General features: G+C 41.7%; 1 protein-coding gene across 5 annotated transcripts; it reads right to left on the bottom strand.

The window, feature by feature from the left end:
• Positions 1-27,494: 27,494 nt before the first annotated feature.
• Positions 27,495-135,265, bottom strand: LOC140476524 (MAX gene-associated protein-like). 5 transcript variants are annotated; one of them, XM_072569279.1, is made up of 25 exons: positions 135,213-135,265; positions 125,348-126,548; positions 115,710-116,862; positions 107,183-107,249; positions 105,602-105,709; positions 105,211-105,366; positions 103,717-103,836; positions 102,247-102,791; positions 99,957-100,275; positions 98,526-98,761; positions 95,260-95,391; positions 93,346-93,433; positions 82,027-82,661; positions 81,510-81,765; positions 80,120-80,692; positions 76,326-76,628; positions 72,395-73,644; positions 67,893-68,008; positions 65,011-65,074; positions 64,511-64,696; positions 59,322-59,433; positions 58,712-59,008; positions 47,470-47,652; positions 36,341-36,547; positions 27,495-31,349 (listed from the first exon to the last, which is right to left on the bottom strand). In XM_072569279.1, exons 2-25 carry the CDS (start codon positions 126,472-126,474, stop codon positions 30,043-30,045), a joined length of 9,540 nt encoding a protein of 3,179 aa, XP_072425380.1. In that variant the 5' UTR covers positions 126,475-126,548; positions 135,213-135,265; the 3' UTR covers positions 27,495-30,042. The 5 variants fall into 5 exon arrangements, with proteins under 5 accessions (XP_072425380.1, XP_072425378.1, XP_072425383.1 ...); XM_072569277.1 differs by lacking the exon at positions 135,213-135,265 and adding an exon at positions 134,700-134,856; XM_072569282.1 differs by lacking the exon at positions 135,213-135,265 and adding an exon at positions 134,700-134,856 and having other exon boundaries at positions 80,528-80,692.
• Between the last annotated feature and the right edge of the window lie 8,914 nt (positions 135,266-144,179).

Genomic DNA, 144,179 nt, shown 5'->3' with positions numbered 1-144,179 from the left:
GTCACTCCAACTGAGCTTGGGGAACACCAGTTGAGTGAAGGCGACTGCACAGCCTCACTCAGGACCTATCCTGAACAGAGGGACTCGAGGTCAGCCCGCAGACAAACCCGAAAACAAAACCAAGCCGAAGCCAAACAGTTATCATTTTCTTCAGGATCTGGGTCAGCAAGCCACAATAGCTGCTGCTGGTATGCAGACTCGAGACAGCAAGAAAGTCCCACTTGACCTAAATCGAGTAAGAGGACTCTGAGGCTGATATGTGGGAGAGTACATACCCTGGGAAGTCCTCCTACATCTGGTTTGGAACAGTTAAACTGCTTAGCTACATCCAAATCAGAACCAATCAAAATAAACATCTGGTCAAATGATCACCCAGTTCTAATGGAGGTCAATACCCGCGTGACTGTTTCAGTGTTTGCAGAACTGGTCTTTAACAAAATTCACTCTGGACTCCAACCCTTAAGTTTGTGCAAGACCTCAGCAAGACTGAGAACCTACATCAGGGAACCTTCAGCTCCAGTCTCGTATGAGAAGCAGCTGGTTCAGCTCTCACTGATTGTAGTAAAAGGCTCGGGCCCAAACTTGATGGGGTGAAATTGGTCAAGAGAGACTCACCTCGATTGACTTCACATTTTTCGATTAGAAAATGGCTGCCTGCGTGAAGTCCTAATTCAATACCCAGAGGATTTTCAGGAGATTCCAGGGATTATCGAAGGAGCCCCAAGGCCACCTTGCATGTTGGCCAGGAAGCAATTCCATGATTCTCCAGGGCCCAGCCAGTTCCGTTTGCTTTCTGGGCAAAGTAGATGCAGAGGGGCCAGAAAGGCAAAGGAATCATCAAACCAGGCCAGACTGCAGAATGGGCAGCCCTGGTCATACCAATTGTGAAGCCCAATGGTTGGTTCACCCATTGTGGGGATTTTAAACAAATGGCAAATCAGTTTTTGTAGCTGGATAAACACCCAATCCCTCACATAGGAGATTTATACACAAAGCTGGCAGGGGGAAGTTGTCCGCACAAAGCTGGATGTGAGCCATGTGTACTTGCAATTACGGTTAGATGATATAATCAAAACCCACAAGGGTTTGTACCAACATACCAGACTGCCACAGGGGGTATCACCAACCTGTGCATCATCAGCAGGAGATGGAGAATATTCTATAAGGTCTACCCCAGGTCACTATTTATCTAGAGTCTGTGCTAATAACAGGGAACACCAATAAGGAGCACTTAGAGAAGCATATGCCTTAGAAGGGAAAAATGTGCATTCCAGGCACCCCAAGTGACCTTCTTGGGCTACAGAGTTGACAAGACCAGGTTACACCCATTGGAAGATAAAATGAGGATGATCAATGGTACCCCTGCTCCCATATCTGTACCAGACCTTCGGACTTTCATTGGGTTGGTGAATTATTGTAGAACATTCATACATAACCTGGCCTCCATCCTGGTGCCTTTGCATCAACTCTTACAACATGATCAGCCTTGGAAATGGTTGTGTCTGATCCCACTTGAGATCTGGTATTGACATGTGGTGCCTCCCCACGAGGCTTGGGGGCAATATTAGCTCATATGTGGTCCAGGGGAAAGGAATGCCCGATAGCGAATGCTTCCAGGACTTTGGCTAATGCAGAGTGTAAATACGCCCAGAGATAGAAGAAGGGTCTGGCGGTCATAGTTGGACTCAGGAAATTCCACTGATACCTTTACGGGCATAAATTTGGAATAATAATGGACCACAAACCCATGCTAGGTCTCCTCAAAAAGGACAAGGTCGTGCTGCCTATAGCTTTAGGTTGAACCAGTGGTGGGGTCTAATACTAAGTACATATAGCTACATGTTGGAACACTGTCTGAGAGACCTAGTCGCAAATGTGGTTGTATTGAGCTGCCTCCTGCTGGCAGATGCACCATTGGTGGTACTGACATTGGAAGAATCCATAATGGTTTGACTTTTTCTGGACACAGGTCCAGTCACAGCTGACAAAGTCAGACTCTGGACACAGAAAGATCCAGTCTTGACAAAACTGAAACAGCGGGTGGTGATGGGGGAAAACCAAGCGGCCATCACAACCAGGATTGAAACCTTATTGGACCTGGAGAGACCAGATCACAGCAGAGGATGGCTTCTTATTGTGGGGAGCGAGAGTGATTGTCCCAAGCAAAGGTCACTGCCAGATACTGGCTGAACTTCACTAGAGTCATCCAGGGGTTTCCAAATTCAAAATGTTGACGCGGGGCTATGATGGTGGCCAGGGTTGGATGCAGATATAACTGTGTTGGTGGGGCAGTGCCCAGAGAGCCAACAAGGACAAAACTTACTGCTGGAATGGCCAGATAAACCCTACATTCAGTTACATGTCAATTATGGCAGCCCTTTCATGGGCTCAATGCTCTAAGTCATTGTGGATGCCCACTCAAGGTGGCTGGACGTGCAGAGTTCATTCGTCAAACACGAGGATGATAGTAGAAAGACTGCACACATCTTTTGCAATCCACAGACTCCCAGAAGTGTTTCAGTTTTGTCAAGACTGGATCTTTCTGTGTCCCGAGTCTGACTTTGTCAGTTGTGACTGGACCTGTGTCCAGAAAAAGTCAAACCATTATGGATTCTTCCAATGTCAGTACCAGCAATGGTGCATCTGCCAGCAGGAGGCAGCTCAATACAACCACATTTGTGACTTGGTCTCTCAGACAGTGTTCCAACATGTAGCTTTATGCACTTAGTATTAGAGCCCACCACTGAGTTCAACCTAAAGCTATAGGCAGCACGACCTTGTCCTTTTTGAGGAGACCTAGCACGGGTTTGTGGTCCATTATTATTCCAAATTTATGCCCATAAAGGTATCGGTGGAATTTCCTGAGTCCAACTATGACCGCCAGAACCTTCTTCTTCTGTCTCTGGGCGTATTTACACTCTGCATTAGCCAAAGTCCTGGAAGCATTCGCTATCGGGCATTCCTTTCCCCTGGACCACATATGAGCTAATATTGCCCCCAAGCCTCGTGGGGAGGCACCACATGTCAATACCAGATCTCACGTGGGATCAGACACAACCATTTCCAAGTCACAGATAATGGGCCATCATTTACCAGCAGGGAATTTCAGTATTTCTTAAAGTCGACTGGTATTCGACTTATAAGGACATCTCCCTACCATCATCCAATGATCTAGCGGAAAGAGCAGTCCAAAATTTGAAGTCAGGCTGAAAGAAACAGCCTGCAACTTCATTAGATACCAAACTGTCCCGGTTCCTGTTTGATTATAGGACCATCCTTTACGCAACTACGAGTTGCTAATGGGGAGAAGACTCCACACCAGGTTAAATCTGATCTTCCTGGACCAGAGGCAGGAGGGTGAAATGGCATCAGGAACAGACACATGACTCCGCTAAGCGAGAGAAACAGTTTACTTCAGAGAATGACTCAAAGGCAGGTCCAGTGATGTATAAAGTTTGGGTAGCTGTGATATTCCTGACCAAGTGCGTGGACCATAGGAAAGCTGCAAACTTGCAATCAGCGCAGGATCGAAACGTGCCCGGCTCCTCGACAGCCTTTCCAACTGTTCCGGAACCTGTGGGCTCTCCCTTTCCTTCAAGTGTTGAAGATATCTAGGAATCTGGGAAGGACACAGCTTTGCATCCTGAAGAGGAGAATTAATTTCTTCCAAAGCGCTCCTGGCGCAAGAGGTAAGCTACTGGACGTTACACCCCACCTGTACCTGATGCAGAGTTGGAGCAACCTGACCCAGTGCTAAAACGTCCAGCGGTAGTCTATGTCCTTGGACTGAGAGGGGGGGACAGTGTAGTGATTGTATTGAGGTCAGCTGGGTGAACTTCATAGAATATGAGTTCCCTGATTGGGGCTGTTAACCTGGTCCAATCAGGGAGCCCCGGCTAACAGACATAAACAGGAGTGTCAGAGGTTCGGCTCACTCTGAGAGCTGGCTCTGAGGGAGCTGGATCAAGTGTCAAGGACTCTCCATGTATAAATAAAGGGTGACCTGGTGACGAGATACTGACCTCTGTGGAGTTACTTCAGAATCAATATGCAGATGACACCAAAAATGGAGGTATAGTGGACAGTGAAGAGTACAACAGGACCTTGACTTGATGGGCCAAGGAGTGGCAGATGGAGTTTAATTTAGATCACTGTGAGGTATTGAGTTTCGGTAAATTAGGGCATGAATTTTACAGTTAATTGTAGGGCACTGGGGAGTGTTGCTGAACAAAGAGACCTCGGGGTGCATGTGCATAGTTCCTCGAAAGTGGAGTCACAGGAAGACAGGCTGGTGGAGCAGATATTTAGCACGCTTGCCTTCGTTGGTCAGTGTATTGAGGACACAGGAATTGGGACTTCATGTTGTGGCATGGTTGCAGGCCATTAGTTCGGCCACTTTTCGAATCTGGCATTCAATTCGGGTCTCCCTGCCATCGGTAAGATTTTGTTAAACATGAGAGTGTACAGAAAAGATTTACAAGGATGCTGTTGGGACTGAAGGGTTTGAGTTATAGGGAGAGGCTGGATAGACTGGGGCTATTTCCCTTGGAGTGTCGGAGGCCAAGGGATGACCTTACAGAGGTTTATAAAATCATGAGGGGCTCAGGTTTTATTTGTCGAGATGGAGACGGGGCTGAGGGAATATTTGCTTAAAAATTCACACAGTGAGTTGTTGTGATCTGGAACAGCAGCTCGAGGAGGTTTAGTGGAAAACTGGACAAAACGTTGATGGGGAAAACATTGCAAAGATACGGAGAAAGAGGAGTGGAGTGAGACTGACTAGGTTTCAAAAAGACAACACAGATGCAGTGGGTGGAATCATGTCATTGTGTGGTGTAAAATTCTATGATAATCATAACTGATACACAGTACATTCCACATTGATATTACACTCCATTGCTTCAAACTGCAACAAATCAGTGTGCCAGTCATAAATGTGCTTTTTGTTTGATGAATACGTTCCAGAGCTGCCCACACAGCACTCTAACTCTTTCCCTTCAGCGCCAAACTCTGGGTTCTCCCGAAGTTGAATAAAACACAGATCATAGCCGCAAGTTTAAACATTCCCCTGCCACCCCACCGGCCCTAATGCAGCAACTCAAGATGGATAGGAGAGGGACCAGAGGGTGGAAAATATCAGATTCATTCAACCTAAACTTGACTTACTGTATTCCTACTCCCCAAACCTTGGACAATTCAGGGCTCGGTCTAAGGTTCTATGTAAAAGGAGATGGGGGTTAAGCAGGGGTCTGTGCTGAAGGCTGAGGATTCCCATTCCAGTGATAATTTCACAGCGGAGGATTCCCCCAACAGGAGCTGCCTGCAGCAATGATTAGACGGGAGGACAGGTAAGTGGATCATATCAAGCCCAGCTACATTTCAAATTGCTATCTTCTGGTCAGGGACGTGCCCCCAGACACTTCACAGGGTCTCATGGAGATTCCCCACTTCCAGCCAACAGAATGTCGGGTGCTAATCTCCTCTCCTGACCACACGACCTTACCCTGGAATCAATCTGATATTAACCCGCACCAACCCAGTTCCCTCATGTCTGTTCAGCTTTCTCTTCCCTTTTAGGATTCCCAGTTAGAGATTTCTGTGACTGAACCATCATTCCCGCCCAGGTCTGATCCACAAGAAGGGTTCCTGGGGGTCAGAAAGTTCAGCTGCGAAACGAGATTTGGAGAAAGTAGTTTGGTCTCCTGAGTGAAAAGGAGACTGCGAGGAGATTTGACCGAGGAAAATAGTGCACAGGGAGAAACTGTACCCATTTATGACACAATTGACAGCAAGCAGGCACAGACTTCAAGTAAAAGAAACAAAACCAACATGAAGAAGAACATTTTCATGGTAGAAGTGATTAAGGTCTAGAATACATTGCCTCAGAGTATTGAGGAGGCAGGTTCAACTGAAACATGCAAAGGGAACTTGACATTTTTTTTAAAAAGCAGTATGTGCCGAGATTCAAAAAGAAGGCGGGAGAAGGGCAGCAGATGATTTACATGCTCATGTAAGTAGTCAGTGCAGACATGATGGGCCGAATGGCCCCCTTCGGTGTTGTAACAGTTCTGTGACTGGGCCCCCGGCTGGTGTCTGTTGATTTAAACAAGGTCCAAAGGTGCCTCCTCTGGTTGGTCTTTTTTGCCTGTTGCAGAGCTGATCCACACCTTTTCCCCCTCACTGTCAATACTGAGGCGCGTGTGTGTTTGGGTAGGACTACTTATGACGTGTCATCATAATACTGAAATAAATGTGGTCAACGGGTCAGTTTAAGGAAGCAGGAGGTTGTCAACCAGGAGACAATTGCACTGTTCTAGTTTCAGAAAAGCCAGCTCTGTGTTTGGAAACCTGAAAAAATGTATTTGTAACCCATACGGAACCAAGTTCAGAACAAAGTTCCAATTGTTACAGAGCTATCGCCAGCAGGGAACTTGCACACACAGGAATCAATAAAGCCAAATGGAAGAAGAGTGTCATCATTCCTGTGACATCTATGCGAAAGGATAATAAATTAATCTCACCCTCCAGCTTTTTCTTCACAATCCTGCAATTCTTTTCTCCTCTTTAGGCATCAATCCAGCCATTCAAACTGCTCCGATCATCTTTCCCTACAGTGTTTTCCAAATCATAACAACTTGCTGCACAACCTCTCCTCACCCCTCCACCCTCCCTCTTGTTTTTTATTATTGTTGCTAGTTCTATTAAATCTGTGTTCTTACTGATCCTTTCTCCATGAGAACAGTTTCTCCCTCTTCACTCGATCAACCCTCAGTTAAGCCTTCACTTAATGTTCTAGTCTAATGAGAAAACTCCAGCTTCTATCACTCCTGCTGTCTCTATCTTCTCCCATCCTCATTTCTGAGGGTTCAACTATGAGTTTCGAATGGATTGGTCCATGCCGATGGGCAGAGTACTGTGGCGGTTGCCACTGCCACCTAGAGGATGGCTGACCAGAAGGCTCTCTCACTCCTACTGTCTGTCAACCTTCAAATGTACCTTCCTTCCCAGGCCAACAAGACCTGACATAGAACTCAAACTTGGAGCTTTTGGCCCAGAGTTTGAGACATTATCACTGCATCACAGAATGGTCTCTGTAGATAACTTAAACTTCTCACACACAAACACCATTCTAACCAGATTCTTGCCAAAGTGTTTACATTTATTAAAGTGTGTGATTCGGAATCAGACGGAACTATCTGCCAGGGATCTATGCTTGCTATGTCCTGGATGGGCCAACATGGTCACAGTGAGAATCCTGAAATGATCGACTTGCATATGTGCTTTCTTGTTTAGAATCTCTACAGTGCGGAAACAGGCCATATAGCCCAACAAGTCCACACCAACCCTCTGAACAGTAATTCACCCAGACCCGTTCCCCTACCCTATTACTCTACATTTACCCCTGACTAATGCACCTAACCTACACATCCCTGAAAACTATGGGCAATTTAACATAACCAATTCACCCCAACCTGCACATATTTGAATTGTGGGAGAAAGCCCACACAGACACAGGGAGACTGTGCAAATTCCTCACAGAGGGTCACCCAAAACTGGAATCGAACCTGGGTCCCTAGCGCTGCGAGGCAGCAGTGCTAACCACTGAGCCACCATGCCGCCCAACAAGGTTGGGGGGGGAGGGGGAACGGTGGAGAAACTGATCCGATTGCAAGGTTTATGACGAGATCATCCCCAGCATTGAGGCCTTCGCATTGAGGGTGTATCAACATTGGGTGATCCCAGAATGCCAAAAGCAACAATTGTGAGCGTGGAAACACTGGTCTCTCACCCAATTCGCTAGTCTGTGAATTGGTCTCGTGAGGTCTACATCGCAAGTTGGATCTCACAAAAATATATTGTAAGCAATGTGAAATGGAGTTTATTTTACCAAGTCATTTAGCGAGGTTCCTCAGGGAAGTGTATGCTATCTGTCTCACCTCCACCTGGTACAGTTGTCAGACATGATGGTTACTTTCATCATTTCACTTTCTGCACTCTGAATAACAAAGCACGGCAAACCGAGAAAATCAAAGTGGGAAGAGCCCGGACAAACATTCATTACTTATAACGCTAACAAATTCATATCAGTAACAAGGTGCTTGATGTAAAGCTTCTCAGGTTCATTACCAAATAAAGTTTGATGCTGAACTACATGAGGAGATTTTAGCACGGGGAAGAGGACCTCGGTCAAGGAGGTAGGTCTTAAAGAGTGACTTCAGAATGGCTAGGCAGAGTCATAGGATCCCTACAGTGTAGAAGCAGGCCATTCGGCCCATTGAGTTCATATCGACACGCTGAAGAGCAACCCACTCAGACCCACCCCATCCCTGTAACCCTGCATTCCCCATGACTAACCCCAACTGGCCTGCACATTCCTGAACACTACGGGCAATTTAGCATGGCCAATCCACCTAACCTGCACATCTTTGGACTGTGGGAGAAAACCAGAGCACTCAGAGGAAACTCATCCAGACACGCAGAGAACGAGGGTAGAATCGAACCCAGGTCACCAGTGCCGTGAGCCACCATTCCACCCAATATCTCTCACTTTCACCAATTATCTTAGATTTGCTCTGGTCACTGATCTTCCTGTATTGGAAATACTTCTCCACACTCTCTATCGAAACCCACGTTCTGGGTGAATGCGTTGTCTTGTGTGGTTTGACTCAATTTACACTTATCCGTTACTCCAAGGAGAACAGTCACAGCATCTCCAATACTTCACCGTTATCCTCACCCTGGTATCATTGTAGTCCCTCTCCTCTACTCAAAGCTCTGTCATTATATAAAGCGGTGCCCAGAGTTGAGCACAGTACTCCTTTTGGGTGTCTCACCAGTGACATAGACAGTTATCAGTGTAACATAGTAGCAAGTACATTTTGTAATTCTGTTCAGCATAAATGAGCTGTAAATCTCAGTCTATTCTGTCACCGTAACCACTATCAGTCACCACACAGGACAACACATTCACCCATAATCGTTTCTCGCACCATAAATGCTCTCGTGGGTCTATCAAAACTCACTTGGTCTTGGTTTGTGGCCAAAGTCTTGATTTCCTAATTCTGTAGAAGCAAGGCAGTTCCCCGTGTGACCTCAAGCAACCACATGTTTTGTGGTCAACTACAGCATTGACCATGGGAGGCAGGGACAGGGCACGGGGACAGACCAATGCACCCCAGTCATGGTTTGTTCATTTTGACTCTTTTCACAGAAACACTGTCTCAAACTCGCCAAGGGACAGGGGGAGAGGGTTTGGGGAGAATGTGCAGCAAGCTACTCAATAGTTGAGTCATACGGGGTGTAGGTTTGCCTGCTGAGCTGGATGTTTGATATCCAGACATTTCGTTACCTGGCTAGGTAACATCGTCAGTGGCGACCTCCAAGTGAAGCGAAGCTGTTGTCTCCTCCTTTCTATTTATATCTTTCTCCTGGATGGGGTTCCTGGGGTTTGTGGTGATGTCATTTCCTGTTTGTTTTCTGAGGGGTTGATAGATGGCATCTAGATCTATGTGTTTGTTTATGGCGTTGTGGTTGGAGTGCCAGGCCTCTAGGAATTCTCTGGCATATCTTTGCTTAGCCTGTCCCAGGATAGATGTGTTGTCCCAGTCGAAATGGTGGTTTTTTCTTTCCACCGTGGGTAGTTGAGTCATATGGTAGAGCAGTTTAGGGAGACAATGTCAAAGGAGTGGTCACTAAGGTGGAGCAAACAGAATCAGGGATGCTCAGTTAGGAGGAACTAGAGGAGCACAGATATCTCAGAGCGATGGAGGGGCCAGGATGCATTTACAAACACGTGGATTCTCTGGAACAACGGAATAAAATGTTGTCCATTTCATTGCAGTCTGTAAGGCGACAGAACTACCCCCGTTGCCAGGTGTTCAGCTCCTCAACTTGCCTGACTTATACTGGCACTGCAGAGTGAGTACAGGAGAATGTCACAAGGGAATAGTGGAGCTGAAATTCCATAAGCCTACCCTGAAACAGGAGGGCTAGATGAGCAGAACCTCCAACACTCAGATGGTTGACTGATGTAGCAAAGAACTCTGACTGCGGTGCTCTCTCTTCGCTTAACCATCCAGGATGGACTCTCTCAGGCCAGGAGTGGGATCTTTCAAAATGTTTCATCTTGGCCTGACATAATTTGTTTTGCAACTGCAAGTTCCACTGAAAGCTTTGAATCCAGCAGAATGTGGGAGCCCTCCTGAACACAGGGCCATAAGAGGATCAGCCTACACTGGAAAGTGGCTGTAACTAAAAACAAAACCTGAATAACATCCAGACGTAGCCTGGTTCTCCCCATTTCCCAGTTTATTGAATTTAATGGTGCCTTCAATAAATCTTTGCCCACACAGTATTGCACCAACAACCACTGTGTAATAAGACAACAGAACTCTTTCTGACAATAGTGTCAGCACTAATATAGATCATGCATGTAGCATAAGTGAATCCAAGAACAAGGCAGCAAATATGGTCCATGGCAAATCCATTACAATTTTAACAAGGTCCATGTTTACAAAGGGTCTATCTGATCCTCATGAAATCTAATCCAATATAACATTTCTATTCATTTGCTGCTTCAAGTGCCCATTAGCAGACAACTCTTCAACTCAAGACATTCCCACATGTTCCAAACAGAAGCAACTGCCAACTGTGGGAGAATGCTGTCCCCTAGAGGTTATTCGAAACAAAACATTGTATTTTCTGTCAAACAGCCTTTGTGCAAACCCTTTTATTAGAATGGGGATCTGTCCACCCATTTTCCATTTCAATGAACAGTGAGCTATATAACTAAGGAAAAGAATACATACTGTCGAGTATGAGAACAAGGAGACCATGCTAAAATTATAAAGCACTGTTAGACCACAGCTGTAGTATTGTGTCCAGCTCCACACTATGGGAAGAATATGACCGTATTGAAAAGAATGCAGAAGAGGTTTACCAGAATAGCTTCATGGATGAGAATTCTCAGTTGTGAGGAAAGATTGGACAGGTTCTCCTTGAAAAGAAGTCTAAGAGGAGTTTTCAAATCATGAAGGGTCTGAATGGAGTAGATAAGGAGATTAAAACTATTCTCCCTTGTAAAAGGCTTGAGAACAGCACGGTAGCTCAGTGGTTAGCACTGTTGCCTTGCAGCAGCAGGGTCCAAGGTTCGATTCTAGCCTCGGGTGACTGTCTGTATGGAGTGTGCACATTCTCCCTGTGTCTTTGTGGGCTTCCTGCCACAGTCCAAAGATGTGCAGCCAGGTGAATTGGCCATGCTAAATTGCCTGTAGTGCTAGGTGCATTAGTCAGATGGAAATGGGTCTGGGTGTGTTACTCTTTGGAGGGTCAGTGTGGATTTGGTTGGGTTAAAGGGCCTGTTACCACACTGTAGGGAATCTAATCTAACCACAGGCTACAAATTTAAAGTTATTCACAATCATTACAAACATAATGCAAGAAGATACTTATTTGCACAAACGGCCTCCATCTGCACTGCCATACTTTGGGACTCCGGGAAGTGGCTTGCTATTGCCTCCAGCCTGTGTGCTTAAGAAAACAAATGATTTCTTCCTGAACCTGCAAGAAGCCATTGACCTCCAGGATCTGCTGTTCTGCTGTTACAACCAGACCCCTGGGTGAAGTTCCCCAATTTGGGTGAGGAGGAACGAATCAGTTTCCCAACTTTATTCACCCATCTCCTTGATAGGTCGCAGCAAGGTTAACTTTAAAATGGAAGGAACTCGTGTTTTAAGAGCATCCAATTTAATCGAAAAATTAAATGTAAAAATGTTCACTAATTACTGAACATTAGTGTGTGGCACGGTGGCACTGTGGTTAGCACTGCTGCCTCACAGCGCCAGAGACCCAGGTTCAATTCCCGCCTTGGGCGACTGACTGTGTGGAGTTTGCACGTTCTCCCCGTGTCTGCGTGGGTTTCCTCCGGGTGCTCCGGTTTCCTCTCACAATCCAAAAATGTGCAGGTCAGGCCATGCTAAATTGCCTGTAGTGTTAGGTAAGGGGTAAATGTAAATGTAGGGGTATGGGTGGGTTGTGCTCCGGCGGGGCGGTGTGGACTTGTTGGACCGAAGGGCCTGTTTCCACACTGTAAGTAATCTAATCTAATAAGAAGAAATGGTAACACAACAGATACATACACACAGATTAAAAATAAGAGGTGACTCCAAAAAGATTAAAGTTTAAAATAATTACAGGCCAGTCTCTGAATTGTTGATGAACAGCAGATACAAAGATGTTACAGCCCTTATTAGTTGGCACCAGTGGCATTGACATTGGCAGTTCAGCAGCAGATTTTGAGATTCTGGGATAACAGAGGACGCTATTGTCCTGGTCAACAGTGATGGAATTCCAGCATTCAGATTGCGAGAGTGTTTCCTTTTGTTTTACCTGCAGTGCTGAGGTGATTAAATTGCTGTTCTCAACGTTGTGACCGCCCACAGCACTCTAGTCCACATAGTAGAACGTCCGGCTAGTAACATACATAGAACCTGGTGTTAGGGTCAGTTTTGAACTTTGTTTGCCAATTTCTGGAGGATATAACAGACATGTCCACAAGAGGTAGCTTTTGGTGGAGAAGGAGCTGGTCAGACCCCTCATTATGTCTTCTTGTTCTGTGTCTCCCCGTTCGAAGTTCCCCTCCTACTTTACGGATGTAACATTCCCTGGGCTTCACACAGGACTTTGCCAGGCAGTCACTGAATTTACAGAGCAGTCTTCTTCATAAAAAGTGAACGATTGCTAGTTATGCGGAAAAAAGTTAGAAATACTTTGGAGTTTTGATCAACTGTTCGAGCAGTACCACAGAGAATTCAACTAGTTTCACGAGTTGCTGTAGCTCAGGACTGTGATCATAGCAACCTTAATTAGGCTTGAATTGACTCTCAAAGAGACTACAGCATCCGAGGTCTCAAACACCAACTCACGAACTCCATATAATTTATCCACTCGATATAGTTTCATTAGGTCCATTCATCAAAATGGAACGTTAACTCCTTCAAAGTTCAGAAACCAATTTGTTCCTCCTCACCCAAATTGGGGAACTTCACCCAGGGGTCTAGAGCAACAGCAGAACAGCTGGATTTTGAAGTCATGTTTTCAATTTTAAGGGCAAACATTTAATATTATGCTCCAATGGAGCATCGTCAAAGGTGCTGCCCCTTTTAGGAGTCATTTTAACCGAGTCCACTTGTACCTGCTCCTCTTTGTTCAGCTGGACAGTAAGATTCCCTGACAGTATTGAGGGAAGAAAGTGAGGACAGCAGATGCTGGAGGTCAGAGTCAAGAGTGTGGTGCTGGAAAAGCACAGCAGGTCAGGCAGCATCCGAGGAGCAGGAGAACCGATGTTTCGAGCATAACCATGGAAGACCTGCATCTTGAAGAACATGTCCCTCTTGGCCAGCATCACTGGAAACTCAGTGTTATTGAGGGAATGCTTTCCTGTCAGTGCTGCTGTTTTTCTGACGAGACACGAAACTATGGTGGATATAATTGTTCTCACAACATTAGTTGGTCGAAGTGCAGGGGACGTCACCCCTGTGACCTGGGCAATGCTTACCTTTCAACCAACATAGAATCATAGAATCATAGAGATGTACAGCATGGAAACAGACCCTTCGGTCCAACCCGTCCATGCCGACCAGATATCCCAACCCAAATTAGTCCCACCTGCCAGCACCCGGCCCATATCCCCCCAAACCCTTCCTATTCATATATCCATCCAAATTCCTCTTAAATGTTGCAATTGTACCAGTCTCCACCATATCCTCTGGCAGCTCACTCCATACACGTACCACCCTCTGCGTGAAAAAGTTGCCCCTTAGGTCTCTTTTATATCTTTCCCCTCTCACCTTAAACCTATGCCCTCTAGTTCTGGACTCCCTGACCTCAGGGAAAAGACTTTGTCTATTTATCCTATTCATGCCCCTCATAATTTTGTAAACCTCTATAAGGTCACCCCTCAGCCTCCGACACTCCAGGGAAAACAGCCCCAGCCTGTTCAGTCTCTCCCTATAGCTCAGATCCTCCAACCCTGGCAACATCCCTGTAAATCTTTTCTGAACCCTTTCAAGTTTCACATCATCTTTCCAATAGGAAGGAGGCCAGAATTGCACGCAATATTCCAACAGTGGCTTAACCAATGTCCTGTACAGCCGCAACATGCCCTCTCAACTCCTGTACTCAATACTCTGACCAATAAAGGAAAGCATACCAAATGCCTTCTTTACTATCCTATCTACCTGTGACTCCACTTTCAAGGAGCTATGAACCTGCACTCCAACTGAAAAAGGATTATCTGATCACAATCAAATTCCTATTTGTGGGGTCTTGACATTCCTGATGAAAGGCTTATGCATGAAATGTCAACTCTCCTGCTCCTCGGATGCTGCCTGACCTACTGTGCTTTTCCAGCGCCACACTTTTCGACTCTGATTCTCCAGCATTTGCAGTCCTCACTTTCTCTCTTGTTGTGTGCATGTCGGCTCCCAATAGTGACAACAGTTCAGCAATATTTTCTTAGTTGCAAAGTGTTTTGGAATAACCTTATTTAAATGCAAGCTCTACATTTTCTTAACTTTATTCAGTTGAATGTAATAAGGTTGCAAATGTCTACTGCTCCATTAACCCGCTGTTCTAAACAAAGCATATTCTCGATAGGACAAACTTTCTAATCGATCATTTCTTTTTGATTGAACATTGGGTGATTGCTGCATTTGTATGGTGTTCAATGGGTTTTGGGAATTGGGATCAAATTTATATTGGGGCCAATGGAATGCAAGGGCAAGATTTTTAACTTCCCTGAAAAGCCATCCACATGAGCAAAGTTTAAGTCAGATCCAAACTCTTGTCATTCAGAAAACGGACAAGAAATTGATGGACTTCGTCTCAAACCATTTCAAGTTGGCCAGGGTAACAGGGCTGGCTACAGACCCATTTTCCACATTGGTGCCGATAATTTGATAATCTCACCGAGAGACGCCACTAGACTGAGCAATGGGAAGTGATCAGAGAATGAACTGCCAGAGAAAGTGGTAGAGGCAAGTACAATTGTCACATTTAAAAGACATTTGGACAAGGGTTAGAGGGATACGTGCCAAATGCAGGCAAAAACCCCATCACCATGGACGAGTTGGACCAAAGGGTCTGTCTCCATTCTGTATGACCCTATGATTCTATTTGTGATACCTTGCAGTGCACACATTTGGCTGAAGGACAACAATCACTCAGCGAGACACAGAAATCAAATTCCCCTCTCAAAGGTTTGAGAACATTCAGCCTTCAAAGGTAGAAATGCTCTAAAGGAAAGGGCTGATGTACCTACTGGCCAGTATTCCTCACCAAGGCATGAGTCATGTTGCGTGTGTGTTTCCCTGTCACCTTCCTTCAAACCCCGGGGCCCTTGGAAACAATTGTGTGGCGGGAAGGCGAAGGGATTCCGAGGTCAGCTGCTCTCCAGCTATATCCTCTGCCTGGCCCCCTTAAGATCGAGACACTTGGGTTTCTCTTTTAAACTGTCATTTGATTAAATCATTGAGGGCATGGCTGCAGTGTCAGGCAAGCCTCCACAGTACCTGCTTCCTCAAGGCACTGAACCAAGTGTCTTCAATCAAAATCTCTCCCCCCATTTCCTTGCAGCAGGTCCTGAACCCTCTTGACCTGAATATCTAATGACTAAATTACCTTTTGATGTTTCACCAATTCACCCTCTGCTTTAAACTGGGGCTGTTAAGCGTACCTTCATAGGCACGCACTAGCTTTCTCTATGTATTCAGCACAGTCTTAAACGAGTGAGTGGAAATGCAGAAAGTATAAAGCTGTTGTGGGAACCATAGCAATGTATTTTCAAGATCTCCACCTGGTTTGATCACAATACTCCATTGACAGAGGGAGCAGTGCACATGACTGGGGAAGTGCTCCTATTCAATACATTAGACAGATGTGAAAAACTGGGCGCACTCAGGGCAGAGTCCAAGTGAAACTTGTGGCTTATTCTCTTTATTCACCCATGAGCGCAGGTGGTCAAACAGTACACATATAGCAAAACACTGGTTTTATTTTAAAATTGGAACAGTGCCAATAAGTTAATCATGTTTTGTTCAGGTTTTGCCTATTCTTTGGGCGACGGAAAAGGAGAGGTAATGGCTTAAAGGTACTGGACCAGCAATCCAGGAAATTCTCTGGGTTCAAATCCTGCTATAGCAGATGATGGAATTTGAATTCAATTCTAGACCAGTGATCCACTTGGGTTTGCAGATATGTAGGGGAGGGAGTTCAGGCCAGATGTCTGGTGTGTAAGTGGCTGAGGAGACAGTTTCACAGTTGGCTGTGTGGAGAGAATGATTCCTTTTGTGTGAGAATCTAGAACAAAGGGCCCCTATTAAAAAAAAGTCACTCAATTTTTTTTATTCACTTGTGGGACATGGGTGTCACTGGGTGGGTCAGCATTTATTGCCTGTCCCTAGTTGCCCTTGAGAACATGGTGGTGAGTTACTTGCTTGAACTACTGAAGTCCATGTGCTGTAGGTAGGCCTACTGGGCATTCCAGGATTTTGATCCAATGACAGTGAAGGATGGTGATTGGCTTAGAGAGGAAACTGCAGCTGGTGGTGTTCCCATTTATCTGCTGCCCTTGTCCTCCTAGATGAAAGTGGTCATGGGTTTGGAAGGGTGTCTGAGGATCTTTGGTGAGTTTCTGCAGTCCATCTTGTAGATGGTACACACTGCTGCTACTGAGCATCGGTGGTGGAATGACTCGGTGTTTGTTGATGTGGTGACAGTCAAGTTGGGTCGCTTTGTCCTGTGTAGTGTCAAATCTCTTTAGTGTAGTTGGAGCTAAACCCATCCAGACAAATAGGGAACTTTCTATCACACTCCTGGCTTGTGCTTTGTGGGTGTTTGACATTGACGGATTCCTGATGAAGGGCTTATGCCTGAAATGTCAAATTTCCTGCTCCTCAGATGCTGCCTGATCTGCAGTGCTTTTCCAGCAACACAGTCTCAGTACTGATTCAGCAGCCAAGGGAGGATGGTACATCGTAATCAGGTGATTTCCTCACCTATGTTTAGCCTAAAGCCATAAGATTTCATGGGGTCCAGACTCAATGCTGAGGACTCCCAGGGCAACATCCTCCCACTGTACATCATTGTACAGCCATCTCTGCTGAGCGTGTCCTGCTATTGAGACAGGACATGTCCAGGTATGGTGATGCTGGAATCTACGCATAGTCATTCTCATGGAGTCATACAGTAAAGACAATGTCAGCTTGTTGCTTGACTAGTCTATGAGTCAGCTCGCCCAACTTTGCTACGTGTCCCCAGATATTGTAAGGAGGACTTTGCAGGACCAACAGGGCTGTTTCTGCCATTGTCTTTTCCGATGTTTAAGTTGATGTCATGTGGTCCATCCGGTTTCATTTATTTGAGATTTTGTAGCAATTGATACAACAGAGTGGCTATTTCAGAGAGCTGCATTGCTGTGGGTCTAGAGTCAGGTGTAGGTCAGGTCAGGTGAGGATGGTACATTTCCTTCCCTGGGGCACATTACTGACATTTAAGAGAGAGATGAGGAGAAATATTTTCTCAGACTGTGGTGAGTCTTTGGGATTCTTTCTTACAAAGCAATGGGCTCAGAGACTTTGAATATTTTGAAAGTAGAAGTGGATAGATTCTTAATAAGCAAAGGGATGAAAGGTTATTGAGGGGAAGGCAAGAAAATGAAGTAATCAGTCATGATGTTATCGAACACAGGGGTGAAACCAAGATGTCTTCATCTGCTGCTGATTGGTAAATCCCCTAAAACCTGTTGCATACCTTGTAGTATATCTCCAATCTCTTCTATCTGACTGACTTGTTGATTGATATACACAGGTTGACATGGAGGGGTTGACTTAAAGAGTTGTGGAGGCAGACTCAACAGTAAAAGTCAAAAGGGAACTGAAGGAAAAACATCACAGAGCTATGAGGAAAGAGTTTGGGGACTAATTCGATAGGTCTACAAGGTAAAAACAAGGACTGCAGATGCTGGAAACCAGGGCTTTTGCCCGAAACGTCAATTCTCCTGCTCCTCGGATGATGCCTGACCTGCTGTGCTTTTCCAGCCCCACTCTAATCTAGATGGGTCATGTAGTCTCATTTTCTGTTGCATTTCCTCACTACAACACTGTGTAAGATTTTGTTGGAGATTGAACGTCAATCAAAGTTAATTCCATAGGAAAAGTAATAGGATTCTAGGTTGAAGGAGATACAGTATACTGGTTACCCACACTTTGCAACAATTCTGTGTGGGCTCTGACAAGGATGTAGGCACTGGGCGAATGGTGAATGGCCTGGTGCACTCTAAAAATGATTCTTAAACCAATCAGAATTCAATCACAGCAATATCTCCAGAAAACCATCAAGATATGCAAAAGACCAGAAACTCATTTATTTGCATGGATAAAGTAAGGTCAACAGCCAGGCTTCTGTGACAGTATATAATTGATGCTCCTGAGGTATATACCTTTGGGCGCTCTGCTCTGTATGTATAGATGGAGAAGAATTTCAGATCTTCTCGTTGATATACACCTTTTAGACTTCTCTGCAAAAAGATCTTGCCATAGGCCCATCACCTCCTGTAATTATCTACATTATAACAATGCCTATACTTCAGAAGTATTTTATTCTTTAAAGTGCACTGAGACATCTCATAGCCTTTCTTTCTAACTGAAAAGACTAATAGAAAGTTGGCTTTTTGAATTCCAATCCTCTTGTGATAAAGGGAAGGTTATGTTCAGAATCGAAATAGAGAAATAGAAAGGAAACCAGTTTATATCCCATTTTACACTTTAAAAAAAATTGAAAGAGTGGTTGGAAACATGTCTGGAAACCAAGGATGTGCACAGCCTATTTCTGGGCCAGATCACACACTATTTACCTTTAGATTTGCTTTATCACACTAACTGGAGACTCCATTCTTTTTTTTTACCTTACTAATCCAAACAGCAATGCTTTCTACAACAAACATTTAGCGAGCTGTAAAACATTTTGATACGACTGATATTCTAACTTATCATAGACTGAAGGAGGCAATGAAATAGCACAACTTGAAACAGTATAAATAGGGTGAAATAATTGCCATAAGTCAAAGGATGAAGAAAGGAGACATCTAGAGGATTGAGTTCAACTGGGTGTAAACATGTGTATTTTTAACAACTGCCTTTAATGCAATCTTGATGTTGACATTACGATATGTCATTTGGGTCATTCTGTCATAACACTTCTTTCATTAATTTGAGTTCGCTGTAACACAATTGACAAATTGGGGACACTGCTTCTAAAGCACAAACTTTTAAAATGTGTGTTGGCTGTGATGCAATTACATCAATAGTATTTTAAGCGCTATTTCTAAAGCGCAATTTTTCTCTAATGCAGGGTTACACAAGAACGTAGCCATCACGTTGTCAAACTACTTGTATTTAACTTTAATAAAACATCAAGCATTTACATGTTAAATTAAACCCTTGGTGCACAGGCAGAGGACTGCAGCCTTTTGTTTTTAGCATTTACTTTGCAACACAAGTTATGTTTCAGATGTGCATTGTCTATATCAGACTTGGAGAGAATACAGTGTAAACTAATCAAAATGACATATAGGCTTGTAGTATGAGGATGGGGGGCATATGTTGTGTGCTTTGTGTTAGAAAATGGAGATAATCTAATCATCCTGAAAAATAAACAAATTTGATAAGTGTAGATACAGAAGAGATTTCATCTAGTGGGGAAACCCAGAATCATATGGGTGTGGGCCCAATTTTATAGTGAGAGCTGGGCTATTTAGGAGGGGTCTCAGAGGAACTTTACCCACACAAAGAGTAATTGAAATTTGAAACTCTCTCCTCCAAATGGCTGTGAATGCAATTCAATATTTCAAGACCAAGATCAGCAGGTTTTCTTTAAGTAAGACTATCAAGGGCATGGTTCAGAATATAGCAAGTGAATTTGGGGTATGGATCTGTCATGATTTAATCAACTGGTAGATCAGATTTGAGGGGCTGAATGGTCTAATGGCCTGGTCTTAGACAAAATGACATGCATTTACATTTGAACATTCGTTCATGGAATGAAGGCATCATCGGCAAGGCCAGCACTTGTTGTCCATCTGTTATTGCTCTCAGATAGGTAATGATCAGTGATCATCTTGAACTCATGGCAGGCAGAAGATGGGTGGGGTGTCAACCATGAAGGCTGGTTAGTCCCATACGGTGTCAAGCTTCTAAGTGTTAGAATTGCACTTACCCAGATTAGTGGAAGTTATTTCTGATGAGTTGTGAATGGAACTGAATACTGTGCAATCATCAGTAAACATCCCTGCTTTTGACCCTATGATGAAGGGGAGGTTATTGATGAATTAGCCGAAGATAGTCACGCCCAAAATGCAACCCTGAGGAACTCCTGCAGAGATGTCCTCAAACTAAGGTGATCGATCTCCAACAACCTAAACCATCTTTCCACCTTTGTAGCCTCAACCAGCGGATAAAATCTCACTAAAATCTCCAATTCCATACTCAAGTAAATGATGCCTGATGTCAAGGACAAACAATCATTCTCTTCTCGCCTCCGGATTTCTGATGAAAACTGAGATCAGGAGCAAGATGGATCTGGTGGAACCCAAACCAGGCATCACTTGGTAAGCTGGTGATGAGTAAGAGCTGCTTGATAACAAAATTGTTATCAGAACAGATGACCATATTATTAACAGAACAGATATGATGTTCTTCAGTACTTTTCTGACGAGTACGAGTATGCTGATGGGGCAGTAATTTACTGGATTGGATATGTCTTGCTTTTTCCAGGATATAGCCAGACAATTTTGTCAGTTAGACGCCAGAGTTGCTGGAACCGTTTGGCTAGAGATGCGGCTAGTGTTTTCAAGAGGGTTGTTATGGTCAATTTCAGTGTGGCACCAGCTGCCTTTGTGAAACCAGTGTGTTCAGCCATCTGAAATAGCATCTGCCATAGTGGGCCTTTCAAAGGAAGGCAGAGATGAATTGCTCCATCTGCACTTGCTTGAAATTGATTGCTTCTGTTGTAGCCTTTTCTGCCGTGCCCTCATACTGGACTTTACCCTCATTCGGGATGGGCCTCCTCCTCTGGTTGATTGTTGAATTGTCCACTATCATTCATCTCTCTAGGCCTCAGCTCTCAAGTGAGCCGATCCTTTGGCTGTGGGCTATTTAGCATTGTGTACAGCATCTTCCTGCCACTTTTAGCATGGATGCAGTGCTGTGTTGTAGCTTCACCAAGTTGGCATAGGTCTTCAAATTGCTTGTTGAACGATTACCCGATTTGATGACTGTTTTAGTGTGAGACGAACTCCAACCTATGAGGTTACAGAGACTGATGGAACATAATTATGAAGCCATTTGGTCCATATGGATGCACAGTGTTGAGTGACTAGATTTGCCCTGAATCTATCCAATTTAGGCATACCCTGTAAAGGTGTGATGCTGTGTCCTGTCAGAGTCCAATGCCTCAGGTAAAGCTGCAAAATCCCCAGGCCGATTCCTGGTTTTGGTGTTTTGACACAATATGGTGTCATTTTAGGTGATTTGAAATGACAGTTAAGAATCAAACACATTGCTGTGGCGCAAGAGTCAATTTAGGTCAAAAGCAGATAGGAAGTCAGGTTTCCTTCCCTTAATGATATTAATAAATCAGTTTTTTAAATGACAATGTTAGTTTCATGGGCACTGTTACTGATTAGCTTTTTGTTTCAGCATTACTTGATTAAAATTCTTAATTCAATTTGCTTAATTAAATTCTGTGACTGCTATGCTATATTACCTCAAGACCCTAGGTCAATAAATACTTCTGGATTACCAGTGCAGAAACATGACCACTCTGCCACACAACTCATTCCATAACACAGAAGGATAATTGGACAAAAATAAATTCATAAAGCTGCAAACAAACAAGTGGGAACTAAACGTTAGGTTAAGTGGTAGGGTTTTCATACCTACCTTTATAAGAGGAAAGAAAGATCAAGACTTCGGGAAGAAATGCCAGAGATCATTGGGATGAAAAGAGCCTTCAGCCCTGGGATAAAATGTGTGGAGGAATTGCATGAGGTCAAAGTTGAAATTACACATGGTTTGCTTAGTGAAATTTAGAATTAATGATTGATAATGCCATTCAAGCATGTAAACACAATGAAAAATTATAAACTGGAGGTACGGGTGGACTGAGAGCCAGTGTAGATCAGGAAGGGAAGCAGAACTTATTCACAATTGCAAGGCATGGAGCAGAGTTTTGGATGAGCTGAAATTTATGGGAGGTGAGAAGCCTGATAAGATGACATCAAGGCAGTCAAGAGGTGACAGAAGTACGAAATAAGGACAGTCAAAGGGGCGAGAGTGACCATGTTATAGTAGTGGAAATAGGTCGCCTGTGTGATGGAGAGGATATAAAAGCAGAAGCTCAACTTGGGAGTGAAATAGGAATATGCCAACTGTCTGAGACAGTGACATGAGGGGGGAATAAAATCAGTGGTTAAGGAGCTGTATTTTCTTCAATTCACTCAGAGTGTGGGCATCGTTGGCTTGGCTAGCATTTATTACTCAGACCTTGAGGACATGGTGGGGAGCTGCCTTCTTGAACCACCAATTCCCACACAGGGATGATTGGTATGTGAAATGAACTTCCAGGGGAAATGGTGGATGCAGGTATAGTTACAACATTTAAAAGACATTTCAACAGGTATATGAGTAGGAAAGGTTTAGATAGATATGGGTCAAACACAGGAAAATTGGACTATTTTAGTTGGGGAAATCTGGTGAGCATGGACAAGTTCAACCAAAGTGTCTGTTTCCATTTTATATGATTTCGACTCTATGACATCACAGTCCATATTCTGTAGCTGGATCCAGATTACCATTAGGCAGGTAATTCTAGGATTTGGACCTCCCCACATTCCTGATGAAGAGCTTATGCTTGAAACATTGACTCTCCCGCTCCACGGATGCTGCTTGATCAGCTGTGCTTTCCAGCACCACACTTTCTGACACCACCATTCATGACTGAATGTGGCAAGACTGCAAAATTTAGTTATGATCTGCTGTTGTAGAATTGTCCCTTGGATAAGGAGACTAGAACTATTCAGTTTTCCAGCTGCGGTCTGACCATTTTTAGCAAATCTGCCCTTTTTTTTGTACTACATTCCTTTTGAAATAAAGGCCAACATTCCATTTCCCTTCCCAACTACCTGAGGATCTTGGATACTAGCTTTCTGTGATTCATGGATGAGGACGCCCAGGTCAGTCTGTTCTTTCGTTTGCTGCAGTCTTTCTCCGTTTAGCTAACATTCACCTTCTGTTTTTTCCAAAGTGCATAACCTCATATTTTCCCACCTTACATTCCAACTGCAAACATTTTGATGGACACCACTTCCTAAAGGATACAGCTGCTAGACTGGGTCTATGGCAAGTCGTGATAGCACCAGCTGGAGGGGAAAATACACTTTGCCTCCACAAGGACTGTGATGAGGCTAAGTGCTATAACTACATGATAGGATAAAGAATAAAGCAGATGATTGAGAGCATATAAACAAACTCAGTATACTAACCATGACTGACTTTAATCTTCACATACATTGGAAGAGTCAGAATGGCAGAGGAAACCTAAGGCAGAATTCAGAGTATTTAGGTCATTTTCCTAGAACAATTCATTGTGAACCCAATGGGGATCAGGCAATGTTAGACCTGGCAATGAAGCATGACATTACCAGGCTCCCCGCAGTACAAGCCCAGTGACAATACCTCTAGGCCCTCATGTGCTTGTGACAGCTGCAGTCTGAGTCCCTATCTGGGACTGGATATCAGCTAAATGAGCTGACAACAGAGCGAGTGTAGGCACATAAGCAAAACACTACAGGTGCAGGAAATAAAAACAGAAAATGCTGAAATTAATCAATGGGAGAACATGACAGTTAATGTTTCAGGTTGAAGACTAGATGAGCATAAATACACAGGGTATTAAAGAGGTAAAGCAAGGTGTCCATTTTCCAGTCATACCAGAGCAACAGCAAGGAAAAGAAACAAAAGCAGGTTTAGGACAGTTTTTGAACAACGGAAAATGTTTTATCAAATGCAGCATCCGGTCACTTGGGAGTACAGAACTTGAGTATTGCTGGGGGGGGAAACGACAACGTTGTCAAAGTTTTTTCTCAAGTACTCATCAGAATAGATGCAAGAATACATTTGTAAGGGAGCAACAACTTATATTGCTTGAGAAAAGGATGTTGATGGATTAGCAAATTAAAATGAATCGGTTTAGGTGCATCAAGGAACTATTGTTCCTCTACACCTGTTTAATTCAAAAAGACACAATGCATGCATGTTTCTTTTACCTGTACAGAATGAGTCACTGCGTACCAATAAGTAACTTATAGCAAATGTAACTGAATCACATTGCGAACATAACTGGCAACTTTAAATTGATTGCTGATGTAACTGAACACATTCTGGATTGTCTAGAAAATGTTGTCCAATTGTGAAGCCACATCCAACAGGAGACAGTATTGGTGGAATTTTCCCATCTCTGGGAGTGGCATGAAGGGCAAGTCATTGGCCCCAGAAATACAATCACTCCCTTCTCAACACCTCAACATTTAAGTGCTGGGCAAGATGGTCCATTGGAGACCCTCTCAACTTCCTAGGAATTTAAGTGGTTAGGTGGTCAAATAATTCCACTTAAAAGGCCTCAACTCACTACCAGCCCTGTTGCAGATGAACAACAGTGACCAACCCATTGGGTTAGTGGGGTCAGGCCTCCTTTTACTTCAATGCCGAGGTAAGGATAGGGAGCAAAGTGGTGACTGGTCAGAGCTCCACCCATGTCCTTTCTTCCAACCCTGGACCCTCTCCACATCAAGAAACCCCAAAAGACCTACCATCCCTGAAAACAAGGCCTCCAACACCAATTTTTCAGGCCCAGAAGCTGCCAGCTTACTATCTGAAAGTAAGGCACTATTTCCACATAGCAGTCTGTGATTTACAAGAATCTTACTGGCCAGCTCAATCTGGCAGGCCTAGTCATTAGTAGGAGGTGGGGGAGCATGTATAGGTGCTGCTAAATGAAACCTTAGCCTGTGGTTTGGATTTAGTGAGTCTGGTCAGTACACTGCCTGTTGTGAATAGCTGCTGAAGGAAAGTGTTGTTTCATTTAAATCACTCGTCTCTGGGGCAAATGGCCCTCATGTGCTGACAATGAAGTTCATACACCACTTTAGTCAGCACACAATCTACCATAATCATCATTTTTCAAAACCAAAGATGAGGAACTAATACATTCTTTGAAAATCTAAGTTAATTATATCCACTGCAAAAGCTTGGCATGTGTCAAAGGATGTAACTAGATTTGTGGTGCAGGCAGTAAGTGTAAGGAGTTCCAAGACTAAATATCATAAACTGTCATATTCCCTGACACCATTTTCTTTTTGATACTGATAGTATCCTGTACAATGTTCAATTACATTTTTCATACATAACTGCCCTCTCAGGTTAATGTCATACTGTTTGTGCTTTCAAAATAACAACTGCAATCACTACTGATGGAATCCTCAGATTCGACTCTTATTGAAGGATGCCACACCTTTCAAGCCAAAGATGAAGTTGGTTTGGGATAGGGAAAGCTGCGTTTGTTTCACAATCCAGAAAAGAAAAAGAATCCATTTTCATTAAATGCCCCGACAGATCTGTCCGAAACCTTCTAGAAACTTCACACGGAATAAAGATGGAAAGATTATCCTCCAGTTGGTGCTACAATATCAAAGGAGTCAACAACTGAAAATGTCACGAACAGCGATGAGAATTTAGGAGAAATTTCTTTCTAAGTAATACTAGATTTTAGGTGGTAGTTATGTAGAGTCTATTGTACTGTATATCTTAAAATAGAGAATAAGCAATTAAAGTAGACGATGAGCGAGGTGAGAGGGAGAGAGAAGGGCAGTGGAACCACTTTTGCATGAATCTTGCATAATGAATAAAATTATCTTTGGGCTGCAAAATGTCTATGGCTCAATACAAAATTGCTTGTGTTGAGATATCATTCATTCAGGCAGATGTAACTGCCATTTGACACGTGTCACTGCCACTACACTTTGAAATTGGATTTAAGGGTGAGAATAAATTCACACAGGAAAAATTAAAACAATAAGGTTACTCTCATTCCTGCACATTATGCACGTTCATCACACCGGCTGATTAATTAGCAGACAGTCCTGTTTTTACAACTCAGCAATTTTCTGACTTCAGTGATCATTTCCTGAAAATGTAGCTTGATTGCTCTACACTCGCTGGGCAGCACGATTCTGGTGCAACAGATTTTCTTAGTGGAGTATCTAACCATGTCTTCTAGACTGAGTCAGTTTCACAACCCAGTTGATGAAGGAACTTGCATGTAGAATCATAGAATCCCTGGTGTGGAAGCATTTGGCCCATCCGGTTCACGTGAACACTCTGAACTGCATCCCACCCAGACCTGACCCTGGAATCCAGCATTTCTCATGGCTAACCCACCTAGTCTGCTATTCAGTCGACACAAGGGACATTTATGGCTAATTCAGTTAACGTACACCTCTTTGGATTGGGGAAGGAAACAGAGCACCCAGAAGAAACTTCAGACACAGGGAGAACGCGCAAACTTCAAATAGACAGTTACCAGAGAAAGTCAAGATTAGAGTGGTGCTGGAAAAGCACAGCAGGTCAGGCAGCATCCGAGAAGGAAAATTGATGGTTCGGGCAAAAGCCTTTCATCAGGGCTTTTGCCCGAAACGTCGATTTTCCTGCTCTTCGGATGCTGCCTGACCTGCTGTGCTTTTCCAGCACCACTCTAATCTTCACTCATCTCCAGCATCTGCAGTACCCACTTCTGCCTGGTTACCAGAGGAATCTAACCCAGGTCCCTGGCACTGTGAAGCACCAGTGCTAACCACAGAGCCGCCATGCCATTCCATTTTGAGGTTGATAAGCATAAATTAATTTGTCTATTTAAGTTTTGTTAAAGGATGCGCTGGCTGGGTGGATTAACTGTGACTAGTGCAGGGTTAGAGGGAGTAGGGTGGGTGTTTGGGTGGGATGCTGTTTGGACAGTCAGTGCAGATTTGAAAGGCCAAATGGCCTCTTCTGTACTGTAGGGATTCCATGTTCTATGATCAAGTTGCAGAGTAGACCCATTGAATCAAATAGCCTAATTCTGCTTCTATAGCTTGTGATCTATGGTCTTATGTTGGCAGATTCTCCAGACTGGTCATTGATGACTAAGTTTCGTCAATCCTTGGTAGTTTTCTGAACTACGTTTTCTTGCTTTGCTGGGTATACTGCCTGCTTTGGTTTGGATTTACTGGCGGCTAACTTGCAACCAATCAATAAAACACACCATGAAAGCAACATGGCTTCAGTTGCATATGTAGATAGAAAGACAAAACAATGTATGTGGAAAAGATACAAGGCTTCAATATATGATTAGTAGCACTTGCATAACATTTATTACGTGTTTGTGTACATTCTATTAGTCTCCATTGTATCCTCATTTGTTGTGCCAACTTTTCATTTCAGTTTCTTTCTTTCCTCTTCCGATCTTTGTGCTTCTCTTATTCCATCTTGATTTAGTCCAAAGTCCCCTTCTGACCTGACTGATATTGGATCAAAAGGCACTATCACTCACTACTCCCTCCTCCATGCCACGCCACTGCCTCCTTCTTACTGCCTATTGCTGCTATTCTCTGTAGATGGTCATCTTTGCTATATGGCTCACAATCAATTTCCACACTATCAGGCTCTATCACGTTCCCATACCAGGAACATCTCCTTATAATCTGCTTCCCAGTATGCCCTTACCCTTTTCTGCCATTCTCTACTGTGCCTGCAGTACATTCCTATTATCTATACAGCAAATGGAAAGAGACAGCATCACGCAAAGATACACAATTTCTGTTTTGTCATTCTGATGTGGGAGAGAAGTGAGAATGTCATCCAATCCTGAGAGGTTTATAATTATAGCTAAACAGTATTTCCTCACTAAAATTAAGAAACAAAAGAAACTGAAAAAAAATCAAAATACAAGTCTAACCCGGACATAAAATGTGCATTTTATGTGCCATAAGTCTATAATTTGCACCAACCCCAACAACATAGAAAATTACCCAGATATGTCCTGCACACAAAAAGCAGTACAAATTCAACCCATTGAATAACTGCCTCATCAGTCTACTCTTGTTCATCAGTAAAGTGATAGAAGTGTTTATCAATGGTGTTATCAAGCAGCATTTGCTCAGCAATAACCTACTCATTATCATTCAGTTTGGTTTCTGCTAGGAGCATTCAGCTCCTGCTGTCATTATATCCTTGCTTCAAATATGGACAAAAGTATTAATTTCGGGGGTGAGATGAGAGCCATTGACCTTGACATCAAAGTCACATTTGACAGCTTGGCATCAAGGAGACTGAACAAAACTAGGAAATGGGGGAAACCCTCTCCTGACTGGAGTAATAACAAGCACAGAAGATGGTTTTGGTGTTCCGTGTGGGTGATACATCGAAGGAACCTCTGAGCTGCTACACTGCATCTTGTTACATGGATGATGATCTAAGGTGAAAAATATATGAAACTTATTCCACAGAGCCACCTAGTGACTATAGCCCATAAAACTTATTCTGCTATTTCAAAGACGTTAAACATAGATAGAAAGCATTAGGTGAGAAATCTGCAATAGGAGAAGTATGTGATGAAAAAGTACATAACTTGCACGAAACTTTCAAAAGGTAGACTTTTTCTCCCCATATAAATGTTAGTAGGAGAAAATGTATATCTTGTGAGGCTTCACTTTCAGCATAGAACAGAACTGAACCTGCTGTTATTGATCAATGAAAAGGTCTGGTAATTGAATCTTAGCAGGTGATGGAGAAAGAATGAAGTGGGACTACCATTTAGTCTCTACATTCAAGAAAATGAATGAAATTCTTCAGTAATCTGATTCCATTTCAAAGTCAATTCGATAAGTACAGTCTTCCAGTCCCAAACAACATCCAAATGAAACACAAGAAAGTGACTCCCTTCATTGCAATCTTCAATACATAACATTACAATGCATACAATGTCTGTCAAAGGTAAATATAGTACCTGGTTTAACTAGTTTAATTGCAAGGTTAGACATGCCTTTAAACCACATACACAAGAGATACTATTCAGATTTGTTAGCGTCTTTTCTAAAAAAATAGTGGGATCTTGCCGAAAGAAAACCAAAAAAACTTAAGAAATTTCTATTTCACAATTTTTAAAAAAAATATGTAGCACAGTATTTACACATTATTCAAGATACATCAAAAATCAGATTTCGTCTGTCAACCTTTTAGCACTCAACATAATCAATTAATTTTCATCTGTATCAACACAATAGATTCCATTCAAATACTAGGAAATCTAAAAGGAAGGTCTGGTGCATGTGAAATGCACCAACACTCCCTCAGCTATTCAGAAAAATAGATTTACGAAACCACCGAAACAAAGTCAGTTTGTACTCCAGATGAATGATTGCTCTAGCAAAGCTCAATCTCTATACTATACAAGCTACATACAAAAGATGTTTATTACCCACCCAGGAAGTTATGCTCAGCATCTTTATGCTTAAGGTGACAAGTTAAGAAACTGTACAAAAAGTCCAGAAAATGATTTTAAATCGAAGATTCTACCCCATAAAACCAAATGGCAAAATACTCAATTTCAGCAATCAGTTCTGGGATCACCACAATATTCATGGTGAATTGTAGATGAAACTATACATTAGATTCATTATCTGGTGAAATACCAGATTATTAATACACTTCATTGGTTATTTTTAATAGCAATCCCAGCACAATCGCCACAAATCTCCAAAGTTTAATTCCATTCAGAATAATTATTTCAATTTCATATTTAAAATCATTGGAGAGATGATCCGAAAGTGTACTTGCTTTCAGAAGAGAATCCTCAAAAGCTGGCCAAGGAGAGAGTAATTTAGAAGTAGCAGTTTGATCACTCTTTCAAAGAGGAATTGTTGAAGTGTTCTCCCGAAACACTGCACGGACTCTCTGTGCTAATGTGTTGCGGAGATGAGATCCGTGCTAGTGCGGGCATAGGCCTGTTATTATCTGAAGAATGATCTGTCAGTGCTACTGATTCAACCTTTCCAGGTACCCTAATTAAGCCAAGGGGTGCCAATTTAGGCATTGGCCTCCAAAGCAAGTCTAAACTGCTTGGAACCTCTGTGTTTGATGAAGGTGAGGCTGCCTTCATATGTACAAGTGGAGGAGGGGAAACAGTTACTGAACTGTTTACCCCACAAGCATGATCGCTTTCGAAATCCAGTGTGCCATCATCCAACTCATTTTGGGAATCCACTGGTATCTCGCTGCTAAGCAACTGCTCAACATTCAATTCTTCTCCTTCCAACTGCAATACCAGGGGGCTACTTGAGCCACCACTTTCCCTCTCTGTCTGTTTCAGTTCAGTGGCTTCATTAGCACCAATGTCCACCAATCTTATTGGTCCATGGATCAATGAAAATTCATCAATATCGTCTCCTCGATTTCCATTCTCAATAAAGCCCAATGCCTGGTGATCAGACATTGAAGACGCATTTGGATTTTCCTCATCATCAGAGAACTGCTGATTTAAATATGCAAGCTCATTTAAAAGTGAAGTGAATGGCTCATAGCCATCAGTATCCACCATCTCACTAGATGTTGTGCCATTGGCTTTTAACAGTGATGACAGTTCTGCGTCCCTGTCACTCAGTCCAATAGTTTTGCCAGTGTTGCATGTCTGCACCCGACTGCTCATCAGCTGAAACGCCAATTTGTCTTCAAGTATTATTTCAGTTGTTGGTGCTGACCCAGTTGATGTTTCCTCTCTAGTCCAGACCTTTTCTGTGGAAGACACTGAAGCTTTATCAGGGAAACAAGACAGATCCAATGCCTTTGGTGATCCATTGATTTTGTCAGAACCCACTACGTGAGAAGCTGCAATCTGCTGTGCTTGCTGTTGATGTTCGGACTTTGAAGCCTCTGGTGATACAATAAGAAATGGCATAACCTCACTTTCACCAAGTACAGTGAACTCTCCAGTAATGTTTGAGCTGTTACTTAGGTCAGATGTTCTTTTACTGTCTCTGGAAACTTGTTCTCCTTGTTTCCTCCCTTTCATGCTGAAGTCAAGAGCTTGAGGATCCACTTCTGCAAAAGAATCATTCATCCCTTGCACATTCAATGATGGAGATTCTCCAGTTGCCAAAGAGGTCACATTCACTATTCTTGGCATCAGGAAGGAGGAATTTTTATCACCTGCAATAAGATAGAAAAGAATGAACACATCATTGAATTTACTGATGCTGTGCATGCCGCATTTTTGCGTACTTTAATTACATTAACAAAACCTTTTCTAGTAATTCCAACCTTTCAACGTTGTCAGTCACAGAATAGGAAAGGAACATATTTTACTAACTACCATTGTCCTTTAAATATTTACTGTGAAGTATGCAACATCAACCACAATGAGTCACCTTCATATTCACATTCCAGTGAAGTTTTTGGCCATTATTCAGTATCTTAGTGAATAATAACAGAAGGAATATGTGAACAATTGCAAGAATAATTACCTGCCCAGTATTATCACTTCATTGCAATCAAACCACCAAAGTCCAAAGCATTACAACAGTAACCAATTGCCTCAAATGACGACAAATAAGAATAATAATATTATTATTATCAACCAGGGATGATGTTTTGCAAAAGGCCAGTCACGTTTGATAGGTTTCCTGGGAGTTCTTTGGGGTATTACAAGTAAAGTGGATAAAGAGAACCAGTAGATCATTGTATTTGGATTTCCAAATGGCATTTGAAAAGGTTCCAAATAAAAAGCATCTACAAAAGATAACAGCTTATAACTTGTGGGGTGCTATTTAACATGGGTGGTGTACTAACCAATACGAAACAGTCAGGAAAAATCGGGCTTTTGTAGGACGACAAAGTGTAACTAATGGGACACCAAGTGCTCGGCCTCAACCATTTACAATCTATAAATTTTTGAAAGAGCTTTGAAGAGCTGGCATGCAAACAGAAGTTGAGGCTTGGGGCAATTCAATCCATAGCAGGCCTGAGGGGCCAAATTCCCTACTCCTGCTTCTATTTCTTTTGTTATCAGCAGGACAGACTAATCAGATGTCAGTGTGGAGTGGTATTCGGTCAGAAATCAGTGGGTCTAGCAGTCCACAATATTAACTCTGGGTACCATGATGGCTCATGGCAGGAGTCAAACATGAACAAGTAAATCTCCAGCTGGTGATGGTCCTCTGCAGTGATTTTGCAATCATCAGTTCTCCAGCATGTTGAATAGTGTGCTCTCGGAGGATAAGGGCACAGAATACTGTATTCTCTGGGTGAGGACCTTTAATGTCAATCACCATGAGTAGCTCAAGTATAGTCACTGTTTAGTAAGCTGACCACAGCCTAAAGGACATAGCTGATACACTGGGTCTCCAGCAATTGGTGAAGGAACCATTGGAAAACAACTACTCGACTTCGACCCACAAATCCAAGTGTGCAGTCGTGTCCATTCATGGCAGTGCTGTTAAGATTGACCTTTGCACAATCCTGGCGGAGAACAGGTTGACCTTCACAGTTAGAACCACCCGTGTACTGTGTGGCATTACCATCTTGCTAAATGAAATCAATTTCAAGCTGATCTAACAAATCAAAACTACGCATCCAAGAGACATTATGGGCCATCAGCAGCAGAACTGTACTCAACCACAATCTACATTCTTATGACCCAGCATATCTCCTACTTCACTATTATTTTCAAGCTAGGAAATCCACCCTGGTCCAAAGAAGAACGTAGGAGGGTATACCAGAAGCAACAATGTACTCCATTTTTTTGGTATAACCAAACTTGATGAAGCTACAACAGGACTATGCATGCAACAAACTGTGGAAGCAGCAGACTTTAGACAGGGCTATGTGATTTCACAACCAATGGATCAGATTCAAGCTCTGCAATCCTGCAACATCTAGTCGTGAACAGTGGTGGATAATTATACAACTCACTTGAGGAGATGGCTCCACGATTATCCCAATTTTTAACAATGGAGGAGCCCAACATATCAACGTAAAAGATAAAGGTAAGCATTTGCAAGTCTTCAGCCAGGAGTACATAGCAGGTCATTAATCTCAGCCTCTTCCAGAGATCCCCTGCATCACAGATGCCAATCTAATTGTCAACCAATTTGTTTCACTCCATACAATGTCAAATGGCTGAAGGCACAGTATATTGCAAAGGGCGTGCACCCTGGAAACAGTGCTAAAGACTTGTACACCAGAACTACCATGCTCTGAGCCAACCTGTTCCAAGAGAGTTACAACCTTGGCCTTTATGTGACAATGTGGAAAAGTGCCCTGGTGCAGGAAGGCAGGACAACTCCACCCGTGTCAATTATTGCCTTAACAAGACATTCCCCACCATCAACAAAATGAGAAAGCCCCGTTGACAACAAGTTATCAAGAAGCCATTACAAAGCAATAACCTGTTCACTCAGTTTGAGTTCTGTCAAGATCTCACAGTTCCTGATCTCACTACAGTCTTTGCCCAAACATGGACAACAGAGCTGAACTCCAGAGGTGACTGACTGATCTTAACATCAAGGCTACATTTGACCAAGTGTGGCATCCAGGAACTTGAGCAAAATCAGTGAGAATCAGGTGAAAGCTCTCCAATTATTAAAGGAGTAATAACTGTCACAAAGGAAAATGCTGGAGGTTGTGGAGGTCAATCTTTCAGCTCCAGGATATCACTCCAAGAGTTTCTTAGGGTGATGTCCAAGGCCAAACCATGTCAGCTGCTTCCTCAATAATCTTCCCTCCATCATAATGTAAGGAGTGCTGGTGTTCACTCATAATTACACAATGTTCAGCACCATTGACACCTCCTCAGATACTGTAGCATCCATGCCCACATGCAGCAAGACCGGCATACCATCCAGACTTGAGCCGAAAGTCATAAGTACCATTTGTATCATACAAGTGGCAGGCAATATACATCTCCAATGTGAGAATTTAACCATCACCTCTCGACACTCAGTAGGATCACCATCCCTGAAATCTCTACTTCATTCTGTAGTGCCACTAACCAGAAAATGAACCAGACATGCCAAATAAGTCCTGTGGTTAAAACACCAGTCAGTCACTCAGAAGCTGAAAATTCTACAGTAACTCACCTCTTGCTTCCTCAAGCCATTATATTGCACAAACCAGGAATGCTCTCCATTTGCCTGGCAGTGCATCCACCAATATGCACTCTCTCTACCAATGATGCATAAAAGGAATATGGACAATTTAAAAGATGCAGTGCAGTTAATCAGCAAAGATTCCTCAACAGATTATCCAAACCGTAACCAACAACACTCAAGAAGCTTGACACCATCCAAGACAAAGCAGCCCGTTTGACTGGCACATTCACATGCATCCACTCCCTCCATCATCAACACTCAGTACACACTGCTGCTATCTACAAGACGCACTGCAGAAATTCACCAAAGACCCTCAGAGAGCACCTTCCAAACCGATGACCACTTTCATCTAGAAAGACAAGCGCAGCAGATATATGGGAACATAACCCCTTCAAGTTCCCCTCTAAGTCACTCACCATCCTATAGATCACTGTTCCTTCACTGTTGCTGGGTCAAAATTCTGGAACTCCCCCCTGCTAATGGCATTGTGGGCCCACCCACAGCAGGGAAGCTAGCTCACCACCAACTTCTCAAGGGCAAGTGGGGATGGGTAATAAATGATCATCCAGCCAGTGACACCCACATCCCACAAAATGAAATTTAAAAACCTCCACTACCTAGGAGGACAAGGACAGTAAATGCATGGGAACGCCACTATCTGCAAATTTCTCTCCAAACTGTGGATCATGACCTAGAACCATATTGTCATTCTTTCACTGTTGCTGCTTCAAACTCCTGGATCTCCTTTCTTAACAGCTCTGTGGGTGTACCTACACTCCAAAACTGGCAGAGGTTTAAGACTACTACATTCGCCAGGGCAGTTAATCACAGGCAAAAGAATGTTAGCCTATCCAATAACATTGCAAACCAAGAATTACTTGAAAAATGTATAGAGGAACTTTGCCCACCTTGTACAAAAGGTTAGCATGTACAGCAAGTAATCAGGAAGACAAATGGAATATTGGCTTTTACGGCAACAATGATGAAATATAAAATGACAAAACTGTACAGGGCATCGGTGAGACCACAACTTTGAGACGTACAGTTTTAGTCACCTTATTTAAAGGAGGGGCATACTTGCATTAGAAACAGTTCAAGAGAAGTTATTTGGATGATGATTTCTGAAATGAGGAATTTCTCTTATGAGGAAAGCTTCAACCTGGTCTATATTTTTTGGAGTTTAGTAGAATTAGCTTCTGAGAGGACTTGATAGGGTAGGTACTGAGAGGAAGATGCCTTCATGGTGGAATCTAGAACAAGGGGGCACAGTTAAAAATTCAGGAGTCTCACAGTTTAAAAGTCAAGGAGGAATTTCTTTTTTCAGAGGGTCATTCGTGTTCGGAATTTTCTTCCTCAGTGAAAAGTGGCATGTGGGTCATTGAATATATTCAAGGCTGAGCTAAACAGATTGTTTGGATTGACAAGAGTCAAAGGTTCTTGGAGCAGGCAGGTATGGGAGCTAGCCTACACTCAGACCAGCCATGAGCTCACTGAATAGTAGAGTGGGCTCAAGATACTGAATGACTTACTGCTATTTCTTATGATGTCAGTCAAACATCTGTCATGCACTGATCTAACCCTAATCATGCTGACCTTAAATTATCAGCAAAACTGATTTTAAATGTTAGGATGATTATTTATAAAACTTAACTGAAATCCAAAGTACCAAGCCAAACTCAATTCTGATTCAAATGATTGATGGAGGAGGGGTTAGGATCTCTCATGATCCATATAAACAATGTATCCTCAGATGTCATTTCTGTGCTGAAGAAACTGGTGGGGGTGTACAGCAGTGTTTGCCAGAATCTGTTACTGCCGAGTCCCCCAGTAAGACTTTTAAACTGCTTTTTAATTCCCCAGAAATGTTGGGCAATACACTCCCTGACACACAGCGGTCTGGAGTCTAGTACTTTCAACAGGTCACATTTCTGTTCTCCTTTTGAAGGACAGCGAGAACTAAAATGCAATCCTGAAACGATTACAGGGTTACACAGTGGCATTCTAAAACATTTTGTAGAAAACATACAACAAAGTACATGAAATATTTCTTACCAAGTGAATCTGCTGAAGCTTCAGACTTGGGTTCTTTCCCTTGCATGACATCAGCTGCACCAGAACCTACCACTTCAGTCCCAGGAGGTCTGGTGCTCAAGAGTGCAGATGTTTTCCCTGCGGAACTGTGAGATCCCTCAACAGTAGCATTGTTTACCTGAAAGGGAACCGGCAAGCCCTGCACTTGGATAGTAACTAAAGCAATGCCTGGAGAGACAGAGAGAAGGAAAAGTTCATTTACAGCTCAAGATTAAGTAACAAAGGCAAAAACAGTGCAAGTTCATATTTAATGTCAAAGTAACTAGTGTAGTACCATCACATATTTGGGCCAATGATGCACCATGGATATAGAAGGTTCACCCCAAATACTTCAGAAGTAGTAGTTGGATGTTTATTATCAAGGAGCAATGAAAATAGATTAGACAAAACACCCACCAAACATCAGGAAACTGCATGAATTTGAACTGCTCAAGAAGACACAGGTAGAAAGTAAACTTCATGATGACTCAGTAGTGTGCCTAGGTTTCTGCTAGGCTTGAACTTATTAAAGTCAATCTGCAATACTGAAAGGATAGGGCTGTTCTACATGCAGGAGGAACAACATGTCTGGGAGATAGTGAGCAAGACTGGCAAGGGCAGCACATGCATGAAAACACCACAATATTCCAATTCCCTTCCAAGCCACAAACCATCCAGCTTTGGAGCCTTAACGCCATTCCAATACTTTCGCTGTGTTGAAAAACCGAGAACTCCCTTCTTGGGAGCACTGCAGTTATTGTTAACCTCCCATGGACTGCAACACTTCAAGGCAGCTGCTCACCACCATCTTTGTTAATGGGTTGTTGACAAATGAGGCCTTCTACTATTAGAAGGGTTGGGGCAGCAGATAATGAGTAACATCTGCATCCAATGAATAAATAGCCAAAGGTCATATCTGAGAAAATGATACAGAAAAAGTATTCCTAGATTCTCCAAATTACTGCATAAGGACAACAGCATGGATTTTCCACAGGTGGGCTAGGAGGTTTTTCCAAGTGCTTTGAAACGAAAGGAAGCAGTTTGTCAGAGAGGTCAATCTCAGGAATTTGGCACAAAGTAGCTGATAATATTGCTGGGGGAAAATATTAAATGAGCTTACGAGTGATCAAGGTGAGTGACGCCGTTTGTTAAATTTATTCATGGGTTGTGGGGGTCATTGGGTAGGCCAGTATTTATTGTCCATTTGTAATTATTCTTGAAAACTGTGCCAGGGGTGTGTTGCCTTCTTGAACCACTGTAGTCTTAGGGCACAGTTACACTCAATGTTAGTATGAAAAGGAGTTCCAGCATTTTGACACGGATGTGAATGAACAGCGATAAAATTCCAAGTCAGGGCAGTGAGCAGCCTGAAGGGGATCTTACACACAATGGCGTTCTCATATACCTGCTGCCCCAATCCTTCTAATAGTAGAAGTCAAATGCATGGGAAGGGGTGAATAATGGTTAATGTGCTGAATGTGGTGCTAATCAAGTAGACGTCTTTATCTGGATGTTGTCAAGCTTCCTGAGTGTTGTTGGAGCTGCATTCAATCAGGTGGGTTGGAGTACTCCACGGGGCTCCTAACTTGTGCCTTGTAAATGGTGAACCACCACTGGGGAAAGAGGAGGCCAGCGACTTGCCACAGAATTCCTAGTCCTTGACTTGCTCTTACAGCACAACATTGATTTGGTTCACCGAAGTTTGTCTTCTAGTGAAGACAAACTCTTTGCTAGTAGGGAATTCAACAATGGTAATGCCACTGAACATCAGGGGGAGATGGTTAGGTTCTCTTGGAGATAATTATAACCTGGCAGTTTTGATGCTAATTTAACTTGTCCCCTCCATCTCCAGTGAGCTTTTGGTTCATCACCATTATTTATGGCTGGAAGTGACAGTACCTTTGTTTATGCATCCATCAGACCTGGGCAGCATTTATTGCCTGTCTCTGATTGCCCTTAAGCAGAACCAAGACCTTTGTACCAATCCTTTAGTAATGAATTGCTTAGCTCAATGGCATGCCAAACAGAAGTAGCATGGAAGTAGCCCTGTGCTGTAGCTGCCCCAGATAAATATCGCATTTTAGGTAGGAGTTCTCTGTTCTGGCTTGTCCTCCTGCACTCTTCATTGAGTCCAGATTGTTCCATGTCTTGACAGCAATGCTGGGGCCATGACATAACCCAGTGACAGTGATCTATTTCCAAGTCGGAATGGTGGGTGGCTTGGAGGGGACCCTGCAGGTGGTAGCGTTCCCACATGTGGAAGTGGTATTTGATTTGGAAGATACTATCTAACAATTTTTGGCGAATTTCTGCAGTACATCTTGGAAAGAGTACACACTGCAGCAATAGAGCATCAGTGGTAAATGAAGTGGATGCTTGTGAATGCAGTGCCAATGTGGATGGGCTGATTTGTCCTGGATGTTGTTAAGCTTCTTGGATATTTTTGGAGCTGCACCCATCTAGCCAAGAGGGGAGTATTCTATCATGCCCCTCACTTGTTCTTGTAAATGGTGGATAGGCACTGGGGAGTCAGGCGAGTTACTTGCTACAAGATTCCGAGCCTCTAACCTACTGTTTCTGTAGCAAGTCCAGTTCAGTTTCAAGTCAAGGGTAACCTCCAGTGTATTGATATTTGGAGTTTCAGTGATGGTAATGCCACTGTTTTGACAAATGGCAATGGTTAGATGCTCTTATGTTGACTCCAACCAGCAAAGAGTTGCCCCTGATTCCAGTTTTGCTAGGGCTCCTTGATACCACACTTGATCAAACACAACTTTGATGTCAAGGACTGTCACTCGCATTGCGCCTCTGAAATTCAGCTCTTTTGTTCATGTTTGAACCAAGGCTGTAATAAGGTCAGGGGTTGAATGGTCTGGCATAACCAAACTGAGCATCATTGGGCAATTTATTGTTGAGCAGATGCTGTTGAGTAGCATTATTGGTGATACCTGACGATCAAGAGTGAACTGGTAAGTCAGGATTTGTCCTGAATTGTGTGTCGAGGACATATCTGGGCAATTTTTCACATTGTCAGATAGACAACATGTGAGTGTTGTATCTCTACAGTGTGGATACAGGCTATTTAGCCCAACAAATCCACACCAACCCTCCAAAGAGTAACCCACTCAGGCTCATTTCCCTACCTTATTACTCTATATTTACCCTTGACTAATGCATCTTTGGATTATGGGAGGAAACCTGAGCACCCGGAGAAAATCCACGCAGACACAGGGAGAATGTGCAAACTCCACACAGTTACCAGAGGCTGGAATCAAACTCAGGTCCCTGGCACTGTGAGACAGCACTGCTAACCACTGAGCCACTGTGCTCCTACCCCGCAGTCAGGAAACACTTTTTGCTGAAATCCAGGATTGAACCTGGGACCTTTAGATCTACAGTCTAAAACTCTCCCAACAGCAATTATCTGTATTGAACGAGCATGGCTAGGGGAGTGTCAAGTTCTGGAACACAAATCTTCAGTACTATTTCCAAAATGCTGTCAAGGCCCATAGCCTTTGCGGTACCCAGTGTCTCCTACCATTTCTTGATATTATGTGAAGTGAATTGAATTAACTGAAGACTGGTAGTACTGGGGACTACCAGAGGAGGAAGAAGAAATGGATAATCCAGTTGGCACTTCTGGCTGAAGATGGCTGCAAATGCTTTAGTCCTATCTTTTACATGGATTTCCAGGGATATTGTGGAACCCTCTCCTCCAGTCAGTTATCCACATCCATCACAACTGGATGTGGCAGGACTGAAGAACTCCGATCTAATCCCTCAATTGTAGAAGTGCTGGGCAGCACAGTGGCTCAGTGGTTAGCACTGCTGCCTCACAGCACCAGGGTCCCAGGTTCAATTCCAGCCTCAGGTGACTGTCTGTGTGGAGTTTGCACATTCTCCCAGTGTCTGCGTGGGTTTCCTCCTGGCTTCTGTTTTCTCCAGGAGCCAGAAAACAGAAAACTCTGGCTCCTGTTTTCTGCCAGAGTCCAAAGATGTGCAGGTCAAGTGAATTGGCCATGCTAAATTGCCCTAGTGTTAGGTGCATTAGTCAGAGGGAAATGGGTCTGGGTGGGTTACTCTTCGGAGGGTCGGTGTGGACTGGTTGGGCCGAAGGGCCTGTTTCCACACTGTAGGGAATCTGATCTAATCTTAACAGAGCTAAGTTGGCACATAAGTAGCCCTGTTTGGTAGCTGCACCCTGTTGATTACTCATTTTTAGATTTGCATGGTGCTGTTCCAGGCATACTCCTGCACTTTTCAATGAATCAGGATTGAGTGGGGAATATGCATGGCAATGAATTTACAGATTTTGTTGGGAGTATGATTCTGCTGTTGTTGATGACCCACAGCACCCATGGATGCCCAGTCTTGAGTTAGTGGATCTGTTCAGAGTCTGTCCTATTTAGCAGAGTGATCATGCCACACAACATGATGGAGGGTATTTTCAATGTGAAAGTAGGACTTCATCTCCACAAGGACTAAACAGTGGCCATTCTTACCGTTACTGACAAGGAAGATGCATTTGCAACCAGATCGATAAGGATGAGGTCAAGTCCTGCTTTTTGGTTCTCTCATGACCCGCCACAAACCTAGTGTAGCAGCTATGTGCTTTAGGACCCAACCATCTCAAATCAGTAGGGCTACTGCCAAACTACTCTTGATAGTGGACATTGAAATCTCCCATCCTTAGGGCTTCCTCCAAGTGCTGTTCAACATGGAGTACTGATCCATCAGCCAAGGGAGGACCGTACGAGGTAATCAGGAAGTTTCCTTGTTCATGTTTAACCTGAAGTCACGAGATATCATGGGATGTGAAGTCAACGTTCAATACTCCCAGGGCAACTCCCTCCTAATTGTAAACCATTGTTCTGCCTTCTTAATCAGCTCTGTCCTGTCGGTGGGACAGGACATATCCAGGGATGGTCATGCCTAGGACATAGTCATACTAATGGAATCATACCTTACAGACAATATTAGGTTGTTGCTCAACTATTCTGACCTCTCAATTTTGGTACTAGCCTCCAGATCTAAATGAGGATGACTTTGCAGGGTCAACAAATGTGTTTTTTTATTGCAGTTTCCAGTGCCTAGGTCAATACTAGGTGATCTGTTGGGTTTCATTTCTTTGACAACACTTTGTAGCAACTGATACAGCTGAGTGGTTTGTGAAGCCTTTTCAGAGGGCAGTAGACAATTAACCGCAGTGTTATGGATCTGGAGTCGCAGGTCAGCCAGGCGAAGTGAGGACGGCATATTTCTTTTCCTAAAGAATATTAGCGAATTCGCCTACTGTTAATCACCCACTGCATATTATGGATGCCCAGTTGAGAATTGTTAAATGTGTTCTAAATCTCTCAGAAGATGAGGTAACCCTGAAATGTGAAGATTGGATTTTATCTCCATAAAAAGGACTATGCTATCGTCACTCCTACCAGCATTGCAATGGACAAGTGCATCTATGATAGGTAGATTAGTGAAGCAGAGGTCAAGTAGATTTTTCTCCTCTTGCTGGTTCCTATACCAACTGCTGTAGATCCAGACTTAACAGCTATGCCTTGGTGGTGGATAGGACATTGCCAATCTCTGTGCTTCTTCCAACTGGTGTCCAACAAGGTGGACTCCTGATCCATCAGCCACTTGGTGTTGGGGATTGTCAACAGGAGGTTTCCTTGCCAAAGTCTGACTTAATGATATGAGATTTTGCTGTGTCCAGAGTCAATCTTGAGATTCCCAGAAAATTCCCTTCCAACCATACAGAGAAAACTGGATTATCTGGGATTCGATTATCCAAATATTGGATTATCCGACAAGATCGCAAGGTCCCGATGCTCGGCTAAACTATGTTATCCAGCTTTCAATTAACCGATCGAAATACTCCCCGTCCGTGTCCTTCGGAGAGTTGAGACTCCTCTGTACCTTTTTCCAAGTCTGGTAGGGCAAGTCATATCGGGGACAATGGTATCTGGAAGTTTGTGTAAAGGTTATCATGCAGTGAATATCACTAAGTCAGGCTAATGATGGACTGATCAGTGAGAAAGTTCTCTAAATTTTGGCACAAGACCTCAGATGTTAGTTAGTAGGACAATGGCAAACCCAGCTCTGTCCAATGCATAGGTCGATACTGGATGGTTCATCCAATTTCATTTCATTCTTTAGACTTTGCAGCATTTAATACAACTGAGGCTAACTAGGCTATATCAGAGTGCAGTTCGAAGTCAACCACTTTGCAGGAAGTCTGGAATAATATGGAGGGTGAACTAGATCCACAATGTTTCATGATTGCCATTTATTAAGTGACTTCAAATTCCAATTATCTGTTGTGGTGGGACCTCAGAACATTAGCCCGGGTCTCCGGTTCACTAATTTGGTGACACGGCCATTACCTTCCTCTTCACCTTCCTACCAATCACAGCCACATTCCTTAATGAACTGATCTCATCATCAATGTCCAGCAATCAGGACTTATGTTTAACCTGCAGGTGCTCCACCTCACCCTTGCATCACAGTTTCTACATATTGCCAACTACTCAGTTATGAGGCACTTCACCTGAATACACTGGAACATATTCACTGACACTTCCTTCTCTCTGATAGGGCAATTGGCACATAACTGCAAAAGGCTAGCAACGCAGCACCATGGCTGCATACTCTCACACTGCATAAGGAGACTGTGCATTTGGTTAATAACAGAACTGTTCCTACAATCACTGTAAACAAATGTATTGCTGGAACAAACCATAATGAAGGTAGCCCTGCCTATTCCTCTTTTCAAATTACAGTTCACCCTCATTTCACAATCTGGTATGAAGCACAAGCTGTAATCGGTGACCATGTATTTCTTGCTTTCCATTCAATTTTCCCCATTATCACACCCAAATGTGATCTTTGTTCTGCAGAGTCATATCAGATTTGAAATGCTAACTTTGCTTCTCTCACTGCCCACAGATGCTGTGCTGCTACACTTGCTGAATTTTTCCAGTACTTCTATTTTTAATGCTGCCATCATGAATGCGATCACCTCTGGTCAAAGGGGCTTTCAAGGTCTTAACGTAGTTGAACAATATGAACTCTGATTACTACGATTGCTGAACAGTCAGAAGTCTGGTAGCCCTTCCACAATGCAGAAGCATACTATCCTCAGACAGGATCAATGTAGCCACCATTTCCTTTCCACCAGTGTACTTGTTGCCCATCAACTCAGACTGCTGTCTCCCATACCAAGGCAGTGCATTCTGAATTAACAGTCTCAAAGCCAAGCTGCTCAAGGCTCTTGTTGGCTCTGAGTGCATGTAAGAAACCATGCCTTAGCCACTGAGGTAGCAACGCAGAGGAGCACCAGGATAGGCAAAGATCATTTAATGTTTGCCTTACACGTAATACATAGGAGTGCGTTGTTTAATGCATTATGGATTAAATTGGTTTGGATGTCAGAATGTGTGTCAAACGGTTATTGTAGTAGTCCATGAGAAATAGGCAGAAAGCAAAAGCAACATGAATTGGAGACATTTTCAGTGCAGCCAGACACAATGAAGAGATGCTCATAGTTGGCCCATCTGATGCAATGGTGTTTCCAGTGTCTCTTCCTGAGATGGTCACTGAAAGCTTCAAGGGCTGCACCCTGTGATCCTTAGGTTGTGGAGGATGCGGCAGACTACCATGAATGATGACAAGTTCTGGGAGGAACTGGAGGGATTCATCCATACAAGCCAGGAAGCAGAAACCAGAGCACAAAAGGTCTGATTCATGAAGTTCCCAGTTGGACCATGGCTCTCCTTTTAGTATTACTGTCCACTGTGATGGGATTGCAAGTGGTCTCACCAGATGTACGTGGAGCAGGCAGCCCTGTCGCCACGCAGCTACCCCTCCATTTTGACATGGTGGCTTGAAGAATGAGGTACCAGCTGAATGACTTAAGACAAAAGCATCAAGACTGCTACTGAGACAGCAGCAATTCAACAACATGGTGGTCTGTGAGATTATACATGAACTATACTTTCAAGGTGTTGAACCCCTTTTGGCTCCAGTATATCGTCATATTAAAACGTGGCAACCATAGAACCATACGCATCTTGTTCATGGCTCCATTTAACAATGGGGAATCCACTACCTTGGCAAAACCACAATCCCCCTCCTCCAGCTTCTTTCCACCTTGAAAGAAGACAATGAATTCCATTCCTTTTGCATGCAGTCCCTTGGTGATATTCCAGATACAGTGATGCATGACAAATCAGAAATTTTTAAAGAGGTGTCACTGGCTCCAGCTTAGAAGGATCGACTGGATTCAAAATTAAGAGCTACAGTGACCTGGACGGTCATATCAAATCATTGAGTGCTTGGCCAGCAGCAAGATAGTTTGCGGGGGCATTAATAGGATTTTCCCAAAATAGATGATCATATGCCAAATTTGCACTAGATGCTGATTGATGTCACAATCCGCCAATTCTGTACAATTCCAGCAAGTAGACAGCTGGACTTTTGGCTTTCACTGCATGGCAACTGGCACGTCATGCCAAATATCTGTCTACCTGCCTCTGTGTAGCATTGACCGTTATGGAGTAAAAGGTGAACTTTAGAGCCTTAACATGGAGGCAACACTTTAATAAGTAGGAATGCATTGTGCCTGGCTGCACTGAAAATGTCTCCAATTCATGTTGCTTCTGCTTTCTGCCTCTTTCTCATGGACCACTACAATATCCTTTTGACACACATTCTGACATCCAAACCAATTAATCTATAATGCATTTGAGAAGAAATCAAGATTATTTAGGTTATATTTCATAACTAAACAATAAAAAATTAAAATTAATTCCAAAATTCTCAGTCAGAGGGAAATTGAGAAACAAACTTGTAAGGAGATCTCAGCTATCTGTAAGAATAATAGGGTGGTTATGGTAGGGGATTTTAACTTTCCAAACATAGACTGGGACTGCCATAGTGTTAAAGGTTTAGATGGAGAGAAATTCATTAAGTGTGTACAAGAAAATTTTCTGATTCAGTACGTGGATGTACCTACTAGAGAAGGTGCAAAACTTGACCCACTCTTGGGAAACAAGGCAGGGCAGGTGACTGAGGTGTCAGTGGGGGAGCACTTTGGGGCCAGCGACCGTAATCCTATGAGATTTAAAGTAGTGATGGAAAAGGATAGACCAGATCTAAAAGTTGAAGCTCTAAATTGGAGAAAGGCCTATTTTGACGGTATTAGGCAAGAACTTTCAAAAGCTGATTGGAGGCAAATGTTCGCAGGTAAAACATGGGAAGCCTTCAGAAATGAGATAGCAAGAATCCAGAGAAAGTATATTTCTGTCAGGGTAAAAGAGAAGGCTGGTAGGTATAGGGAATGCTGGATGACTAAAGAAATTGAGGGTTTGGTTAAGAAAAAGAAGGAAGCATATGTAAGGTATATACAGGATAGATCAAGTGTATCCTTAGAAGAGTATAAAGAAAGTAGGAGTATACTGAAGAGGGAAATCAGGAGGGCAAAAAGGGGACATGAGATAGTTTTAGCAAATAGAATTAAGGAGAATCCAAAGGGTTTTTACAAATACATTAAGGACCAAAGGGTTAACTAGGGAGAGAATAGGGCCCCTCAAAGATCAGCAAGGTGGCTTTTGCGTGGAGCCGCAGGAGATGGGGCAGATACTAAACGAGCACTTTGCATCAGTATTTACTGTAGGAAAGGATATGGAGCATATAGAAAGTAGTGAAATAGATGGTGACACCTTGCAAAATGTCCATATTTCAGAGGAGGAACTGCTGGATGTCTTGAAATGCATAAAGGTGGTTAAATCCCTAGGACTTGATCAGGTGTACCCTAGAACTCAGTGGGAAACTAGAGAAGTGATTGCTGGGCCTCTTGCTGAGATTATAACTAGAGGGCATAGGTTTAGGGTGAGAGGGGAAAGATATAAAAGGGGCCTAAGGGGGCAACTTTTTCACACAGAGGGTGGTACGTGTATGGAATGAGCTGCATAAGGATGTGGTGGAGGCTGGTACAATTGCAACAATTAAAAGGCATTTGGATGGGCATATGAATAAGGAGGGTTTGGAGGGATATGGGCCGGGTGCTGTCAGGTGGGACTAGATTGGGTTGGGCTATCTGGTTGGGATGGACGGGTTGGACCGAGTGTCTGTTTCCATGCTGTACATCTCTATGACTCTGACTTTTCATAAAGTAGTTTTGGTGGGGATCCAAATATACAGGGCAGTGTAGAACATAGCCAAGTTCTGAAGTATGAACTGCCCTCCCCTCACATATACACAACCCTGGAGTTAAGATAGTCTGTGTTAATTCCAAAGAACTACATATATTTACATAGTACCTTTAATGCAGTAGAAAGACCCAAGACCTTTTAAGGGAGTTAACCTGGTGTTTCACAACAAATCATGTTCAGATATATTAGGGCAGGTGCTCAGATTTTGGTCAAAGGAGTGGAGTTACAAGAGCTGCATAAAAAGAACAGGGAGTGGCCATAATAACAGAACAATTTAGGATTGCAAAATTAGAGAAAGGCATAGACATGGAGAGATTTGACAGAGTATAAGAATTTTAACTTAAGGTATGGAAATTGAGTGAATGCAAATCAACAATCACAGGAGTGATAAGACAACACTACTGTGATTAAGCACCATATTCACTTCATTCAGTTAAAGGACAACCACTTGATTTTGTGCCCTGTGCCTCCATTTATAATGTTTATGAACTAAAAATAAATTCAGTGTTCCTTGAAGCATGTCAATGCTTGGAATGGAATGTTTTCAGCTTAAGGATCTAACACCAAGTTAACTACTTCCAAATTGAGAGTTCTCCTTTCTTCCAAAAACACAGTGCAATTGTGTGACAATTCCATTTTCAAATGCCTACCTCTGTGACTGAAGTTAGATCAGCATTTGTGTACACAATTCTCTCTTTCAGTCAGTTCTCGCACTAAGTAATATGCGAGAGAAATGTTTAATTCATACACTGGTTGGATTATCAATTAGATCCTAAAAGATGAAAACACTGAACCACATTATTGTCCAGTCCTTAGGCAAGTCTTTTCTATTGTAACACTATTATTTTGTAATAATAGTATGAATGCAAGATCCAGTCCAACATTCAAAAGTATTACCTGCAAACCTTGCCCCTGCTGTGTCATCACACTTGGGTATCAACTGGTTTCCATTAAGAAGTCCTTCAGTAGTGAAGACAGGGCTTTCACCAGAAACAAGTGGGCCTTTTAAAGTCAGCACCTGACCCTGTGGCATCATTAGCAAACTCCCAGGAGTCAAGGGGACAGAAGAGACTGGAGAATCTGGCAAAAGAAGAGAAACAGTCCTAAATGAATGCTGCATTACCAACAGTGAATACAACCTTACTTGTAGTCCTGGATAAGATCCAGGATAAAATCCTCATCTTGACCGAATATTTGGGAAAATACCACAAAAATTTGAGAAGCACTCAAGATGACGGAGGCCATATTTCTTTAGAAGCATACAATAAAAAAGTTAAAATTTATTGAGATTTTAAAAGTTTCTCGTGCATGTTGGTGGGATAAGATCCATGTAAAATACTGTTGTTTGGAAAGCAACCCACTCTCGTTTCTTGGTTTCCAAATCTAATTTTCTATTTTGATAACATTAATTTTTCTCTACTCCTTTCTCAAACACACTGTAATCTTGCTGACTTGCAGATTGTGCTTTCAATCAACTTCTTGTTGTATCACAGATATGGAAACAAAAGCCTTATGCTATTACTATTGGCCAATCAGCAGAATTTGATGCCCTCCCCATGGCATGTTTGGCAGTGGGGGGCATTTAGGTGGAAAGTTGGCAGACTGGGATCTTAGTACATTCCTGCCTCTAGCCTAATTAAATCAGTGGAAGGAAACCTGAGGAATGGTTGCCGATGAACATCCCTGAAAAGGATTCATTTCACCACAAGTGAGACTAACCCAGCAGTGGGCTGATGGAAGCCCACAATATATGGATCACGACAAGGAAACAGGTGTGGGATGAGGAATGTCTGTTGACAGCCACAACCATGCCCTTGCTGACTACACCCCTCACCCACAGCAGTCCTCATTATTCTCTGTGACCTTGCACCAGAGTGCAACTTGGGACAGAATGCTGAAAGTTTGATGAATGAGTGAGTTCAGGGAGGAAGAGAAGGAGGTGTTCATTTTCAACTCATCCTCCAAAAATTAATTCTAACTTTATTGCAAGTGAAGAAGACAACTGTTACAGTAGTTAAGGTATATTATCTTCCCAAGATTTAAAACAGTACAGGAACTTGTGCTAGGGATGATAAAAGCATGAAACAAAAAAGAGTTCAATAAATTATCGAGGCAGTTAACTGAACCACAGAACCACATTTGCAAATGATCTGACAAGGCTGCAGCAGATGTGAGCTCCATGATTCTTGAGAGATCTGGGGCAAACATATTTGCATAAAGTTTTTACAACTTCAGCAGCTTTGGCTGATAGAATGGTTTCCCATGGTCACATTAAATGCAATATAACACATCCAGAGGGAAGAAAATAACTTGGATAACTTGGCAGTCACATCCTTTAGGATCGGGTCTTCTGATGTGGTCACTAATCGAGAGAGGGTGTGACTGCATTTTGAGGCAGGGAAGGGGATTCAGGGACAGCACCGAGAACTCTTCAGACATTGCAAATGCCAAACATGCTTGGGGTTTTGTTTTAATTGTCTGGATGAGAGTGAGGGCGACAGGATGGGTGAGATAGCTGACCATGGCATGATCCAGGAGCTCATCCAAATGGGAGAGTAAAAAAGGGTAGTAGGAGGGACACAATACAGAAAACAAGTGGTAATTGTAGGTGATTCTATAATTAGAGGAATAGATAATATCCTTTGTAAGCAGGATAGAGAATCCACATATTATGTTGCCTGCCTGGTGCCAGTGTCCAGGACTGGCTTGAAAGGATATTGGAGAGGAAGTGAGAGGATCTAGTTGTGATCTTTGTCGATACAAACAACATAGACAAGATTAGGTAAGAGGACCTGTTTAGGGATTATCAAGAACTAAAAATTAAAGAACATGTCAAAGGTTATAATCTCTGGATTACTGACCAAACCACGTGCAAACTGGCATAAGGATGTGAGAATAGGGAAGTAAACATATGGCTAAAAGAGTTGAGTGGGAAAGAGGGGTTCCTTTTCATGAGTCACTGGCAGGAGTACTGAAACAAGAAAGATCTGTACAGTTGGGATGGTGTCCACCTGAACAGAGCTGGGACCAGCGAGAAAGGTAAGTGGTTGGTCAACAGGACTTTAAACTAGGAAGTTGGGGGGGAAGGGAAGGGAAGAGAAGGGTAAAAATCTAAGCAGCTACAGGTTAACAACCAAGGGGATGAAAAAATATGAAAAATGAAAAGAAAGGAGAACTCAGGAGAGGTCATTAAAGTCTCCAGCATACAAATTAGGACAGTGTTTGGAAAGGATTAAAGAACCAAACTGCAAACACACTGGATAAACAAATTACAATGAGAAGAGGGATGATCAATACAGGACTGAAGGTGCTGTATCCGAATCTGCGCAGTAAACAAAATAAGATAAATGAGCTTGTGGCACAGATTGAAATTGGCAGGTACAATGCAGTGGGCAGAGATGTGGCTGAAAGGGGACCAGGAGTGGGAGTTAAATATCCAAGGATATACTTATCCTACTGAAAAAGGCCAGGCGGAGGGGTGGGGTTACCTTGTTAGTAAGAAATGAAATTAAATCAGTAGCAATAAACTAAGTAGGGTCAGATGATGTAGAATCTGCGTGGGTAGTGTTGAAGAACCCAATTGCCAGAAAAAAAACAATGGGAGTTACCTACAGGCCTCCAAGCAGTAGTCAGGATTGGAAACACAAGGTACACCAAGAGATACAAAGGGCGAGTAAGAAAGGTAAGGTTACAATGATCATGGGGGATTTCAACATGCAGGTGAACTGGGAAATCAGGTCGGTAGTGGATCACAAGAAAAGAAATTTGTGGAATGTCTCTGAGATGGCTTTTTGGAGCAGCTTGTGGTGCAGCCCACTACAGAACAGGCAATTCTGGATTTAGTGTGCAATGAGGTAGACTTGATAAGGGAGCTTAAGGCCAAGCACCCGTTAGGAGACAGTGACCATAATATGATAGAATTTACTCAGCAATTTGAGAGGGAGAAGGTGGATTCAGGTGTAACAGGATTACAGTTGAATAAAAGCAACTACAGAGGCATGACGGAGGAGCTGGGTAGAATTGACTGGGAGAGGAGCCTAGCAGGAAAGACAGTGGAACAACAATAGCAGGAGTTTCTGAGAAACAAAACAAAAACTCAACCTGAGGAAAGAAGCATATGAAAGCGAGGATGAAACAACTATGGCTGACCGGGGAAGTCAGGGACAGCATAAAAGCAAAAGAGAAAGCATGTGTGGAAAAGGGCAGTGGGAAGCCTTCAAAGATCAGAGGACAACGAAGAAAGAAATACAGAGGGAGATGACTAAATAGGAGGGAAAGCGAGTCAATAATATTAAAAGAGATTGCAAGAATATTTTTCGCTATATCAAGAGCAAAAAGAGGGGGAAAGAGTGGACATTGGATCCCTGGAAATTGATGGTTGAGGAACTGAATAAGTATTTATGTCAGTCTTCACTTTGGAAGAGACAAGTAATATCCTAAAGTGTCAACAGAGTGTGGGGGGTGGGGGGGAGGTGAGTGGTGGTGGGGGTGTGGAAGAGCAGAGATGAATATGGTGGCCATCACCAAGGAGAAAGTGCTAGAAAAGCTGAAAGTTTTGGAAGTGGCTAAGTCACCTGGACTAGAAGAGCTACACACCAGAGCTCAGAAGGATATAACTGAAGAGATACCAAAGAGGCGGCTTTGGTAGTGATCTTTCGGGAATCACTGGAGTTAGGGAGGGCCCTAGAAGATTGGAAAATCACTAATGTAACCCACCTTTTAAGGTGGGAGTAGGGAAAAAGACAGGAAAGTATAGGCCAATTAGCCTGACCTCAGATGCTGGTAAGATTTTGGAGTCCGTTGTAAAGGATGAAATGTCTAAATACTTGGAAATACATGGTAAAATAGGGCAAAGTCAGCATGGTTTCATCAAGGGGACGTCATGCCTGACAAATCTGTTAAGATTCTTTGAGGAGATAACAAGCAGGTTAGACCATTGAGAGCCATGTTATCTATATGGGCTTCCAGAAGGCATTTGATAAGGTGTCACATAGGAAGCTGTTGAGTAAGATAAGGGCTTATGGTATTACAGGCCAGCAAGTATCATGGATAGAAGATTGGCAGAAGGCAGAGAGTGGGGATAAAAGGATCCTACTCAAGATGAAACCAGTGATGTTCCACAAGGGTCAGTGTTGGGACCACTTTCACTTTAAACATTAATGATCTGGATAAAGGAAGTGAAAGATTTGGCTAAGCTCGCGGATAGTTAAAAAAAGGTGGAAGGGTAGGTAGTATTGAGGAGAGAGGGAGGCTGCAGAGAGACTTAAACAGGTTAAGAGAGTGAGCAAAGCAAAAGTACAATGTGGGAAAGTGTGAGGCCATCTACTTTGGTTGGAAGAGGAGAGGCATGGACTATTTTCCAACTGGTGACAAATTTCAGAAGTCTGAAGTGCAAATAGAATTGGGAGTCCTAGTACAGGTTTCTCTTGGTAAACTTTCAGGTTGAGTTGGTAGTTAGGAAGTCAAATACAATGTTGTCATTCATCTCGAGAAGACTACAATATAAAAGCAAGGATCTACTTCTGAGGCTTTATAAAGCTCTGGACAAACCACATTTAGAGTACTGTGAGCAATTTTGGACCCAATACCTCAAAGGATGTACTGGCCCTGGAGCAGGTCCATCGGAGTTTCATGAAAATGAACCCAGGAATGAAAGGCTTAACATAGGAGGAATATTTGAAGACTCTGGTTCCTTACTCGATGGAGTTTAAGGATGTGGGGGGTGGGAATCTGAATTAAACTTAGAGAATATTGAACAATCTGGAGAGTGGACACTGGGAAGATGTTTCCACTGGGAGGAGAGATAAGGACCTGATGACATAGCCTTAGAGTAAAAGGGAAGATCTTTTAGAACAGAGATAAGGAGAAACTTCTTGAACCAGAGAGTGGCGAGTCTGTGAAATCCAATGCAAGGCAGTGGAGGCTAGGTCATTGATTATATTTAAAACAAAGATAGATAAGTTCTTGATTGCCAAGGGAATCAAAGGTTATGGGGAGAAAGTGGGATTGAAAAACCTATCATCCATGATTGAATGGTGGAGCAGACTCAATGGGCCAAATGGCCTAACTTCTGGGCTGCAAAGGAACTTTGAGTGGGAGAGTAAGGATCCAGTGGTTGTGGTCCATGCAGGTACCAACAACATAGGTAAAACTAGGGCAAAGGTACTGCTAAGGGAATAGGAACAGATAGGAGCTAAATTAAAACCAGAACCAAATACAGTAATAACCTCTGATTACTACCTGAGCCATGAGTTAATTTGCACAGGGTCAATATGATTAAGCAGGTAAATGCGTGGCTCAAAGTTTGGTGTGGGAGAAATGGGCTTGAATTCATGGGACATTGGCACCAGTACAAGGGAAAAACGGACCTATTCTGATGGAATGGTCTTCAGCTGAATCGTGCTGGGACCAGAGTCATAGCGAATTGCATACCTAGGGCCGTGGGCAGGGGTTTAAACTAAATGGCGGGGGTCATTTATTGGAAGAAAGAGTCAGAACTCTGGAGAGGTTATTAAATTATCCAGCATAGACACAAATAGGACAGAGTATTTGCAAATACTCTCAAACTTCAAGCACAATGGACAGACGAATGACAATGAGAAGAGGGACAGTTAATTCAAGACTGAAGGTGTTATATCTGAATGCACACAGCATAAGGAATAAGGTAAATGAGCTTGTGGCACAGATCGAATTTGGCAGGTATGACATGGTGGGCATCACGGAGACGTGGCTGCAAGGCGACCCAGATTGGGAGCTGAATATTCAAGGATATACATTTTATCAAAAAGGTAGACAGATGGGCAGAGGGAGTGGGGTTGCCTTATTAGTAAGGAATTAAAGAAATTAAGAAATTAAATCAAATCAATACTAAGAAACGAAGTAGGGGCAGATGGTATAGAATCAATGCAGGTAGAATCGAGGAACTGCAAAGATTAAAAAAAAAATCCACAGTTGGAGTTATGTACAGGCCTCCAAACAGTAGTCAGGAGCTGGGGTGCAAGATACACCAGAAGACAGAAAAGATGTGTTGGAAAGGCAAGGGGGAATCATGGGGGATTTCAATAGGCAGGTGGACTGAGAAAGTCAGGTTGGTAGTGGTTCGCAAGAAAAGGAATTTGTGGAATGTATATGAGATAGGTTTTTGAAGCAGCTTGTGGTGGAGCACATTAGAGTACAGGCAATACTAGATTTAGTATTGTGCAAAGAGGCAGAGTTAATAGGGAGCTTAAGGTAAAGTAACCCTTAAGGAGGCAGTGATCATAATATGATTGAATCTACTCTGTAATATGAATAGGAGAAGACAGAATTGGAAGCAACAGTATTACAGCTGAATAAAGGCAACTACAGAGGCATGAGGGAGGAGCTGGGTAGAATGGACTCTGAGCTGAGCAGGAAAGAGTGGAACAGCGATGGCAGGAATTTCTGGAAGTAATTCAGGAGACATAGCTGAGATTTATCCAAAGTAAAGCAGCATGGTACAGGGAGGATGACTAGGCAACCACAGCTACCTAGGGAAGTCAGGGATAGCATAAAAGTAAAATTAAAACATGTAATGTGCTGAAGGGCAGGTGGGAAACCAGAGGATTGGGAAGCTTACAAAGACCAACAGAGAGCATCAAAAAAAAAAGAAATAAGGAGGGAGAAGATAAAGCTAGTCAGTAATATAAAGGAAGATTGTAAGAGTTTCTTTAGACATATAAAGGGCAAAAGTGGACATTGGGGTGCTGGAAAATGATGCTGGAGAGATAATAGTGGGGAACAAGGAAATGGCTGAGGAATTGAATAATTACTATGTGTCAGTCTTCATGGTGGAAGACATGAGTAATATGCCAAAAATTCAAGAGAGTGAGAGGGGCAGAGCAGAGTATGGTGACCAACACCAAGGAGAAAGTGTAAGAAAAACTGAATGGCTTGAAGGTTGGTAAATCACCTGGATCGGATGGGCTACACCCTAGAGCTCTAAGGGAGATAACTGAAGAGCTCGTGGAGGCATTAGTGGTGATCATTTTGGAATTGCTAGAATCAGAGTCCCAGATGGCTGGAAAATCACTCATGTGAGATCTCCATTTAAAAAGGGAGTACTGCAAAAGATGAAAAATTACAGACCATTTAGCCTAACCTCAGTTATGGGCAAGATCGTGGAATCTATTGCGAAGGATAAAACTTCTGAATACTTAGAAGTGTATGGTAAAATAGGGCAAAGTCAGTATGGTTTCATCAAGGGGAAGTCATGCCTGACAAACCTGCTAGAATTCTTTGAGAAAGTAATGAGCAGGTTAGACCAAGGAGAGCTAATGGATGTTATCTACCTGGACTTCAAGAAGGGTTCTGACAAGATTCTGCACAGGAGTTTACTGAGTAAGATAAAGACACATGGTGTTCAAGGCAAGGTGCTAGCTTGGATAGAAGCTTGGCTGTCTGGCAGAAAGCAGAGTGTGGGGATAAAACGGTCCTTCCTGAAGAAGGGCTTATGCCCGAAACGTCAATTCTCCTGCTCCTTTGATGCTGCCTGACCTGTTGCACTTTTCCAACAACATATTTTTAAGCTCTGATCTCCAGTATCTGCAGTCCTCACTTTCTCCTTCTCAGGATGGCAGCTGATGACAAGGCGTGTTTCGCTACGCTGAGCATTGAGACCACAACTTTTCATTTTATACATTATTGATCTAGATGAAGGAACGGAGGGCATTCTGGCTAGGTTTGCAGACAATACAAAGATAGGTACTGAGGTGGCGGGGAGGCTGCAGAAAGTTTGACATGTTAGGAGAGTGGGCAAGAAGTGGCAGAGTACATGAGAAAGTGTGAAGTCATGCACTTTGGTAGGAAGAATTCAGGAATGGACTGTTTTCAAAATGGGGAGAAAATTGAGATGTCTGAAGTGCAAAGAGACTTGGGAGTTCTAGTCCAGGATTCTCTCGAGATAAAGTTGGAGGTTGAGTCAGTAGTTAGGAGGTAAATGCAATGATAGCATTTATTTTGAGAGGATGTGAATATGAAAGCAGGGATGTACTTCTGAGGCTCTATAAGACTCTGGTCAAATCACATTTAGAATATTTAGCACAGTTTTTGGCCCCATATCTCAGGAAGGATATACTGGTTCAGGAGCATGCTCAGAAGGTTCACAAAAATGGTCCCAGGAAAGAAAAGCTCAACATATGAGGAAAGTTTGAGAACTCTGGGTCTATACTCAATGGAGATTAGAAGGATGAGGGGGAATCTAATTAAAACTTACAGAATACTGAATAGCATGGACAGTTGTTTCCATTGGTAGGAGAGAATAAGACCTGAGAGCACAGCCTTAGAGGAAAGTTTTAGAACGGACATAAGGAGAAACTTCTTCAGCCAGAGTGGTGAATCTATGGAATTCATTGCCACAGAAGGCTGTGGAGGCCAGGTCATTCAGTATATTTAAGACGTAGATAGCTAGGTTCTTGATTATCAAGGGTTATGGGGAGAAAGTGAAAAATGGGGTTGAGAAATTTATCAGCCATGATTGAGTGTCGGAGCAGACTCAATGGGCTGAATGGTCTAATGTCTGCTCCTATATCTTATGGAAAAGGGGGCTTTCAAACTAAATAGTGGGGCAAGGGATCAAATTTGGAGAAATGCTGTAAAATCTGAATAGGGACAAAGCAAGAGATAAAAGATATTTGGGGCAAATGATAAATCATGACAGTACAAATCTAAAGAGCTTAAGAAAATAATGAAAGGACAAAACTGAAGGCTCTGTAACTGAATGCATGTAGTATTTAAATCAAAACAGATCAATTGATAACATATTTCTATTTGTGCCATGGTCTGATAGACAAAGACATGGTTGCTGCATGATACAGATTGGGATCTAAATATTGAAGATTACAGGACATTTAGAAAGGAAAGGAAGCTAGGTAAAAAGGTGGTTCAAATAATTAAGAATGTCATTAGTACAATCAAGAGGGATGATTCTTTGCAATAAAACAATAAAGATTTGAGCTCTCTGATATTTTTGGCTATGAACATCTCCCATATATGCATGGAATAAATGCTTAAACAAATAAACCACAGTATGGTCTAGTCTAAGAGAAAATAAAGGGTTCAACTCACCCATTGCACATACTATGTGGAGCACTGGTCTCCTTATTTAAGGAAGGGTGTAAAGGTGTTGGAAGCCATTAATTGAATGTTTCCTAGATCTGAATGGCTACAATGTATTATAAAGAAAGGTTGGACTGTCTTCTTACAGTTTAGAAGATTAGTTGAAACATAATATCCCAAGGTGCCTTGACTGTTTGCATATGGAAAGGATGATTTCTAATGTTGGAAATTCTAGTACTGAAAGTAAGATATCATGCATTTACGCTAAAGATGAGAAAACTTTTCTTAACAGTGAGCCTGGTAGGTATTTGGAATTATCATCCTCAAAAGACATGGAATCATAGAACATAGAACCATGCAGTGCAGTACAGGCTCTTCGGCGCTTGATGTTGCGCTGACCTGTGGAGTTCAGTTACTAGTGGTGTACCGCAAGGATCTGTTTTGGGGTCGGTGCTGTTTGTCATTTATATAAATGATCTGATTGAGGGCACAGAAGGGTGGGTTAGTAAATTTGCGGATGAGACTAAAGTCAGTGGAGTTGTGGACAGTACGGAAGGATGTTGCAGGTTACAGAGGGACATACATAAGCTGCAGCACTGGGCTGAGAGGTGGCAAATGGAGTTTAATGCAGAAAGGTGCGAGATGATTCACGTTGGAAGGAGTAACAGGAATACAGAGTACTGGGCTAATGGTAAGATTTCTGGTAGTGTGGATGAGCAGACAGATCTGTGTCCATGTGCATTGATCCCTGCAAGTTGTCACGCGGGTTGATAGGGTTGTTAAGGCGGTGTATGGTATGTTAGCTTTTATTGGTAGAGTTTCGGAGTCATGAGGTCATGTTGCAGCTGTACAAAACTCTGGTGCGGCTGCATTTGAACTGTGTTACGTACAGTTCTGGTCGCCGCGTTAAAGGAAGGACGTGGAATCGTTGGAAAGGGCTTAGAGGAGATTTAGCAGGATGTTGCCTGGTATGGAGGGAAGGTCTTATGTGGAAAGGCTGAGGTATTTGAGGTGGTTTTCATTAGAGATAACAAGTTTGAGGGGTGACTTATCTGAGACATATAAGATAATCAGAGGGTTAGATAGGATGGACAGTGAGAGCCTAATGGCTACCACGAGGTGGCAAATGGAGTTTAATGCAGAAAGGTGCGAGATGATTCATGTTGGAAGGAGAAACAGGAATACGGAGGACTGGGCTAATGGTAAGATTTCTGGTAGTGTGGATATAGCTTTAAACTGAGGGGTAATAGATATAGGACACATGTCAGAGGTAGATTACTTACTTAGTGTGGAAACAGGCCCTTTGGCCCAACAAGTTCACACTGACCCGCCGAAGCGCAACCCACCCATACATTTACCCCTTCACCTAACACCATGGGCAATTTAGCATAGCCAATTCACCTGAACTGCACATCTTTCGACTATGGGAGGAAACCCACGCAGACATGGGGAGAATGTGCAGAATGTAGGTTCTTTACAGAGTAGTAAGGCTGTGGAATGCCCTGCTTGCAACAGTAGTTGACTCACCAACTTTAAGGGCATTTAAAATGGTCATTGGATAAATATGTGGATGATAATCAAAGTCTGCATATTTTAAATGCAGAGGTAGATAGATTCTTGATAAGTAGGGAGATGAAAATTTATCAGAATTGAACAAGATTATGGATTAAGAGATCAGCCACAACCTTGCTGAATGGCAGAGCATACTTAACGGGCTGAGTGGCCTACTACTGTTTCTAATTTGAATGTTTATATTTTGCCTGAGATCCAGCGACAATTTAGGCCTGAGGTGGATGCTATTCAATGAAGCTGCTGGATTCTGATTGGTCAGCTGTCCTCATCAGGCAGGGCTTCTGCTCCCAAGATCTTTGATCTTGCAGAAAAACATATCTCTGCCCAGTTAAGTGGCACAGGATATAGCACATCTTCCCTGAGAGAGAAAAGATGGTTCTTTCCCAGCTCCAGCCAACAGCCCAAAACCTGCCACCTCCTTTAAATACCACTATTCTTGCCCATTGGTGCAATATTGTCATGCTGTTATGTAGAAGGCAAAGAAGTTACACACGGGGAGCTGTTGATGACCATTTTCTAGTGAGAATACGGGGTTTCGCAGACTCTGGTGCCGGGTCCTTCTTGCTTGTTAGCATAGTGACGTTAGGTGGTTTCTGGGTCTGCAAATTCATTGCCACCTTCTGGAGAATGTCCATAGTTTCAGATGAATTAGGTATTCTTTTCCAACTGCTGCAGGGCTGCTTTTCAACATCAGCTTCTTGTTGCACAATGTTTTTCTTCTGAACATCTAATGCTCTCTGTTTGGCACAGATGTACTCCAGTTTCTTCAAAATGACCTCCTCAGTCTTCCCTAAAAATAGGGAAAATAATTAAAATTAATATTTTCCAGCATCTTCAGAAGGCTCTCTTTCTCCCTTCATTTCTTAAGCCAGGGTGTTTTTTTCAACTGAATTACATTTAATTGTAATCATGAATGCTGTTAGATCCAAAACTGTGTTTCTCGCCTTGTAAGCAAACTGTCACTTTGTAAGTACTTTTAGAGCTGATTTGCATCATTATATATACTTCCTATTATTGACAAAAGTTATTATGTTCACTACCAGGCTTAATGCTGCAGCTAAATAAGCCATGTAATTTGATCTGAATTATATGTCAGTTCTTACCAGTCAAGAGAGAGACCTTTCGGATGAGTAAATCCCTTTTACGAGTCTGGATGCTTCTCTCAGCTGACAGACGATCAGCATGATCCTGGAGATTCTGGATTTCGGAAAATGCCTGAGACAGGACAGAATCGAGTGATCAGAAAATATTTTATCTATTGCATTAAAGAACATAGAACATTACAGTGCTGTACAGGCCCTTCAGCCCTCAATGTTGCTCTGAACTGTTGAACCAACCCAAAGCCCATCTAACCTACACTATTTCATTCTCGTCAATATGCCTATCCAATGACCATTTACATGCCCTTAAAGTTGGCAAGTCTACTAATGTTGCAGGCAGTGTCTACCACACCCCTACTATTCTCGAAGTAAAGAAACTACTTTGACATCTATCCTATATCTACCACCCCTCAATTTAAAGCTATGTTCCCTCTTGCTAGCCATCACCATCTGAGGAAAAAGGCTCTCACTATCCAACCTATCTAACCCTTTGATTATTTTATATGTCTCAATTAAGTCACCTCTAACGAAAACAGCCCATCATAGTTCTCCTCCTCCAAATCTCCAAACAACCAACTGCTCAACAGATAGACCTTACAGAAGGAGCGGCAAGTCTTCAAGGACTCCTCCTGGCTATATGTGGGCACTGGGTTGCTCATGCAGAGGCAAGTCAATAGTTTCCTTTCTCACTGCTAGACAATGGAAGTCAGCATGAGTCAGAGGGATAAATTGGATTTTATGATTAAGTCACCATTGAGTTATATTAGCACTTCAGGTAAAATTATTTAATCCCAGACCAAGCACCACATCTCTGATGTTGCTCTCCCATTGAAGTTAGCATGATATAGAACTCTATTCATAAATACATTACACAGAATACACAAAAATGTCTAAATTTTATTGAAACCCAACCCAAAGGGTCAAAGGCCAGAGTGTATCAAAATATTGTTTTCAACCACACAATTTCAAAATATGAAATCAGGCCAATGACTAGGCTTCTGGAAAAGGCAACTTGAAATCTAATGGATATTCCAAAGTTACTCAATGAGATTACTAGGACTTACTGGGTTATGCCCCCACCCACCCCTCCACAACCATTACCATGACTACATCAACACCCTCCTTGCTTTGTGGGGGACCAAGGACTCAGATTATAGTTCAGTCCGAAGCGCACTAAAATAAAGAGAACAGTAACTAATGCAAACAGATCAATAAGTTTGTATAAAAAGGTGGAAGAGGAGGAATTGTGAGGGATATTAAGTCATACAGATTACAGCACGGATACGGACCCTTCGGTCCAACACATCCATGCTGACCAGATATCCCAATCCAATCTAGTCCCACCTGCCAGTACCTGGCCCACATCCCTCCAAATCCTTCCGAATCATATACCCATCCAAATGCCTTTTAAATGTTGCAATTGTACCAGCCTCCACAACTTCCTCTGGCAGTTCATTCCATACACGTACCACCCTCTGCATGAAAAAGTTGCCCTGTAGGTCTCTTTTATATCTTTTCCTTCTCGCCCAAAAGCTATGCCTTCTAGTTCTAGATTCGCCAACCCAGGGTAAAAGACTTTGCTAATTTGTCTTATTCATGCTGCCATCATTTTATAAACCTCTAAAAGGGCACCCCTCAGCTCACAACACTCCAGGGAAAACAGCCTCAGCCTATTCAACCTCTCCCTATAGCTCAAACCCTCCAACCCTGGCAACATCATTGTAAATTTTTCTGAACCCTTTCAAGTTTCACAATATCCTGCCTATAGGAAGTGGCCTAACCAATGTCCTGTACAGCCGCAACATGACCTCCCAACTCCTATACTCAATGCTGTGACCAATAAAGGAAAGCATAAAAACTTTCTTTACTGTCCTATCAATCGGAGACTCCACTTTCAATGAACAATGAACTTGTACTCCAAGGTCCCTTTGTTCAGCAAGACTCCTCAGAACCTTCCCAGAAAGTGTACAAGTCCTGCTCAGATTTACCTTTCCAAAATGCAGCGCCTCATGTTTATCTAAATTAGACTCCATCTGCCACTCCTTGGCTCATTGGCCCATCTTGATCAAGATGCCATTGTATTCTGGAGGTAACCTTCATTGTCCACGACACCTCCAATTTTAGCATCAACTGCAAACTCGTGTTCACATCCAAATAAATAATACACCATTGGTCACAGGCTTCCAGTCTGAAAAGCAACCCTCTACCACCACCCTCTATCTTCCATCTTCAAGCCAGTTCTGTATCCAAATGGCTAGTTCTCCCTGTATTCCATGAGATCTGACCTTGCCGAACACCTTGCTGAAGGCCATATAGATCACATCTACTGCTCTACCCTTGTTTGTTACTTCTAAAAACTCAATCAAGTTCGTTACACGTTTTCCCGCGCACAAAGCCATGCTGACTAGCCCTGATCAGTCCTTGCCTTTCCAAATGCATGTAAATCCTATCCCTCAGGATTCCCTCCAATAACTTGCCCACCACTGATGTCAGGCTCACAAGTCTACAGATCCCTGCCTTTTCCTTACCACCTCTCTGAAATAGTAGCACCATGTTAGCCAACCTCCAGTCTTCTGGCACGTCTCCTGCGACTATGAATGATACAAATATCTCAGCAAGGGGCCCAATCACTTCCTTAGCTTCCCACAGATTTGTCGTGTAGACCTGAACAGATCCTGGGGATTTATCCATGTTTATGTACTTTAAGACATTCAGCACCTCCTTCTCTGTAATATGGCCATTTTTCAAGATGTCACTATTTATTTGTTCTATATGTTCTATATCTTCTCCACAGCAAACACTGATACAAAATACTTGTTTAGAATCTCTCCCATCTCATGTGGTTCCACACAGACTGCCTTGCTGATCTTTGAGGGGTCCTATTCTCTCCCTAGTTACCCTTCTGTCCTTAAATGTATTTATAAAATCCCATTGAATGCATCTTAACCCTATTTGCCAAAGCTATCTCATGTTCCCTTTTTGCCCTCCTGATTTCCCTCTTAAGTATACTCCCACTGCCTTCTAAGGATTCACTCAATCTCTGTTGTCTATACTTGACACATGCTTTCTTCTTCTTGTTAAAAAAAACCTCAATTTCTTTATTCATCCAGCATTCCCTATGCCTACCAGCCTTAGTCCTATTGTACAATCCCAATAAGTTGATTATCCTTTCTTATTTCTCAGTTCCACCCAAATAATTTCTCTGGACGTATTCCCAAGAATATCCTAAGTACAGCCATAATGTTATCCCTTAATAAAAACACCATTCCCACTCCTCTGTTGCCCCTCTTTCTACCCTTCCTATAACATTTGTTTCATGGAACACTGAGCTGCCAGTCCTATCTATCCCTGAGCAGCATCTCTGTAACTGATATGATATTCCAATTCCATGTTCCCAACCGTGTCCTGCATTCACCTGCCTTCCCGGTTAGGCCTCTTGCATTGAAATAAATGCAGCTTAATCTATCGATCCTACCTCGCTCTCTGCTTTGTTCCGGTCTGCCCTGACTGTTTGACGTTTTCCTTTTCCCAAATGTACCAGTCTCAGAGTGATCTCTTTCCTCAACATCTCCCTGGGACCCACCCCTCTCACCTTACTAGTTAAATCCTAAGCAGCTCTAGCAAATCTCCCTGCCAGTATACCAGCCCCCTTCCAATTCAGGTGCAATCCGTCCTTCTTATACAGGTCATTTTTACCCCAGAACAGATTCCAATGTTCCAAAAATGTGAACCCTTTCCCCTTGCACCAGTTCCTCAGCCACACATTCATCTGCTGCATTCTCCTATCCTCACTAGATTGTAGCACCAGGAGTAATCCAGATATTACTGCTCTCAAGGATCTCCTTTTTAAATTCCTCCCTAACTTCCTATATTCTCCCTTCAGAATATCATCCTTTTTCCTTCCAATGTCGTTAGTCCAATGTGTACAACAACCTGCTGCTAGCCCCACTCCCCTTTGGAGAACATTCTGCACTCTGAGATAGCCTTGAGATCCTGGCACCATGGAAGCAAAAGACAATTTTCGTTACTTGCTGTCGGCCACAGAAACATCCGTGTCTCTGACTAGATAGTCCCCCATCACAATTGATGGCTTGCAACCTGACATACCCCTCATTACATTAGAGCTAGTCTTGGCTGTTCGTGCTACATTCCGCAGAGAGTCAATCGCCCCCTACTTTTTCCAAAACAGCATACTTGTTTGAGATGGGAATAGCCACAGGAGACTCCAGCATTACCTGCCTACTTCTCCTACCTTTCCTGGTGGTAACCCATCTACCTGAATGTATCTCTGGTTGTTCTCGCTTCCTACAACATCATGCATCTCAGTCCCTACCTCCTGCAATTTCCTCATTGCCTCTAACTGCCACTACAACTGATTCACGCGATCCGATAGGATTCACAAATCAAACACACCTACCGCAGCCATAATAACTATTAACACAGAAATTCTCCCTAATCTCCCACATCCGATAGGAAGAGCACATCATTCTACAAAAGGCTACGTTTACACTTTAACAATCTACATACCCAGAAAATAGCACAGTCTTATTGCTCTAAAAAACACTGCTCCAGATTAAACTATAATCAAGACACAGATCTCAACAAAGCATATAACCAAAAAGAACCCAGTCTATTCACTATTTAAAAAAAAAAGACAACCAGGTTACAGTTAAAAATCACTTATCTGTTCCTCTGCTGTGAGTTCTCCCACACAGGTTCCTCTATGGTCAGCTGTGAATTTCGCTGTTTGTTGATTTTTTGTAGACTCACTCCAATGTCCAGAAATACCTGAACTCAAACAGCAAAGGCAGTAGCTGTGCAGATTCACTGCTGTGCCAGACAGCAGTGTAGGTTTCTCTCTCTCTCGCTCACTGACCAAATGGTCTCTGCCTTTGCCTCTCTTCCTACTTTTCAAATTGCCATTGTTTAGATCTTTGTCCCCCCCCTCCCCTCCCCCCACAAACTTCCAAAGCAATACAATAGCTTATAAAACAGTAATTACTGCTCATGGAATTCAAGGAAATCAGCTCCAACACTGAAACTACCTCAAAAATAAAGAAGCAGCTCTTACAGCACAATTCTTTTTCCTGTCCTCCATCTTGGATTACCCAGAATCTGTGCTTGAATGATAACAAAACACAGCAGTAAACTTTGCTATTTAAATATAGTTAAATGCAAAGCATTTTACAAACCTGTTTGAGAATGTAATACTTTGAGGCTCTCTGTTCCTTGCGCAGCCCCAGGGTTCTCTTCAACTTTTCAAAGAGGTTTCTCATCACAAAGCGCCTCCGCCTCTCATTTACTGTATGTGCAGTCCGATATACCACCAGAGCATCCAGTTGAGCTTTTGCTTCTTTACTGAGATATGGGTTAGGTTTCTATAGGGGAAAAATACAGTACAGAATATTTCCATTAAGTACATTTCTGAAGTCACTTGCTATTCAGTGAAACAGAATCTACAAAACCGCTGAAGGTTAACCTTTTACAACTGCAGACTTTCCAATAAATATTTCCATGAGTCTAACTAAAGTATGTAAACCCACACTGCTAAAAGAAACCAATTGCTATTCCAGACTTAGTAGGCCTCCTATCCAGCTTTTCATGTACAATCACTGTCTCCCTCAAAAGATTAATTAAACTTTTTGGACTCTGAACTTTCCCCCGCACTAATATTCTCTACATTATTGCTTACCTCCTTGGGTTTGGGTTCCTCCTCTGGGGCTTTTTTAATAAGGTACGGATTATGGAAGTGACATCTGGACACAAAATAAAACAAAGATTATTTTACGCCACTCATATGGAGGTAGAAAATAAATCTTGATACTTTCTCCTGACAAGAGATCTTGATATTTTCTCACTAAAATATGTAAAAATTTAGAAGGAAGTGTGTTAAGTTAATTGAACAAGCAATGCTCAACTTCTCCAATTATTCAGAGTACATATGTGTGAAACGTACCTAAATGATACTCAATTCTAATTTCACATAATTTGCACAAGTCAGGCTGTTTCCATTATTTGTTCATACTGATAATTTAGGATCCATTAAGCCAAAGCCTAGAAAAAGGCTTTTACTATTTTACTGCACTGAAAGTTTGTAACAGAACTAAAGGAATATTAAATATAAGCATAAAACAAAGCTGCTTCGATGTTTAGGGTGTTATCATTAGGGTTTACTGGTTGCCACACCTTTTCCTACCTTGTACCTTGCCGGAACAGACAGATAAGTAATTTGGTCTAAAGCCCCTGCACACTTTGTATAGGTCTGCAAGGGCAGTACAAGTTGTTTTGTCCTCAGATTTGTATTCTTTTCAAAGTGTAGAAAATCTCATCCACTGCTTTCACATCTTTTCATAATGCTAAGGAAAAGATGCTGTTCTAAAGAGTCATAACCAATTCAAAAGTTAACTCTGATTCTTCCTCCATAGATGCTGTTAGACCCAAGTTTCTCCAACATTCCGGGTTTATTTAAGAAAAACACTGATCCTGTAGGAACTATAGCTGGAATATGCCTGCATTGTACAACAAAGTTCAATAATTTTCATCGCCATTAGAATTAGGTCAAAGGCTCGCCATACTTCCCTCATGCTACTTGTATTCATCTATCTATAGAATTTAACCAGAAACTTTTGTTGCAGAGATGATGGTGCAATGCAACTCTTGAAGACTGGGACAAGCCCAATCATAACCAACAGGCGTGCATGTATGAGTGCTCGCATGTAGGTCCTCCAGATGCTGTGTTCAGACACCTCAGCTATTTACCATTTACATCAATGCCTTAGATGAGGATAGTGAAGGCATAGTAGAATTATAAGCACAAAGAATGTTGTGAAGATAACATAAGGGAGGTCACAGAGAACACTGTAGCAGGCAAAAATCTGCCAAATGGATTTTAGCATAGCAAAAATAGCAGTAGACTGAAGCAGATTGTTACTTGAACAGATAACAACAAACAAAATCTGAAGTATAGAGAGAATTAGATGTTGTAGTGGGATGACACGGTGGCTCAGTGGTGAGCACTGCTGCCTCACAGTGCCAGGGACCAGGATTTGATTCCAGCCTCAGACAACCCATGTCTGCGTGGGTTTCCTCCAGGTATTCCTGTTTCCACCCACAATCCAAACATGTGCAGGTTAGGTTAATTGGCCATGCTAAATTGCCCATAGTGAAGGTTAAGTGCATTAGCCAGGGGTAAATGTAGAATAATAGAGTAGGGGAATGGGTCTGGATATTACTCTTTGGAGGGTCAGTGTGCACTTGTTGGGGTAAATGGCCTGTTTCCACACTGTAGGGATCCTGTGATTCTAGTGCATGAGTCACAAAAAGTTTGTACACAGGTAAAGCATGTAACTGCAAAGCAAATAAGATGGTATCCTTTAGTGAGATGAATGGGACATAATGGTAAGGATAGAAAATGCTAGAAAAAGCTCAGATCTGGTAGTATCTATGAACAAAAAGTGTGTGTAAATTTTTCAAGTTAAATATAGGTCTTCTTGGGAACTGAAAAAAAGTTGGTAAATGAGGATTCTTACACAGTTAACAAAAGCGGTTGGATGAACAGTGGAACAGATGGTGAGGGTACCCAAAACAAAAAGGGAAATGGCAGTAGAGATACAACTGAAGAATAGCTGTGCATGAATGGTTGGTGCTAACAGCAGAGCATAGATTAACTCTGCTGAAAGCAAACCAACTTAATAAGACTGCATGTCTGTCTCTCTTCATCGGTGTCTGTGCAACAAAATGGAGAACTTCCACAATCTGAAGTGGTTGAACTCAATGTTGAGTCCTGATAGTAGTGAAGTGCCTGAACCAAAAAATGAGGTGATGTTTCTTCAGCCCCTGCAACTTAGAAGTGTTTTGGGCTTGAAATGGTAATTTCATTCCTCCCCCGCCCTCCCAGACAGATGCTACCAAAACTGAGTTCGTTATAAAAGGCATTAATGAAACCACATCAGAAATATTGTGTGCAGCTTTTGTCTCCTTATTTGAAGGAAGGAGATGATATGTCAGAAGTAGTTCCAAGGTGGTTTACTGGTTCTGTAACTAGAATGACTTGGATCCTCTAAGGGTAGATTGGACAGGCTAGGCTCAATTCCACTCTAGAAGTGTGAGGGGTAACATGACTGAAATACATAGGATCCTAAATTGACATGGTGGACATGGAAAGGATGTTTACTCTTACTGGCAAGTTCAGAACTACAGGGCACAATTTTAAAATTAAGAGATCACCCATTTTGAATAACGAGAAAAATGGTTTTCTGAGTGTAGTATGACTTTAGAACACACTGTCTCAGAAGGCAGTAGAGGTGGGGTCATTTAATATTTTGAAGACACGGGTGGCTAAGTTCTTGTGTGAGGGAATCAAAGGTTATCTGGTTGATTAAGAATGTTACATTTCAAACACAAATAGATCAGCCAAGACCTTACGGGAAAAAAAATGGAACTGCTCATAATTTTTATGTTCCTGAAGTACTATTTACGCACAAGTAAGTCACGCAATATCAAATGAAAGGTACAGTTGCACAAAAATGCAAGCCAGCATTCAATGCCTTTTCAATTAAAAACACACTTTCATACTTGGCTTTGGTACGATGGTGGGAAGCAGAAGCAATAAGACGTGCAATGTTGATTTTCTCAGATAGTTCGTCCACTGTCTCAATATCCACAGCCTCTTCACTGGAGGTTGAGTCAAACTGCAAATGAGGTTTTCAAAAAGTTAAAGACTATAAACAGTAGGAAAAATTCTAACCACTCTCACAACAGAACATCCCCAACTTGTATTTGATATGACAAAAGGAGGACAAAACTGAAATTCAAAGTAACTACATTACACAACGAAATAAAATTTTTTGCAGGTCCAAATACAAGCCAGTTCTTCAAGGAATTAACAAACCAAGCTATAACTACCACAATAACACAAGAATCCTGAATTTTATTAAAAATTTTAATAAATCAAATTTAAGAGGTCAATCTATTCCATGTCATTATCAAAGACCTATATGATATAACTAGTTCAAATTTACAAATCATGGGAAATGGGTATTGCAGGCTATGCCAACATTTATTGCTCATCTTTCACTACTTTGGAGAAGGTGATGGCAAGTTACCTTATTGAAGTATTGCATTCCATATGATGTAGGTATACTCACGGTGTTGCAAAGGAGGAATTTTCAGGATTTTGACCCAGGGACAGTGAAGGAGCAGAGTTATAGTTCCAAGTCAGAATGGTGAGTGACTTGGATGGAATTCGTAAGTGGTGGTGCTCCTGCATATCCAATTTTCTCCTTATAGGTGAGAGATTTCAGGCTTGTGTACCGAGCTTCAGAGAGTTGTTGCAGTGCACCTCTTTGAAGGTACAAACTATCCATGTGCAATAATGATAGAAAGTGTATTGAAAATTTTAGATGCCCAATCAAGCAGATAGCTTTGTTCTAGGTGTCAAAACCCTTAGGTGTTGTTGGAGGCAAGTAGCATTCAGGCTAGGGGATAGCATTCTAGGATACTCTTGACTTGTGCCTTAGAGGTGTGAGACAGGATTTGAGGAGTCAGGAAGTAAGTTACTCATCATAGAATATCCAGTCCCTGATCTGCCGTTATTACCACATTATGTATCTGACTGAGCAATTTCAGTTTCTGGTCAATGAGAACCCCAGAATGATGATAATGCTGGAATTCATTATTGATTAAGTAATGCAAGGGCATGAAGGCTGGATTCTCTCTTATTGGGAGATGGTCAAGTAGCAAGTAACATTGTTGCCACACATCAGCCCAAGCCTGTATGTTGCCTGTATCTTGCTGCTTTTGACATGAACTATTTCAGTATTGGTTCAACACCATTTGTGACATCTCAATGTTTGCTGATAACTGCACAATATCATCTCTGGCTTTACATGGAGATGGTTGGGCCAAGGACACTACTCTGACTAACACCGGCAGTGATGTCCTATGGCTAAGATGATCAACTGCCATAACCACAACACTTATAAATTTATGCTAGTATGAAAGAGATTCAAACTCCCCTGACTCCCATCAACTTCAGCTTTGCTAGCAGTACAGTATCCTAATGCCACAAATGGCTACATGCGGAGATTAGATACAAGCTGCTGGTTGTGGGAATACTAATAGCTTGCTCTGTTTAGCAAATGCTTGTTATTTATTCAATTTAAGTTGCTTAACATGCAAGCAGTCCCCTGCTATAGCTTCATTAGGGTGACATCTCATTTTTCACTATGACTGGAGCTGCTCCTTGCAGGTCCTCCTCCACTATTCATTAAACTAGGGTTGATCCCCTCGCTTGATTGTAATGGTGGAGTAGGCAATGAGGTGGCAAATTGCAATTGAATAACATTCTTTTGCTGCTGATGGCCTATAATGCCTCATGGATGTCCAACTCTGAGTTGGTAGTGCTGCTCACGCTATCTAGTTTAACAAAGCAGTAATACTACAATTCTTTATGAAGGATGTTCTTAATGGCAAGATGAGACATTGTCTCCACAAGAACTGTGTGGTGTCCACTCCTGCTGATACAGACATGGAGAGATGCATGTGCTACAAGTAGAGAATGAGGTCAACAGATTTTCCCCCTCCCTTCACTGGTTCCATCACTATATGCCACAGACTTAATCTCTCAGGTATAGCCTTAAGGATTCAGCCAGCTCAGATCAATAATGGTGTTACCAAGTCAATTTTGACAGCAGACAATGAAATCCCACAGCCAGAGTACATTCTATGCTATCACCACTCTAGGTCCATCCTCCAAGCAGTGTTCAACATGAAGGAGAACTAAATCAGTTTAGACTGAGTGTAAATGGTCATTAGTTGAAAGTTTCCTTCCCCATGTTTAGTCTGATACCAGGAGACTTCATGGGGTCTACAGCCAACATTGAGGGCTCCCAGAGCAACTCTCTCCCAATTGTATATCACTGTGCACCACGTGTGGTGGGTCCATCCTACTGATGCAAAAAGGCATAACTAGAGATAGTGATAATGGTATTCAGAGCATTGTCTGTGAAGAATGATTCTGTGAAAGGACTGTCAGGCTATTGCTTAGTGTGAGTTTAGAGAGTGTGTGGTACAAGTGAGAGACAATGTCAATTCAGTTTCCAGTGCTTCGGCTGCCAGGTGGTCTGTCCAGTTTCATTTATTTTATCAGACTTTGTAATGATTTGCTTCAATGCTGATATAATTTCTCAATGCCAATGAACAATTAATTACATTACTAGCAGACCTGCCAAGTCATAGAGACGTACAGCACGGAAACAGACCTTTTGATCCAACTCGTCTGTGCCGACCAGATATCTTAGATTAACCTAGTCCCATTTGCCAGCATTTGGGCCATATCCCTCTAAACGCTTCCCATTCATTTAGGCATCCAGATGCCTTTCAAATGTGTAATCTTACAAGCCTGCACTACTTCCTCGGGCAGCTCATTCTCACCCTAAACCTACACCTTCTTCTTTTGGACACCTCAACCTAGGGGAAAAGACCTTACCTATTTACCCTATCCATGCCCCTCATGATTTCATAAATCTCTATAAAGGTCACCCCTCAGCCTACAACACTCCAGGGAAAACACCCTAACCGATTCAGACTCTCCCTATAGCTCAAACCCTCCAATCCTGGCAACATCCTTGTAAATCTTTTCTGAACGCTTTCAACAATTCAAATATTTCTTTAATCTGTATCCAAAGTATTTTCCTTTTATTATTGATGACAAACATCTTTCAAAGAGCTGGTACCCAAGAATGTATCCTCAATCAATGAGAACATGTTTTTGAATTGGATCCCTATTATTAAATGATTTCTTGGTGACTGTGCAACTAAAGAATTAAATTTTGCACGAGAAGCTTCACCTTGCTAGCTTTACTATATGTAGTACCAGTGTGACTGAAGAACCAAAGATGCATCATGTCACAGGTTACTGAGTAACAGTAAACCCATGGAGAACATACAGCAATACAGATGTTTCCCTTTTACACGGGAGTCAAATGAAAGCGTTTTTGATTATACAGGTAATTAAGGATTTATACTCCTTCATGCATTTTCCATCCAAGCAGCACTAACGTAAGTGGGAAATGGGAAAACTCTACCAAATGGAGTCAAACCTAGCACAAAAGTTGTTGTTGCTGGTCAGTCATCTCAGTCCCAGGACATCACTATGGGAGTTACTCAATGTAGCATCCAAGGACAAAAGCTCAGTTGCTTCAATGATCTTCCCTCTAAGGTCAGAAGTGGGAATCTGCACAAATGTTCAGCACCATTTAGGACTCCTTGGATACTACAGCAGACTATGTTCCTTTGTGGGAAGACCTAAACAATATCCAGGCTGATGAGACGTAACACTGGCACCGGATGCCAGGTAATGACCACCCCCCACAAGAGAAAATCTAACCTCTTGACAGTCAGTCAATGGCATTACCATTGCTGCAGCTCCACTATCATCATCCTGGGAGCTTTCACTGGGTAAAAAATGAATTAGATTGGTCATACAAATCCTATGGCTACAAGAAAATATTAGAGGCTGGGAATCGTGTAACAGTAACTCACCTTCTGGCACAACTCCGGAATGGAATGATGGAATACTCCCCATGTGCCTGGATAAATGTAGCTCCAACAACACAAAGCTTGACAGCATCCAGGACAAAGCAGCGTACTTGATTTGCACCACATTTATAAACAACCACACCCAAACAACTGATACCCTGACCCTCAGTTTGTATCATCTACAAAAGGTACAGCAGAAATTCACTGCAATTGAGCTAGAATTGAGGAGTGCCTTCTTGACCTGCCTAACGCTAAATTGTGGTTATGGTTTGGCATCCTCAAATAATCTGGATGCCTACTTGGAGGAAAGACGATTCTCAGTTTGTGAGCACAACTGGAAACAGTCAGTTGTTACCCAAATGTTCCTTAATGGATTCACGCTTTATGTCCATAGAATCCAAATTTCAACATTAAAAATGAGCTACCACAACCCATCAACTAATGGGAACAATAACAACATTACTCCAATAGTAAAATATAAATAGTGAGATAATGTGAAGCCAGTTATTGTGTTACCGACTAAAGTAAGCACTCACCATTTTCTCAATATCGATCTCCTCTATATCACTTGGAATCTCACCATCCTCCATGTCACTCGGAGAGTCTGTATCTTTATCTGATTCCAGGTTGTTTGTATACTGCATATCTAAATCAAGGTCCATAAACTCCTCACTTTCTGAATCATTTTGGATATCTTCTTCACACTTAAAGGAAGTATCAGAAGCAGTTGTTCTACTACAGCTTTTTGTCTTCATCTGCATTCTCTCATGTTGCAGGTCATTTTGCTCTTTTGTACTGCATGGATTATCTGGTTTCTTTCCAATTGTTAGAGTGTTAGATTCTGAGGCATCTTGTTCAGCAACCAAATCTTTGCCAGGTCCCAGAGCATTCTCCTGCAAAGAACTTACATTCTCACTTTCTTTCACAATGTGCATTTCACTGGTGTACAAGTGGTCAGCCAGCTCTACAAAAGAACTTCCATTCTCATTTTCTTTCATATTGTGCATTTCACTGGTGTACGAATGGTCAGCCAACTCTGCAGGGGTGGACTTTTCTAGCCCAGCTTTCTGGTCCAAAGAATCAGCTTCCACCTCATCATCCAACTCACTTAAGGAAGGGGAGGAATGTGCTGCTTCAGACTTGTCTCCCAGTTTAGCTTCTGGTAAAGCGTCAGCACATATATGGTCCTCTCCAGGAGAATTTTCAGTCACCGTTGTTTCAACAAGCTCAGAGCCTGCAACATGAATATCTTCAAGGCCAGCTTCAGTCAACTGTTCTTCTGAGATGCTATTGCTATCCTGGTTGGAAATGTTCTCAGATTCCTCTCCTTTACTGCTTTTCTCACTGTCTGTTTTTTCAGTCAAAGGCACACCAGGTTGAGGACTCACAAACCTCAGTGGCCCCCCAGTGGTTATGATGGTGTTTGGTAAAAGTTTCTGTCCTGGTGGTAACTGTAGCAAAGCAAATCCCATTGGCTGTAAGGGAACCAGATTGCCCGCACAGACAGGATTACTAGTTGTATCAACAGGATTACTGGCTGCATTAACAGTTATAAGCTTTGTCTGTGGTGTGGTTACAATGGGAACAGCCATGCCCACAGGGTTAACAGGCGTAGCAACAGAAGACACCTTTAATGCAACAGGAATGGCTTTTGTAAAAGGAATAATACGTGGCCTTCCTCTTTGTGGTATTATCCCTTGTTGAACAATACGAGGTGGAACGTTACTACTGGGAGGTGCTGCAGAAGCTTTTGTAGGTGTAGGGAAGCGGATTCCTCCTGTGGAACCTGAAGTGTGAAAAGAAATCGTTAACTAAAGAATTTCAAGATTTCCACGCTGGAAGTAAAAGTTTACACAAATCTAATTATATATTATTACATGTCGGGGTGTACTACACATTCCTTCTTGTAGTGCTGTCCCTCTGAGTTCACTATCAAATCTTTGCAATGAAACAAAGAACTGAGGATGCTGCAGATCTGAAACACAAAAGAAATTGCTGGAGAAACTCAACAGATCTGGCAGCATCTGTGCATAGAAAACAGTTGCGAGTCCAGTGACCAACCTTCTGAAGAACGGTTACTGGACTCAAAACATTAATTGTTTTCTTTCCACAGATTCTGCCAGAACCTGTTGAGTTTCTCCAGCAATTTCTATTTTTGTGCAAATCAAATCTTTGTTTCCCCATATCTACTTCTTTAGAGGTAATCATAAAAGTCTAACAATTAAAATCCCATGAAGTTTCTATTTGCACTATTGCAATATCTTCGTTGTTGTGATCAGATTTTTTTCTAGAACCGAAATTAAGCTGTACTCTTATTTGGGAGAATAATCACTTTTGATGATTCAGCAATCGTTCACTGGAACACTCAAATGTAGCAACATTTAGCATGAAAGTCTCATTTATATGATAAAATATGCAAAAAGTGGGAATGAAGACTTATCTGATTTATGTCACTCATGGCAGTTAGAGTATTTTCCTACCATTTTGAGATGTTTTTTACTTCGAAACAAAAGATAATTCTCTACAGAACAGACACACGATACTAATAAGATTACTTATGTCCATCTGGCTAACTCAGTTTAAAAACGGAATACAGAATCTACTACTGAAATCTCATACAATTCCTACGTATTAGGAGGATTACTTTCCTTCACATTGATCCAATTAGGATAAAACAATGCTCTCTGAAGGATCAGCATTACACCCAACATTCATGTGTAAACCAATGTTTCAACACCATTTCCAGTTCCAGCTGGATGGTGGGAGCATCTCAAGTGGAGTGATTGAGAAAACTGGATCTAGAGTTGAAGAATGAGAAACAATTGCATTGAAACACACTTCCTCTGGCTGGTGAGCCCAGAACGGAGGGATACAATCTCAGAACATTTCAGCAGGAATTACTTTCCTCAGAGGATGGTGAATCTTTGGAATTCTCTGCTCCTTGTAGCTCAATTGTGGAGTCTGTTCAAGAAAAAAATAAATGGATTTCTGGATACTAATGTCAGGGGATATGGAAATATTGGGGGAAAATAGCAATAAAAGTTAGGTGATGAGTCATAATTAGCTTGAACAACAAGGCTGGCTTATTGACATATAGGTGTACAGCATGGAAACAGATCCTTTGGTCCAACTCGTCTATGCCTACCAGATATCCCAAATTAATCTAATCCCATTTGCCGGCATTTGGCCCATATCCCTCTATGGCCTTCCTATTCGTGTACCTATCCAGATATCTTTTACATATTGTAATTATACCAACCGCCACCACTTCCTCTGGCAGCTCATTCCTTACACACACCACCTTCTGCGTGAAACAATTGCCCCTCAGGTGCCTTTTAAAAATTTCCCTCCCCTTAAACCTATGCCATCTAGTTTTGGATTCCCCTACCCCAAGAAAAAGACCTTGGCTATTCAACGTATCCATGCCCCTCATGATTTAATAGACCTTTATAAGCTCACCGCTCAGCCTCAGACAGTCCAGGGAAAATAGCCCCAGCCTCTCCCTTTATCTTAAACTCTCCAACTGTAGCACATTCTTCTAAATCTTTTCTGAACCCTTTCAAGTTTCACACTGATAAGACAAATGGCCTATTTTTAATGGGAAAAGGTGTAGGAGTTAAAATCATTTAATGACAAAAAAAATTGAACTGACGTACAGAAAAGGGTGTCTAATTCCGTTGTTTACTATGATTAAAGGAATGCTTAGGGCTGCTGTAGATAGACAATTCCCTCTAGCGGGTGGTGGAAGAAAAATGTTTTTGGGAGGGATGTGGCATGTGGAGGAGAAGACGGTCTACATTATCAGGCATTAGCTTAAATTTAGAAAGAACAATAGATTTTATTTATCATTTCTCAACTTCCTAACTTGAAATGGATATGTTTCCATCCCTTCAATTTACAATTCTTCTTGATACATTGGTGGCAAATAGGTACTTTCATTTCTATCCCCATATCCAAAAAAGATCCCAGCATCAATCTTTGAAACACTCCTTACGTAGTTAAATGCCATTCCAAAGCAGCTCCTTTGATACAACCAGTTGTGAAACCAACTTTTTAACCATTCAACAGTTATATGCTTTTCTACAATGAGAACTAGGCTCACGTGGCACTGTAACAAATTTCTTGGCAAAATCTCAAACAATATCCATGGAGTTTGAAGAACTCCACAGTTCACTTGCCAAGCATGGTCTTCTCCCCCTAAAGCTAAGTTATTCTGTGACTTCATACTTATTTGACAATGTGCCCTCTAACATTTCATCAATAACAGGTGCCAATCATCACCAATGGTTGCCAAAGTATTCACTTTGTTAAGAGACACACTAAGGCAAGATCTCTGCCAGAATCCTTTGCAGCAGTTCTTTTGTCTTGCATTAAGCAAGCTGTGGGTTTATTTCAAAATAAGGATATCTTTTTTGAATGAAAAGTGAATTTAACAAGTCCGTACTAAGACTTGAAGACTGAATTCACCTGGATTCCGTAGGTTAAGTGTGACCATCTGGTGGAGATTTGGACGAGCCCCAGAACCAACATTTGTTAAAGGCACAAGTTGAATGATCTGGCCATTTGGATGTCGGAAGAGGTTCCCATCTGGACATTTTAGGGGCTGTAGTATCAATTTCTGCCCAGGTGAGAGTTGCAGGTTCTGGACAGGCCGGATAGAAGATGTTCCAGACTGTGCTGGGATCAAAAGCAACCGTGGTCCATTGGTTTTCACAGCTTTAGAAGAATCAGATGTAACTGAATTGGCAGCTTCAGGCTGTCTAGGTATCCCTGACATAACAAAACACCACATTAGTTAGTTTGATTCACTCAAATCTATTTAGTTACAATTATAGAAATGCTGATGTAAAGACATGTCTTAAATAATGCACAAGTGGAAGAATCAGCTCTGCAGTGAGGTACCAAAGAGAGTTGGTCAGAATTTGTCGAACAGTGGCAACACACAGGCAAGCTCTTCAGGGTAGGAAAGAAAATTGTCAAGATGATAGGAAAGTAAGGGAAAAGCAAAGTTACAGAGATAATGGTGCACTTAGTGAAATAAATCCTAAACTAATATTCAGAGCCACTGAAAGTATACAACCTTTATATATCTTTATAGGTGGCAGACTTTCTTGGACTAAATTGAGATTTTTGAGGCTATAATTACTAGGAGGAACTTAAAAATATTGAGGAACCAAATCATCTTGGGCCCAGTCCAGTGGGTGGAAAGTGGAGCTAGCAATGGAGGATAACTATACATGCTGGAGATCTATTATTTCAGCCTCAGACAATACTGCAGGAGCTCCTCAGTTTCAACTGCTTCAATAATGGCCTTTCTTCCACCATAAAGGCAGAAGTGGAGACATTCACCCATGATCACAAAGTGTTCAGTACTAGTCACACATCCTCAGATACTGAAGCAATCTTTTTCCTGATGCACCAAGACCCAGATACATTTTGGCTTCAGCTAGAAGTGGCAAGTGACAAGTGACAAAATACCTACATCGCAAAGTGCCAGGTCATCTCCAACAAGGAGGAATCTAACAGTTTCCCTTGACATTCAAAGATCTTACCATTACTGAATCCACTTGGAGTCAATATCCTAATCAGACAAAAGCAGGTCAGAGGCTAGGAATATTGAAGTGAGTAACTCACCTTCTAACCCCAAAGTCTGTTCACCAACTACAAGATACAACTCTGGAGCATGAGGAAAATTCTCTCCACTTTCCTGGATGGCTATAGCTCCAAAAGTACTCAAAGCAACGAAGGACACAGCAACCTAGTTGATTGGCATCCCATCTACCATCTTCAACATTCACGCTATTCAGTACAATACAGTGACATGAGTGTGTAACATCTACAAGATGCACTACAGCAATTCAACACAACTCCTTCAAAACCTCTGACAAGGGCAGCAGATACAAGGAAGCACAATCACCTGCAAGTTCCCTAAGTCACACATCATCTTGATGTGGAATTATGTGAAGGAATAGCAAGATGCTAGGTCAGAATCTTGACACTCCCTCTTTAAACAGTAGTGTATGTGCACCTGTCACTGGAGCTTGCATCAGTTAGGAACAGAAATAAACCAGCCTTTTGAGCATTTCCCACCATTTAATACAAACACAGCTGACCAAAACCTTCAATGCTTCTTATCACACTTTCCCCATAACCCTTTACACCACTGACCATCAGAAATTTATCAACCTCCACTTTAAATACGCTCAAAAGCTGAACTTCCACAGTCTTCTAGGATAGAGAACTTCAAACAACATGTGCTACCCTTACCTCAGTGCTAAATGCATTCCCCTTATATTAATTTTTTTCTCTTGGTTCTAGATGTCTCAATCAAGGTAAACATCTTACTTACAGAATACTTAAAGGGATAAACAGTAGATGCAAGTCTCAATGAGATTAGATTAGATTCCCTAGTGTGGAAACAGGCCCTTCGACCCAACAACACTATGGGCAATTTAACATGGCCAATTCACCTGACCTGCACATCTTTGGACTGTAGGAGGAAACCCATGCAGACATGGGGACAACATGCAAACTCCACAGAGTCAGTTGCCAGAGGCTGGAATTGAACCTGGGTCCCTGGTGCTGCGAGGTAGCAGAGCGAACCACTAAACCACCGCGCTGCCCTTAATGCTGAACAGAATGCTAGTTGGTGGCACTATGAGGTACTGGACCAAGAATGACCTGAAATCTTGCAGTACTGTTCACTGCTCATTCTTTGAAACTCAGGTCTAGAATACAGATCTAGTTTGCCCAAACTCTATTCATAGGTCTCTCCCAACCCATCCCAAGTATAATTTTTCATTGCACTCCTCCGAGGCAATAATATCCTTTCTGAAATAACGAGATCAAAACTGCAGTTCAAGGAAGAAACTAACCATCAACTTCGCAAGGGTGATCGGCACCAGAAATGCTGGCCTATCCAGCAAATTCTATATCACATAATTAAATGACAAAAGAAACCTGGAGTTTGATATCAGGGAATGTTTCCCCTGAAGTAGTGACTAAAAGCTAACAGGCTTTCCTTTATGCTTTCTCATCAACAAGTTAGAATTATTAGTAATTGGCAAAGCAGAAGTTGAGACTGCACCACTGAATGGTTTTGATGTGTGTTCCTGTAACTAAATTATACTTTTTAATTTTCCTTGAATAGTTTACTTCAGGAACACACTACATTTTGGACATAGGCACTCAATCCATCGGCAACACTAAACATTTTGAGTGTTGCCACATTATGTAAAGTATTAGGTTCACAGAACTTTTAAGCATTCTCAAATAAATTCAGCAAAAGTTGGGAGAAATTCAGATCTGGCAGCATCTGTGGAGAAAGAGTTAACACTGAATTCAAGAACTCTTTAGAAGTCATACTAGACTTAAAAGGTGAACTCTTTCTTGTTTCACAGATGTTGTCACACCTGAGTTTCTCCAGCACTTTGTTTTTATTTCAGATCTTCAGCATCTGCAGTACTTTACTTTTATTTGAATAAATTGCTTTTGAGACAAACTGGCTAAAACCAAGACTCAAGCTTTAAGAATGTCTACAGCTCTAATCTCATTGCAGCGTGCAGGCAAGATTAAAATAGGGGGCGGGTAGGTGAGAGGAGAACAGCAGCAACACAAGGAATGCATAACATAACGGGGATATGGATTAAGGATTTCAAATGGGCATTTTTACTCCAACATTTACAGAATGCAGCAACTGGGAAAATCCGGATATGGTGATTGCCTTGCTGAGTTCCATCCAGCAACCATCTCAGGCTGAATAAGGATGTTTTAAGATGTGGGTGTGTAATGGCAATCGAACAGATTCAGATCTGTTTTGAAAGATTTGATAGGAAAAAATTTCAGTACACAATCCTGGAAAAGCACTTAGCTGCTTGAAATGGCAGTTTTCTCTTCTCTTCAGTTGCCAGATTTCCCAAGTCCTAGGAAACCCAATCGACAGCTGTTGAAGTCCAAAGTGTCGCTAAAATTTGGAGCTCCGGGTACATTAACATGTTAAAATCACCAGTCTGCCTCCCAAGATTAGATTACTCGCCAGCCTCCATGTTACATCAAATCAAAAGTAGATAGAATTGTGGCAGGCCCAGGTTAAGGCTTTTCACTATTTTGAACTTTCTCAGCCCTCAACAGACCAGGGTGTTAAGATTTCCTCTTTTCTCTAAGTGCCCTGTTCATCAGTGATCTTGAATCTTACAATGAAACAAACAGAAATCTAACTCAAATGCCAATTGTACAGCTATATAAATAAAAGTGAAGCATACCTGTGGTATTATTTGGTGTTGCTGATACTGACATTATGGTTGTTTTTGTATTCACAGTATTGGTTAGAGCAACAGTGGTCATGGTAGAGGAGCTGGGCGAGATCACTGGAGATAACATTGTCCTGACTCCTGAAGCACTTGCTGATATCACTGCAACTAGAGTTGTTGCTGTATTTTTCGCAGGAGTTTCAACTTCACTTGTAGATACATCTCTCTGCTCTGAAAGTCTCTTTACTGCCAGTAGTGCAGAAGATGGTGGCCCTATAGCACCTGTGGTCTGAGAGTTCTTTGGGGAGCAGTTACCAGTGGTTATTGAAACCGACAAATTATTGCTTTGTGATTGACCTATAACAGGGAGTGAGTTTGGGGCAGCTGCCATAACCACTAATGTTGATATAAGAGAAGTACCAGTTGGTGTAGTAATGCTGACTGCTGGTAATGTGGACAATGGAGTGCCACCCTGCTGTCTACCAAGCACTGGCTGCAATGAACTGAAGCAGGAATTCGACTTTTGCAGACCTCCATCTTTCTTTATTACAAGGCGAGTGTAGCTATCAGGTATTGCATGACTGCCTGAAAACAAGAAAGGAAGGTGCAGAATAAGTAAAAACAAAAAAATTGATACCTGGTTGTAATGAATAGCGCAGAAAGTGTCAGGAGCATGGTAAATTGCAATCTTATTTCAATTATTATTATGCTAACCCTCCTGCTCCTAGCTATCCTGTCCAGCAGCTGGTCAGATTGGCTAGGAACTGGTCGATAAAGAAGAATGGCTAAACCACCATTTATTGCCCGTTTCTAATTGACCTTGAGAAATGTGGCTTTCAACTGTAGTTCTGACATTATGGCATCCTTAGACGTTCCATCTTACTATTCACTACTGTGCTCCTTCTGTAAACATTGAAGCATTAAAAGACCAACTCCCCATCTAAACCAGACAACAGAAAACACCATAACAAAAGTCAACTATCTCAACACAATTTAATCATCTCATGTCCACTAGTTTTACTACTCCAAACAATGTAGTATAAACCTCTATTTTTGCGCAGCACTGTTCCTGGTGGTGCTGAGTTTTGCTAATCTCCTGGGGGAAGACAATGCCAGGAGTTACTTTAAAGTGCAATGTCCTTCAATGACATTATGGAGGAATGCCCCGTTACAGCCCATACACTATCTGGCCCAGGGAACCCAAAGAATGAGTAGCATAACATTACTTGAAAAAGAGATTCAACCTTTAAATTTTTTCTAATTTGAGTTAAATTACAATTATCTAACACATGGCCATCATGTTCTGTTCCATGTCATTTAGATCCCTGCATTTTTCACTACTTCTAATTAACTATTAATCCATGGTTTGTTGATCTGTAATTTTTTCAGGAATCATCCTTACCTGTGGCTTTGTTACCAGAAGTAGCATCAATGGTATTTTGAGATTCTTTGCTGTCAATGGATATGGTGCAAGAAATTGGTTGCTTCAAGGCAGGTTGAATTGTGTTTGAAGAGATAGTTGTTTCTGAGAAAGGTTTCTCAAATAATTCAGTGGACTTCAATGTTCTTTTAAGGTTAGCAATCACCTTATTAACTGAATGCAGTGCTCCAACCTGACCTAGTGTCAACTTTGTCTCACTATTTTCATTTCCACTGACCTAATCAAAAGAAATAAAGACAAAATAGAGAAATGGGAAAACTTGTTCAACAGTCCCAAAACGGTCCCAAATCAGTGATAGGAAAGTCTGTCAACAGAAATAATTTTAAAATTCAAAAATATTTTACGGAAATTAATATTTAACTTGGTTTACATTTGTTTTATATGAATTAATAGTACTTCATTTCACTTACAGCTTAAAGCTGTAATATCTCATTTGTATGTGAACTACATCACCTTCCTCTCCCCTCCTTCTACATACCTGGATCAAGCCGGTCTTATTGGAAGCAGGCAAATCAGCATCATATACTGGCTTTCCCTTATTAACCACTTGCGAGCTTAAATGAAAGCTGGTTAGCGGACTTTTCCCTGTAATGTGACTGTTAGGTGTTTCTTTTGGTGCAATTGGTCGTGTTTCAGGCAGCTTGCGCTCAGAGGATTGGGAGACCTTCTGAATGGACATCGTGTGAACTGACATTTTTCCTTCTCTCTCCCTGATTCCTGGCTGAGTAATCTTCACTAAGGAGCTATAAATCGGTACACCTTCAGGTGAAAGGACTTGGTTGTTTTCACAATTTGACATGATCTCAACAAGGAAGTTCCCAGTATATATTTTCTCCGAAGTCCCTTTATTGACGGTGTGGCATGCAATCACTTTAAGGATATTTGCACGCTCTGCTTCCCAATTACAGTTTGAAATTATCTCAATCAGCTTAGGTGCATTTTTAGACTCCGCTGTCCGTTGCTCTGCTGATGGACATTCTGCAGGCTCTTTCTGAGGACTATCACATTGCGCTTCCAAGTCCATATCCTGGGTCTTCTTTGATTTGCACATCTCAGAAGGATTTGGTGACATTGAATCGCTCTCAGAATCTTCCAATTTCTCAAAGTCCAACACTAGATAAGCCAAACAAAATGATTTGATTTTTTAAAAAGAGTTTTGAATGATATGCTCAGGTCATACACATAACACAATCTCTATAAAGGTCAACTTTTGGTGATATAATTCAGATCACAATTGTTAAGGTCTCCTCACTTTTAAAAATGTCTTCACTACTCAGATACGTTTTAACAACCAGAAGCCATCAATAAACTATTAGATGTCTGTAAGCAAACAACTCTCCCAATACTTTACAACATCTTATTCGGAGATTATTCCTTAATTCTTTCCCAGAGAGTGGTTGAAGTCAGATTAAATTTCTTGATATAGGAAAGAAATTCAAATAGAACAGTCCAAGTTAAATGAGAAGATTGAAAATCTAAAAGCAGTACAGCAGACAAGTCAACTCATCAATTCTGCGCAATCTAGTTAGTCTAATTCCACCACTATTTCCATCTCACTAAATGTATTTCACTCAAATAACCATTCAATTTCCTTTAGATAATCATTAATAGTCTTCACTTCCACCACCAGTCTCTATCACCTCACCTTGTGGTTAAAATCTGTCCTTTATTCCTGAAATGTCCTCATCCTTAGAACCATTCTGTTAAGTCCCCTCTGCAGTGTCTAAATGTGTCCCCTCACATTTTAATGAAGTGTGGGGGACCAGGCTGGATGCAATATTTTAGTTCGGGCCTAACTAAAACTTAATAGAGAATCAGCACAACCTATCTGCTTTAGCACACAATCTATAAAGATAAAAACCCAAGATCCTAAATGTTTTACTACTCTTTCAATATTTCCTGCCACTTCAAGGAACATCCCAGTCTCTGTGCCATTCATTAAGTCAATAATTAGGCTAAATATCTCTCTTGCAAAAACTTAAACCTCACACTTTTCTGAATTAAGTTCCACATGCCACTTGAGTGCCCATTGGAATAGCCATGTCCTGGTGCAGTCAATTTATGTCAGTCATCAATGTTTGCCACAACTCCCAAGTTGGGCATCATCAGCAAATTTGAAATTTTACTCTGGTGTGCAAGAATGACAGAGTACACAATACGTAAGTATTCACTGGACAAAGGTGGCCATTGTTCAACAATGATCAATTATACCCAAGAACTACAGACCACAGACTAGAAGACCTGGTCTTGAAGCCGGCTTCCAAAGTGTGTACCACCTGAAGTTGCAATGTTTCAAAGAATCAAAGGACTATTTTGTTCTTGTTTTGAGAGAGGACAGGCTGGTCAGAAATTTTTAAAAAAGCTGTCTGAAGTTGAGGCAGAACTGAAACAGCCGATGAATCTGGAAACATTGGAACCAGTAACCACTAGTGAATGAGCTGCTCCAAGTATTCCAGTTTTAAAAGCAGATGATGCAGCGAGGATTTGTGGTGACTTTTAAGGCCATGGAACAACATCCATTCTCATTCTTGAAAGATCTATTCTGAGGACTGGTGGGAGGAAAGAAATTCTCTAAAATGGATCCGTTGCAGGTCCATGAAGAGGTCTCAGTTGTTGCTAACAATACAGACTCTCAGGGACTTTTCTGCTAAAGGTGTCTCTGTTTCGTTGTCAAGTCAGCACCAGCTCTACTCCAGAATGCCATAGGCCAAATTTTAAGTGGGTTGTCTGGAGTTCATAGGAGCATTTGAGAAACCTCAATGAAACACTTAAAAAGTTGTAGAAGTATGGTCTACAAGTAAAAAGAGAGAAATAAGTGTTCTCTTTTAGGGATTTAATTGAGTACTTGGGCATCAAATCAACACTGAAGGACTACATAAGTTGCCCAAGATGGAGGTTAGCATGAAGGCCCCTAGATCAGAGAATGTGCGTCAACTGAGATCATTCTTGGGACTTACAAAATTATTATAAGCAAGCTTGACTTGCATTTGACAACTATACTAAAATGCTTGTATAAGTTGCTCAGGAAAGGACAGCTGTGAAAATGGAATTTGCCATGCAAGGAGGTTTACCACGAGGTGAAGCAAGCCTTAAAAAGGTCAAAAGTGTTAACACACTTCAACCCAAGGTTACCATTACTGTTAGCATGTGACATATTGCCTTATGGAGCTGGTATTGGACTGTCACACATCTCACCAAACGGAGGAGAAGCCCATTGGATTCTCATCAAGGTCATTAATAAAGTGGGAGGAGAACTATGCCCAAGTCGAGAACAGGTGACAAGAAGTTAAAAATAAAAACTGGGCATCGTTTCAGTGTTAAGTAGTTCTCCTAACAACTTTACGTCAGGCACTTCATGCTGTTGACCGTTACAGGCCGCTAACCTTCATTTTTGGCTTGCATATAAGGATATGGTCAATGGTAGCAGCAAAGAGATGGGTACTGGCTCTGTGAGCCTACACATATGAAATCAGACACCAATACAGAGAGAAACACAGCAATGCAAATGACTCATCAGGGCTGCCACTACTGAGGGATACAGAGGTATCCAACTGGGACTGAACATTATTAGTTATCACAAGAAGACAAGGTTCGTGTTTGGAACCCTTCCCCAGAACAACGAGAGTGTTGACATTCCTTCCCTATTAAAGAAGAAAACTTGCTGGAACAAGTGCACCAAGGGCACCCTGGTGTGGTGCAGAAGAAATAGCAAGAAGCTATTTTTGGTGGCTGAGCATGGACTCCCAGATTGAGGAGAATGCGGTATCATGTGAATTCTGCACATTAGTAAGGAAGGTGCTGCTGTTATCATCCCCTCACGCAAGGGAATGTTCTCAACTATCAAGGCAGCAGAAAATTGTGATTTCACAGGAGCAGAGGGACAAACGTGGATGACCACTCCAAGTGGCCCGAGGTGGTGGTCTTGAAGTCGGTATCAGCAGAAGTAACAGTAGACCGACTGGATGAAATATTTGCCAGGCTTAGGATCCCTGAACAAATTATGAATGACAAAGGTCCACAGTTGATACCTGAAATATCATGGAGTCAGACAGACAAGATCCGCTCTACATCACCCAGCGATAAATGACCAGATGGAGAGACTTGTACAGACCTTGAAGCAACTTTTGAAAGCCTTCCAAAGGGAGTGTTTGATAGGTCAGTGAATCAACAAGTTTCCTGAGCATATATCATAACATCACATACGACCAAGTGCTTGCTGACATCCTTCATATTCAAATACCAGCCACGAACTATGCTATGGCCAAAAAAGACCAGACAGATGGTACAGCGTAATCAAGAGGGACAGGTGGCCGGAAGGGCAGGAATCTCAAAGTCAAGGATATTCCACAAAAGAAAAAGAGACAGTCTTGGTCAGAAATAATATGTCTAGGGAAAAATGATTCCAGCAACAGGGGTAGTTCAAGCAGGACTGCCGCTGTATAAGGTGCAGACCAGGGATGAGCTGGTCTAGAGGAGACATGGGCCAGATGGAACCTGCGGTGTCAACCAAGTCATATGTCTCCAAGGCAGGGTTGGCCAAATTTAGAGACGAAACAGATGATTCAAAGGATAATAGCAGCCAGTCACAGAGGAAAACATCTGCTGAACAGGAGGAGCTTTTAGAAGTGTGGTAGACTACACCAGAAAGGCTCCTTAGACTCATCTAAAAACCACCATCCCTCTGAGAGATTAATCATTTCAATGTAGACTATGAAAGCAGTGCTTGGGATTGTGGTGGGGGGTATGGCGCTCACAATGCTTCATATGTTTTTGTAAATATTCCACACTATGTACATATGTTGGCTACAATAGGTTTATAATATTTACTATTGATGTATTTATGTTTATCAATGAGAATTTTTGAATAAAGTGGGTACAGTGTTATGTATGCACTTGGGTGTGTTTGCTGCTCCATCAATAGAGTGAGCCAGGTGACCTGAAACAGGAGCTGTGGGTCAGTCTAGGTCTGATTGTGTAGCTATAAAAGATGTGTAATAAATGGCTCCTGATTCAAGTGCTACTGGCCCAACTCGTGGTCTATTAATAATTCATACATTGATGAAAAATATGACTCACCGCCATCTTTTCAAGGACTATGAGAGATGGGCAATAAATGTTGGTCTTTCAGCAATGCACACAACTCATGAAAAAAAAAACTGGCTTCCTAACCACACTTGTTTTTCATAGGTTTACCAATGCCAGCGTTCACTTCAGTTATCCAGCTCCAAAGCTCTCAAAGCGTGTTTCCTTCAAGGCATTCCTTAAAACTTAACTATTTGATCAAGTCTTTGGCCAGCTACTCTTAATTTCTCTATGTGGCTTGACGCAAAATATTGATTGGCAGTCACTTTTGAAAAACGTCTTAGGATGTTAAAGGAGTGATATGAATGCAAGTTGCTTTGGTACGGGTGAAAACAGCCAGAAAATATATGAAAGCTGGGAACATGGTAAAAAAGGTGAGACCTGAATGCGGGTCTTTTGCAGTTTCTGCTTGTCAATTGGCCAAACTAACAAGATGGTTAGAACAGCTGTCGAGCACGAAAGTCAACGTAATGGAGTTGCCACAGCTAGGACATAAAGGATGGTCAGTGAAAAATGGTTTACAGGCCAGAGTTTTGGGCAAAAAGGAAGTCAGGATCTGAGCGATCTTGTCAAGTTAAAGGAGTCATGGCAGTGATCATAAATCAGAAGTAGGAAAGCAAACTCTCCTAGAAGCAGCAGGAAGAGGCTCCTCTTGGCCTGCAAGCAGTGTTATCTAAGGCCAACTTGAGCCAGTAGTTTCTGCTTCTTTGTCACTGACTGGCTTTGTGAGCCCTGAAAATCGGTGTATAGGAACATGGTCTGAATAGGCCAATGAAGCATCCTACATCATTTGTGCACAAAAAAAAGAGACATGAAAATGTAGATAAATAATATTGTAGGTTTACCACTTTAAATTTTTTTTACGAAAATACCCTAATTATTACAGGATGAAGTAGTAGTAGAATATTATCAAGTTTTCATGAGTTCGAATTCAATAACAGCCTACATTTTTAATTCAGTCCCACCCAAAATTTTAGTATCAATAAAGTAACCACAAACCTATTGTCATAAAAATCTAACCAATTCACCAAAGACCAAGGACACCAGTTGTCTTAACTTGGCAGGAACGGTTCAGAAATAAAAACAAACCACCTTATTTTCATTGCATTTCGGAATGGACAATAACTCACCTTATCACAATGTCATATCACAAGAATGAACTTTTCAAAAAACATTTTCATTTTAACATAGAGCAGATAAAACCAAGTGTGAAGGAAAAATTAATGCTTACAGAACTTATGTTTCAGAAACAATATAATTTCAAGTATTGCTAATCACTTCGAGCTGTTCCTTTCGTATCTATAACCCCCATTTTAATTGCTGGAACAAGGCCATCGTTTAGTGCTTTCAACAGAAGTATGATATCTGTGGCAATGCATACTTTGGTAGCATTTTATTCCTGATGAAGGGCTTTCGCCCAAAACATCGATTTTACTGCTCCTTGGATGCTGCCTGAACTGCTGTGCTCTTCCAGCACCACTAATCCAGAATCTGGTTTCCAGCATCTGCAGTCATTGTTTTTACCTATATAATTGGGAGCAGCCTGCTTTAAATCAGATTTAGAAAAGGGGATAGAAAACAATGCAGAGGTTAGAATTTGGTAAAGACTAATAGACAAATTAGAAAGCCAGAATTTTCTCTGCACACAAATAATAAAAAGTACAAACAGAAAGTGCTAGAGAAACTCAGCAGGTTGAGAAATAAAGAGATAATGTTGAGACACCAATATGACTCTTTAGAACTCTGAGTAATATTGGACGCAGAATGTTGTTTCTCTCTCCACAGATGCTACTACATTTGCTGAGTTTTTAAAGTAATACTTTGTTTTTATTTCACTCCTCCCAAAGTTTGTTGAGTTAGATATTTGAATTTTGAAGTGAGCAGTTTAGATCTCGTCACAGTATGCCTGAACCTTGTGGATTTACTCGAGTGTTACAGGACTCTTTTGGATATGGTTTCAAGACACTTTTGGGAGAGGCCAGGTACCCTCCGAGATTGGTAAAAGTGATCATGTTTGTGCATAAAATGTGAATAAATTCAGTGGAACTGCCAAAGCTGATCAAGAACTATTAAGACTCACTGGAACTGTCAAAGCTGATACAAGTTTAATCATTTGTAAAAAGTTGTATGGTTCAAAATTAAACCGGTGATTTCTATTTCACTCGGAGACTAAGGTTCAAAGACTACCATCACAGGACTTCTGTTGCAATACTGATTTTACAACCTAACATCATCTGTACTGGATTGACAGTTCCAAGTGTTTACAAGTTTGTTTCCATAGGAGATTAGATGATATAACTGACCATGGCATGGTGTACACAAATCTATTCAAGTGGGGAGAGCATAAAGGAAATGTAGTAACAGTCTGAGATGGCATATTGCAGGGCATATTGACAGTTCTGTACAGACAAAAAGGCCAGTATTCAGGCAGAGTAGGACTTTAAGTGTGGGGAGTGGAATTAAGTTGTCATGGTTCATTAGGTACCAATGACATAGACAGAACAAGGAAAGAGGCTCTAATTGAACAGTACGAGGATGCACACACCAAGCTGAACAGTAGAACCTCAGGTCAGCCTGATACCAATTAGCAAGAAGGTACGTAAGATTGGCGAAATAAATACATGGCTCAAAACACAGCTGTGGGAGAAGCATGTTCCAGTTTATGGGCACTGAGAGCGGGGAAAACAGGGGCTGCACCATTGGAACGGATTGCACTCGAACTTATCTGGGTTCAGTGTTTTAGCAAAAGAACTAAGGAAGCAAAGAGGGTTTTAAATTAAATAGGAGTGAGGGATCAAGCTCGGGTCAATGCAATGAATTGGAAATGTAAAGGCAGGAGCACAAAATAATAATTTGGGAAATGAAGATCAATGAATTGCAGGGAAGAACACAAAGGAAAATCCTAAGACTACACCAAAATTCAAGACTAGGCTACAAACAAAACAAAAAGGTTAAACTTAGAGGCTTTATATCGAAGGATATGTATATTTCTAACCAAGTGCGCAAATTGATTGTCTGAAGTAAATAAATAGGATTGATAATTATGGAGATATGGAGGTAGGATAAGGAGGATTGGGTCCTGAATGTTGAAGAATAGGAGACATTCAAAATGAATAGGAAACTAAATAAAGTTGAAGGGCAGGGCTTGGTTTAGGAGAACAAAATGTAGAATCAGTTTGGGTGGAGATGAATAACAGTAGAGGAAAGAAGTCACTGGTAGGGATGCTCCTTGGACTCTATACAGTAACCACAACGAAGGATGAAGTGTGTAAAAATAAATATTGATGATTATGATCAAGGGACAACACTAATCATGGATGATTTAATCATTACATGAACTGAAAAATCAGATTGTCAATATACTTTGATGAGGTGGTCACGGAATGCTATTGAGACAGCTTCTTAGAGTTGTATAATCTGAAACCAACCAGACAGCAGGTTCTACTAAATTTGGTATTGTGCAATATGACAGGATAAAAGTGAGTCTAAGACTAGTACTTTAAACTTAAATAATGAAAATCAAGCTAGCTAGATCAATAAGGAAGCGAAGGCTTTTCCCAGTTAAAGGGGGCACTTCAGAATAAGTATATTTCCTCTGCAAAGAAACATTTTCATGGCAATAGGAGGGTGCATGATGACGGGCTGAGACACACATATTGGCATGGAGGGTATGAGGAGGTAGATGGGAGAGCGTGAATTAGCATAAACGGCATGCAGAATGTATAGGGACAAAATTTTGTTTTAAATAATTTGAAATAATTTCAATACAGTGCTGGTGCACGAAGGCAGACATTCTGAGAAAATGCAGCCACCTTGTAACAAAAATCTGACCTCTCAGCTACTTTGTGGTTAGGTTTACAGATTTGGGGAATGTACCAACTTTGCACTCCAAACCAGAGTGCACAGGTCCAGACATGAGCTTAAAGCGATCCTATCCTGGTTGCCATTAAGTGGATGTCCATTTCATGTTAGCTACTTCATAAAGTTGACACTGAAAAGTCACAGGAATATCCAATGCGTACCTGGTAACCAGTGGTATATTGAACCATCTTCCCCTCAGGAGGCATAAAATGGAGTTTCCTTTATTAGTACAACAGCTTGCATGCATATGCCACTTTCAACATTTTAAAACGTTCGAAAGTGCTTCTATAAAACTGTAAAACACAGGAGTAGAAGTAGGGCACTCAGCCCATTGAGTCTGTTCTCGCAATCAATTAGCTCATGGCTGATCTGATAATCCTCAGCTATGTTTTAGAACATAGAACATAGAACAATACAGCACAGAACAGGCCCTTCGGCCCACGATGTTGTGCCGAACTTCTAACCTAGATTAAGCACCCATCCATGTACCTATCCAAATGCCGCTTTAAGGTCGCCAATGATTCTAACTCTACCACTCCCACGGGCAGCGCATTCCATGCCCCCACCACTCTCTGGGTAAAGAACCCACCCCTGACATCTCCCCTATACCTTCCACCCTTCACCTTAAATTTATGTCCCCTTGTAACACTCTGTTGTACCCGGGGAAAAAGTTTCTGACTGTCTACTCTATCTATTCCTCTGATCATCTTATAAACCTCTATCAAGTCACCCCTCATCCTTCGCCGTTCCAACAAGAAAAGGCCGAGAACTCTCAACCTATCCTCGTACGACCTACTCTCCATTCCAGGCAACATCCTGGTAAATCTTCTCTGCACCCTCTCCAAAGCTTCCACATCTTTCCTAAAGTGAGGCGACCAGAACTGCACACAGTACTCCAACTGTGGCCTAACCAAAGTCCTGTACAGCTGCAACATCACTTCACGACTCTTGAATTCAATCCCTCTGCTAATGAACGATAATACTCCATAGGCCTTCTTACAAACTCTATCCACCCGAGTGGCAACCTTCAAAGATCTATGTACATAGACCCCAAGATCCCTCTGTTCCTCCACCTGACTAAGAACCCTACCATTAACCCTGTATTCCGCATTCTTATTTGTCCTTCCAAAATGGACAACCTCACACTTGGCAGGGTTGAACTCCATCTGCCACTCCTCAGCCCAGCTCTGCATCATATCTAAGTCCCTCTGCAGCCGACAACAGCCCTCCTCACTGTCCACAACTCCACCTATCTTCGTATCATTGCCTCTTCTCCATTACTGTAGATGCCCTTACTGATTAAAATTTCGTCTCTCAGCCTTGAATATACTTAGTGGCTGAAACTCTACTAGAGAATCCTCCAAATTTGCTCCTCTTTGAGTACTGCTCATCATCTATCCTAAATTGGCGATTTTGTACTGAGATTATACTCACTAGATTATACTCCCCAAGGAGGAAACAATTACTTCCGCATCTGCCTTGTCAAGCCCAAGAATCTTGTATGTTTCAATAAAGTTGTCCTTTCTTCTAAATTCCAATGTATGCAGGCCCAACCTACTCAACCTCTCCTCATAAGATAGTCCCTCCATATCCAGCATTAGTCTAGTGAATCTTCTGAATTCCCAAGCTATTAATATATATTGTAAATGAATGCATTCCCAACACTGATCCCTGTCACAAGTTGGCATCCTGAAAATGCCCCCCTTATACCAACACTATCATCTATTAATTAGCCAGTTCTCTATCCATGCTAATACAATCCCTCCAACACAAAGGGTTCTTAATAAAATTCACTGGGATGCTGTCAGACACAAAAGTGGAATCAGCTTTCTCATAATGGGTCCATGATATCCTCATGTACAAGTCACTTATTGCTAACAGCATCTACAGGCATAAATCTAGGCATCATCAACTTTACGCGGGAAAAATCCACCTCCCCAAAACAATCTTTTGAATGTCTCACTTGCGATGAGAAGTATCCATTATATTACCTTGACAAGTGCCCAGCTCAACTTTCAAGGCCTGTTTAAGTCCTAAATGTAATGTGGTTTCCCACAGTACTTACTTCACTCCACTATGGATAGATTGGGTAAACTGTAACCGTGGCAACCTGTTCAACTCTGAGCGGAGCTTCAAAAACGATAACCACTCAAGAGTGTACAATTCCAGCTATGCAGCATCAACTTTGGTTCCTACTGTTATCTCTTCATCTTCCTACATTGCTTCATTACTTTCAGATTTAACCATTTCAACACTTCATTTGGTAGCCTGTGACTCTTCATAAAACCCAACTTTTCCAAAGTCGGCTGCGTGCATTTCATTCAATGTTAAGACCCATTCCAGTAATCAGTGATCTTCATTAAACTCCTGGCTCCCCCAATGTTCAAGTTTAAAAATCCTCATCCTGTTTTTAGACTCCTTCATAAACTTTCATTTATCTAAGTGTGCATCTTCCTTCAGCCTCAGGTCTTCCCAAAACTTTTTATCAACTTGAGCAGTAGTAAACAATACACTGGGTTATCTAGTATATGAAATAGAATTAAAAAGACCATAAGGTATGATACTGTGCATTTATATGGTTCAACACCACCTGGAACTGTCTGTGCATTCTTTGCTGCAATACTGCAGTAAGGAGAAACACTAGTTGATCCTCTAGGTGTAGGTATTTTACTACACATAGGCTCAGTTATGTGACACTTCAAATTTGGCAATTGTAGTGGGCAGAAGACTGCAAAAACCTATTTTCCGAACATATTCTTACAGCATTCTTTCGTAAATTATCTCATTTCTACTTACTGGGATTTACTACACTATATGCATATCAGTTCCAGAATATACACAAAGTGGTCCTTACCCTCTCTGGAGCTGGAATCACTGCAGTGCTTCAACTTGCATGCTTCAAATGTTTCTTTGTTATTAATCTTACTGTATAGAATGTTTTCCTAGAAACACAAAAGGTGCAGCTTGAAAATTTAGCGCAAGTAATTCTGACATGGTAGCAGCTGTAGCTCAATACTAATCTTCAAGAAATTGTAGGTTCAAATTGCACTCCAAGGACGTGAGCACAAAATCGGACTTGGTACTTTTACAGCACTGAGGAAGTGCTGCACTTGGAGGTGCCACGTTTTGGATCAGACAGTAAATCTCTCAGGTGGATGAAAGAGTCTCAAGGTACTATTTCAAGCAGGAGAGCTCTTCTTGCATTCTAGCCAATAGACGTCACTCGACCAATACCCAAAAAACATACTGTTATTTTCATTATCACGAATCATTTGTGGAAGTTTGTTATGATCAAATTTGTTCTCTTGTTTCCTACATCGGTGCCTATAGTTCAAATATACTTTGTTGGCCGTAAAGTACTTTAGGATTTTCGGAGGTTATAAAAGAGCCAAATATGCATGGCTTATCTTCTTTTCATCTCTTTGGTCTCTGAGCTTTACCCAGTTCAAATTATTTTTTCTGAGTATGTTCTCAAGTCTCCCTTGCTTTATCTTTCCTTCAACCTTGTGCAAACACTTATCTGTTCACTCCCATGTCTTATTTATGTCTTCTATTCCCTTTGCAAACCATTCATACAAATCTTGCACTCTCTTTCCATAGATTTCTCTAACTGTCTTTCTTCCAATTTTGAGAACTTCAGATGGACTCGGAGGTGAAACAAATGAGAACACATTTGTAATTTAGAAAGGGACTTGGATGCTAATTCGCCTCTTCCCTAGGTGGTTAGCAAGAAAAAGGAAATGCCTGATCCAAGGCAACAGCCTACAGCTCTCTTCATCTGTCCTATTTATCAATGGTATGCCCTGGCACATGTTTTTTGCTGACTTAAACAAGAGATCAGCAGCAATAAGAGGTGAGCATTGCCACGGTCACATAGAGTGTTGCCATCATTTTACACTCACCACAGCAGCCAATCTAAGGTATCCAAGCATTAGGAAGAGTAGCCTATAAGCCAACAAGTACAGGGGAAGTAAAGTGGAAACCAGCCACCACTGCTGGGGTTGTTGTCACTGGGTTGCTTCTCCATTTGGACCACCCAGGAACCAAAAAGTCTCGAAGGAGACATAAAATAAATCGACTCAATTAATTTGACAAAAACAAAATTAACTGATAAGTTTTTGTTAAAAAGATGAAATCAGATATCATTGAAACATTATTTCTATCCATTGAAGGGCAGAAAACTGATGCTGTTGTAACAACTTTACAGGTTTGTGAAGGTTAAACATTTCAACATCACACTCTCTCACTTGTACTTGATCTAAATACAAGGCATTCCCCAGCATCACTAAGATTTCCTCGTCTATACCAAGAATGAGGGGTTTTCCAATTGATATAGGGCCTGTCAGTCTCCGACATCCAAAGGTACACCACAAATCAATTAAGTGAACTGACATATAGCCATTTTGACATGGTAGGAATCCAGACAGTTTTCCAAAAGCAAACCCAACAAAAAGTGATGTCAATGACCAAATAATCAGTTCTTACAATGCTACTTGAGGGATAAATATTAACCAGGACTCAGGTTGCACTCTGCTGGTTATCTTAGCAAAGTGCAATTTACATCCATTAGACAAGGCTTGTTTTTACGTCTCATCTGAAGGTACTTAGTTGTACATGTGAGCATCAACCTAAGTTGTACACTCAATTCCCTGGAGTGCAACTTGTACACACAATAGGAAGTAAAGTGTCAGCTCTTCAACTCTCTGGTCATTACTTCATGTGCATTTAAAAATACCTAATTGATGCTAGTGCAAAAGTACAAGTTTACCTGTCCACAACTGTGCTCTGAATTGCAGGTGCAGATTATTGATCTTTCAACTTTTTTGCGTTCGAAGACACAAACACGTGCACAGGTCATCATACTTTCAAAATACCAATACACTGGGCCTTTCTCATCAGCCTTAAGCAAGCATAAAAATAATTTTAAAAAGCAGAAAATTAAAAGAAAGCTTACCTAGACAATAGCAAAATAATTGTTTCGCCTATGTTAATATTAGAGTATTGCAAGGCTTTAAAATAACATGTACATATCTCTGATTAACTGGAAGACAATCTATATGTCAGGTACATTCTACATAGAATTACAAAATGCAATTCAATTGTTTGTTATTCAACATATTGCTGGAATAATTTTGCAGTTTTTACCTTTAAACAGAAATACTGTTTTGACCTTCAAAGGAATAAACAACAGGTTAGGAAAGATTGCTTCAACAATGAAGAGGCTCTCAGAGCTAAGTTGAGCCAATGTAAACTCTCTCACTCACCAAACAAGAGTGTTTGCAGGAAGAACCCACTGAACCATCTAATTGGGTAGCCAATATGATTTACAGGTTAATTATCCAATCTGATTTTCTGCTCATCTTTGCAACAGAATACATTTGTGTATTTACTACACTTGGATTTCAGAAAGGCCTTCAACAATGATCCTATGAAAAAGCTTGTACTGACAATAAGAAAGTTTTAATTCATGGAAACATTTTATTATGGGTATGCAATTGTTTGCAAATACAGTTGACAGGCTTGCACTATAGGACAGTCGTCATCAGCCTAGGAGAAGGTAACCAGTAGGGTCATTGAGAGAACCATTTTGCATCTTCATTTATATTTGTAGTCAGAGTCAATATAATAGCTATATTATTACATGATACAAAGCTAATTAATGCAGTAGATAAGAAAGGTAAAATGATAACATTTAAAACACATCACCAATATCATTGAAAATTGGACAGACAAGGTGGCAGGTATAACTAAATGTAGAGAAGCACTAAAAAAATGAAACTTGAATGTGATTAGAATATTTTGTCTTTAAACAAAAAGATGTGCAATATCACTGGAGAACCAAATCCTAGAAAACTAGCCAGACTTTTAAAAATTCGTTTTGTGTCAGCTGTGGATACAGGTTGGAAAGAAATGGAGTTATTAACTGCATCAAATGATAGCCATTTCTCAACAACTACATAATCAACCACGACTGAAGGTGTGAGTCCAAATGTGACTGCAGCTTCACCCCAACTGAGAAAAGATTCCCTCTCTTCACATTTAAAGGAACCACCACGTTTAGTTCAGTTTGCAGTGGAATATTGTGTTTATTGTGTTAATTAAATCTTTCCCAAATCTGTTTCTATCCTCAAACAATCAAGTGGATGCGAAAAATGTTAAGACAACAAAAACAAAACTCTATGCCTAGCAAAAGGAAAGGACATCAGCCTCCTGAATTGTATCTATCTACCTACACACAAGGAGTTATGATTATCCAGGGGGCCAACAGGTCTACCTTTGGCTCCAACTTCTGAAAAGTATCTGAACTAAGACCATAAGACATAGGAACTGAAGCTTACTGAATCAAAATCTGTCTTGCTTAATCTTGAATATATTTAACAACCGAACTTCTACAGCTCTCTGCAAAGAATTTCACAAATTCACAACCCTCAGGGAATAAATTTCTCATCATCTCTGCCTTAAATTGGTGAGCTGACAATCAGGATTATGCCCTCAGGTCCTAGACCAGCCCACAAGGGAGGACAATCTTTCCGTATCTAACCTGACCTGTTCCCTAAGAATCTTCTATGTTTAAATGAAACTGCCTCTCATTCTTCTAAATTCCAGCGAGAAAAGGTCAAACCTACTCAATCTCTCTCCAGAAGACCTTTCATACACAGTTTCAGCCTGGTGAACCTTCACTGGGGTGCCTCAAATGCTATTGCATCTTTCCTTAAGAAAAGGAGCCCAAAACTGTTTACAGTATCCCAGCCTTGTATAGCTTTAGAGGACCCCTCCCCTCCACTTTTATACTCGCCCCTATTTTCACACTTTGACTTCACTACTGAAAATGGCGGTTAGCTTGAGATTTATGCCCAAAGACTCCTAAATTCCTGTTCTGTAGGATCCGCAGCCTTCGGCAATTTAGATAACAAAAGAGATCAATGTTTTACTAGCTAAAGTGCACATCCTCATACTTTCTCACATTATCGTCCATCTGCAAAGATCTGCCCACTAGCTTAACCTGTCTATCCCACTGCAGACTCCTTGCGTCATGCTCACCATTTGCCTTCTCACTTAAGGTTGTCATACATAACACTTGCCTTTAGAACACTGCGTTCATCCAAGGCATTAACATGTATTGTAATAATTGCAGCCCAAGCACTGATTCCTATATGTATCCATTAGCATTAGGTTGCCATGCTGAAAATGTCCTCTTCATCCCAATTCTGTCTGTTAGTTAGCCAACCCTTTTTCCATGCTAATACAATACCTGCAACACCATGGGCTCTTACTAAAGTGTGGTACCTAATTAAATGCCTTCTGAATGTACAAATATATTACATCCATTCAATCCCCATTATCTATCTTGCTCATTACCTCCTTAAAGAATTCTAGTAAATGTGTCAGGACTGATTCCTCTTTATAAGGCTGCTGACGCTGTTTGCTTAATTTTTAATTTCTAAATGCTGTACAATTACATCCTTTATAACAGACACTAACATTTTCCCAACAACAGACATTATGCTAACCTGCTTTTGTCTCCTTCCTTTTCAAAATAAAAGGTATTACACTGGCACCTTTCCAATCCAAGATTTTTCCAGAATTTAAGGATCTTTGCGGAATTACGACCATCATATTCACTACCTCTGTAGCTACGTCTTTTAATATCCTAGGATAAATTAAAACCAGGTCCAGGCAACTCATCAGTCATAAGCCCAGTAGTTTCCCTTGCACTTTTGCCTCTTGTGATAGTGGTGTTTATTCCCTCTCCTCCTTTTGCCCTATGGGTGGGTATTTGTCCCTGATACTGACCACACATTTGTATTATTCACATTGAGAACTGAACTGGCCCAGCATTCACAAATAATAGTGAAAATTAAACTACATGCCTTTGTGGTGTATCCTGTTCACAAAAGGGACATGCAAATATTCTAAGAAAAGCACAATATGAATGAATGCAGAAATTTTAAAGAACACAACATATTACCAAACAATAATGATACTTCTGAATGCACACTTCTGGAGGACCTTACATGAATTTCATCTGCTCACCTCAGAGGGCTTCGGTGAACTAGCAGGAGTCGACAACACCGAACTAACATCAGCTTTAATAGAGTCATGTCCATCTTGACTTAGTGGAGATGGTGGTTGGGGTGATGGAAGGAATTTGCTGCTATGAAAGGATTTTGGGTGAGGTGCAGTGTAGACTGGCTCAGGATCCACCTCGCCCTCCTGCCGAATCCATAGAGGATATGGTCGCACAGGTTTCTCTGGTTCAGGAATTGCAGCTTGGAAAAGAAAACAAAAATTAAAGACAGTATTTCTCCCATTCTACCTTACTGGTTGAGGTACTGATAGAGATTTTGACGCTACAGGAATTATAATGTCTGTTAAAAATTATACCTTCAATACACCAGCAGACTGACATCACACCAACGTTACAAAAGAATACATAGATTCTATGATCTTAGTCTGCTATTTTGTGTTCGTCTCGATTCCCCTGTTGTATCCGTCCCAAACCCTAAAATATTTGCAGATTTTTGCATTTAAAAAAACTTGAAATCTTTTTATTTATTAAGTATAACATATATGGCTTTGAGGTAATTGTTTCATTATATTTCCTTCCATTTGCGAAGACAAACCTATTATGTAATTTAAACACTATCACCTTCAAAAGGTTGATTTAGCATCTTGTGCTTAAAACTCTAACTGAAATAACTATTATTTAACAAATTATCTTATTACAGTTGAAATCAAAAGTAATGCTATTATTTATAATGCACATTATAGTGCTATGACTAACATTTGTTTTGACCAGCAGCAGTTAACTAACAAGTTTAGTCAGTGTTAAGAAAACGTGAGCCAGGATACCACCCAATACAATTAATGTAAGGAAAATGTAGAAAGGAAGAACATCTATAACAATCTCAGTCTCTGCCAGGCATGGAGGCTCTCACAGGGTACTGGAGGAACTCTCTGCTCTTCCTCAAATTATGTCAGGAAATCTTTAATGCTCACTTCCATCATTAGAAAAGGGAAGATGAGGTATCAGTTTAACATCTGAAAAGAACGCACTTCCAGCAATGTACATTTCAGTACCTCACTGATGTGAGGAACTAGATCAGCAGTACATCACGGTCACCACAGTCCCAGAGGACGACAGTGCTAGACTATCATTAGAGATAGATGACTGATGGTGAGTATAACCTGACCTCTGCCAGGACAGAAATTGAATCCAACACTCAAATCTGGACTAAGGGTTAAATCTGGCCCAGGAGTTCCTTCAACAAATTATGATCCTTTTGTTCTTCACGAGGTTGGTCGTCTACACTGTGCACATTTCTAAGACGTCCTGCTCCACGAACTATGTTAATTTAGAAATTTAGTTACTTTTCCACCAAACGGGATGCAGTTTGTAAACCAGTCTTTTAACTTCTATAAAGTTACCAAACTTCATCCTAAATCACTACAGAATGCACTAACCATATTCAACTACTTTTTTCTTTTTCCTCTTTCTGGTTCTTGGTTTCCATTCATCATCATCTGCTAGTGCATCGTAGAATATCAGATCTTCCCGCAGAGCCTTGCTCAGCTGCCTCCTGCGTCTCCCAAAAGTCTTCAGCACCAACATCTCACGTTTTGGACACTTACAATTGAACATGCATTCTGGCTTGCGGCAATGCGTGGGCGGTTCTTTCATCTGTGACAGGCTAGAACAGATACAGCCTAAGCGGCAGAACTCATTCTTACACATTGGTGCCCGCTTAGGTATCACTCTGTGTTTTCTAGTTTGAAGCTTTCCCTAAGAGATGATGAGAGAAATATGCATTTTTATGCTCAACTGTGTTAGTCATACATCTTACACCGTTCACCTTAACTTAGACAAGTATAAAATCCAACATAGAAGAATGTTGCCAAACTCCTTACAGAGAGGAAAGCAATCTGTTTAAGAGAGTTACATGTTTTGTCTGCCTTGAAATATTAGTTCAGCAAAAGCAAATATTAGTGCTGTCTTCTGCTTCACTGCTTCTCGTGCTAGGCCCACAATCCCCATACCCTTCAAACAGCGTGCACAAGTTCCCAACCTGACTTTCAATTAAAATATATTAAGTGGCATCCACTTTCTACAATGTTCACCTCAATAGTTAGTTGGTCAGTGGAGAAAAGAAAATCAATAGCAGTGGCAATTGGAATATAACAGACTGGCTTGTGCAGATATAACTTGCAAGATTAATAATTGGAAAGCATAACATGACCAGAAAGCAGAAAACTACAAGACGCTGGGTCTGGATTTTCACCTTTGAAGTGTGTAGTGTGTGTAAGGAAATACCCAGCATTGCACACCTGCTTCAGAAGGAAATGGTTCCAGAGATTAACTTTTTATTGCTTGAGCAAGGGGAGGCAAATAGGAAACTAGTCAGCCAATCTGGGTAAAAGGTTGTAGGCATTTACAGGGCTTGTTAGGTGTTGCAATGGGTAATGTAAATAGCTTGCTTCAGAGCTGTGGAATTCTGGACCTCATACATTTCCTATGCCTTATCCATGCCAGCTGATGCCTACCCCAACAAACTCTACTCCCCCACATGAACCTAAGCCCCTCCATCTACTTCCCCATAGTCTCTCATGCATTGCTATGGAACATCCATGTCTACTAACCCACAACACATTGTACCACAATAATGAACCCACAGTAATGAACTACCGAAGTCAAAATTTTTGACTTTCATTAAAAGATCTTCTTTTGCTACATGCCAATAAAATGCTCAATCATCCAGACAGTATGAATGGAAAAACTTCAAGTACTTCAAACCTTTATCTGGAGTAAATAAACAGTGCAATTGACAGAAGAGAAACTGTTTAACTTTGGGTTCATCTTTCTCAACAGACTTTCGGCTCTGAGCCAATGTATAATGAAACTTGGTGAACAGTCTAGGCATCCAGTGGACACAGGGGCATGAGGAACATCTTTTGAATGCACCTTTAAAAAGACTCCCTCAAACAGACTATGGTTCATGACATCTGTGAAATGCCATCAATCATCAAAGGTTGGCCCAACTCCAAGAGAACTGAGGAGGCTAAGGACACTAACCCCACAATGCAGCTATGCAGGTTGGCAGGAAATCAGCCTGCACTTAAAAGGGACTTTTGAAGTTAAAAACCCCGAGAATAGGATTCCATGAACCCTGGAATTAGGACCTGCCACTAATCTTAAACAGGTTCCCAGGCTATCCAAAATCAGCAAAAAATCAAGGTTTGGATGTTGAGAAAGACAGAAAATTAAAATTTAATAAATGTTCTTCTTGATGATGCCTTCAGAGGAATTGGAGTCTGAAGGAATTACAGTACTGAACTTAACAAGGCTGTGAAACTTGCAAGTACATACTTGCAAGTACCCTGTGGGAAACAGTAACCTTTCAAAGGCAACATAATTTCACCTTGCTCAGGAGGTCTAAGCTTTGGTATGTTCAGGTTGAACTACTGTGAAAATAAGTACAGACATTATTAACAATCTATAATCAAGATACTGATAAAGCGTAGTAGAAGGTGGTTTGTTTCAACAAAATCACACTTTTAACTTGTTAGCACTTGAAAGTGAATTAAGATATTGTCTGCTTTTGTTCCAATGCACTCAACTTTATCAGCATTCATTATAGGTACACTGCAATTTCTAATTAAAAATGTAAGGTCAATCTCAGCAAGTTTTGAATTCTTTTAGTCCCTTGTCAACATATTTCACCAGTTTCTTTCCTTTAATATAAATCAGAGCTGGTACCTGTGCAGTGAGTAGAGTTAAGAGAGATGCCTCTGCTCGTTCTTCAGTAATGTAAGTCCTTGACTTCCCATCCCAAAGGGCACTATTCTCCAGATCCATCAACTTCTTCTGCTTTTTGGACAGCCCCAGAGGTTTCATGCGTGTAGAACATGCTTTAGTAGGTGGGCTGGCTGTTTTTGGTGTTGATTTTGTACTGCTTGAAGACTTCTGCTCTTTGCTGGCTGCGTTAGATCGCATTACTTTTCCACTCCGTTCGCAGGCTTTGGAAACAGAGTTAACTGAAGTAGGCTGTGAGGAAACGACAGCTTGACTAGATGAGTGAGACTGTCCAGGGGTGGCTTCAGACGCCCGGTGTTTTAGTACGCTATCCAATGTTCGGACGTAACTTGAACTTTTAGTGGGCATCTGATAAACAACTTTTGATACTTTGTTTATGCATAGATCAGCTCGCTGTTTGATGACTTTCTCTTCATTTTCCAGGTATTCATCCAGTTTATCACTTAAGAAGGCAGAACGATTTTTCACAGTGTTTTCCAAACTGGAAGCTGGGACAAACACCAAAACAAAGAATCAGTTCACTTATTACTGTTTTTGAGTTCAAAGAAATTTTCATTGATGGAAGCAGCATAGTTCCCCCTTCTCCCCACAAGCCCGATGGCTGGTATGCAATTCTGTAATATACCTCCGGCCACAATCTGAATTGAGTTGCTTTGGGAAAGCTAGCTTTGACTTTTGCATGGCAAAATTTAAATGAATTAAAAAACAATAAGTAGCGTGACTTGCTGTCACATATCTGCAGGCACTTTGCTCAAGAGATGTATTGACATGATCTGCTAAAAGAAAAAGACCAGGTTAAACATTGAATTTCTTCCTTGATATCAAATCCATCTGTTAATGTCCATATAGTGAAATACATTTGCTACCTGGATCTATCCCAGCACCTGACAGGTGAAGGCTTGAGGCCCCACCCTCCCCCTCCCTTATATTGCACCTCATTTGATGGAGTCACCAGATCCCAAAGAACAACAAGCAGCTCACTGTAGATGAGTAACAGATGGCCTGGTCAAGTACTGCAATGACTAAACATCTAAGTAAGGATAAAAGCAACTGGGGTGTCAGGTTGCAGAATAGAAAAAAACGTGCAGGCTATCAAGCATGGGAGAAATTTAGCTAATTCATGATGGGATGGGAATTGGGGAGGTCAGGTGATAGCAGCAGCTTCTGTTCTTTGAAGTGGGGTTGGAAGAATGATGTTGGGATGGCTTTCAATTTTGTTGTCTGGGTGCAAAATGTACTTCAAACAAATGGTTTGCCCCTCACAAACTCGTGTTAATTTTTGGTAAACTAATTTCAACAGAGTGAAAAAGGGAAAAAAAAAATCAGGTGGCAATCAATCCAGTTGGTTGCCAGTTGAAAATTAGCCCCATGAACGTTTTCAGTCACAAGAGCGCACCAATTTGAAGAACTTACTTGCTTCAGTCTGTTTGGAAACAGATGCCCCAGTCTGCTGTGCAAGTTTTTGTTTCCAACCCTTCAGTTTTGTAAAATCATTTGTTTTTCCTGTTCTGGAAATAAATGGAATTTCTTCTTCTGTTGAATGTTTATTAAGAAAAACACATGTTAAAAGGAGATGTCAGTAACTGCACAAAACAAAAATTCTCATCTAAAATTGGTGGCTATTGTTACTGTACAAATTTAAATTGAGAGCAAAGAGAAGTAAAGATTAATCAAGCCTCATTTCTGATCACATTTCTGGTTACTTTAAGAATCCTGATTTACAGTTAGTCTGAAAAAAAAAGTATCTTCCAGAAAAATACATTCTGCTTACAAAAGTGGAAAAGGGAAGAATAATGTATACCGTTGTGCCTTTTTTTAAAAAAAAGTTCTGAACAGGGTGAAGATATGAAAAGGTTAATCTAAGGCTGAATCAACTCTCAAACACCAAACTGCTCGAATGGACTGAGGGTGAACAGCTATCCCACAACTTGTTATACTAAATAGCCGTTCTTATCTCATGTTGTCCTTCTGTTCCAATTTATGCATCTTTGAAAAATGAGTCACATCTTACATTGTTGCCACATGTAGGGTACTGACAGGCTTTATTACATGTTAGAAAACACAGCTTTCATAACATCTCATACTGCACTATGGAATGGCATGCCAAACTGACAGGTAGGGATGGAGGCCAATGATAAATTGTTTTTGGAAAAAGAAGAAACTTAACCAGAACAAAAATAGGGAATTATAGTGTTTAAGATTTCTATTATGAAAAATATTAAGCATAGTTGTGGTTAGATTTATATATCTATACAGAACAGGTAAGCAGGCCTTAAACATCTAACAGTGTGACTCAAATACCCAACATGAGCTTCACCCTTTAACTACAGCCCTCCAAATTTCATGGTCTCAGTTTGATACATCCTCAACGCGTAATAAGAGTGTTGTGAGCAGAACGATTTCAGTTATCAGGAAACGTCAATACTAGCATAGCTCCTTTCCAATTTAGTTGCAGTGCTTTCATTGAAAAATAAAGCCATCTGATTTAAATGGAGACATATTATCTAATTTTATTCATATCTCACAAATACCATTATTTGCTTTGTCACAAAACTGTGAAATCCACTTAATTATTAAGCTTGAACAAATATTAAGTGGTTAATTACATTCTAAGTTCGAACATCAATTTTTAAAAATGCTCTGGTCGACTAATCAGTGCTTCAATATTTAAACTGACAGTTTGAATTCAGTCTTGGTCTCTGAATTTTAAATTAAAATCTTTAGAAAAAATTAATTCAAATCTTCATAGACACTGACAGAAACAGTTCAGTCCAATCCCAATGACTAAAAGTCAATACTGATACGGATGAGGGAAGAACAGAATGTGGGCCCAATCAATGAATGGTATCAAACATTTTTATTTAGTACAGGACCGATCATGCTTCACTAAATTGGCTGCTTGCTCACCTGGAGGTCTCTGGTCAGTTTGTGTGGAGGGTGAGCATTCTAAGGCATCTCGGCATCCAGGTTTAACAAATCCTGCTGGTGGAGGAAGTAATACAATTCCCAAATGCTTCAAGTTTAGGCTGACCTTTGACATCAGGGAACTTGGCTTAACACCAGCTATAGGAAGAACACATTCATTTAAATCAGACCTAAAGCCTTACAAAACAAACCAAAACGTTTATTTTTCATCGAATTTAAAGGTGCAACATATAAGTGATCACATGAAATCGATCAAATCATACTGGAAATCAAGCCGACTAGATACATCTCAAATCACTTCTAAACATCTACTTTACAATCTCTGATGACAAGCAGATTGGCTTTCATGCTTTGTCATATCAATCACAGTCACCTGTTTTAAGTGATGGGTGCATAATGACTCTGGAGTCAAAATGAGTTAAGTCTTCAATTAGCTTCTCTTCCAGTCTTTCAATTTTCTCCTCAGCACTTTGTTGGGGAACTGCAAGAATGAAAAGTAACATCACATTTTCAAAAAAGCATAGGGAGTACAAACAGGAAAAAGAATCAAAATAGATTGGACTTAAATCTCAAATTTGACTTCCCCATTAAAGTCAATCAACCCACACACTGCCAAACAGAGTACTCAACAAAACTTCACATATGAAGGAATCTCTCCATACTCCAAGTTAATATGCGAAATTTGACTCTAAACTGGAATATCAACATCCTACTAGATACCATGCTTACAAAGAGAGCTATTTGAACAATTGGTTTGTAAAGATTATAGGGACAAATATAGTTAGATAATTAAATGCTGTGTGAATTCAACCTTGAAAGTGTTTTATAAAGAAGCCAAATTAGTCTGATGTTTCATGCAGAATCCAAAAGTTAGACATGTATTTTACTGACCAGTTTCATTTACCATTGTAACACAGAAGTAGCTCAACAGAAGTTCACAATGCATTTTCACAGAATATTCATGAAGGGTAAAAACTATGATTATGCGATCATAAGAACAAATCTGACTAATGAACTAAATGGCCATTCCTATCCCATGTTGTCATTTTGCTCCCATTTATCTATCTTTGAGGAAAGAATCACACCGTATACTATTGCCATGTATAGGGCACTGAAAGCCTTTATTAATTGTAGCGAAAAAAAAACAGCTTTCGCAACATCACAAACTCTGTGCTGTCTCCTGGAACATTGAAACAAAAGCAGAAATTGATGGATAAATTCAGATAAAGCAGTGTTAATGTTTCTCCAGCAATTTCTGGTTTTGTTTCAGATTTCCAGCATCTACAGCTCTTGCCTTTATTTTAGTGTTTAACTCACTGTCACATCTCTTCCAGGTATGCCTACCTTGAAGTTCTGCTCCTCTCTCCAATTCAATTTCTATTCTAATCTTTCTTCTTGTCTACCATCATTACTTTCATTGTCACTCTGTTAGCCAACCCATTCTCACCCACTTATGATCTCCACTGTCAGATTTTCTCCATCCCTGGCATACCAGTACCCAACTCTTTGTTTGCCTGTTCCTTTCTCTGGGCTTCATCTTCACTGTCATGTACTCCTTTACACCTAGACCCTGTGTTTAGCTTACATACCACCTTTTATTTGCTGCTACTCGTTCTGATGAAGGGACTTGACACCTGAAACATTGACTTTGCATGCTCTCCACAGGTGCCGCCAGACCAGCTTCGTTTCTCCAGTAATTTTAGTTTGTTTTCTTCTAGAACATGCATTCAGTTAATTGGAAACTTTCATGTCGATTTTGCTCATTTCTATTACTGAATTTAGAACTGTAACGTAGCTCTCATCAGAAGCAACAGCAAGGTTCTGGTAAAATAAAACTTGAAGAAATAGCAATGAGAGAAACTTATTGAACTCCAGATTAATTAACTCAGGTTAATCTGGCTACCAGCATCATTGCTCTGCACACAACAAAACGGAGAATTTTTATGGTTCATACCTGTCTGATGGATGAGATCACTCGAGTTCTCTGGTACCTGCTCAACCAGGTGGGACTGCAAGGCATCCTGAAAAAATATTTAAATGAAAGCATAACAAACAATTCAGAAGTAAACACAAACATAACTATTTTAGCCTTGTTTAAAAATCAAGAAATTCAAAAATGTGGATTTGATGCAAAATAAACAGCTGTAAGTGAACCACTCCTTACATAATCCTAATCCAATAGTTTGTTTGAGCTCTGAATGCCAATGTCTGAAGCAAATGCCCCACAGTCAAGTTCCCTTATTTCCTCCTACTAAATCATCACTCAGTTCCCACTGCTACTCAACCTACCTCCTATACAAATTGGCATTATTATTATAATGGTCCACGTTTTGAGAAACAAAGTGAAAAAGGGAAAGACAAAATTGTTTTGTTTTAAAAAGCATTTATACACTCTTTCACAATCTCACGAAGTCCAAAAGTGCTTTACAACTGAAGTACTTAAGTATAATTATTGCTGCAATATCAGAAACACAACAGCCAATTTATACGTAGCAAGTTCCAACAAAAATAAATTATAATGATTAGTTAAGATTTTTTGAAAATGTTATGTTGCTTGAATTGTAAACACTGGCCGCAAAACATTTCCTATTCTCCTATAGGATCTTTTCACCTCAGAAGTCAGAAGGAACCTCTGCAATACTAAACAAAACGTGAAGAAATAGTTGCTGATGAAGGGCTCCCACCCTTAATGTCGATTTTCCTGCTCTTCTGATGCTGTCTGACCTGCTGTGCTTTTCCAGCACCACTCTAATCTTGACTGAGCATCCGAGTAACAGCAAGCCATTTCTCTTTGGTGATGTGATCAACATTTATCCCTCAAACATTATCAATAAAACTGACTAGCCTACAAACTGATGCACACTACTTTCTTGGGTAAGGGGGTCACAATGCATGGACTGCCTGCATTGACCGAGGTGGAAGAAGGCACCATGGAAAGTTAGCACTCATTTACCGGATTAAACTGTGGGGCCAAAAGCTGCTAGCAGTACTCCCCATCTCATCCACTCCTGGCTAACCAAGAGCTCAGTTAGCAGCCAAGTAATTGTTGTGACGAGCACATAAATGGGTTTTGCTGAGCAGGACTCAGGTAAGTACCTCTTTTGGGTTAGGATTAGAGATGACATATAGGAGAACGTGAACAGCATACGCACTAAGATGCTGGGTGCATTGGTTACACTTCCAGACAGCTTTCTGTCACTGTCGCAGAGGTCTCACACCAAAATAGAAAATTGGTTAGCTAGCAGGGAATATACCAGGCAGAAATGGGTTTTTGACAGGTGGCAAAATGTAATGGGAGGTATGCCACAATGATCAGTGCTGGACCCTTAACTTTTCAAAATTTATATAATGACAGGTAAAAGAAAGTAAAGGTATGGTTGCTATCTTTTGCAAGGAACATATCTTTTTATTTTGTGTTTTTAAAAACTGGAGGATGAGTTTTAAAAATTAGTGTTTTATAAAGCGGCAGCAGTTTTGAAAGCAAGTAACCTGACATCCATGACAAGTATCAGAAACAAATATTTGAACAACATAGTAATTAAAATTGAGTTGCAGACAATTGGCAGTCAGAGTGGGATTGGTTCTCAAGTAACTGAACAGCTTGGAGTTGTGAACACGATACAGAGAAGGAGAGAGAGTGAGCAATGTTCAGTCCTTTCCCAGCTCAGGAGCAGTCTCTGTTCCCTGCAATCAAAATTCACTGTAAACCTGAAAAATTAAGTTTCTTTCCTGCAATAGTTGCTATAAGGTGTGATTTTTAACTGACGAGTCAAAGAGACTTTTCTGTAAGGAAACCTGCCTCTTGTGTCTTTTTAACCAACCAGTGGAAGCATCTGAGATTGGATTGGAAGCAGAAGCAATGAAGATTTGGGTGTAGTATTGCTCAGTAATACAGATGAAAGAAAGCACCAGGGATCTATATAATATTGAAGGTATGACACTGGAAAAAGCAAAGGATTTTTGCTGGCAGTCTTAAAGGAAATTTCAAAACCAAGCTTGGTTGACTGGCAGGCAAACTAGAGGTAGCACTGCTTGACAGAGCTAAAATGTAGAGATAATTGAGGTACTAGCATGTTACTTGGTTTTAGAGGAAAAACAAAAGAGGTGAAGTACTTCAGTTAGTATGTTGTCAGAATCAAGTGGCATTCAGTTACAGCTGAAGCAGTTTGAGCAGGAGGAAAGAAGAAACTATAGATGGCAAGAAAAAAATAAGGAACAAGAGATGGAAAGAAGAGAACAGGGTGGCACGGTGGCACAGTGGTTAGCACTGCTGCCTCACAGCGCCAGAGACCCGGGTTCAATTCCTGCCTCAGGCAACTGTGTGGAGCTTGCACATTCTCCCAGTGTCTGCGTGGGTTTCCTCCGGTTTCCTCCCACAGTCTAAAGATGTGCAGGTTAGGTGAATTGGCCATGCAAAATGCCCGCAGTGTTAGGTGAAGAAGTAAACGTAGGGGAATGGGTCTGGGTGGGTTGCTCTTCGGAGGGTCGGTGTGGACTTGTTGGGCTGAAGGGCCTGTTTTCACACTAAGTAATCTAATCTGATGTAAACTAATCAATTGAGAATACTAGAATTAAAAGTGCAAGAGAAAGACAAAGCAAAGATGCGTGAATATTACCTTAAAATAGAACAGTTGAACAGAAGACGGCAGGTATTGAAGTAGATGCGGTAGAAAAAGACTGGGCATTGCTTATGTGAGTAATTTGACCATATAGCACAAAAAAAAAGCTTCACTGTCAGAAGTGGTTTCTCAGTGAAGACGATTAAATTTACTTCAGAGAAATTAGTGGAGACATTTAGGCAAAGGTTCTGGAGTTTACGAAACCAGCCTGATCAATCCTATATTGAATTTGAAAGGGTTAGATGAATAAAAGCTTTATAAAGAAATACATATTAAGCTCTTAGAGACACTATCCTCAGAGGAATTTTAAAAACTGTATTAAGAACTCATGTTAAAGACTGAAAGGTTGCAACTGCTGAACAGGCAATAATAATGGCTAATGATTATGATCTAATCCGTATATAGACTGTAGGGATATAGATGGTGACATCTTGCAAAATGTCCAGATTACAGAGGAGGAAGTGCTGGATGTCTTGAAACGGTTAAAAGGTGGATAAATCCCCAGGACCTGATCAGGTGTACCCTAGAACTCTGTGGGAAGCTAGAGAAGTGATTGCTGGGCCTCTTACTGAGATATTTGTATCATTGATAGTCACAGGTGAAGTGCCGGAAGACTGGAGGTTGGCTAATGTGGTGCCGCTGTTTAAGAAGGGTGGTAAAGGCAAGCCAGGGAACTATAGACCAGTGAGCCTGACCTCGGTGGTGGGCAAGTTGTTGAAGGGAATCCTGAGGGACAGGATGTACATGTATTTGGAAAGGCAAGGACTGATTCGGGATAGTCAACATAGCTTTGTGCGTGAGAAATCATGTCTCTCAAACTTGATTGAGTTTTTTGATGATGTAACAAAGAAGATTGATGAGGGCAGAGCAGTAGATGTGATCTATATGGATTTCAGTAAGGCATTCGACAAGGTTCCCCATGGGAGACTGATTAGCAAGGTTAGATCTCACGGAATACAGGGAGAACTAGCCATTTGGATACAGAACTGGCTCAAAGGTAGAAGACAGAGGGTGGTGGTGGAGGGTTGTTTTTCAGACTGGAGGAGATAATGTTTTCCCTCAGAGGGTCACAACTTTCTTCCTCAAATGACAATAGAAGAGTTTGCATTATATTAAAGCAGATAGATTCTTGATAAGCAAGGGAGTAAAGGGTTATTGGGGGAGGTGGGAGCCAAGCAGGACTGTGAAGCAATCAGATCAGCCACAATCTTACTGAGATGATCAGGCCTCAGCGGCCTAACTTAATGTTCAGATTGGAACATGAGAAAGTTAAACACAACAGCACCAAAAGGAACCCAAAAATAATAGTATGAGAACGGTAGGAAACAGATGAAATCTAGAGCTTAAGAAGAATTTGGAATATCAGTGAGCTATCTCATTGATATTTATCTAAAAACTTATCTTCAAATGCATTCAGCTCAATTTAAGATAGGTTTGTGCATAGTAATCTGTTAGAAACAATAAAACGGAACAACCATATTGTGGATTACAAGGTGTTAAATTGATCCAAGTGAAATATGGACTCATACCAAATCAATATAAGAGATGTACAGTGCAGAAACAGACCTTTGGTCCAACTCGTTCATGTCAACCAGATATCCCCAACATTAATCTTGCCCCATTTGCCAGTATTTGATCCACACCCCGTTAAAACCTTCCTATTCATGTACCCATCCAGATGATTTTGTATGAAAGGGAGTGTTGAGAAGCTGGACTAGATTACAGTGGGAGCCGATAGTTGTGAAGCTGGCTGAGATTGTTGAGGGGGGGGGGGGGGGGGAGATATACTTGGAAATACATCCAGGGAAGTTATTTGGATGGAACTGAGAAATAAGAATGGGATGATCACATTACTGGGATTGTATTATAGAGACCCTAATAGTCAGCAGGAAATTGAGAAACAAAGTTGTAAGGAGACGGAGGATTTTGGGTAATCAAAGATGGAGGACGGGGAAAATTGTGGCTGGAAAAGCTGCTCCTTTGAGGTATTTTAGGTGTTGGAGGTGATTTCCTCAAATTCCAGGAGCAGTAATTACTGTTTTATATGCTGTTGCGTTCTTCTGGAATTTTGGGGAAAAATGTCAAAACAACAGCACTTTTAAAATGAGAAAAGACAGACAAAGGCATCGAGCTCATGGGTCAGGAGGGAGAGAAAGAAACAGACACTGCTAACGGACACAACAGTTACTGCCTTTGCTGTTTGAGTACATGTATCTCTGGAAATCAGAGTGCATCTAGGAAAAAATTAACAAACAGCAAAATTCACAGCTGACCTTGGAGGAACCTGTGTGGGGCAAATCACAGCACAGGAGCAGATAAGTGGATAGTTTTAACATGTAACCTCGCTGCAAGTCTACAGTAGTGAACAGAGTGGGTTCTTTCTTGACTATATGTTTTACTGAATCCCCTCTTACTGATTAATTTTTTAAAAAAATATAAACCATAAGTACTAAGTTAGCCTGGAGCACTGTTTTTAGGTCAAAAAGACAGTGATATTTTCTGGGTCTGTAGATTGTGAAGAAGCAAAAGATAGCATTTAGTAGAGTGATATGCTCTTCCTGTTGATGTGAGAGTTTAGGGAGTGTTTCCATGTTACTGTTGATTATGTCTGCAGTGTATTTGGTTGCAAATTATATCGGATCGCATGGATCGGTTGGAGCGACGGTTCGAGGCAATGAGGAATTTACAAGAGCTAAGGGGGTGTCATAGATGGCAGTTATAGGGAGGGAGAAAAGCCATGCATACAGTCAGGTAGATGGGTTAACGCCAGACAAGATAGGAGGGGTAAGCAGGCAATGCAGGAGTCTTCTGTGACTACCCCCAATTCAAACAAGTATACTGTTTTGGAAAAGGTAGGGGGTGATGGACTCTCAGGGGAATGTAGCACGAACAGCCAAGTTTCTGGTACCGTGACAGGCTCTAATGTAATGAGGGATAAGTCAGGTTCCAAGAGAATCGATTGTAATAGGGGACTGTCTAGTCAGAGGCACAGACACAAGTTTCTGCAGCCAGCAACGAGAAATCAGAATGGTGTGTTGCCTCCCTGGTGCCAGGATCAAGGATGTCTGAGAGAGGGTGCAGAATGTTCTCAAGGGGATAGGGACCAGAAACAAGTCATTATATACAATGGAACCAACAACATAGGAATGAAAAAGGGAGAATACAGAAAGTTAGGCAGGAATTTAAAAAGGTGGCCCTTGAGGGTAGTAATATCTGGATTACATCCGGTGCTACAAACTAGTGAGGGTAGGAATAGGAGGATAGAACAGATGAATGCAGTGGCTGAGGACTGGTGCAGGAGAGAAGGGTTCACACTTTTGGATTATTGAAATCTCTTCTGGGGTAGAAATGACCTGTACAAGAAGGATAGATTGCACCTGAATTAGCAGGGAGATTTGCTAGAGCCGCTTGGGAGGATTTAAACTAGTAAGGTGGGATCCAGGGAAATTCTGAGGAAAGTGGTCAATCTGAGACTGGTACAGTTGGGAAAGGGAGTAAGTCAAACAGTCAGGGCAGGGCAAAGTAGAGGACAAAGGGAAGACTGCTAAATTACTGCAACAGAGAAGCCAGATGAACTCAGGGCATTGTTAGGAACAAGTGAATGGGAGATCATAGCAATTACAGAAACACGGCTCAGGGATTGACAGGACTGGCAGCTTAATGGTCCAGGAGAAAGCAAGGACTGCAGATGCTGGAGATCAGAGCTGAAAATGTGTTGCTGGAAAAGCGCAGCAGGTCAGGCAGCATCCAAGGAGCAGGAGAATCGACATTTCGGGCATAAGCAACACATTTTCAGCTTAATGGTCCAGGATAGAAATGTTATAGGAAGGTTAGAAGGGGATCAAGAAGGGAGGGGGGAGTGGAGTTTTTGATAAGGGATAGTATTACTACTATCCTGGGAATACGTCCAGGAAGATTATTTGGGTGGAACTATGAAATAAGAAAGGGATGCTTTCCTTTATTGGTCAGAGCACTGAGTATAGGAGTTCGAAGGTCATGTTGCGGCTGTACAGGATACTGGTTAGGCCACTTTTGGAATATTGCGTGCAATTCTGATCTCCTTCCTATCAGAAGGATATTGTGCAACTTGAAAGGGTTCAGAAAAGATTTACAGAAGGTGTTGCCAGGACTGGAGTGTTTGAGCTATACAGAGAGGCTGAATAGGCTGGGGCTGTTTTCCCTGGAGCATCAGAGGCTGAAGAGTGACTTTGTAGAGGTTTATAAAATCATGAAGGGCATGGATAGGATAAATAGACAAGGTCTTTTCCCTGGGGTGGGTGAGAGGGGAACGATATAAAAGGGACCCAAGGGGCAACTTTTTCACACAGAGGGTGGTGTGTGTATGGAATGAGCTGCCAGAGGAAGTAGCGGAGGCTGATACAATAACAGCATTTATTGGGCATGTGAATGAGTATTTGAAATCGGAAGGATTGAAAAGGATATGGGCCAAGTGCTGGCAAATGAGACTAGATTAGGTTCGGATTTCTGGTCAGCATGGACGAGTTGGACTGAAGGGTCTGTTTCTGTGCTGTACACCTCTAGGACTCTAAATGTACCAGCCTCCACCACCTCCTCTGGCAGCTCATTCCATACATGCATTACCCTCTGCGAAAAATGGTGCCCCCTCAGATTTCTGAAATCTTTCCCTTCTCACCTTAAACCTGTGCCCTTTAGTTTTGGACTCCCTTATCCTGGGGGTAAAAGACTTTGTCTCATCCTACCCATGCTCCTCATGATTTTATAAACCTCTAGAAAAAGTCATCCCTCAGCCTCCGACACTCCAGGGAAAATAGCCCCAGCCAATTCAGGTTTTCCGCGCAGCTCAAACTCTCCAACCCTGGCAACATCCTTGTAAATCTTTTCTGAGCCCTTTCAGGTTTTGCAAATCGTTCCGAGAACAGGGAGATCAGAATTGAACAGTGTTCGAAAAGTGACCTAATCGAAGTCCTGTACAGTCACAACATGCACTGCCCTACTTTTCTTTGCAAACTTTGTATAAATAGTTTTCTAGTTTGATATGAATCTGTCACATTGCTGGGTAGATCAATTTCACCCTTAATTAGGTGTAGTTAATTTGAATCAACACCATACCCTCTCAGTACTTATTTAATGATCAGCCTTTCTGATAACAATGACTAAAAAGTCCCAAACTATAGTGTCCCAAAGATAATCATTATAGTCAGAGTCAGATGTACAGCATGGAAACTGACCCTTCAGTCCAACTCCTCCATGCCGACCAGATATGCTAACCGAAACTAGTCCCATTTGCCAGCACTTGGCTCATTTCCCTCTCAATCCCTCCTATTCATATACTCATTCAGATGCTTTTTAAATGTTGTAATTGTACCAGTCTCCATCACTTCCTCTGGCAGCTCATTCCATACACACATTACCCTGTGAGAGAAAAAGTGGCCACTTAGGTCCCTTTGAAAATTTATCCCCCTTCACTCTAATCCTATGCCCTCTAGTTCTGCATTCCCCACCTAAGGGAAAAGACCTTGTCTATTCACCTGTCCATGCCCCTCATGGTTTCATAAATGCCTATAAGGTCATCTCTGAGCCTCCAATGCTCCAGGGAAAATGGTTCCAGCCTATTCAGCCTCTCCTTATAACTCAAATGCTCCAACCCTGGCACATCCTTGTAAATCGTTTCCGAACCCTTTCAAGTTTCACAACATCCTTCCAATAGGAGGGAGACCAGTTTTGAATGACTGTAAACTGTGAATATTTAAGTATTCATAAAATATACTGAAAGGTCCACTTATTAGCTGTTTTGTCAATATACCTAGGAATGAAACATTTTAACCACGAGAATAAATTGTTTAATGAAATACATGCTTAATTTACAGATAACACCCTTACCTGAGATGCGTATGACACGAAGGTAACCCCCTCTACGTCATCCAGGTCTGGACTGACATCACAGAACACTTCTTCCTGTTCCAAGGGTTCAGAGGAATCCAGGGAAACAGCTGCTGCAGAGTCAGGATGGGCACCTTTTGCAGACTGTTGCAACCTTTTTGATCGACTCCGTCTATTAGCTCTGACTGCAAGATGTTGTTGTTTTGATACACACTGAGACTTGGAGCTGGAGTGTAGTACAGGCATTTCTTTAATACTCTCAGCTGTGCCGTCTGGAGGTCTCCAGATACCTGAACTGAAGGCCTTAGTCGATAAACGTGATGACTTTGAACAAATAGGTGAATCCTCAATACAATTATCCACATTACCTGCAGGGCTCCAAATCTCACAATTTGCAGTCTTTTCATTGTGTTTGATGTTGCAAAATTCAGAATTTGCAGTAGAAGCCTTTTGGGATGGTGTAGTATGAGATGCAACTGAACTATGTGACATTGCAGAAGTACTCCTTTTCTTTTTAGTCCTTCCAGACACAGAATCAGAGTCATTCCCTTTGTATTTGATGCCCTCTGGCAATGAGTCCACACTTTCTGGCTTAGATTTTTCAGCAGAACTGGATGAGTGAGAAGGTTTTTCTGCTGAACTTAGAGGGAGGAGAGCACGAGGAGTCAAAGGTACCCTGGTTCTCCGACGAGGAGATAGCAATTTTTGTGGCAGGTCAGATATTTTTATAGTACTCTTTGTAATGGTGCATGGCTCCAAGCAAACAACGGGCATTTTGCCACTTTCCATTCGCAGCATCTTGGCTTTAGCTACCCCTTCAGAGCTATTCAATGGCCGTTTCACAGCCCCAGTATTTGCATCCACTTCACTGGCACCATTTTTATCGATAGTGTTATTCACTAAATCACAATTAGCCCCATCAAGCAGTTGCCCTGAAGCTGGAGTGCTCTGGTTGGAAGAATCTAAACAATTCTCCTCCTCTTTCTTACATTTCAGCCCAGCACTATCAAGATTCTCTCTGTTTGCTGCATGGTAGTACTCATCTTCTGGTGGCTCTTCTTTGATAATGATATTGAAAGATTCTTCCTGATCTTCAGATGGTGCAATCCCGAATGAATGAGTAGAATACACATTAGGGAGCTGTTTTAAGATGCTGGAGAATAAAGAAAATATAAAGCAAGTTAAATTCATATCAAATATAGAATATCCTCAAAAATCTGACACATATCAATGTATAATATGATAGTAAGAGTTGAATTGTTCTGGAGTGATATGAAGAATGATGGGAGAGGTGGAAAAATACAGTAAGAATGAAAAAAATTAGATTCTCAACGATAGAGAAACAATTTTCCAGTTTTCCACTCAATTTCAGAATTTCACCACTGAACGGCAACTAGCTTATTTCCACACATTAGCATCTCATTAAAGCCTAACTCATCTTATTTACAAGCGATTTCCAATTGTCTTCTCCTTCCCTGAGAAACTAGATAGAGCAAATTTTCAAAACACAAGTCAGAGTACTTACCTGGCAGGTGCAGCTTGTTACTTAAAGGTACAATGATTATTATTGGAATTATCTGCAGAGAATTGCATGTCACAATATATTTTCAAGATTTGGTCACTAAATGGCCATGGAGCTAAAGTAACCCAGTGGTGTCTCCAACTTAGTCTATTCACTACCTTCCTTTTCACACTATTTTCACAAGCAATATGTGGACGCTGATTGTTACCTCTCTTTAAGTATTGTTACTGTCATTTCCCTCACCCTCAATTTCTCCTATTTAGCCTCTCAGAAGCTGCAGTCATATTAGATCTTGCTCAGTTTTACTTGCCTGGCCTTGCCCTACTTGTCTTCTGCACAAGACTGACCTTTCCCTCGAACATTTCTTGCTTTTCAATCTTTCATTATGCATCCCTGCCCCAGACATTCCTCATCCCATTCTCTTCACTGGCACTTCCTGGTACAAAGGTCCTATGCAGTACGGCGTATTTGTAATGCCATTACATAATAAGGTGGGATGGGGGAGAATGGAGCCTGCAAAGGCTTTGTGGGGAGGGGAGTTAGCACACATGTTCAGCAAGTAAGGTAAATGAAATTGTTGGCTTTTATTTCAAAAAGAAGGGAATATAAAAATATTGTGGTCCTGCTAAAACTACACAAGGCACTAGTCAGACCACAGTTGGAATACCATTTATTTTTGGTCCACTTATCTAATGAAAGATATACTGCATTAGATTCATTTGGTTGATCTTGCGTATGGAGGGACTGTCTTATGAAGAAAGGTTGAGTAGATTGGGCCTGCACTCAGTGAACTTAGATGAATGAGAAGATACTTTAATCATAAAAGACTCTCAAGGGACTTGAGAGGGTAGATGCAGAAAAGTTACTCCCCACTTGTGGGGGAGTCTAGGACCAGAAGGTCCTAGGTTAAGAGATGGCCCATTTAAGACAAAGACAAGGAGGTGATTTTTCGGAGGGTGGCAAATCTATGGAATTTTTAACAGCAGAGGGCTCTGGACACTGGATAATTATGTACATTCAAAGCTGTGAGAGATTGTTAATCATGAAGGAAATCAAAGATTAAAGGGACAAAAACAGAAAAGTGGAGTTGAGGATTATCAGATCAGCCATGATCTCAATAAATGGCACAGCAGCTTCAAGTGGTTGTTAAAGTAGCATATGGTGTGTTGGCTTTCATTAGCAGAGGCCGATTGAGTTTAACAGCCATGAAGTTATGCTGCAGAGCCCTGGTTAGAGCACACTTGGAATAGTGTGTTCAGTTCTGGTCACCTCATTATAGGAAAGACGTGGAAGCTTTAGGAGAGGCTGCACAGGAGATTTACCAGGATGCTGTCTGGACTGGAGGGCACGCCTTATGAAAAAAGGTGGAGAGTGCTAGGGATTTTCTCATTGCAACAAAGGGTAAGAGATGACTCAGTAGAGGTGTACAAGATGATGTGAGGCATAGACAGGGTGGATAGCCGGAGAATTTTTCCCAGATCAGAAGTGGCTATCACGAGTTGATAATTTTAAAGGTGATTTGAGGAAGGTTTAGAGGAAATGTCAAAGGTTGGTTCTTTACACAGTGTTGGGTGTATGAAATGCACTGCCAACCATGGTAGTAGAGTCAGATACATTAATGACATTTAAGCGACTCTTGGTTGGCACAACATCGAGGGCCGAAGAGCCTGTATTGTGTTGTACAGTTCTATGTTCTGGATGGCCTACATCTACTCCTACATCTTATGGTTTAACTGCTTTTGAGATGCCAATTAGTTTGAATTCTACAGCATACAACTCCCGTTCAGGGACTGAGAAAGTGAGTGAGTTTGATGTTGAAACACTTAAATCCTGGTCAATTGATAAAGCAATGGGTTAAAATTAAAGTGGAATGATAGTCCCAGTGGTGGAAGATTTAAAGTTTAAGCAAGGAAATTTCTCATCAGAATCCTAACTGATCATCCTCTTATCCTAAGATCATATTCTCACAATCTAGACTCCCCAACCTGGGGAGAAACCTTTTAGTGTATACCCCTAGTGTCATGACTCTTCAGACTGTTCTATGTTTCAATGAAATCAACTTGAATTATTTTAAACTTCACTAAACATATACCCAATGTACTCAGCTTCTCAATTTAGGACAATTTTTTTCATCCCAGAACCAATAAGGAAAACAATTTTATGAGCAAATCACAGCAGATGCTGGAATTTGTACTGAAAACAAATGGTGGAGATCACAGTGGGTCAGACAGCATTATTGGAGAGACAGCAAGCTAACATTTTGAGTGCTCTTACAAAAGGTTAGCTTTCTCTCTCCCCACGGATGCTGTCTGACCTGCTGTGATCTCCAGCATGTGATTCCAATATGGCAAACCTTTGCTGGACTGCCTCTGACGCAAATATATCTGGAGTCTAAAACCATGCACAAATCTCTAGGTGTGGGCCTCAAAGTTTGACACTATTGTAACAAAATCTTAATTCCTACACTGAAACCTCATTACAACAATGTTATGCCATTTGTCTTCCCAGCTGCTTGTATTATCTACATGGTAACCTTCTGTGTACCTTGTACAAGTTCATCCTTGTGAATATCAACTTTCCCCAAGTTTCAGACTTTTTAAACAAAAATATTCTGCTTTTATATGCTTACTACCAAAAGGAATACTTCTGCATATCTACATATTATATTTCATCTGCTATCTTGTTGCTCACTGATCTACCCTGTCTAATCTTTGTAACCATTGTCACCCTCACAGCTTATGTTCTTACAACTTAGAGACAATCTGTTAATGGTGAGGCAAGTGAAGAGCAATCTGAAGTAGTGTTGTGTCAGCACAAAAAAAACAAACTCATAGCTCTTGGGAACTCAAAGAAAAATTACTGTAAAGCTACAGATTGCGGACAAAGGTTCAAAAGAACAATTAGGGAGTACCAAGATGGGAGATAAGCAAGAGGAGGGGTGGAAGTTGAAAATATCGTCCTGATCCTTTGATGGCTGAAGTACAAATGGGGGTTGGGTGGGGTGAATGGAGGATGAAGGACTGTGGGAATCAGAGAAACGTAGTCATAAGGAGGCCAGTAAGAACAGAAAGCTAGACAAAAGCATATTACTGTGGATGTTGAAAACCTGAAATAAAGACAGAAAACACTGGATAGGTTAGGGGACACGGGTGAGGAACTTACAAGAGCTGGTGGTACTTCATCAGAAGTGATGAAGGTGAGACAAGTCAAGAGACAAAACGTGCACTGAAAGGAGATATCAATACAGAATAACAACTGTCTGAAACCAAAAGTGAAAAATGAGAGTAAAATTTAAATCTCTAACGAAAATTGAAATAAAATGGAGAGATTTTAAAGTCTGAAAATGTTAAGCCTAGAAGGCTATAAACTACCTAGCTGAAATGCTGTTCCACAAGCTTATGTGGAACTTCACTGGAATACTGGTCATTTTGCTATAACGCACATTTCATAAATGCAAATTTGTTGTAACATGATTGACGAATTGGGGATACAGTTTCTAAAGTGTTAACTTTTAAAACATGTGTTGGCTGTAACTCGAATGCTTCACCAACACTTTATGCACAGTTTCTAAAGCCCAATTTTTCAATAATGTGGGGTTGCACAGAACACAACCATCGCATTATAGAAGAAATACCTGTATCACACACATTTGAGGTCAGAGAAGAGTTAGTATGAGAGCAAGACAGAAAATTAAAACAGTAAACAATCAGAAGTTCAGAGAGGGATCGAGAAATACCTAAAAAAACCTTTCCTGAATTATCCTAAGTAGCATGAAAAAGTGGAGGACAAAGAAAACAAGTGATAGGCCCAGAGTATGTCCATAACGGCAATAAACTATCCAAAACAGACAACCTCCAGCGTCTACACATATACATGGATTCTGCTACGCCATTGCATCCTGTGAGTTGTCTTTGCAAATACAATCAAGACAGATTCACTGATTTGACAAGAACCTTTCACACCATTCTTGAAGAAACCATTGAAAATACTAATCATTGGTGAATGAGATGGAGCTACATCTTTAAACACATACCCAGTCATAATTTATGAATACCTTTTCTATCCTTCCCAAATTAAAAGTGTAAAAATAGAATACCACTATTTGAACAGGAGTTTTCATAAATTTTTAAAGTTTGATTTTTCACATCTTATGTCCAATCTTATTTTCTTCCCTGTAAAACTAAGAAATCCAATTGATACATAGTTTCTCATTTGCTTTATGAATTTTTCAATCTGATTGGCTGCTCAACTTACTTGATGACACTACACTATTCCCAGAAACCATTATTCCCTTATTTTAACCTCAAATTGAAATTCAAATTGGAATATGGGCAAATAAACAACACTCTTGATCCCTTGAAACCTTTAAACAGTATTCTTCAAGCACAATATTGACTGCCATGCCTTTACCACTGCCTGCAAGATCTGATGCACAGTCTTGATTCAGTAAATTAGAATCGACATTTCGGGCATGAGCCCTTCTTCAGGAAGTGCCAAACTACTACCGCACCTCCCTTGTCTGCCGGTTTGATAGTGATGCCTCCCTTGTCTGCTGGTTTGATAGTGACTCATGCCCAAAACGTCGATTCTCCTGCTCCTTGGATGCTGCCTGACCTGCTGCGCTTTTCCAACAACACATTTTCAGCTCTGATCTCCAGTCCTCACTTTCTCCTCAGTAAATTAGATCCTTAAGTGAATAAAGAGAGGACTGTTCCAATCGACAGATTTCTGATTTAAGAGCACATAAAAAAGAACTGTAATAATTCAGTCTCTCATCTCCCATTCAGAGGAAAAAAAACACTCAAAGCTGAAGCATGGGAGTTCTTGAAGTGGCAGATAGATATCAAATTGGGTTAAATTTCTGAAGAGAAGAATTTTGACTTTTGAACAGTTCCAGCACAACAGCCATATTTTATTTCAGGAAGGAACATGATTTTAGATATATTTAAGTAAGGTAAGACAATATGAACACTATGAGAAATCACGTAGTGATTAGATATGATTTCAATGAAGACAGAGTTCTTGGATGAGGCAGAATCTCCAGAGATTTACACAATCAAGAGATGACCATGAGGAGTATGCATTGTGAAGGCAGAAGGTAAGCTAAATAAAAGGGGACATGAAGTATTTTGAAGAAAAGTTGCAATCATCAGTGGTACAACCTTCTTGAGCAAAACTAGATTGTTTCCAGAAGTCTTGAAGGACCATAGACAAATCAAGTTAATACTGTGATGCACTGAAATAGCAACAAAACATTGAACAAATTGATTCCCTGGCCTGCAAGAATTAACTTGGAGCACCAGAGTTACCAAGCACTCATTGCATTGTTTTCAAATGAATAAGATAAAGTGCTCAGCAAAAGTATACAAGTTATTTCAAGTATTCCCACAGTAATGTTGAGAATCTGCCACACATTTCTTAAAAGTGTATAAATGTGTTTAATTCTGGTTTTAAGTTTGCTTACTGAGCTGGCAGGTTTGTTTTCAGACGTTTCATCACCATGCTAGGTGACACCATCAGTAAGCCTCCAGTGATGTGCTGGTGTTCTGTCCCATGTGTCTCTTAAGATGGGTGATATCATTTCTGGTTCTTTTTCTCAGAGGTTGGTAAATGGGATCCAAATCGGTGTGTTTATTGATGCAGTTCCAGTTTGAAAGCTAGGCCTCTAGGAATTCCAGTGGGTGCTTCTGTTTAGCCTGTCCTAGGATGGATGTGTTGTCCTTCTTTGTCTGGATGTAACGATACTAATGATAGTGGGTCATGTCATTTGGTGGCTAGTTGGCGTTCACAGGCTACATGAACACCAACTGGCCATCAAAAGACATGACCTACTATGACTAGTATCCTTACGTACAGACGAAGAAGGACACCACTTTGACAGAGACAACACATCAATCCTAGGACAGCTAAACAGAGACACGCATGGGAATTCCTAGAGGCCTAGCTTTCAAACTGGAACTCCATTGATAAAAACAATCAATTTGGACCTCATTTACCAACCTCTGAGAAAAAAAGAACTGGAAATGATATCACCCACCTTAAGAGACCAAAGGCACACAAATAGAAAGCAGGAGAGACACGAGCGCTTCACCAAACTGAGAATGTTAACTAGCATGATGACAAAACATCTGAAAACGAACCTGCCAGTTCAGCAAGCAAACTTAGAACCTGAACCTCAACCTGAGCTACAAATCTTTAAAATCGCATGCATTTAATTACATGAAGGTGGAGGACATTAACTGGAGTTTCACAATTAGTTATTTTGTTTCAAATACTTATACTGAAATTATGGAATAGTGCTGTAAGAAGGTTCACGCTTGTAATGTTTCACTTTGTAAATAAATGCAAGACTGTGTAAAGGTTGGCTCCAGTACTATCCTTCAACAACTAACTTTTCAGAATAGAATAATGTGAACCTACAAAGAATACTACATATGTAAAGTGATCACCAAATATCAATGGCAGGTAATATATTTAGTTTTACATTCTATTGTACTGTTTGCTAGTCTCTTTAGTTAGAATACCTAAAAATTGTTTATTGCAATAAACAATTATTTTCTTTCTGAAATAGTTTTTATTCTACCACTGTTGCATCCAAAATGTAGATGCAGTACTCCCTATGAAAAGTTGAAAAACTGTCAGGCAAAACTTCAGACACATGACATGCGATCTTATTCACCTGCCAATCAAGAGATGATGAGCCTATTTAAAAGGCCTAGAATTCACTAGTCTTGAAAACTGAAATTAAGTGCCACTGACTCAAGTGAAGGCAATCTAGGTTGAAGGAAAATTACTAGGTCAAACATATCTGAGACAAGCTTGCTTAACACAGGATTCAAATTCCATTAGTGTTGCTTGTCAAAAAGTTTAAAAAAAAACTTTCTAGGCACCCTTCATGAATTGGGATAACAGTATTCAACTAAACATCCTGATGAGGCAGGGCCACAGGTTATAACAAAATATACAGGAGTTGACAGACAAACCACACTGCTTATGAGACACTCTGTTCGACTTTATTCAATTTCTTTCAAGACAGTGATGCCTTGTGCTATTTCTAGCTACTAGAAATCAACAAATTCAACAGTGGTAAGACCACCTCAGACTAACAACTGCTCACCACAATACACCAAACACAGCAATTTCAATGTTCTGAAACTAAAGTTAAGATAGATGGTTACAGTTTAACAGATAACCGTCCAAAAACAAACACAGTAACTTTGAAATGTGCTACATCTGCTATCAATTACAGTGACTAACATCTCTCACACCAAGCAATACTGCCTTTTTCAAATCTGCCACATATTGGTCTTGCACTCTATTAAATGGTTTATCCTTTTGTTAAACATTGCCAGCTAACCTTCATGATAGTGCCGAGAAACATAATGGGTGTATGACGACTTAATAGCCCAATGGACTGACACACTATCCTTTCTCATGCTGAAACCTCGTGATGTCATGGAGAACCATATCTTCTGCCTTGTAATGGGCCTAGCAAAACAAGTTGAGAACTCCGAAATCTAGTTCAGAACAGGAATACACGCAGATTAAAATAATTTAGAATAATGATTTATAAAGCCACAAAACCCAGACTGAAACTGGAACTGTCACATTATTATAATGGAGGTACTTTGAGGTTAGAAATAAAAACAGAAATGGTTTCTGAAGAAGGGTCACTGGACTCTCCATAGATGCTGCCAGACCTGCTGAGTTTCTCCGGCAATTTCGGTTCGTGTTTCTGATTTCCAGCATTCAGAGTTCTTTGGGTTTTTTTTAGTACTTTGTGGATTTGGTTTGGGACAGTGTTAATGCACATTTAAGCTATTTGTTATTCTCATGGACATGTTGGGCAGAGAGATAGGCTAAGGGAGTTTTTTTCATGTTGATAAGTACAAATTACGCTGAAGCAAAGAAAAAGCAAATTATCTGAATATTACAGACATTAAGCAGCTACTTAAACATCAGGACAATAAGAATTTCCTTTAAAAAAAGAAAGTCAGTTTTTTGGTGCCTGTATCAAATGATAGGGGACATGGTGCTGTCATGAGATAGACAGCTTTGAACAAGTTAATGTTAAAATAAAAATCTGATTTGTTGTTCTTTCAAAGCCTTTCCTTACCTTTCAGTTGATCTCTTCTGCCTCATGCCCATTCTTGAATCAATTTCACTGGCTTCTGGTATCTCGGCTTCGAGGCACCCTTCCTCTTCATCAGTGTTATACAATTCCTCATCAAAACTTGTAGCTGGAGATGCACAAATGTCACCTTGCATTTTCATGTGCCTGGAATGCATTTCAGATTGCTCCTCACTTTTAATTTTGATGTGTTTACTGGAGTCCAATACTGCACTTCGGGAAGAAGCAGAATCATCACTGCAACCGCCATCTGTTGACTCATTGCTTCGGTATCTCAATTCCCGCATGGGCCTACTGTTCAGCCCATCATCCCGAAAGCCCTTTGCAAATGGATTGAAGTCAATCTTCAGTTGTGTGATCTTTAAGTTCTGATAGGCAGTCACGGCCACAAACTCAGTCTGTGGGAAAGTGAAGGTGAGCACATTTGGGCCATTGAGAGGAATTACATCAGTGGGTTTGTCAGTAGGGATAACATGCAAGCGTGGCAGGTACCGATGCATGGAATGTAGGATTATATGACCTTCCTGGTCTAGCGTATTGTTGGTAAGTTTCAATTTGTAAAAGGAGATGGGCTGCCTCATCCAGTAGCTCCCACTGGAAGGTGAATTGGGATGAATGTACACTCTGCCAAGCACATGCGGTTCCGCTTTACCATTTACTTCCCACCAGCGTCCATTCCACTTGTAGCGATGGTTGTCAACAGGAGCAATATCCATCACTAGGATGTACTTCCGTGAAGAATCAAGCCCCGAGATGCAGAATTTACAATTTGGAAACATGCGCCGGCCATGCTTTGTTAAGATCATCTCTGTGCCACGTTTGTAAAACTGACTCCACATCTCCTGGTTCTCCAACGTGACACAGACATTTCCAGAGCGGCATTCGAATGGGTGGTGAACATTCCCTGGTCCCAATTTGTTTCTTTTTTCTAGGACACCCCCAAGTTCTTGTTTAGCCACCAACATACTACGCTCAGTGCCGCCACTGCCAGGTGCCTGCTTGAGAATGACAAAGTATGCAGCAGGAGTGCCTGAGTTTGAGGTGGTGTTGGTCTCCTGTTTTGTATATACTAATTGCTGTTTCTCCATATTGTTTTGGAGTTCAAAGCTCATCCGAGATAGAACAAGAGAGAGAGAGAGAAAAACAGATATCCAAACCTGTCGTCAAGAGAGGCCCATCTACCACCCTGTAAGATACAAACAGAAATATTTATAGTGTCAAATAAAATTCCATCAGGAATCATTCCTAACTTCTCCGTTTCCATTGGCGGCCGTTCAGAATCCCATGTTTCCAAAGAACTCAAACTCTCAGTTTAAGTTAACATGCATCAGTTGCCATACAGTGAATCTTGATACTAAGATCAAGAAAGTTTCCAAGAAAGATGTGAAAAGTTATGTCGTTGTATGTTCCCTGCATGTTCTTTGGTTGAATCCATTTTTCTGATCTGGATCATCCCCAATTAGGGTTCCTGTTGTCTATCGGATCCATAAAGCCGGCTGTCAGATGCACAATATTTAAAATTCCCCAGTGTGCTCTTTGAACCATGACAAGCAATATGTGGCAAAACAGAAATAAACAGATACAAGCCCATTGCGCTGAAAAGTCAGATAGAAGTCAACAAGCAAATGTTGAACATCAGCAAGTCTGAAAGGCCTGTACTAGGGAATAACTTGGAAAGATTTCAGAAACTAGGAATTCTTGGCAGACTTATCATTTCTTCCTGCTCCTGTCCCACTGGGTTTACTTCTTCTGAACTAGACTGTTTTTCCTTGTCCAGTTTCTTCCCACATACTTGAGATTCTTCTGATACCCTACAACATGTTTCAAATAGTTTTCTGGTCCTAACCATCTCCTCTTCAGTGAAAATCCAATCACTCTACATTCCTATCCCTACAATGATAGTTTGAGGGCTCTGATTCTTCCTGGTATGGAGACCTGATCTGTGCAGATCCACCACTCTGCCTAGCTGAGCCTGTTCTCACAAACAATGTCTCCACTAATTTATCTCACTTCCTCCAAAAAAAAGCATGGCCTTGGATACATTGGTGGGCCCCCTGAAATAAGCCCACCTTTTTGTGGTGTTTGTAGAACATTCTTTGTCACAATCCTACTTGGGTCCCCTTCCACAACTCTCTCCTCCAGTAAGTCAAAGACTGAATTGGTGCCACTTCCTGCTCTTAACTGGAACTGGCAAAAAAAAAATCAATTCTGCTTCTAATTTCCACTCTTCTATTGCCTTCACTTAGTTCATCTTAGACTCTTCCCTTCCTTTGTGCCAAGCATAAACTGTTCACTTGTATTCATTTCAAACCCATTGACATCCACAGCTACCTCGCTACACCTCTGCACACCTGGCTTCCCGAAAGAACTCCACTCTGCGCACTATTGCATCTGCTGCGATTATACTACATTCCACATTTGTGTTTCTATCATATGTCTCTTTTTCCTGAACAAAGGATCCCCCCTACGGAGAATGATAAGGCCTTCCACTATGCCTGAACTGTTTAGAGCATGTTTGCCCTCACCCCTTCTCTACTTGATCTCAATTTTCATTCAGTCTCCATATCTAAAGGATCATCTTCTGTCATTTCCACCATGATTAATATGAAGTCACCATTAAAAGCAACTTCCTCCCTCCTGTCAACAATCTGAAAGGACCATTCCCTTCATGACAACATGGTTCTCTTCTCTTCATCCCAACACTTCATCCCCCGTCACAACCTTTCCATACAGTCGCAGGTGGTGTACTTCATGCCCCTTTACTTCCTCCCTCTTCACTGTCCAAAGCCTCAAAAGAGTCCTTCCAGGTGAGGATACTGTATTCATTGCTCGCAATATGGTCTCCTCTACATTGTGGAGATCAAACGTTGATTAGGTGACTGCTTCACAAAACACACATTCAATTTTCAAGCATGACCCCAATCTCTAGTCACCTACCATTTTCATTCACCATCTTGCTTTTGTGTTGTAATTTCTGACCTAGGTCGAATGCAGTCGAGCCCAATAAAAGCTGAGGAACAGTACCATTTTCAAATTAGGCAGTTTATAGCCTGCTGGATTCTATAGACATTGCAACAACTTCATTAACCTCTGACCTGTTTTATTGCCCCACCCACTATCACCCCTTTTGTGACATTTATGCTCGCCAATCTTGCTCATCCTCCAATTTTCAATTCTATTCTGCTTGTGCCTCTCCATTTTTTTCTACAGTATAAACCATGTCACTTTTCCATTTTCTCTTCAGTTCCAAAGTAGTCATAATTTACTCAAAAAATTAACTCAGTTTCTTTCTACAGGTGCTGCTGCACCGGTAAGTTACTCCTGAACAAAGTGATTGCCAAGTCCATCAAAATGGTGTAATTTATATCTCTCGGTAAGTCATCTCTCCAATATGGCTTACTTTATAGAGCGTACACTATTCGCCAGTATCTGAAAAGATATTAGTCAAAACTGTGTTTATTACTTTCTAACCCTGAGCCAAATTAGATTCTCCATTCACATTTCAGGTTGCTAGCAATTAGTGGTGCAGCACTTGCAGCACCTGAACTCAGGCTGATAACAAAACAATCTAAGACTCTCAAATGTGCACACTGGCCTAATGGCATGTACCAAAGCCTAACCTCAATGACCATTAAAACATAGCTACACAGAGCTTATGTTTGATACTCAAAGAATATCACCTGATTCAATGTTTCAAAGTGATAAAACTTGCTGAAAACAAATCAATACAGGTATATGAAGAATTTCAACCACATCAGTCAAACTTTATAAGTATCACAAAAGTTACGCAATTCTCTATCCACTTTCCAAACGTTTCACCTGAAATATTAACTCAAATATACACAACATAGATACCAGAAAGTTACAAATTGTAGCCTTGGCATGTTAACAGTACACACACCAATAAAATGCACAATAATGATCATTGCAAAACAGCTATAAATACAGTAAAATTTAAGTGGCCCAAGATCAATTTTGCAGTAAAATTATAAATTGTTTGAATGTCACACCTAACCCCATAATCTATATTGTGTATAACTATCTCAATTAGACATCAGTTTTTCATTCATAATCATTCAAATATGTTCAGAAACTATTCAAACCTCTCAGATTCCAGCAAATGTCTCCGAGGCACCTGTTATTCTACTAAAAAACCATCTAATTCCACCCCCCAATGTGCAACTCATTCCTAAATGTTTTCAGTAATATACAAATTAAAGATAAAATAAATTCTTGCAGTATCTTGCTGGTTATTTATTGTAAACTTAAATCAAACAATGACAGCATATATAGCTTCTTCCAAATAAATGGGCGGCACAGTGGTTAGCACTGCTGCCCTCACAGCACCAGGTTCAATTCCAGCCTCGTGTGACTGTCTGTGAGGAGTTTGCACATTCTCCTCGTGTCTGCGTGGGTTTCCTCCAGGTGCTTCAGTTTCCTCCCACAGTCCAAAGATGTGCAGGTCAGGTGAATTGGCCATGCTAAATTGCCCCAGAGCATTAGGTCAACTAGTCAGAGGGAAATGGGTCTGGGTGGGTTCCTCTTCGGAGGGTCGGTGTGGACTGGTTGAACCAAAGGGCCTGTTCCCACACTGTAGGGGGACCAGTGAACCATCAGAAACAAAAGCAGAAATTGCCAGAAAAACTCAACAGGTCTGACAACATCTATTGAGAGAAATCAGTTAATGTTTCAGATCCAGTGACTCTCCTTCAGACTTTCTTTTAATTCTCCAGATGCTGCCACACTTGCTGAGTTTCTCCAATAATTTCTGGTTTTGCTTGTTTAAATTCTTAGGTTTGAAAGAGGAGAGAGGCAGAGACATTTTGGGACCCCGTTAGTTGTTAAGGCCTTGAAAGCTGAAGGCAAAGCTACCAGTGGTGAAAACAATAAAATTACGAACATGCAAGAGACCACAGATGCTCCAGACTTGCTGAGTTTCTCCAGCAATTTCTGTTTTTGCATATTTTATATCACCAGCATTCGTCATTGTTTTGTTCTATTTTAAGAACTTAAACACCTATGGTTTTCTCTCCCATGGATTGATTTGTTTCTTTTTGTCTGATAGACATCCAATGCAGCACCTCAGAACATTTAAACATTAAAAAGGTGCTGCTGCACAAATACTAAGTTGTTGTTAAAAAGGTTAGTCTCCATTTAAGCCATGAATTTACATTCAATTTTAATATTTATCCACATTGAGTATTGCAAGGATGCTTAGTAACAGAACATAAAACATGTATGATAAAATAAGTCAGATTCTTGTTCACTTTCTAAACTATTAAGCATTGTTTTAAACACAAGGAAGTTTGAATTTTGTGATGTTATATTTTTAAAAACCCTGCAACCAAAGTTTACTTATCTGCTACAACTAAGTCATAAAGTATTTGTGTTATCTCAAAATATTGGGGCAATGTAATAAAAGTTACAAAGTAAATTGATAAACTTTAAAAGATCAGGTCTCAAATGTTGTTCCTCCACTGGCAGGTTGTTCTTGATTTTGATGCTGTGGTTCCTTCAAATGCTTACTTTTTAAAAAAATCTACTGTTACATAGAAGCTCACAGCTTAGCCCAATCATGTGTCTACAAATGTCATAATTACCCAATGTTCAATTCAGTCTCTGTAATATATTTAATCCTGTTTGCGTCCAATCTGTGTAAATACAATTTACATGTACCTGATTATTGACGGTGCAAAACCAATGAGTCCTGATTCAGAGTCTGATTACCCTATGCGGACCACAGGAAACGCATGGAGGGTATATTATCCCTAACGAGTAGGCTGTTTCAGCAGGGTCTGAAATCGGCAGACATCATGTTGCGCTCGATTTATCCTGTCTGGCACAGGCAGGTTTCGGTCGGATCCTGACGGGCCCAATATCGGGCTGAACCAGGCGGTTACCGAAAAGACTGACTGGGTCGATGGCGGGTACTCTGCCGGGACACATACAATCACCAAGCCCGATATCCCCGTTTCCTCCCTACCACGTGAAGGGGAGTTGTTGCCGCCTCAGACCGCTTCAATCGAGCTCCCCGATCTGATTTGGCGCCTTCTCTATTCATCTCGGCCCCCAAATCGGAGTTTTCGAAACGCCTCCGATCTTTGGACCTTTGATAGCCCGAACGTACTCCACGGATCCCTTCCGAGGACAGCGGAGGCGGCGGGTAGCGGGGAGGAAACCGAGCAGCCCCGGACTTAGTGGCATTGTTTGTCGCTCAGAAAGTGAAGCAACAGGGCGGAATCAGAGACCAGAACATTCAACAACTCAAAGTCCTGGGATCAGAGGCCAGAACATTCCACAACTAAAACCGTGGAGATCAGGGAACATCCCACAACCCGAAATCCTGGGGATTAAAGACCAGCGCATCCCACATTCCTAAACCCTGGGGATCAAAGACCGGAACATCTCACACCCCCAAATCCCGTGGAACAAAGACCAGAGCATTCCACACCCCAAAACCCGGGATCAGATACCAGATCATCTCACATGCTCAAAACATGCGTGAGAGTGGCGTGGGATGGGGGGAGAATCAGAGGCCAGAACGCCAAAATCCTGTGAATCATGAAAATATCAACAAGCAATAAGAGTAGGCCACTCAGCCCTTTGAGCTTGCCCCTCCATTCAACAATCATGATTGATCTAATTCTAACATTAACTCTACATTCCTGCACATCCAACAAACTTTCCCACACCTTGGTAATCAAGAATCTATTTCAGCCTTAAAAATATTTAAAGATTGAGGAAGGGATTCACTTTTGAGGAAGGGAATTCCAAAGACTTTAAACCCTCAAAAAAAAATGTTTCCTCAACTCTATTTTCAATGGGTGCCCCTTAGTTTTAAACTATGACCCCCTAGATGTAGATTCTCCCAAAAGAGGAAACATGCTTTCAACATCCACCTGGTGAAGTCCCCTCAGGATGTTATATGTTTCAATTGAGTTACCTCTGATTCTTTTAAATTCAACAGGATACAGGTCTAATCTGTCTAGCCTTACCTCATAAAGCAATCCACTAATTTCAGGTGGTAGTCTAGTTTACCTTCTCAGAACTGCTTCCAACTCATGAACATCCTTCCATAAGTACAAGTTCTGAACGCAGTAGTCCAGATGCAATCTCACACCAATGCAATGTAATGCTCATCATGTTTAACTAAAGCATAACCTTATTCTTATTTAAATTCCCCTTACAACAAACCATAACATAAGCTTTCCTGATTACTTGTTGCTCCTGCATACTAACCTGCTTGTGATTTTTACACTACAGATCTCTCAGCTCTGAAACCTTTCAGCATTTTGATAATATACTTCCTTTTTTATTCTTTCTGCTAAACTGACAATTTCACACATTCCCACATAATACTCCATTTGTGAGATCTTTGCCCACTCGCTTAAACTAAAACAAAGTCACCACAGTTCGACCAGACCATAGGGTTGCTCTGTAACTACATCAATGATGGTTTAACCTGAGCGTCACCAAGCCTTAGATGAGGGGAGAGGTTGAGAAAGAGACACCATGGTAACCTGAACAACTGAAGAAATTAAACCATGTATCACCCACCAGTATTCAGTTAACTAACCCCCTTAATCTATATATATCCCTTTGTAGGCTCCTTATATCCTCCTTACAACTCACTTTCTTTCATAACTGTGCCATCAACAAACTTTTGAATCCTTCATCTAAATCAAATAAAGTGTAAGTAGTTGAAGCCCTAACACCAAACTCTGCAGCACACCACTTGAGAAAAAAAATTCACTCTGCTTACTGTTAGCAAGCCAATCTTCTATCCTTGCCAAATATATTATCTTTTACACCAAAACTTTCATTTTCCATAATAATCTCTGAAGTGGCAACATATCAAATGCCTTCTGGAAATTCAAATACAGTACATCCTCTGGTCCCCTTTATCTATAGCACAAGTTACTTCATTAAAAAACTTCAATAAATTAGTTAAGTATAATTTCCCTTTGACAAGATCATGTTGACCCTGCTTGATTGCCCGGAACTTTAAGGGCCCATTATAATGTCAGTAATAATAGCTTCTGACATTTGGGTTATGACAGTTGGTAAGCTAACTGGCCTGTAGCTTCCTTTCTGCCTCCCTCCCTTTTTCACGAAAGGAGTTACATTAGCTATTTTCCAATCTAAAGGAACCTTCCCTGAATCTATTCAGTTTTGGAAAATTAAAACCAATGTATCAACTATTTCAAAAGCAGAAAATCCTACATTACAACTCCCACTGGATCAGAGACCAGAACATATACCATCCCAAAACCTTGGGCATTAGGATGTTCTGACCTCTTATCTCAAAACCAATGGTTCACAAACCAGAACATCTTATATCCCAAAACCTGGGGATTACAGCCAGGACATTCTATACCTCAAACCCTAGTGATCAAATACCAAAACATCGAACACCCCAAACCCATGTGGACCAGAGGCCAGTTCGGGGGACCAACAGTCCGTGTGACACCTCTTCCGCAACGATGGGCATTAGAGTCTAGGTCCTGCCCCCAACCTTGGGTCAGTGGCCGGACCTCCTCGTGGCTATTGGGGGAGCCCCATCTCTTTTCCTGAAAGGAGTACAACACTGACTCATGTTAATTCGGAAATGTCCTCAACCCTGTAGCGCCTTTCAATCAGTAAGTGAGCAAATACCAGGACTCAAACTGAAAGACAGGAATGTGAGGAAGCGGAGTTTCGTCAATCGCAAGAGAAATCCGCCCCCAACGTAAACAAACCAAATCCGCCGCCAACAGCAACCTGATTGGGACTATAAACGTTGGGAATTTGGGGTGAGGGGTTAAATGTTTCTCCCAACCAGGCTAACCCTTGGGTTATTGTGAGTCCGAGGCCGGGTCTGGGTGGTTCCTTTCCACACGTGTCGAGACTGAAAGATATTGCTGTTCCCATTTATCCCAGGGAACCGCCTCAGCTCAGATTGAGAGCTTCACACTTTTAAACCCAGCTCCCCTCAACCCAACCCCATAGCATTTCAACCCCGCGATGCATAGGCTCTCCCCTTGGGCCTCTCGATTTACAGGTACAAACCGCGCTGCTTTAACAAAAAAAACAAAACAAAACAAATCGGCAGGAAATGTAAACTCCCGCCATGCCCTAACAGACAGAAGCGTTCAGGAGATATCAACAACAACAAAAATTGGGTTTTATTGTCCGACGCTTCTCTCCAGGTGAAATAACCAGTGGAAAAAACAAGCAGTCCGATCCCCTCCTCCCGGGCGATGTTGACACAGGAAGGCTGAACACGTTCTTAAACCTTCCGGGGGGGGGGGCGTGCAAAGCAGGGCGTTGCTACGGTTTAAAAGTCAGACCTTCTTACCCATCTCGTGTGAAACAGATGCTCTGCGTCCTGCGTGCCTAGCTCCAGCAACGTGGCCCCCGGTAAAAGATCCTGGAAGTACCGGGTGGGACAACTACGGAAAAGGAAATTCTCTCCCGCCGATGGCACTTCACTGCCTCCGCTGTGTTCGCCGAGCTTCGATGTTTACACCCGAGAACCTGCCTGCTGCAGCCTGGGCTTTCAGAGTGGGTGCTGAGGCTGGGATAAGACAGCCCTTCGATGCCGCCTAATTACCCTGCCCGCTCAATTGCCTAACAAAACAAAACTCTGCTCATGGAGGAGGTGGAGGGGGGGCAGGATTTCCCGCATGCTGGGCCTGCCTTTTTCCAGACGCGCAGCTGCCACTGAGGTGCTAATTTCTGCAGCTCCTCCCTGACGTCCAGCTTCCTCCTTTTTCAGCACCCCAAGCCGCGCACATGCACACCTCCCCCCCCTTTTTCTAATCTCACGCTTGCCTTACTCGTCCCCCTGGCTCTGTCCTGCTCCCCTCACCCCAAAGCGTCCCCACTCCGGGCCTTCGTCCTGACGCCGCCGCCACCACCAGCTTCTGGCCCGCTGTCACGTGCTCGGGGCCTCCCTTGTTTTTCCTCTTGTTGCGGCCACCCGCCCGTCGACCGTTGCACCTCGGGAAGGTGGAGGAGTCGGGTGGGAGGAGCTGAGCGCGTGAAAAACAAGCAACCTGGGCACGCCCACCGTCAGCTCGCGCCCCCACCGCCCCTCCTTCTTCACCTCCTTCTCACACGACACCGCACCGAGAGCGAAACCCAAGTGTGTGGGTTTGGTTGGGGGGGGGGGAATCGCAACCACCTCCCTCAATCTGTGTTATATTTTCTCATCTGTCTCCCCTACCCCTCCAACTCATTTCTCCCCGCTTTTCAATCGGTTTGTCCCTTTGGCACGACCCGAGTGACTCCGTTTCTTCCGCTCCAACACTTAGCCCTGCGTGACCTAACGGCTCAAAACATGCGTGCGCACTGACGCTCCCGGCAGCACTGCGCGTGCGCGGTGGGCCGGGCAGGTGGGGCGACTGCCGGCCTGCGCCTGCGCCGCTCTTTCCCCTTCCCCACGACGCCCCGAAGCACCCACGCCGGCACGCATGTGCGGTCCGGGACGGGGATCCGGGACCGTCAGGGCCCATGAGGCGCGTGCGCGGAAGGGGTTCTGTCGACCTCGGAGCTTCGAGGATGGAGGAGGTGTCCAGCGACGGTGGTCTTGTGCGCATGTGTACTTCCCCGCGGGAGGTCGGGAATGGGGGAAGGTGTGGATGTGTAACAATCCTAAAGGGCGTGAGACCTTCCTGCAACAGATTAGCGCTGCAAGGTTACGGGGCACAACAGTCATGGAGGTTGCAAGCTGTTTGACCTTCTCTCCGTGAAGAGCTGCCCATCAGATACACCAGGGGAGGGTCGAGGGTTTTGCTCCAGAGCGGGAAGCACGCAGTGCCTCCGCCATCACTTGCGCTGGGACATTCGTTGCAGCGTTGTCACAATCTTATCGCAGTGCTTCACGCTGCTCGTTCACCACGCAGCAAAGGCAGACTCCACCCAGTAGATACACTCAAGTCAGCTTCATGCATTTAGTTGGATATGTTCGTCTGCCAAACTATTTTCTTGTGCTCTGAAATAATAAAGTTGACCGTTCCTTTGAGATCGCTATTCTGCGCGGCACTTTGAGACGTGTCGGGGGCTGTCAAAGGCGTCATCTAACTGTACTGTGAATGTTGCCTTCTGAGATACCCGTGTGATTTTGTTCACCTGAAGTTATTTATGCTTTCGTGAGGATATTTCCCCGCACAAACTTAACGTTTGAATTCTGACGAGCCATGTCTTTTTAGCACTTGACAGTTATAGTGAAAATGAACGAAAGAGGCCCATCGGGTCTATATTCCATTCAATAATTAGCACAAAAGTAATCGTTTTTAGTTATGGTGATGAAATACTCAATCTTCACCCATGGTGATATAATTGATTTTAAGGAATCCGTTGGTAATTATAGATCTCAAAACGTACACAAACATCATTGAGTAAGTTATACTTTTGAAACATATTCTAAATGAAGACTATATTAGGAAAGCAAATGTTTGTCACGTTTAGTTTTATTGAAAAGAGGTTGGTATGTACGAGTAAGAAAGCTTAGATGTAACCTTATTGGCTTTGGTATGACCATACCTGTAGTACCATGTACCATTTTGGTTTTCGTACCTCAGGCCCAGTATAGTGCCTTACACTACTACCATGCTGTGATAACAGGGTTGTCATGTGAGGCATAGTAGTAGTTCTTTTGCAGTCCCATAGGGTTGAGGATGAGTTGCTTCCACTCTGAGGTGGATTCTACAGTGGCTGAATAATCCAATCCTGGAGCTGCAGACTCTGCCACGAATGGGGCAGGTGCTGTTTGAGGAATAGGTGGATGGGGAGCATCTAGCATTCTGCTGGCTCTCTGCTGTTTGCAATTGCCCTCCCCTCGCTTCACTCAGTGACACTCAAAAGTAGTTGGTATCTTCGTGAATGTTCCTTCTCCAGTTTGTTGTAGGGTAAGTGATTCCACACATTGGTGGGCATGTTGTATTTGTTCAGAGAGTCTTTCAAGGTGTCCTTGTATCATTTTCTCTGCCATCCTAGTAATCACTTACCATTGTGGAGCTTGGAGTATGGTGCTTATTTAAGGAGTCTTGTGTCTGGACATGCAGATAATTTGCAGATAATGTGGCTTGCCTGTTGCAGCAGTGTCTTGATACTGGGGATATAGGCCTGAGTCATAGAGACATTGAGATATACAGCATGGAAACCAATCCTTCAGTCCAACTTGTCCATGCAGACCAGATATCCTAACTTAATCTAGTTCCATTTGCCAACACTTGGCCCATATCCCTCTAAACCCTTCCTATTCATGTACCCATCCAAACGCCTTTTAAATGTTGTAATTGTCCTAGCCTCCACCACCCTCTGTGTGAAAAAGTTGCCTCTTAGGTCCCTTTTAAATCTTTTCCCTCTCACCCTAAACTTATGTCCTGTAGCTGTGGACTCCCCCACCCCAGGGTCTTCATCTTTGGCTACTCCTTCACCTGCTATAGCCTTGCCCTCTTAAACTCCTTTACTTGCTAAAGTGCCAAGAATTCCTAGAGATATAAGTGCTAGATTGGTTCTGATAAATAGTTATAAACACAGTTAGTTGATTAATAGGTTTAGGAGAAAGTGAGGACTGCAGGGAGAAGATACTCACTTTGGTTCACTATCCTGGCAATGAATTTGCAGGATTTTGCAAAGGCAGCACTGGTCATAATGTCAGGCTGAACATGGTCTATGTTTTTGCTGCGTACATGAGGGTGGGGTCTACAGCTGCTCTGTTGACCACGAACTTGGTGCTGGGTTTGAGGTCTCAAATTTTGAATACTCTTCTTCAAGCATCCAAAAGCTGCACTGGTGCATTGGAGCTAATGTTAGATTTTATGGTCAATGTCTGCTCACATCAAGGAGAGGCTCTGAGATATTGGAAATAATCCACATTGTCTGTAGGCTCACCATGAGTTTTGATGTTTAAAGGCTCTATTATGTGGCGGGAGTGGGCTGGTAGAGAACCTTTGTTTTCTGAATGTTTACTCTGAGGTCTGGTCTCTCAAATGCCTTGGTGAATGTGTCAATGATGGTTTGTAGACCGGCTTCTAATGTACACACACATAAGTGTGATCTGCATACTATAACTCAATGACAGAGATTGGAGTGTCTTGGTTCTGGCATGCAGGTGTTGAAGGTTGAACAATTTCTCATGCATCCTGTAGGTTAGCCCCACTCTGACTGGGAGCTTCATAGAGATCGGGTGAAGTGTTGCAGCAAGGAAGGTGGGGAACAGCATTGGTGTGATGATGCTGCCCTGCTTGACCCTGTATTAAATCTGTGGTAGATCCATGTATGAGGATTATAGCTTGCATGTCAATCTGAAACAGACGGAGAACGGTGACAAATTTCTGCAGGCGGCTGCATTTGAGGAGGATATCCCACAATCCCTCACCATTGATAGAGTTGAAGGCCTTTGTGAGATCAATGAAGACCGGTACAGAGTATGGTGTTGTTCGCTGCACTATTATATTTGTCACGTACAGAAAATCAATTTCCATTGTGCCTTCTGATCAGTGGAAGCTGCATTGAGACTCGGGAAAAACCTTTTCAGCCACTGGCAGGAGGCAGTTGAGGAGGATTTGTACAATTACCTTTCTTATGGCAAACAGTAGAGAGATCCCTTTGTAATCTCCACAGTCGGACCTGTCTCCTTTCTTGAAAATGGTCACAATTATGGCATCTCTGAGATTCTTCAGCATGCTCTCTTCCTCCTCCTTGATAAGGGTGATGAGGTCAAGGATTCATGTCAAAAGTGCCTCTCAGCAATATTTTAGCATCATCCTGTGATGAAAGAGTTGTCCTGTGAGGAGTAGTAGCAGTAGACTGTGCCTTGACTCTTGGAAGTTTAGGAGCGGGAGAGGTTCAGTAGTGAGAATGTTTGTTCCATGCGCAGATTTTAGATTATTTTAGATTTAGAGTTTATTGTCATGTGTACTCAAGTACAAAAGTACAGGAGTACAGTGAAAAGTGTACATTGTCACCACATATGACACATCTTATGTACAACTACCTGGGTACAAAATCTTAAGAGTAAGGTAAAAAGAAACAAAGAACAAAGTTAAAAGTTAAACATTGCAAGTCATTCTTAGTACAGTGTAAAAAATTGAAGAAATAAAGTTAAAAGTTAAGTATTATAGATCTTCCTAGAGTTAAGTAGAAAAATTAAGAAATAAAGATAAAAGTTTAACCATTGCAGTCTTTCTGAAATGCTGAGCAATGCTGGGACCACACTTCCTACAAAGGCTCCACCTCCTTCTCTTTCACATGCTTTCCCTGTTTCAGGAGACCTGCTTTGGGGCCACCACTGCCGTGCCACCAGGCACACCAGACCTGCTGTACCGCCGAAGCAACTACCACTCCAGTCAATCTTGCAGGAGTACCGATTCGGGCCCGATTGCATTGCCACAGCTGACTGATGCAGACCGCAGGTGCTGCTTTTTCCACCAACTGCAGAGGCCGCCTTGCCATCACCATCCACCTTGAGTACAGTCGCCACACTCTGGCACCATCTCTTGTTGCTGCGCCCACAATCACTGCTATCGTGAGCCCTCCGAGGGCTCCCTCTCCCTCAGGATTCGACTCCTGCCACTGCTGCTGCTATTATCAGAAGGCTGGGCCCACTTTCGCCATGCCAAAGATGCCAAGAAGGCCTCCAAAGAGAACAAAAATGGAAAGCAAAAGAAAAGAGCAAAAGCAAAAAGAAAGAAATGAAAGAAAGCAAGCAGAAGAGTCCCAGGCCAGGACTTTGGACTCAGTGCTGCTATTCCAACTGCTGCCATCTGTGCATAATCCATATGTATTCTGATCGATTGCCATATAGTTCCATTTGCAACTCCTCAGATACTGAGACAATCCATGTCTACTTGCAGCAAGGAGCAAGTAACATTTACAGTATGCAAATTCTGGGGAATGACCATCTCTAACAAAAGACTCTAATCACCTTCCTTTGGCATTCAATGACAGCACCATTATTGACATCCTGATGCAATCATCATTGACCAGACAAATAACTGATGAGTCATGTAAATAACAACCAAAAACAAAAATTGTTGGAGAATCTCAGCAGATTGGCAGCATCTGTGAAGAGAAGGCAGAGTTAACATTTGGGTCCAGTGACCCCTCTTTGGAACTGATTGTAGCTAGGAAATGGTTGGTACATATACTGAACATGGGCTAGGGGAAGGGGGAGAAGAATAAATAATAGGTGGAAACAAAGCCTAGAGAAAGATCACAACAGTGGGTCAGTCAAAGAAATGGGTAAAGGTCAGCCTGGGAGAATCAATAGTTGCTAATGGGGACCATTATTAGCTGACAATGAGTTGGTTGTGGGACCGACAAGGCCTGATGTATGCGGTTTGGGGTAAAGACATGGTAGAATGTGCTTAGGCCCTAAAATTATTGAACTCAATACCCAGTCCTGAAGCTAGAGGGTCCTCAGTGGAAAATGAGGCATTGTTCTTCCAGCTTGCACTGAGTTTCATTGGAACACTGCAGCAAGCCTGAGATAGAGATGTTGGCCAGGGAATCACAGTGGTGTGTTGACGTAGCAGGCAACATGAAGCTCAGAGTCATTTTTGTGGCCAAAACATAGGTCTTCTGGAAACCAGGTTAAAAAAACATACAGTACCAGGTTATAGTCCAATTGGTTTATTTAGAAGTACAAAATTTCAGAGCACTGCTAATTTGTCAGGTAGTTACTGGGGTAGGATCACAGTCACAGAATTTATAGTAAAAGATCAAAGTGTCATACAACTGATGCAATGTATTGAACAAACCTCGATTGCTGTTAAGTTATTGCTGTTGTTAATCACTTAGAATGGGTTGCAGATTTTGATTAATTAATTAACTGAAACCTGCAAGTGATTAAGTGTTTAAGACTTAACAGTAATCGAGGTTTGTTCTGTTTCTATAAATTCTGTTTCCAATCATCCTGCCCCACTAGCTAACTGATGAAGGAGCAGCACTCCGAAAGCTTGTACTTCCAAATAAACCAGTTGGACTATAATGTGGTGTTGTGTGACTTTTAACTTTGTCCACCCCAGTCCAATACTGGCACCTCCACATCATTCTGCAAACCAGTCATCCAAGGCTGTGTTTTGACTCCTCAGTGTAGAGTAGACCTCAATGTGAGCAGCAGATACACTAAACTAGATAGAGTGAAGTGCAGGTAAATCACTGCTTCACCTGGAAGGTGTGTCTGGGGCCTTGGATAATGATGAAGAAGGAAGCAAACATCAGGTATTAGACTTTGTATGATTGCAAGAGAAGGTGCCATGGTATTGGGAATGGGAGAGGTTTTGAGAGTGGAGAAGGAGTGGACTAGGATATCTCAGACGATACAGCCCCTGCAGAAGGCTGACAAGGGAGGGGAATATGGTCTGGTGGTTAGCATCCTGCTGAAGATTGCAGAAATGGCAGTTAATGATCCGTTGGATGTGGAGACTAGTGAGGTGGTAAGTGAGGCCTGGGGGATGCAGTCCCATTACTGTTGTCGGAGGGAAGAGAAAGGGTGAGGCTGAAGTGTAGGAAATGGGTCAGACATGGGTGAGAGCCCTGTTAATCGTGGTGGTGAATCTTCTGCTGAGGCCCCCTTGTAGAAACTGGCAGTATCGGAATTGATGCAGCAGATATGGATAAACTGGGAGAATGGAATAGAGTTTTTACAGGATGTAGGGAGTGAGGATATAGAGTCAAGCTAACTGTGAGGGTTGGTGGGTTTGTAGTGGACATTAGACACTTTATGTTCTCTGACCCCCCTCATTCAGTTGAATCTATCTCCCTCTGATTGGTCTGCACTCTGTGTTCTTAAATTCAATCCTGACTTTGTAGTCAAGCCTGCTGACAAGGGTGGTGCGGTTGTTCATAAAGAATTATTCAAACACAAAATATGTATAAAACATGACTTTATCTCTACTATGCCTCAAGAGAGCTATCTCATAGAACTCTCTACAATGTGGAAACAGGCCATTTGGCCCAAGAAGTCCACACCGACCCTCTGTAGAGTAACCCATCCAGACCCATTACCCTACCCCATTACTCTAAATTTATCGCTGAACAGCATGGCCAATTCACCTGACCTGCACATCTTTGGATTGTGGGAGGAAACCAGAGCACCCGGAGGAAACCCACGCAGATGCGGGGAGAATGACGCAGACACTAGCAGTTATGTAATACTTTATCTCTTCCCAATGTTGATGCCGATTATCTTGTTTACATACACATAGTAACCCTTTACACTGCATTGACATCCAACCTGGACCATTTCAGAATCAAATTTCTTTTATAAAGTGAGACATACTCAAAGGACTCCTGCCATACCTGCCTGCTGCTCCATTCTGCTGGAAGAACAGCCACATCTCTTGCTATCTACTTATTTTACACTACTGCTTTCAGAAGCATGCTATCCACATAGCTCTCATATTGCCTCACAATATATTGTAGCACTGCCAAATGCTGCTCAAACTCTGAAACTTGGAGTCTGAGTTCCTCCCCTTCACAACAAAAATGTAAGGTAGTGGTACTGGGAGAAAGTGGGGACTGCAGATGCTGGAGATCAGAGCTGAAAATGTGTTGCTGGAAAAGCGCAGCAGGCCAGGCAGCATCCAAGGAACAGGAGAATCGATGTTTCGGGCATGAGCCCTTCTACAGTGGTACTGGGAAGATAGCAGCTTTCGGGCTCCAGGCAGACTTACTCTTATCATCTTCTTTCTTTTTCTTCATCTTCTTCCTGTTGGTGGCAGTGGAAAAGGTGACATCATGGAGGGGAGCTGCCAGAGTAGGACCTTTAGCGAGGTGACGGCCTGGCCTGGCAGCGAAGAAAGGGACTCCTGGTTGTGGTGACCCTGGTGCGGGAAGTTCTGGTTATTGACATGGCAGTGGCGGCAGTTCCTGGTTGTGGCAACCTGGAGCTGGGGTAATTTGTTGTTGTCAAGGCAATGGTGGTAGTGAAGCCGGGGAGTCCTGGTTGCGGGGCGAGTGTGGGTCCAGCATAGGACCTGGCATTGGTGACTTGTCAGTAAGGTGGGTCCACTGACAAAGAGGTGGTGCCTGAAGAGTGGTGACTATGATGTTGGTGGTTACGGCACGGTTGTTGGTCAGCCGGCTCAGGGGTTGGGGCACATTGCGGAGGCAGCAGAGCAGAGGTGGACTTTCTTTCAGCTTTATCTTTTTATTCTTGGAGTATTCAAATGATGCTGGATTGTGGCAACAGTTGAAGCTTTTCACTGTGTTGTGTATTGTAGAGTATAAGTGAAATAAGTCATTACCAAAATCATCTTTCCTGCACATATTATTGTTCAGGACATGAGAAGCATCCTGGCATGCCCACATGGCACAGAATGTATCTTCTCAAATCTGCAACCTGTCCATTTACCCTAATCTCTTATATCCTTTGTGTACAGTCTGTTTCTGGACTCTTAATGAATTACTTAATTTAGTTTAAATTACGAGAGAATGTTTACACAAACCATGACAAGTAAGAGCACCAAAATCCTGCTACCAACTCCAAAAAGGGAGGGTCAGAAAAGATGTGTTTAATGATGGGATCACTGGTAGAAAAGACAGAGGACAGTACATTGATTACTGGTTAAGTGAAAAGTAAGGATATGGGGAACCATATCATGGTCGTTGGACGGGGTGGGGAATGTAGAATGGGTTGACAGTAAAAGTATGGGAAATAAAATGGATACAGTCAAGGGCCTTGTCAACCTTGGTGGAGAGAATTGTTTTTAGATAAATAAATACAGCTCAGAAACATTTGTGCGGAAGATCTATTGCATGATAGCAATAAACACAACTACATGTTACTTGGCCTTACCTCTGAAAGCTAGCATGCATCCCCACA

Source organism: Chiloscyllium punctatum, chromosome 4 (assembly GCF_047496795.1).
Source record: "Chiloscyllium punctatum isolate Juve2018m chromosome 4, sChiPun1.3, whole genome shotgun sequence".
Taxonomy (NCBI): Eukaryota; Metazoa; Chordata; class Chondrichthyes; order Orectolobiformes; family Hemiscylliidae; genus Chiloscyllium; species Chiloscyllium punctatum.
Note: the sequence above shows the minus strand (reverse complement) of the source record. Positions and strands in the feature narration are given on the sequence as shown.

Excerpts from the sequence above, each read along its gene's own strand:
- LOC140476524 (XM_072569279.1), bottom strand. The coding sequence starts at position 126,474 with ATGAGCTTTGAACTCCAAAACAATATGGAGAAACAGCAATTAGTATAT. Across the intron at positions 81,766-82,026 it reads ATAAGACCGGCTTGATCCAG|GTCAGTGGAAATGAAAATAG; the intron begins GTATGTAGAAGG and ends TCTTTTGATTAG. Across the intron at positions 59,434-64,510 it reads AGTATTACATTCTCAAACAG|GCATTTTCCGAAATCCAGAA; the intron begins GTTTGTAAAATG and ends GTCCTGTCTCAG.